At 35.6% G+C, this 144,179-nt stretch overlaps 1 protein-coding gene across 1 annotated transcript; it reads left to right on the top strand.

The window, feature by feature from the left end:
• The first annotated feature begins 26,084 nt into the window (after positions 1-26,084).
• Positions 26,085-97,487, top strand: CDH7 (cadherin 7). The gene is made up of 11 exons (XM_041477649.1): positions 26,085-26,491; positions 56,786-57,080; positions 64,154-64,273; positions 66,575-66,742; positions 68,045-68,232; positions 79,731-79,984; positions 83,725-83,861; positions 85,770-85,891; positions 87,268-87,385; positions 89,431-89,682; positions 96,930-97,487. The coding sequence occupies exons 1-11, from the start codon at positions 26,282-26,284 to the stop codon at positions 97,421-97,423; spliced, it is 2,358 nt and encodes a 785-aa protein (XP_041333583.1). The 5' UTR covers positions 26,085-26,281; the 3' UTR covers positions 97,424-97,487.
• Positions 97,488-144,179: the final 46,692 nt, after the last annotated feature.

The following is a 144,179-nucleotide window of genomic DNA, read 5'->3' as shown; positions in this document are numbered from 1 at the left end:
TGACTCTGCATTTTGGTTTCTGATTACATCTCAGAACTACTGGTGATGAACCAAGCAACTAACTGACTTTTTCGTTTTCTTACTTTCTTAATTTTCAGTGTGTATTTACATTCCAAAATTTGATAGCAAAGTGTGCAATGTATTCCCCAGATGTATAGAATCTCTTGTAAGAACTAAAGGTAGAATGAATGAAGTATTTTTATTTTAAGAAATGAAGTGTCATTTACATCTTCATGAATCTGTAAGTCTTACAGTATTGACATTCTTACTGTCAATAAGCTCATCTAAGTATGAACAGCTTTACTAGGAACAGAGTTAGGTTCAAATTTAACAATCCAGTCCAGTATGTGTTCACATAGTTAAAATTAGTTTTAGAAATTATGACTGTAGCACACATTTGCAGCTGTAATGATGTAATGCTCATTCCAGCCAGCCACAAGGCTGAGACGTCTAGGTATTCACAGTTTACCATGATTATCACTTTATACCCAGGGAATTAAAAATTCACTGTAGATATTAAAGGACTTTATTGCTACATAATAAATAGAGAATTCTTCCTTCAGATCCCCTTTTCTTTCTTTCTTTCTTTCTTTCTTTCTTTCTTTCTTTCTTTCTTTCTTTCTTTCTTTCTTTCTTTCTTTTTCTTTCTTTTTATCAATAAACATAGATTTCTTTTGGCTGTTTGTATACTGCATTAAAATATTCTTTTATTTTTCAAGATAGTACTATGTATTTTCACTCAAGGTTTCTTCATTTCACATTACAGTAAAATAGAGAAGTGCTTTAATTGTTTTCTATACATTTTTTTATTTTTTTATACATTTCAGTGTCTGATAGATGACTATAATTTTTGAAAGTATAGAGGACATTTGATATCCAGTTCAATCCCTTCATGCTTCTAAGAAAGTAATAACCTCACCAGACATCAGTTTTTTTGCATCATTCTTCTTTTCACTTGAGAATAAATGTTCTTTTAAAATATGTTTTCTTTTGAAAAGCATTGTAAAAAGCAGTAGTGGAATGCCCTTTGCCACAATCTCTTTAATTACAGATCATGCTTGGGACATAGTAGCTCTGTGTAGCCATAATGTTTCTTAAGAATAAATTTAGTTTGTGTGCTCTTTGGGTCCTTTTCTATGTATTTACTGCTGTATTTACTGAACATAAAACAATTAGAAAAATACTGTTTAGGTTTTCAAAGGGGGATACTTTTATCAACTGAAAATAATTGAAGTTTAAAAACTCTTAAAATATTTTCTCTTCCTCCACTTCATACAAATAAGTTTTCTTAATCTCTCTCTATATAAGGATTTCGGGATGTCATAAATATTACTTGGGTGACCAAAGCTAAATTCAGAATTTAGTTTCAGGAAAAGAAACCTAAAACTCACTCTGAATGTATTTAATTGGATATGCAAGTTTTCATGGCTTATGCTTTATATGTTGACTTTTAACAGACTGCAGCATAACTGAACTATGACTTATTCCTCTTCTTCTTTTATAGATTCATTCTGTTAAGTTATAAAGCTCTTTTCACTTAATTTCCTATGCATTTTTTTCAAAATATAAGGACTGCTGTTGGATCAAGTAAATGAACTGCCAAGGACTAAATATATTTGGATGGAAATCTATACAAAATTCCTTCTGCAGTTATTCTGTGAGTGCACTATGTCTGATGAGCAGGTCAGTTAACCTGTGTAAACCTCAGCTATTCTACAGTGGCAAAATCCTAAAGTGACAAAGTTTATCTGTTTTATTTCGTTACATCAGAGTACTGATATATTAAATTAACTAACATTTCATATGTCTTGTACTGTAGGGTTTTTTTGGGAGTTGCCTTTTAAAGTGGAATTTCTCTATGAATTTGTCATTTAATATTCAAACACTTTTGTATACGCTAGGTAAGAGCACAAAATGGTTTGTAGGTCTCTAAGCTGGTAAGTAGTTACATCCCCTTTGTAATTGCCCACTAATACAAAAGTATCCAAATTGTACTTTCAGTCTAGTCAAACTGAGAACAGTGTTTTACTCTGAGCTGAAAATAGCAAAAAGAGGTCCAAAACCACAGTTCAAGTATTTTAAGAAGTGTGTTCTCTCAGGGTGACTTAGTCTCACATTATTCTACAGCTTGTTGTGGGGTTTTCATGCCTTTTTTTTTTTTTTCTTGAACAACACTAAATAAAGTATCACAAGGTACTTCATAAGGTATGGAGAGAAGTCAAAATATACTGAATGTAAGTTAGTATAATAATGAAAACTTCTGGAATGGAAGGGAGATTGTTCTTGGTTATTTGTGATACTGGTTTTTTTTCTGATATTCAACTAAGTGACATTTTCAAGCCTATGTAGCCTGGGAAAGTTGAGGAATATTACTTTATGAAACACTTCATCCTGGGGAAAAATCTGCATACTAAATCTTCACTCTATGGCTAATAAAATTATTTTTTACTTCAGTGAGAGCTTTGACTAAATAGTGAAGGAACTATCCATATATATATATATATATATATATACACACACATGCACGTGCACATACACACATAGATACAAAACCATACATATGGAACCATAAGTATGGATTAGACAAATCTCAAAATAAGATAAATAAAAAAGAAGAAGAAGAATGGAAAAAAAAAATTAAAATAACATGACTGTCAGATTTTAGAACTGATGAGGGTAACATTTTGGCTGCCAAGTAAGAACTATATTTAAATTCAACAACAGTGAAATGCTTTTATTTTAAGATTTTGGTGATTTAATCCCATCAAAAAGGAAGGTGAAGACATTAAAAGGGTTTTATAGGAAATTATTAGCATTGTTTTTTCTTGTCCGTTCAAGTAAAATAGTTAAGGGTAATTAACAAATTTTAAAAATATTAATGTATAGCATATATTAATGTATATATTAACGTGCATAAGTATTAATTAGTTCATGCTTACAAAGTGCTTTGAGAAACCATGGCATTACATAATACCAGACTTATTTTTACCATAATATCATGCAACTCTTTTAGCTGTTTCCCACTTTCACAATACATCATTTAAAACTGTTCAGTAATAGATACAGCCTTCCATCTTGGGTAAACTTGTGTGAAAGAGCACATCATTGAATTGTTCCAGAAAGGTAAAGACGGAAACTCTATGTTTGCACTATACACACTTAGACTGTAACTAGTTCTGTGACCACCTTATGCTATCATTACACTGGAATGGTGATATTGATTCAGATCCAAGGCCTGTCTTGGGCAGAATCATTATCTGAGAAAGTGGCCAATGTCAGATTCTTTGAAGTCCTGGGGCCCTCTCCACAGGTACTTCATATCATAATCTGCCTCCACTTCTGATATTTTTTTGATTGCAACCAGAGATTCAACCCTGAATCATGAAGCACTTCAATATGTCGCTATGTACAAAAATATATTACTTTATGTATTGTGTGCAAAAAAAGCTAAGTTCTCCAAGAAGATGTGGGTGAAGAAAAAGTTTTTGGCAGTTGTACAAGGAAGCAATTGAGTGAATCAGTGGGCTGCCTTAACTTTTACAATTGTGCAAGAGTTTCTCAAATATAAATGCTGTATGCAAACAACTCCAACCCTTAGCTCCTTTTCATCTCCTAAAACCTTCATTACCTCTGATATTCATGATCTCATTATCAGTCAACTATTTTGCATCCATGTTCTGACTCTATTTCTCTGATATTTTATTTCTTTATCAGGGGATTACAGTGCAGTGTAACTTTGTGTTTATGCTAATCCTCTCATCCATGAATCATTTCTTTATTCTGGGTTTAAAACTAAATCAAGATCAAAACTCTTCATAATCTTTTGTTTTGTCTTTCATTTGGATAATTTTTGATAGACCTTAAAGATGCTGGCAAGAGACTAAAATAATACTGCACAAGCCGGAATGAGTAAAAACAAGCCTGAAGTTGAAACCAAATTCTTGATTATGTTCCTAATTTGTTAACATTTCAGTCTGTATTCACTGTATCTCTTATCAGGTTCTGTTCAATTTTAAAAAGAAGGAGGATAACACATCCCTGTGCAGTAAAAAGCTTCTTACTTTGTAGAAAGTTCCTTACCTTAGGCTCCTAACTTCATTAGGTACCTACCTGCAGTTTGTGGCCTCAAGGACCAAATAGACTGAGGCTTGTGAACTAAACTGAGGTAATGAGCTCTCGCTAGGGTATCCTGTGCAGCCAGTGTGGCATTACGAGGATCATCCCTTCAGCATGGCCATATGCTAATGGGTGCCAGAGATCCTGGTTAGCAAATAATCATTGCTGAAGGGAGCACCATGAAGGACTAGAAAGGGATAAAATGGGCATAATTTGCCCTGAAATGTGGATCCATAGTGGGCAAAATCTCTGAACTGCTGTCTAGTCTTCTTGACAGCCCTGGAATTGCCAACATGCCAAATGTAGGTACCACATGTAAACAAGAAATTAGTCGGGTCATCATCTTGCATGCCAACTACCACCAGTGTCGTTCTCTGCAGAGAAAGAATTCACTTCAGAGCTGAACACTTCCCTTCAGTTTTCATCAGCTTTCTTCAGGTAGAAAAGGAAAATGCTATGCCAATCTTGAGATTTCATTTTTACTTCTTTCTTCCAGGTAATTATTTAAAAACAAAACTAAAATTCATGGTATCCTTTGGACATTGAAGATCACTCACTCTATGCCAGTTATAGTGAAAAAGGAAAGAAGTTTTGAAATAGTGTTTTGATTTATTTTTTCTTTAATTTATAAGGATACTGGAGAACAATGAGTGCAGTTTTGTGCAAATAAGGCTTGCTCTGGCAGTGCCGTGTAAAAACAATCACTCACTTCTGGGTTGTGAGCTGGAATACATTCCTACTCTGTGTTCTGTCTCCTAATTAGTTTTTTAATCCATGACATGACTGTGCATCATCCCGTCTCATTGCTTAATATCCTCAAAAGAAGAAATCTTTCAAAAGGCTCTTGAAATTCTAAATCAGTTATATTGCCTGCTTCTAGTATGTATTTTGTTAACTATCCCAAGTAGTACTAACCCTTTAAGAATGTAAAAATCTCTGTAACAATAAGCTTTGTAGTTTTTTTTTTCCTTTTCATGTTGCACTTATCAGAGATCCTTATAGACCTTTGGTCAGTGCGACCAATTAGGAGGCACACACATACAGGAACTCAGACTTATCTGAACGGTTCTTGCCAGTTCCTTTCAGTATTGAAAGTGCCTGGAGCACACCTAATATGATAAGGATGGTAACTTTATTAAAATATGGCATAGCAATAACCATCCATGAATTCTCTCTAATGAGGAAGTCTTTAACATTTCTTTTCTCTAGTAGCTTATCTGCTTAAATTATGAGGGCTTGAGTATTTTAAGTTTACATTCTGCTGAAGCATATATACACACACACAGGTGTATATATAACTCTTCTTTTGTATGTCACCAAAACAATGTGCACACTTGAATACTGAGGCCTGTACCCTCAAAATGAATGAACTGATATTATTTTTTAAAATAATAAAAGAAATGTCCAGAAAGGGCAGGCACAAGCTCTTGCACACTCACTATTATTTTCATTTATGCACAAGAAGAAACGGTGTAGAAGACCAAATGAGAATTTGCTTCTATCAAACATGAATCTAGTCCATTGCTATACCCTGGTGCCTATCTTATAAAAGACAGTATCACATCAGACTGACAACTGGCAAATGCCCATGCCCTTTCTACTGCTCTCCTCAGCAGTGTTTGACACTGTCAGTCATACATTCCTGCTTACATGCTGTATAAATCTGGCAAGTGTAGGCAGAAGCATGCTAAAGTGACTCTGATCTTTCTTGTCAGATTAATCCCAGAAGGCTCCATTTCCATCTCCAGAACCTGGCACTGGTAAGGTTCAATTTCTTCCCCATTCTCATTTGATATCCATGCATCAGGAAACTATAACTTGGCACAGGCTTGGAAACAGACCAGAATGGAAAACCAGAAGAGCATATACCCAACTAGAAGAATGAGATAAATCCAGTCAATAAAACAGCTGATATGCCTAAATACCTTTTACATTATGTTTCCCAAAGAAGGAATCTTTCCTTCTGAAGGAAACTGGAAGTATAAGTTTAATTTGCTTGCTCCTGCCCTCTCGTCCCTACTCTTTGTTCTGCACAGTTACATATGCTGTTACATGCTGTGAAGTTGATCAGGGAAGCAATAAATGTTAAACAAAATTAATTGAAAAATTCTCTTTTTTTAGAGCTTGATTTAACTTGAATAATTGAAGTGATCTATTTTGTCGGCTTAGTCTCTGTACACCTGGGGTAACCTCACATGTGTGAATGCCAGCGCTCGGGGTAGGAAGGAAGGAGAAGAGGAATGTCTCAAATGTCTCAGCTGGCTTTGTTGTCAGTGGTACTGAAATGCACAATTCCACCCCTTGCCTAGCTGAAAACCACATATAACAATTGGGAATGAGTTTTCAGATGCAGCTATTCAAAGCTCATACACTTATTATATGCAGTGCCTTAAAGAAAAGAAAGTTTTAAGAAGTGGTATGAAGATTTCGTTATATGTATATTTACTTAATATTTTTAAGGAGAATAAAATAAGTGAATTTTCTGTTGAAGATACAGCTCCTCCTGATCTTCTTTCAAAACTTTTCTTTGAACATGCAGCTCTTTTTTTTTTTATTTTTCTATGTGACAACAGTGGCAAGTAAGAGGATGAAATGTTAATAAAAGGAGATTGAGATGTACCTCAGTTTTTTGTCCATAAATCAAGTAGTTACAAGATATTTTAAATCTTATTTTTGTTTTTATGCAGTCCTGTATCACAGATTCTAGTACACTATTTGAACATTTTTCTACATCTCAATTTTTCTGAGTTAGAAGGCAGGGTTTTGCATATATTTTCCCTTAAATTCTGTTTCTATATCTGCTAATTAAGTAAATAGTAAGACCTTTCTTCTTCAGCTTGCTAAGCTACCTCTTGGATAACTCTACTTCAAAGGCCATGTGCTATACCCAGCCATTCCATCTAAATGCAGAGCCAGACTAAATGCTGTAATTCCTAATTTCGCCTGATCTTAAATCCACAGTTTTATGAATTAACATTAGCACTCTTTTTTTTTTTTTACCCATCTGGTAAAATTACCTATCTGTAGAGATTTTGCTTTCCTTTCAGAGGCATCAAAGCATGCTTCCTTTTGAAGTGGTAAGTTCTTGGTGTCGTGCCTTAATGCAGTACTTTATTGTTTTGCTCGGCCTCAGACTCGAAAAGCTGCTGGCCTGATCCTTCACACAGCAGAAAATATTGTGTTCTGATAGATGGGACTGAAGCAATTAATGCAGGAGCTTGCCTGCATCAGGGAAGGGGAGGGGGTTTTGCCTTCACCTTTCCTTGCTAGTGCCTGCTCTGTACTATTATCTCTTTTCATAGATGGGAAAGAATTTAAAAGAGGTAAATACCAAATTTTTTTTTCCTCTGTTTTTTGGTTCTTTTTTTTCCCTTTCCCTTTTCCCTTTTGATAACTATGTAGCCACTTCCAGTCACTGAAACAGGTTTATAAATATGGTATTAAATAATGCTCTCGATTATTCTTCTCTTTGAACTGATCACAGAAATAGTTTAGAGAACTTGCATTCAATGTTTCAAATAATATTGCAAGGAGGATGACAATGCAACTGATCTTGAATCCCACTTATGTCAAGAATATTCTGCCAGGGGTTAAACAGCAAGTCATTCCCAAGCCCAAACTGCCAGTATTACCATTTTAAATGTTCCCCAATTAAATAATTAGGTGTAACTTAATAAATGTTTGAACACCACTTTGTTCCCTCTTCTTTCAGTCCAACTGTCTTGTAGTTTATGTCACTATGGCCCACTTTTCAGCAAGAGCATGTCTTAATATTGACTGTATCAAATTAATCCTACGGTTTATTGTGGGCAGCCCCAGTTGGTCCTGTTCTAAGGCTTTCCCTCCCTTTCTGGTGAAAAGCAGTTGTATCGTGGCCCTGCTGGTGGCCTGAATCACCTCAATTTGTTCTAGCAATCAGAGGCAGCTGCTTCTAGTGAAAGGAGTGTGGACCACTGAACAGAGCATTAAGACTGACCTCAGGCTGAATGCAAAAGGCTCAGCCTTTTCGGCGAGGCCAGTCGAGCATGTGCAAACAGATTTGCTGAAGTACAAAATGGTCCAGTGATTTAATGCAAGTTTTCTTCTCCCTTTCTCTCTTTTTCCTTTTCAGAAAAGAAACAGGAGAGAGGATAGCCTGGGTACAATCTTAGCAACATCTGTTGCCTTTCACTAGGGTCTTGGCCAAGGCCAATAGCTATTCAAAGAGCTACTGACACTTTACTGAAAGAGAAGAAAGACTTAAATAGAGAAGTGTTTGGACATGTTTCCCAACACATACAGTTGAGTCTTTTTGTGGGTCAGAATGCTTTTGGGGAAATACTTTTCCACTCCCTCCCCCACTCCCCCCTTTTTGGATGAAAGTATCAGAAAACAAATCTTCAGCAAATTACAGAGTTCAGTGGGCCTAAAACACCAAAGAATTGACTTGAGTTAAATTTTCCTTTCTTTGCTTTTATTGTCTGAAATAAAGGGTGTCTGATGACTAAAATCTTAACCACACTTAATAAAAAGTGTGAAGGAATTTATGCTTAAGATTGCTTCACATCTGTTACTTTCTAATTTCCACATCAATTTATCTTTTAAAGTAACTACTAATAGCATTGGAGCAACTGCAGCATTTTAGCTCTATTGAGATGACTGATATTGTATGAAGACATATTTTACAAAGTTATTTCTTATGTTTGTTTTCCTGTGTGCTCTCCCCCCCCCCCAATAAACATTAATTTCATCCAGCACTTAGGAAGAGGCAGTTACCTGTTTCTCCCTCCCTTTTTTCCTCACATAGCTTTTCACAGGCAATTTTGCTCTGTCCATCCATGACATGCCTTCATAAAAATGACAGATGAAGCAGCTGAGTAACTGGTGGGTATAATATCCTCCTGCAGGCATCTGCTGCTCAAAAGGCACCTATTCTTTTGTTTGCCTTGAGACAGAGGAGGTATATTGCATCCCATACATGAAGTCATTCTTATCAGTCTTTTCCTATTTTGAGGATAATCACAGTAAATTAAATAAAAGCTACTCAGAGGAAGTCTAGAAGAGTTATTCAATTACATATATTTGCAATGAAGCTTGATGTAAGCACATGTCTGTAGACACAAAAGATATTGCTAGAATCCTCAAGGAGAAATACTGTGGAGCTTCCAGTTTTACTGAATTTTGTTTTGATCAGGCCATGCTCATTAAATTCAAAGCAAGATGAATATCTATGGATGAGCACAAACTTCATGACATGGGATGTCTTAGAGTAGCTGACTCATGGGTATTATACTCATGTGTGTAGTAAATTATTAGTATATGTCTGTAAGGTAGTACTTCACACTGAGATAAAGGCGCTTGTGCTCTGTGTCCCTTGACTGACCTAAAAAAACCCTTGTCCCAGAAAGTTTCCAACAGAAATATATGTGACAAACTTCAGTGACTCAGAGGAAAACAAAAGCAAGGCTTTTTGAAAAAGCAAGGCTTGCAGGGCTGGGAATACCAAGGTCAGTGCTGCTGAATGACCAGGCACAGCATCCCAGTGACCAGCACTGATGTCTCCAAAGGGCAGATTGGAGGAAATATGATAAAAGAGTCAAGGGGATTGAATGAATTACTTGTGGTGCTAGAGCATCACTAGCCTGCTAAGTGTGGGAGGAAGCAAGTTCCAAAGAACTGCTATTTTCTTTCGTCTACCCTTGGCAGTTTGTTTTTTTTTTTTTTTTTCCCTTACACATATAGCCGTGGGTAGAAGCAGAAGGAAATAAGGATGGATCAGGCTCTGGTTTTGTTCTTGCAGCACAACCATTGGTGTAATGGTTTGGGACTTGCATCTTCATCTCCACCATTTGGGACTTGTAAAGATTTCCACCACTTTCTGCAGGAGTGGTACAAAATGTTGTGCTTCATATTCTGAGCTGGTTTTCAAACCAACAATAACTTAGGTTTTTCATAAAACTTATTTTTGTCTCATTGACTAAACAATGTTTTCCCACTGATTTTAATGAATGCAGAATCTATCCCAAGGAAAGGTAGAAGTTGGATAGGATTAAGGGATTTATAGGGTTTTCAGCATTTTAAGTATAAAAGTAATGTCTAAGTTGTCATTCCTAAGGAATAAAAAAAATTGATGGATACATTAGCTGGGTGGAAAATTGACATATGAAATTATGTCTCCTTCAGCACTAACACCAAGTAATTTTGAGAGTGGGCAGTTCAGGATGATGAAGATAGTGACATTTTTTTTTTCTTTAATTCGCTTAGAAGACATTTCCATCTGTTTCCTATACAACTGCTTACGTGCTGGTGTAGAATTCTTTCTACATAAATATTCAGGTATAGGAGATTAGCATTTTGTTTAACATCCAGACTTGAAAAGTTGGATTGCTTGAAGGGGAAAAAGAAGGGTCATCAACATGCTCCTTGTTTTTAGTGTTTTTTGTGCTTATAATACTCTGCATTTTGAATATGTGTTTTGGGACTTTTTGCCTTATTTTTGTCTTCAGTTTTGGGAGGTTTTCTGAAAGAGAGAGTGCTTATCCAATTTTTGCTGTGGTCAGGAGAAAAACCTACAAATAATAATAAAAAAGTTGCTTACTTAGCTTAAGTTTTCACATAGGGAAGGTTATGAGCATCTTGAATACCATTTATGATGCAGAAGTATATATAATTCAGGCCATTTATTCAGAAAATACTTCTAAAATTGCAGCTGTAATCACTGATTTTGTTTGTGCAAGTGTTCAAACTTGTCTTGACAAATCACACTGGAACACTGAAATCTGATTTGGGTTTAGAGGTCAGTGGAGGAATTATTCATATTAATTTTGTATAGTTGATGTAGAATAGAGGGTCTGACCTGAAGATAGACATCCTTCTATGTATGGGAAGTTACTGGTTTAATTGTGTGTATATTGGCACTTTTCACAAGTAACTTAGCTGCAGATTTTCTGATGGATGCTACACAGTAGCAATCTCCCTGAAGCATGCAAAACTCCCTGAAGTCAATTGGACTTCCTATGTATAGCTTTTCATAGAATCAGACAAATTGTGATTCTCTATCACAATTCCACTGAAAAAATTACATCAGTTGTACCACAGTACGAATGCCTGGCAAAATTTATCTTAATATACAGCAAAAATGCATCTAACCTATTTTTTTTCAGCATACATCAAAAAAAGAGAGGAGTGCTGATTCTAAGGATAGCGATGCTTCTTCTCCACCAGCAGGAACTTTCAATCATGACACATCAATCTGAGACTTATGTGTTTTTTGAACACAATTTGAATGATTTTTTTCATCTAGAGGTGCTCATAAAAGCAGAAACATGACATCTGATAGAGAGTTATTGTTGAACTTAGCACCATTTCAATGTTAGTGCAAGTCCAAGGATATAAAAGTAATTGGCATTTTGCATGCTCTTCTCCATCCAGACAATCTAGAAACCGGATTGTCTTCTGCTCCTGCCCTGACTGCATTTTTGATCATTTTTTGTTTGGACAACATTCTTGAATGAAACAGAATAAAATAGGTTTTTTTAATTATTCTGCCTCCCTTTTTATCATCTCATCTCATCTTATCTCTTACTCTTAGGCCCTTCTCCCCTTTTTTTATTTAATTCTAATATTTTAAAATAATATTAATCCTTTTATTATCAGCACCTTTCTTTGTCTGCTGCTGATTTCTTTTTTATTCCTCTATTGGTAATCCATACTTCTTGCAGAGCACTCATTGCACCACACTGCCAGCTTTGTCACTCTGTATTGTATCTCAGTGCTGGCCAGCTTGGTACATCCACTTATAATATGATGAATAGCATCTGGAGCCTGGCCACACAGCCTCCATTCTGGTCTTAGCGCTTGTTTAAGCCATCTATCCTTGCTTGTACAAATAGCCCATTCCTGTGTGGCCACAATGAAATTCTCCATTTCTCTTTTCAGTTTTCTGACAGCCTACCTGCCATTTGCCATCATCCTGTGCCATTTTCCATGTTTTTGTTTTTCGTTTGGTTTATTCTTGGTCTGTTCTTACTGGTGTGTGACTAATAAATTACTCTCAATAAGAGAATCTTTTAGTTTTGCAGCTTCCTTATGATTAAACAAACTTATTTTCAGTTTAGAGTTTTTTAACTTTACAAGTTCCCTTCCTACAACTCCCTTTGTTGCTATTCTCTGTTCTTCCTGACAACATCAACTCCATTTTTAATTGCATTCACTTTTATTACCTCAGGCAACTTTGACTTCTTATTACTTGTACAGTTACATTGCCTTAAATTAACTAGATTTACTTTTGAAGAATATCTTTCTTGCAAATATATCAGTTACTCAGATTTGCCAGTATACGTGGACCAAATATGTCATCAAAGGATTGTGGAAACTCAAGGGAGGATAGAGAGGAGCCAAAGAGGGACAGATGGAGCCATGACAGTAATGTTTAATTGATAAGGTAACACTTTCTAAGCAGAATGTGTGGTTGTGCATACACAAAGTGACCTCATAAATTCCCCAATTGAATCACCACTACTATTTACTAGAATTTGGTTCATATTATTATGTCATTTTGACTGACGTATCTTTAGAGGATATTCTGCAAAATATATTCTAAAGAACAGGTTGTTGAACTTGTTATTGTTCGGCAGGTCCCCTGTGGTTCTACACTGGGTTGAAAACACTCTTAGAATATAGACAACATTGTAATTGTCTCAAAAATGTCAAAGTTTAAATAGGAAAATAAACTATAACTGTGAGGACACAGAAAGACAGAGAGATCCATCTGTTAAATATCTTGTCAAAGGCTGTGAGTGTCTTCAATTTCAATAGGCTTTATTTTTTTGCCTTCTGCTACTTATACTAATGAAAAGAAAAAAAAAAAGAAGAAGATTGAAGAAAAAACATTGCTCACTTCTAGACTGGAATCAGAGCTAGCATAGCCACAGCAATGGACAGTGACTTCCTCTGTGATACAGAAGGCAAGATATTCAGATCAAAATTATAGACACATGTAAGTATTATTTCTGGACAGCTGAAGTGGTTAGCTAAGAGTAACATACAAAGGCATTGATACCTGTACAGGAAAACCATGTGTTAACGGTGTTAAGAAATGCTTTCCTTTAAAAAAGATACTAAATTGTAAGCTCTCCTGATTGCTTTATGAAAGATCAATATCCACATAATTTTTTTTTAAAAAGTTAGCATTTTGCATCTTAATGTACTATATTTACATATTGAAGGAACTCTACAAGCTATTGCTGAGCATATAATGGAACTTGCTTCTTCCCACACAGTGAATTACCACGACCCATGTAGCAGTTACCTGACACTGCTCTTTTTCAGAATGTGTATAATGAATGTACAGATAGTAATGTTTATATAGAAAGACAGTCAGAGGCTCAGGGGACTGAATACAACCATTTAAAAAATTTGTTTTGTGTTTCTAGTCAAAATCCTTCATAAGCAGTGGTCACCAAAGCTCTCACTGTCTAAGAAGCATTTAAGAGCATGTTTCAGGAGATGCAGTTTCATGTTTAGTGGTCCTAAATCTATGGATCCATTCTACAAAACAGCAACGTGACTTGCAATATTAAGAGGCATCCTTGATAGGTCCAGAAGTGAAAAGATGGGAAAGGTGCCAGTACCAATGTGTTTTGATGCCTGCAGTTACTCTTTACAGCACCTACCTAAGAGACAGTCTAGCATGGTCCAAGGTTTGTTCATACAAACTCTAGACTTTCCTCTGGAAGTGCTACACCTGTACCTCTCAAGATTGGTAAATGCACTCTACAACATATTAGAAAGAAATACAACAGCGCTGTAGGTGTGGATTCCTGCCAAAATGATCCAGTCAATGCTTTGGAATGGACTGACTCATTGGCAAAAACCCACAATCAAGACAGTCAAGAACAAATTGTATTAAAAAACATACATTTGCTTATGTTACTAAAAATGGTAGATTGCCAAAAGTGACTAAGAATAATTGCTTCTTTATATTTTATTCTGCCTGTGCAATGAAATTAAATTGGTCTGCTTAGTCACATATTTTGCTTGGAGTCACTGTTTTACTCCCATGGAAGTCAAAGGGTTTCATACATTTTATTTTGATATGACAACATAAGCATTTAGAAAAATAATAAGGCAAAAATATCTATCCTATTTTCAACAGAGTAAAAATAAGTTCAAATGTTTTCATTGACACAAAGCTTAATGAGAGGTTTTGCTTGAGGGACTAGATTTTTGGAACATAAAGCACATCCTTGAGAGAGGTCTGTTAGGAAGAAAGTCATGAAATACTCCGTGAAGCTACACATGAAAGCTTTTTAATTGGGTGATAATTGACTATTCTATTTTTCCATTAGTAATATCTGGATCAGAATCAAAATTAATAAGAAAGAGTCCTTCCTTTATAATGATTTCAAGTGACTGTAAAACTACTTAGTCCCTATTTTGAACCTGAAGAGCAAATAAAAAGTTTGAAGATATTTGCTGAAGTTTATGAAGCTCATGACCTCTTGTAGATTCTTTTTTTATGTCATACTATTTGCAAACAAAGATTTTTTTCTGTTTTTGACTGTTCTGTTTTCATCATTGAAGTCATAGCTACTGAATTAAGTGGTAAAAAAGATAAATTTTTGTGGTTTGTGAGTGAATTTGAAAGAAGATAAAGGAGAGATAATTTCATCATTAAAAAAAAAAAAAAGTCAATCTGTCCTTGAACCTTGTCCTCTAAGGATCAGTGCAGAGAGTCTTATTTTGATTAACTTGTAAAAGATGAATTAGGGATTGGGGGAAGGAGAACAAAGGAAAGGCGAATCCTTAATTACAATCTTAAGCAACTGTGTGCAATCATGTTTCAGGATTTTCTTGCCTGAATACATCTTATTAAGTTGGAACCATGCACTCAGACACTCCACAACTTGGAGAATGTAGATTGCTTCTAGTTGCTCTCTTTAAACCACTACTTCAGTTCACAAATGCCATGTTGAATTGCCTCCCTCTGATTAGAAGGGTGACATTCGAAATCATGTCTGAAAGTGCAGCTGAAAGACAAGAAACACATAGCAGTTACATATTATATTTACTAAAATAGTTATGCATGCTGCATTTGTGTATTCAAAGACTATAAACCAATTCAGAAATTAAAATTATTTTTAAAAACCTTTGCGATCTAAACCAATTGTTTTGTTGCTGTTTTTTTCTTATTCAAATGACTTTATTCACACATTACTTTATTAGTGTTGAGAGCACACTTCATAGTATAATGTACAGTAGGAATGAAAATTAATTATATATTCACATTATTAGTTTGTTTATATCATGTTGAAAATGCTTTTCTGGTAAGTATAAACCAAAAGACATTGGCCAAGGTGCATCTCTTACAGTTGCCCTTGGTACAGTCCATTGTTCTAAAAAAAGTATGTGTTAAAAATATTTTTGTCCGTGAAAAATGTCAGTTCAGCAGCTCTGCCAACAACATTTGGAACCTTAGCTTTTTTTTTTTTTTTTTTTTTTTTTTTTTTTTTTTTTTTTTTTGGNGTTACCGCCCCCTCCCCAAAAAATTTTGGCACTTTTTTTTTTTTTTTTTTTTTTTTTTTGTCAGGAGGCATGCTGACTCCTGGCTGATCACGTTTCTGTTGTAGATCTTTTTCGTTCTGCAGACCCAAACGGGTTCAGCAGTGCTGAAAGGAGGCGGAAAGTTTGTGCTGCCGCTGACCACGTCCAAACAAAGCAGGTACTCATTTCCCAGCCCGGCATTTCCCATGCCCCGAGCAGCTCCGGAGTTGCGGGGCTCTGCGTGGCTGTTGCCGGGCACCAGCCCCAAAAACCCACAAAAAAAACTTGAAGTGTCTCCTTCAACTCCACGTTTCAAATGCAAATAGGGAGAAAGATTGGTCCCCGCCCCACCCCCTAGCCCGGTTCCTGATTTTTATCCAAAGGACTCCATCTGTATATCCTGTCAAGGAGGAGGAGGAGAGGCGGGGGTGGGTAGTGGGGCCGGGCAGGCTGCTTGCTCCCTGGATCCCGCTTCAATAGCCGCTTGCCGGGCACCAGCCCCAGCGTGACACTGAGCCTTCTCCTGCTGCCGGCGCGCACACTCCGCTCTCTCCACCCTTTATTCTGGGAAAGCGCCCGGTTAAGCTATTCAACGTATTTTTTACTTTTCTAAATCCTCCTCTCCCTGCTCACCACCACCCTGCGGTATAAACAGTAGCCGGGGAGGCGTGACAGCAGCTCTAGGGAGACAGAGGGCAGCAGGGCTGCGAGGTTTTAAGTCCCGAGCAGGTGGGTGGTGGCTCCGTGCTCTGCCCGGGGATCAGGAGAGGGGACCCCGGCCCCGTCCCGCGGCTGCCCCACGCCAGGCAGGAGGACGGGCCAGGGCAGGGAGCGTGGGTTTCACAAGAGGCAGGCTGGGCAGGCTGAAAGGGCAAAGCTTTAAAGCAGGGACTCCGCAAGTTCGGTTTAGTTTTGCGACTTTGTCTTCACGCCTCGAAAGCTCAGTCGAAGCTTGTAGGACAAATTGCGTGGTGGGTTGTGGGGGGGAGAAGCAAAAAAAAAAAAAAAAAAAAAAAAAAAAAAAAAAAAAAACCAAAAAAAAAAAACTTGTTTTATCCAAAGGACTCCATCTGTATATCCTGTCAAGGAGGAGGAGGAGAGGCGGGGGTGGGTAGTGGGGCCGGGCAGGCTGCTTGCTCCCTGGATCCCGCTTCAATAGCCGCCGCTGGGTCTTCGGGAGGTACAAAGAGTCCCTGTGCCGCCTCCGCGCGCCCTCGGACGGAGCTGGCAGCCGGCTCCAGCCACCGAGCCGTGATATCCCCTGCCCAGAGCAGCATCCCCACCTCCTCTGCTTTCTCCCTCCCTCCCCGCTCCTTCCCTCCCTCCTCTTCCTCCTCCTCCCGCAGCCACGATCCGCACCCAGTCGGAGCTGGGCTTGGCACCGGCACCCACTTCTCCCATCGTGTGCCCAGCGGCTGCCTGTGCAGAGCCGCGCCGTGCCGTGGAGGAGGAGGAGCGGAGCAGCGGCAGCGCTCCCATCTCCGCGGGTGCGGGCGAGTGCGCGGGCGGGCGCGCAGCCCCCATGCCCGGTGGGCGCCCCGCCGCCCGCAGCCCGCCCCCCCTGCTCGGGAGCATCCCGCCAGCACTTCGCCGCGGAGGCACCGTCAGCCCTTGGAATTAAAATACTCACCACGCTGGGCAGCCGAGGGAAACGGGGAGCAGGTAAGTGCTGGTTGCACCTGTGCCTTTTCTTTTCTTCCTTCCCCTTTCCCTTCCCCTCCCGTGTAGGCAGAGGGCGGTCGGAGCAGTTGCAGGAGCGGGCCGTGCGCTGTTCCTCCGCACCCGCTCGCCCCGGAGCGGCTCCTGCCCGGAGCGGAGCCGCGGCTCTGCGGAGCTACCGGGGGCGGCGCGGCCGCGGCCGTAAGTTTGGCGTTCCCCGGGCTGGGACCGGCCGCGGGAGCAGCCAACACCAGGTGTGGTGGGGAGACCGTGGAAAGTGAGAGCACTGGGACTGTAGGCGCGTGTGCACCTTCTGAGAAATAAGAGAACAATAGCATCACTCTTGACTCTTTGGAGAAGTCTCACAGACGAGCGGGGAAATGGGGTGGGGGAAGGGAGGACCACAGACTTCTGCAAAATATAGGCAGCCCAAAGTCCTGACTGTCTCAGTCCTTTCTGCCAAGCCAAAGCGGCTGTCTTGCTTGGGCTTGAAGTCTGGCAGTGATGCTACAGCGCAAAATATTATAGAGACAATGAAATTTCCTGAGTTATTTCCCAGAGCTTTTGTCCTTCTATGTCAAGGGTGTTCTAGAGTTTGCAAATGTTGAAATTATGGGAGCTGTTTCTTTGATTAGTATTCAGCTGGTAAGGCTAGCTCTGCAGTGCTTAGCTGATGCTGACCCTTCCCCCTCCACCCTGTCCCCCAATCCATCCACATATCCACACACGGGCATGTCCTGCTTTCCTACAATAGGCTGTGTACACCAGTAGCAAGAGGTTTGTCATCTGGATCCTCAGACTTCTAGTTGCTAATGGAAGCAAAAAATAACCCTTTTTGAGATACAGTTTAGCCTTTATACTGCTTTCAAAAGGTGAAGTAGTTCAGGTGAGCCAAGATTCTACAAACGATGCCTTCCCCAGGATGTGGGAAAGGATGGGAGATGGATAATTGTGATGTGCTCTGATTCTGGAAACTGAAATGCTGATACTTTAATCTTTTCCCCTTGCAAGGATAAAATCTTGTGTTCTGATAGATAACTTGTTCAAGCCAAACCAGAGACTTGAAAGGGCAGAGTATACTTCATAGTCTCTCTAACAAGACATACTGACTGACTTGCAATTTTTCAGCTAAAACATAGGTGGTTGTGCAGCTTTGCAGAAAATAAATTGCTTTTCCAGGACAAATAAATAAATACATAAAAGAGCCAAACTCTTGAGCATGCCAGTTTCTGAGACAGTCTCTCCTTGGCGTTGATGCGTGACTTTACTTTCCTATCTTTATTATATCTACTAATTGTTTCTGTGTTGCATTATTTGAGTTTGCAGGGAATTGCTGCTGGTGAAATCTAGGTACTTTGTTTCTGAGAAAGGTGGGTCTACATAAGTCCAGGTGCAGAGCTGTTCAGCTGGGCAGTAGCATGAAAGTTGCATAACTAAATTAAGTTGCTTACCATGTAGCTTCTGGAGGTACAACAGGTCAACAGATAAAGATCAACTATAAAGTGATGCTGATTTTTTTTTTTCTCAGCAATATTCTAACAGTTTTAACAATGCAGAAGTGAAGTGAGGGTATTTGAAATGGTACAATTGTGCCTCATTAGAGCTAGTTCAGTGCTACGGGTGTGTTACCATATTTGGAGGAAAAAAAGAACACAAAACCCACTTAACAAACCCAAAAGAACTATCCAGGGACCAAATGTACTATTATTTTTAAGTCCTTTTACAAAATTTTATAGCTTTTCAGTCTGCAGCTACCAGGGGATCAAATCTAGACATCTAGACACACATTTATTTCAGGGTCATGAAGATAGGCTAAGTAAAATTCGAAAAACAATTGCAGTAAAATCCACAGTAAGGGAGGGCCTAGCTCTGACAGCTTTTAATATTAAGCATGTGCAACATCTAGGGTTTGAGTACTCGATAAAGGTTTAAAACTACCAGGAATATTAGGAATATATCAAAGGCAATAATCTGAGCTACCACTGCATGTTAGAAATGTGTGTCAGTTAATGTGAGTGAAAATACAAACATCAGTAATATAGCCTATTTTCTTGCAAAAAGACATTAAAGATTGCAGTTTTAATCAAGGAACATTTCACCCTTATAATGGGAGACTTTACTGTAATTAAAGGCTGATGTGGGTCATTAGAAGAGTGTTAAAAGTCAGATGACAGCCTCACAACTCTCCTAAGTCTACTTGCATTGATTTAATAGCAAGGCACTATTGATTATTTGGTATTGATTTAGTAGCAAAACATTCTTATTTTTTCATGTAAAAGAGTAATTGTAAAGCATTTGTACAGCAGCAGATTAACTGTGAATTTTCTGATGAGAAGAATGGATACAATATCCACATAGATTTTCGCCTATCCTTTTCACGTATGGTTGTGTGTACGTACACGTTCCCACATTTTTCTATATTTCTTCAGCAGTCAGAGACTTGACTGAAGAAAATCATTACTAATGCAAGACCTTATATTGTTATACTCCAACTTAAATTCCTACTTTGCTATAAACCTGGCTAAGCCTTTTCTCAAAGGGATTCAACTCACAAATTGACTCCAATGTGTGATGAAAATAGAAAATATTTTAAACTTCGAGTGCTTTACAGATGAATATACTGCTTGGGAGTCAGTCCTAGTGATGTCTAGTAAGTTTTTGTGCATGTTTTCAGTCTATTGACTTCAGTATCTGATGCGTTCAGCGATTCTTCAATGAAGGCCTTTCTTGGACCATTCCTTTTCCTTTAGTTTATCACTTTTTCCTTTAGTTTATCACTTCTTTTTTCATGTACACTTTTATGCTACTACTGGGTATTGTTTTCTTATTGCAATAAAAATCATTAAATTCTGTCTGAAGAAGGGTGCATGAAATAGATGGTTACTTCAGTTCTTCCTGTCAAACCAGGCTTAACTCTAAGCAGTAATGCAGGAGTGCCTCCTCTGGGAATTCAGCAGTTCTGCAAGAAAGTCATCCCTAGGCATTATGTGACGTTCTTCAGCTAAAATGAGGCTGCAAAAACTGAGCTTGTGGAAATTTAAATATTTGCCTTGATTGGTTCCCAGATCCACAAATACTGCTGGTGTTTCTTTTCAATAACTGATCAAATTAGCATAACACTTCCCAGCAGTTTAGATCTTTCAAATGCACCATGGCAAGGTGAAAAACCAATAAAACCTTGCACATGGAGAAAATTATACTAGGAAAAAAAAAAAAAAAAAGATCTTTCTTCTGATAATTTTGTATGGGGAAGAAAACAAACTTACCAAGAACCCAAACAATTTAGCACTCTAGACACGTGCAATCTTATGATCAACTTCAGAGCAGTATAAAAGACCAAAAGCTGTTACCTGGTTTTCTTTATGATTTTTTTTTTAAGCCATATAATTTATTGCAGAGTACCTAGTGTTTTTCTGTTGTCTCATCAGGTCCTTTCACCTGAGTCAGAGGGTATTGGAGCCAGTTTAGTGTAACAGTGCCATATGTTTGGAGCAGTGATAGTTTTTTGCTTGATAACCAGATGCAGACTGCAGGATGTGCACTACATTTACAGATCTCCCATGTGAATATTTAGGCCAGTTAGCGGCAGGAGGTTGTGGTCTGTAGTTGTAATGTCATCTGGCACAGGGAGTTAATAGGTTTCATCGTACTGCCTTGACTTGCAGAGCTTCATTTCATCACAGGGTCCCCACCTCACTTGCTCCAAGGCACCTTCCTTTTCTTTTTTTCTTTCTCCGAAAAAAAGTGATAACCAGACATTGCAATTGACACCATAATTAGACATGTTAACTTCTCAAAACCTCTTTGTCTCAAGGATCACATTCCTGTTCATGCGCCTGTGAAGAAGTCTCCTGTAATATTTAGGATGTGTGACATGGAGGAGCTGCAGGCTTGTAACAAAGGGGAATTTTCTCTGCCACAAAATGTAATACCCTGTCCAATGGGCATTGTAAAATTGAATGTCAAAGCATAAATATTTCAGTGAGGGCAGTCCAGCTGTCAGGGGGCTCACCTGCTGGTTCTACTTTGTTTAAGGGATCATGGTTCAAGATCCAGTGGCAGCAGTCACCCTTGGAATTATTTCACACCCTGGCTCTGATTATACTGAATGACTAAAGTAGAGAAAAAAATAAAAAAACCCATGGGATGACTGCATTGTTGACCAAGGTAATGCAAGATTTACTAGCAGGTGGTGGCTGCTCAGTCAGTGAGGTCCATATTTGCACAGTAAATTTTGCAATGGTATCAAAAATCGAAGGAATTTGATGAAAGGAAAATAATAGGGCAGGGGAGAGGATGAGGGAAGAGAAGGCAATAAAATAGGAGTGGTAAACTCTTCAGTTACAACTTCAGTGAGTGGCTGACAGTGAGATTTCAAACTAGAGTAATGCAATCCAGACTGGGGAAGTCTAGTAATGGAAAAGGGTTTGGATTTCCACTTCTTCCTGAAGCATTTTACACATTAGAAACACCTCAGGACAAAATATGCTGAAGGACAAAATCCTCTGTTTGGTTGAAGAGGTTGACAGAAAAATGATATGGTTCATAGATTAAGCTGGCACTGTGACACTGGTAGCAATGTTTGAGCAGAAGTCTGCAGGAATTTGCATTTTGGCTGCAAAGGTTAGGTGGTGCAAAGATGATCTCAAGAGCATTTAGCAAATTGCCCTACGGGGCTGGGGAAATCTCAGATGTGGGGAAGGAGGCCTTCCAAGATGATATCTCTGAGACTGAAAACTTGTCCTTATCTCCTGGTGCTCATTGTGACACACAAACAATGAACACTAGATTTGATGAGTTGTTTTAGAAATTATGGAGTGAAGCAAAATATTCAGAGAGATTTTCAGTGGGTGTAAATTACTCTTAATTGCTTGCAGTGAGGGGGACTGTTCCTTTAAGTTGAGGATCTTATTCATGATCTGAATGTTTTCATCAAATCAAGATTGCCCCTTGGAGACAGTGCATAATAGTGTCTTTTTGACATTAGCAGATTGTTTTGGCAAAGTAGAGTAGTAACATTTTTCAGATTAGCAATGTATACCAGTACACTGTGGCTTAAATATAATTTAATTTTTGTACAGCAGATGGAAAAAAAAAATGTAAGGTTTATGATATATATTGAATGAAAAGGTTACTAATTTTTTCAAAAGTGTATTCTTCAGTCTGAGGTTTTGTATATCAGCCAGCTATTTAAGAACATAAACATGAGCATTTGAATATCTTGTGGATATTTTTTATGTTTAGGATTTTGGGTTTTGTGGGGATTTTTTTTCATTCTTACAGCTGTTCAGTTGGACATCATGTTACTGCTTAGTTGAGACATGCTACCTGCACTGTCCAGATCACATAACATACTCTCCCAATTACACACCAGTTCTATTATTTTGTGTTTTTCATATTTGTGATTGCCAGGGCTACATGTAAAGCAAATAGGGAAAACAAGCTTAGATGTGAAAGCTAGAGCTTAATGCCTTAAATACACTAGCAGACAATTTTATTTTTAAAGGCCTAAGTTACTTTTTAGGTTGGCAAAGTGTGAATGAGGAGATAAAATTTGGTTTACCCATATTTGGGGAGGGGAATAGCATTTGGGAGATCAGAAACAAGATGTAAAGGTATACTTTTATTCTAGGATAGTTAATGATATCAAAAATGTAAATATTTCTCAGTTTTGTATATTCTGAATCTTGTTTGTGCATTTCATAAAACAGCATCTTTAAACAAACTGTACAAAGTGGTTGCAGGTCAGTTTTGCCATCACACTCAAGTCAGTAAACACAGATGACAGTGAAGATACTGGAATCAGAGCACTGAATACCCTCTGTCATTGTCAGTGTTAGCTTTATCCCCTGCTGCAAGTGCAATCCTGAACACTCGAGCTGTGACTTAATGAAGAAAAACCCACCAACACTACCTCCTAGTTTTCAGTTTTATGAATACTGTGACGTTGCTTATGTGGTCTTGCGGACTTGATACTTATGGACATCATAGAACAGGTGATATTGAACTGCTAGTTATGCTTGGACAAAATTAATCAAAAAAATCTGTATAAAATGTCTATCTATCTGTCTATCTATCTATCTATCTATCTATCTATCTATCTATCTATCTATCCAGCCATCTATCTCAGTAAGAAAGGTAATGAAATGCAATTTAATAAAGAATTCTTCCCAAAACCGAAAATATTTTTAGGTACAAGAGACTTCTACTTTTGGAGGGATCACATATAAAAGGCAGTGTGCTGGAAGGACTATAAATAAAAACCTAAACAAAAGAGTTTTAAGAGGAATAGGAAGACTTATCCTGAAGAAGAGAAAAAAGAGAGGGAAGAGTGTTTCAGAGCAGAAAGTGCTGCCACACAGATGAATAAAAATAATTGAAATTTTGGAGTCTGTGTGGTGAAAGTATTTGAGAATGAGTAAACCACAACAACGTTTTTGTTTTTTTTTTGCAGGAGGTGTGAGTATTCTGCTTTTCATCAGATTGTGCTGTCTAGCATATGGACTGTTTTTCAGTTGGTATTTTGGGTGCGTTTTTCAATTCTGTGCTGTGGTGTGTGGCTGGGGACCATGGCACTCCATATGGTGGCTTTCATACTTTTCTGCAGGTGTAAAAGAAAGGATATAAGAGAACACTGTTCGAGATAAAGGTTAGAGCAATTCTAGGTTTGAAATGTCTGTTCTGAGCAAGAACAAGACATTTCAAACTGCTTAGTGAAAAGACTCTAACATATTGTAAATGTTTTACTGACATTTCTTAAGAAAATCCATTTTGTATTTTTATCTCTGTTAAATAACAATCTGCTGCCTCTTTGAAATAAACTGACAGTTTATCAATATCAGATGTCTTTAACATGATGCAACTTAGACACAGAGAGGGGAAATCAAGGATACATAAACAGCCTCTACTACAAACAACAGTTACCGTAGCTGAGCAGAGCAGTAGGAAGTGAACATATCATAGAGAAAGCACAGCTACTTCCTTAACACTCATTGGCAGGCCTCTCAGTAATTACTGTCATATGGTCATGATTTACCCAAAGGGCCAGATCAAAACTGAGTTATGACTAGTTAGGATTAATCATTTCAAACTAGGCTCTTCTAACGAGGATGACACCTGCTTGTTAATCCTGCTGTGACAAGAATTTTGGTCCATGTTGAATGATGTTTTTTATAACTGTAGCATCATGTTTTCAAAATTAGGGTCTTTAGGTAAGGCTTGCCTATTCCTTTCATTTTTGCCTGTAGGGAGACACTGGATTTTCCTATTTGGAAGCTTTAAAATTGCTGCTGCTTAGCAAACATGCTCAGTGGGTTTGTGGTTTATCCCACCAGCCTCTAAGCAAAGCCTTTCTGGTGCAGGGCAGTACCACAGAAGGGATTACAATAAAAAGGCTTTAAATACAGTCTGTAATCAGAAGAGCTTTTTATTTGTTTCATGTTTCTGCCCTCTAGGTACCTTTGGCAGCACAATGCATAGGCTGAAAGAGCCTGACATACTGAAAACAGATAGTGGATATCACATTTCACTCAGTTTTAGTAGTAATGGGTAGGACTATGATAATCAGTCCAGAGTATTTAGTGTGTATGTGATTTAATGTCTAGCCTTTTTAGATTAATTAAAAGTATAAAGGATGAAATCTTCTTTCTTCTGTGGCTTCCTAAGTAGCAGCAGTTCACTCCAAATTAATGTCGTTATCTATTTTAATTTCATCCTTATTTCCACTTCATGTTTGGCACTTCGTAAATGCTTCTTGTCTCCCTTATTGCTCACTTGGACAAGGAGGATGTCTATTTAAGAGATGGCTTTGCTTATCTGGTGATTCTTCTAAAAGGCAAAGCTACATTTGGTTCTGACTGACAGAATTTATACTTTTAAAAACATTATACTAAGTATACATTTTTATATGGTTAGAGTAGGCTCACAGTCATAAAAGGCAGAAAAGAGTCTTAAGTACTGAAGTTTGTTTTTCTTAAAAAAGTTAATAAGTCCTATGAGTTATTAAATTATTAAATTTTAAAATAAAGACTGATTTACATTTGTTAGTTCTGGAAAATTATTTGTAATTAAATCAAGGTTTCATTGAAAATACAAAATGACATTATCTTCTGTTCTTTCTGGGCATATTTCTGTATAAATATATAAAGTAGTCTAACATGTTTCTTACAGTGCCTGACATTTGCTTTAGGAATGTAGTGAAATTGAGTGGGGAGACTCAGGCCTTTTTACCAGGTCAGGTTCAGTTCAGAACAAATCATAGCATCTGGTGTACTGTGACTAAGAATCAATCAAATTGTTCTGATTCATCTTATGCTCCTTCATTTTACTTTTGAGTTATATGGGAGAGAGTTAATCTAGGATCTATCCCTGCCGCTATTACAATTTGCTGCCTTTAGCTGGTTTGTAATTATATCATAGTAATGGCAAGTAAAGCAGACCATAGCAGACAGAAGAGAAAATATCAAACCAAAAGACTGTAAATAACTACACTTACTCTGATTATTTTAAAGAGGAAAAATTTTAGCATTTATCCTGGGGAAAAAAACCCCAGTGTATTAAGAGAACATTTAGGAGAAAACTTTATGGCTATAAACACAGTTGTATCAGTAATGCCATCCAAGAAGCTTGCTATAAACTCAGAGAGATTTATGTAAACTCATTGGTGTTGATGAGGAGAAAAGTAATGAATAAACAGTTTCGGTGCATGATGTGAAAGCTGCAAAGAATTTGCATTCTCTAAAAAAAATTAAAATTCTGACAACCATTCTTGTCTTTTTCCTGGATAGGTACCCATTACACCATTTCTTTGGTGAAGGCTATTCAGCAGTGGTGACATCTTCCAATCGTCCACTCTGCAGATTATTATCTCTGGACTCCCAGCTGACACCCTGCCGGAGGCTAGAGCTACTGAGACAACTGGAATTGTGCCTGCTTTGGTCAAGGTTTTTTCTTTCACCGAGGAAAAAAAAAAAAAAAAAAAAAGATGAAGTTGGGCAAAGTGGAGTTTTGCCATTTTCTTCAGATACTAGCTCTTTTCCTGTGTCTTTCTGGGATGAATCAAGCAGAGATCACAAGGTCCAGGTCAAAGCGCTATTTTCAATCAGGGAGGACGAGAACCAAACGGAGCTGGGTGTGGAATCAGTTCTTTGTGCTGGAAGAATACATGGGTACAGACCCACTCTATGTAGGAAAGGTAGGGGATTTAAATAAATTTGGAGGGTGCAGATGCTTGCTTTTTGATGTGTTTATATGATGCAATCTAAAAATTGTAATTCTGTCAGCCCAGAACAGCAACACATTGCATTCTTGTAAGAATGCAAGGTTCCTATTGCAATTTTCCTTAAGAGCTCTACATATTAGTACTGCTTGTTTAACAGAGTGCAGTAATATTTATTACTTATACTAGGTTTTAAAACAGATGAACACAACGATGATTATTCTATTTTAAGAGTTAACAGCTAGTCCCAGAAAAGAAGTTCTGTATTATGTTGTTTGCTCCCTAAAACTCAGCACCACTGAAAGCAAGAGAGAAAGAATCAGGCATCTGTGGGTGTGATGAGTGAAAAGGAGGGCATGTCTGCATTACTGCTTTTCTTTGACATTGCCTGGCTGGCAGATTGGCACCTTGGGGGCCTCGCTGTCCTCTGTGCACAGCACAGCCTTGTGGCTTTACCTCGCCTGTGATGGGCACAGGTCCAGTAGAGAGCCAGTCCTTTTACATCAAGGCATCCCAAATGGTTGTTTCTGAGTGCCCGTCGCTGCACATGGAGCACACTGAGCACAGCTGTGAATCCGGGACTTAGCTCATTTACTGCCTTGTGCTAGTGGGTAATACGCTGCCTTCAGCAATTATGCAGGGGAAAAAAAAAGCCCACAAAACAAAACCCCCTCTTGTGTTTCGCTGTAACATTTATGTGTAATCATCTTATTGAAAGGAAAACCCATTTTCTCGCTAATATCAGAATCAATAAATAGAGTTTCTCATTAAAATACAGCAAATGCATAGAAAACAAGGGAGTGACAGCTTTTGGCACAACAGCACGCTTACAGAAAAAGAGATGAAGTAATCTGAAATCCAGTGCTTCAAATATACCAGTGCAATGAATTTCAGCTTACTTAATTCATCCTACTGAGACAAAACCTTGATGTTTGTGTTAATGCAGTTAAGCACTTCGAATTTAATCATGCCAACTGAATAATCAAGTTAAATAGGGAACTGCTTTCATGATTGCAGCTATCGTTGTGTTTAGGTGCTTTTCTGAATTGGGACTGGTACTTTGCATAATTGAACCCTTAAGAAAGGTGTGCTAGAATCAGAAATGTCATCTTGTGGTGACATTACAGTGGTCTTGAAACTTTTGGTAAAGTTTTACATTATGTAGCAGTATCCATTCTGATGCCAATTAGCTGCTGGTTGCCTTGTGGGTTTGTCTTTTAGGCAAATTTGTCCCCAGGTTGGAGTTTCTCTTGTGGCTCTGGAAATGGCCTAGTTGGCATTCTTTAGTATTGGTAAAAAAAGAAGTGTGGCTTGCAAATTTGAATTTCTCTCCTGGAAAAGAAGCATCTTGAAATACTTGAGTGAAGACTAGTTTTGATCTGTAGTAATTCTCATATTCAGTCGATTGCTATATTATGGCCAAAAATGCTGTGGTAGTGCTGTAGTACATGATATTTGCATGCATGTGGTTATTTTTAGCTTCACAGTCTGCTCTTTCCCGTCCTTTGCAAGAGTCCTAGCATTCACAAGCAGATATCTTCCAAAACGCAACCTTTTTTTTTCTTTTTCCCCTGAAACATTCTGTGCCCAGCCTGCTTTTCTATCAGCAGTACGAATTGTTGGCTCAGGAATTTGTACCAGCAATCCATTTTGTAGGAAAAGCAGATAAAAATTTTCACTTACAAAAAGAAGCCCTTCTTCCTGGAAACACAGTCCTTGCTGAGCATCTTGTAAGATAAGATGTGCCCAGTTCCTAACCTTCTCATTGTAGAGGCTTTTCACTGTGTGGCTCCTGAGGCGCAATCATGACCGAAGCTGCATTCCCACACAGGGGAGCAAAAAGGTGAAGAAGTGAATTTCTTTCTGTGTCTTAACATATTATGGGTAGCGCTGATACAAGTGCCAGCGAAGTGAGCAGCAGTCACCTTTCTCCCCCTCTTCTCTTCTTAAAAACATTGTTGCTCTTGTTTCAAATCCTTTGCAGGCAGGTAGGGACAGAGAAGACCAAGATTTGGATAGGAAGGATGGATTTTTTCCTCTATTTTTATTTTTTTTTTTTTTTTTTCCCCCTTGGTGAGGAAGCTGCAGCAAGCAAAAAGCTCTAATAACTCACTTTTCTCATCAAATAAAGTGGAAGCAGCAACCAGACTCTGCAGAGTGCTCTGCTTCTGGGGAGGCCGGTCCTGTGCTGCCTTATGTTCAGGATGCTTTGCAGGGTGCCAATCTAACTGCACATCCAGGAAGGAGGGACCTTCCTCCAGCTTTTAAGGGCTGTGAGATAAAAAGACTTCGGAAACACTCAAGCAAATGGAGCTGTAATAGGAAATACTGTCTCCTTGCCACTATTCAATTTTACAAAGCCCTAGGCAATTCTGGTTGGAGGACAGCATTTGGGGGATGTTAGGGTTACATGACAAATCATTCAAGAGTTGTGAAATACCAATGTTAATTCCGTGTTCAGCACTAGCTCTGTCCTCCTGGGTGTCTGCATGCTGACAGTTTAATTACATGATCATGCAGGGTAAAATCATATTCCTCGTAAATAATGTAGTAGGATTCCTATTCATCTCAGTAAAACAAGTCCTTCTCTTAATTTTTCAGTGTTTTCATGTTTGTTTAACAAGGCTTCACATCTATACCTGAGGTATATTGCAGACTTCCTTCTTGACATCCTTTTTCATTTTCCTACATGCATATATGTTTTTGTTTTTTTCCTTTATTAAGGCAGCAGGCCCTCTTTCTCATGTGACTCTTGGGAAACCTCTGGAGGAGTTCCATTAATTTCACTCTAATAGGAGTCAGAGGTGACAGAAGTTTAGTCTTCACTTTTTTTATCTTCTTCTTTTAAAATTTAGGTCCTTCCTCTCTATGATATGAATTTTAATCATCTTGGATGTAATTTCAAGCACTTCTTGGGAGGTGGTTCACGTGTAATCAGATTGTGGACTGAACCATATACAATTCTTTTCTGTTGGTCAGCACAGCATATGTTATGTTCACTTGAAGGGCTGAAGCATTTGAGTGTTTAACGCATTAAGCTGTTTGGATAGGCACTGTTCTCTTCCAGACATGCCATGTAGGAGGTGAGGCAGTTAACTGTGATGCTTATTGAGGTAGAAGCATAGCTGGCTTCTGTTTTCTGGAAAATGTTTACTATTGCTTGGTAATATGTTTTTGTGAAATGCCTTACTCTGTATCTTCCTTGTAAATTATGGTAATGCAATATTTGGGGAAAAAGAAATAGACCAGTTTTAAATTATTTGAAACACAAACACCTAAAATTAGGAAAAATGTTGTTGAATATGTTATTATGTTGAATATTTGAAAAGTTGCATATGGTCTTGTAATTGAAGTTTCCATGGGTACACATTGGCAAAAAGGGGTGCAGTAAAAGTAGAACTTGAACATTTTGTTGGTACTTTTTTGGTTTTGTTGCACAACTATCAGACATCCAGGGTTTGGGGTTTTTTTGGTCTGGTGGGTTGGGGTTTTTTATTATTATTTGTTTTAACTTGTCTTCTGCTGCAAGGGTATCAGTCTCATCAAAAGCATAATAATGACACAAAATCTCTGCCATTAATAATTTAATTTTTATTATTAAAATATTAAAAAAAAACCAAAATAAACAAAAGAAGCCACAAACAAACCTGAAGAAGTGACACAGGTCTTTGAACTTCATGTGAGATGCTGATTGATAGCTGGCTTCACTGTTTTTTTTAGGGTCCAAACCAACTGTCCTTTTCCAATGGCTCTAAATTTAGGTATAGTTACAGGGCAGTTTCAAGCTTTTTCCTGAGTTGACCTCTTCCCTTGAGTTCTCACTAACATATGAAGGACTGAAAATAAACACTAGAGACTTTTGACCAAGTACAAGCCCAAGAAGTTAGTATGTAACTTTGAGAGGCTCACTGGTAATTCTCAAAAATAGCGCTTTGAACTCATAAAATGCCCTGAGTGTTGTTTTTTTATTTATAATGTAAGAGAAAGTAAAGCATAAGTCCTAACCTGCATTTTCTAGATTGTAAAATCAAGAAAAAAGGATAAATGAATGAACTAAGAGCCTATAGTTTCCTAGATCTCACAGTCACTGCCTTCCAACACAGTTTTACCTGCCTCTTCTGATTGTTTTAAGATAAATAAGCCTGTTGGATTCAATTTTCAAACATGGACAAAAGTGCATAAAAGCTAATATTTGCAATATTATTTCCTGGACTAATAGAGAATGAGGGGCATGTGGAAAAAAAAATGAGCTGAACTTAAGCTTTTCCTGTAAAATTATGTCATTTAAGAGAATTTGCATCTTCTACAAGTTTTAAGAGAACTTACAGGAAGGATGGGTTTTTAAAGCAGACACATAACAAGTTTATGTTATTATTAGCATGGAGAGTGGGTAGTTTTTTTCCAGTCTCCTCATTTTGGAGGGAAGGAGGCTGGATAGGGGAGGATACTGGGTTTTTGGATTAATGCTTTGTTTTTCAAAGGTGTTGGTGAATATATCAGTAAGCTGACAGAATTGCTCACATACTATATTTATCTGTGGTGTGACCTTGTCTCAGGCCATACCGATCCAGTCAGCAGTAGGGCTCTTTTCATAGAATCATAGCCTGACAATTTCAGATGTAGCTGATGAATTTTGATTGAGTTGGATAATAAGTGTCTTTACTAAAATACTGTGTAGGCAGTGAGTACTGTGGAAGTGCTGGCCACTCAGTCAAACTCAGACTGAACTGTGGGAATATTACTGGCATTTTGGGAAATGGAGAGGACATGAGGTGATATTACAAAGGCTAAATATAGGAAGAAGTACTGGGCTGCATCACTTGCACATAGTGAAAAAGGAGGTTAGTCAGGCACAATTCCCTGGAGGGATCTGACCCTCCTGCTGCTTCTAGAGGCACCCACAAGGACTAAGGCTCTCTGCTCAGCTTCAGTCTGTGTTTTTTTATTTTTTTTTCCCTAAACATCCTGTGCAAGGTAAATGTTCATGCAAGTTCTGCAAGTAAACTCCTGGCTGAGAGTACCCACAGCTCTGCAGACTTTTGTTTATTTTCCACACCAAGAAGTTTTGGAAAAAAAGCGTTCAGACATACCAAACCCAGACCAACTATCTTTCATCTGTCTTTGCAGCCTCTGTGTGGAAAACAGACAGCATAATAACTCAGAAAGAAACTTCCCCTTTGTTGTATTTTTTCCTCACTTTCTATTTGTGTTATCTTTACTTTTATCATAATCTTTGAAGCACTGTTGTTTTATATACTCCCAGAAGGCCATTTAAGAAAGGGAAAAAGAAAATCTGCTGTATTTCTGATATTTATCCATCTCAGGAACTCTTTGCTTTCCTGTGCTATGAAAATTGATAACAGTTGACCTTTTAAGTAAAATGGGACATGCCATTCTTGTCAAGTATTTTCCTACCACAAGAGTTGCAAATGGAATGAATGAACAGCAAAAATAATAAGTCCTGCTTACTTGCTTTATGTATTGAATAGGTCTTGGGGAAGTGATGCTTCAATGGTACTGCACAGGTGTGACTTTACCGTCTCAACCTGTTCTGTCCAGTCCCAGTATCACACACTTTTCTTCACTGGATAGTCACTGTGGACTTTGTGTGCTATTTCCGTCCTATAATTTATGTGGATTACCCTGAATATCTGAGAGATGACTGACAATCCAAATGTTCCCTCCTTAGTGTGCAGGGCTAAAGTGCCTCTGGGGAGAATGGTGAGATTAAGGCACACAGGAAGAATTATCCAAAAGGATAACCTAAAATCTGCTGCCTTTTCCTGGTTGATTTCATCAGCCTGAACAGCTACAATGTAATTTCTTCTTTCCCTCTTTACTGGAAGTCCTCTTCTCTCATAGCTGAATGGATACTAGAGAAGCTTTTATGCCAGGGACTTAAAATGATGACAATTTCACAAGCCCAATCACTAAAAGAAAATTTGTATGTGATTTCATTATTAAAAGTGATAATAGAGCTGAGAGACTTATGGTTGGATACTGAACCAGAACGTGTAGCTTTTTGATCTCTTTCTATAATATAGAACATTGATCCTTAACATGTGCCATTACAGAAGAGGAAGGTTAGTGAAGGTGATGACAAGATCACTAAATTAGGCAGCCCTCACGGCAATTTTTCGTTCAATGGCACAGCCATGCTATTTATGTAATCCTGTAATACCATTTCTGTATTTCAGCAGAATGAGAGGGTCTACCTGCAGTGCTCTGCTCTGTATGTCTTTTGACCATTATTTAAAACTAAATTTTATGAGTCTCTGGCAAAATAGAAGAGCAACAGTAAAAGCTAATTTTGCAATTATATGTAGATGAGAGGCTCCTGTATGCTTGGCTGGTTATCAGAAAATGCCTTATTTTCAGGAAAGAATGAGATTTAAAGCTCTGATGTCAGTCAAGCTGATGCTGCTTCAGCTGACATTCCTTCTTCTTTTTGTCTTCAGAGATTGCACTTGGTCCCTTAGTTCTTGTTATTGGCTGTCATCCAACATCCAGTTTTATGTCCATCCTTTCGTCTCACGGTTCTGTGTTAATGACATTAGAAATACAGCACTGTAAAACTATGTCCATCAGGAACTGTGACTATTTGCATTGTTCTAAGACGAAGGAAATCCATTCATTAATTATTTTCCTATTTAAAATGCAAGAAAACACAACCCCTGCTCTGAGGCAGTGGCTTTATAAAGCAAGAACTAATAGCAGACTGAGAAGCATAATGACAGAATTCAGAGAACTGTAGTGTTAATCAACATCTGAAAATAGTTTGAGAACAGTGGGCCACTAGTGCTGTTTTCTATGAAGATAGAATACTTCTTTTTCTGAAAATGAGATTCATGCAACATTTTAAAACGTTATGACCGTATAATTGAGAGCTCTTTCCTGCTTTTACTTCCCAGTGTTTATAGATGACAAGTTTTTTGAAACTTTTAAGTGCAGACCTGTTTAATATCTATGTTAGTACAAGGCTACATCTTCTTTCAGACCAGTAAAGGATCTTTTCCAATTGCTTTCAAAATATCAGACTGCATATGCTTTGTAGTTTTACATCTTGTAGCCTGCTGTCACACTACCTTTTTCATGTTGCCTTTTTTTACTTATACATCTTCTGTTAGCCATAAATGTCTGTCTACAGACTCATTGGGCATTCATTTCATGAATTAAGTATTTTCCATGTGCCACTGTCTAAAAATGCTGCCAGGATTGTTGCTGCATTGTCATAACTCTACTGCTGAATTTCTTCTTTGCATCACATTTGTTTTAAATATTATACTGCATTTCTTAACTTCCTGGCCCCTCTTTTTTTTTTTTTCCCAATAATCACTTAATAAAATAGCACCTGTCTACATATGTCAATGTTTCAGTGCTAACTTTAACCACTTAAAGGGAGAACCTGGGACAATATATTTAAAGAGTCTGAAAAAAAATGAGGGAATGGTTACTTTGCATGCGATAAGCTGGCGTTTACATAAATACACTGATGATAAGTACTGGAAATCTCTTCAGTATTATCTTATTATCTCAGCACTGTGCATTTCCTTGGAAGAGATAGCTGAGCAAAGTGCTAACGGTGGAGCTGCTGAGAGAAGAAAGATGTTAATACACTAAGTTGCTCAGGTCTTTTAGAATAACTATTAGCTGCCTTCTGCTACCAGCATCTTCTCTGTCACTTTTGCACTGGAAGAGATACTTACTGTCATGTAAATTAGAGACAAGTAGCTCTTAGAAAAGGCAGTGGAGTGTGTGCTCTAGAGGAACTCTAATTCTGTCCCAACTGTTCAAACTGTGCTCATGGTATGAGTACCAGCCTATACCAAGAGCAGAAGTTTGAGGATGTCATAATGCTTAGTCTTTCATAACTTCCAGGTTATAACAAGGAGGATTAGCCAGTTAAAAATAGGCATGGGGGTGGTTTACTTGGTACAAATAAATGTTGTGACATTTATTTGTATAAACACCTAACTATAATTCATTTGAACTCAATGTATAAATGGGAATGCTTTTAACCATTCCAGGCAAATGCAAACTTAGCCAATGAAGAAGTTCACTGGCAACAGATACTGATCACCAAAATCAGTAAATAGGCTCATAAAACAGAAGAATATATTTAATATTATTTCTTGCAGATGTTCTTGAAAAAAATACTATCATTAACAGTTCTGTCAGTGTAAAAATATTTGGTGATGTTACAGCCCTGTGCTGTTGCAAAAGTAATATTGTTATTTATGTAGGTGTAAGGCACGTAGTATGGTAGTAGCACACTGCAAGTCATAAATATAGCAAAGAATAAGCCTTATTTTTTCTCCCAGATAAATAGGAATGCCAAGAGAGATATAGCTCTTTTGCATATAGAAGTTCATGCGCCATTACTCATGTACCAAGAAACACAAAATATGCCTTACTGACTTGGTGTCAAGCCGTCTTTTTCAGAGTCCTCCCCTGGGAGAAGAAGCTAATTCTAAACATTAAAGAAGAAGACAAAAAGTTTTTTAATATGTTTTGATTATTGAATTATGCTGTTCATAGAGTAGCTGAAGATTTCAGATCAGTTTTATTCACCCTTGGAGACCATTTGAGAGTATCAATGTTGCAATACAAATATCTGGCCATTTCAAAATTGAATTTTTAACTGATATTTTATTCTGTAGGTTAGTGAAAGAGGAATACTGAGGATTGATTTGCAACATGTATGAACATAATCCCCATTTTGAGAGTGAAGAAATAGTGGCTTCCATTCATATAGTACTTTAATGTTCCTAGAGCACCAAAGGGATGCATTGTCTCATTGTGTGTGGGTGAAAAGGTATATGCTAAGAACAATTAAGGACAATCTTAGATAATATTTTGCCTACAACACAGAAAATTCTTAGGCCCTCTCTGAGTAGAAAGAAATAAATGTAATGTCATTTTCTAGGTGATGTAAGATTTTTCTGCATGAATTCCACAAAATATTGCCAGAGTCATACTGTTTCATTTAGTTTTCTTGTTTCTGTAAATCATGAGAAATTACCTTAAGGATTAACCAGACATGCAATTCTATTGCTGTGGAGTATGTGTGAGAAGAATTTAACCCAAAAACTTATTTTTAATTTGAAATGCTTCCAAAATATGGAAAATTTGGTAGTTGGATTGTACATATGTAAGGTTGATAAGCTGCTTAAACACTTCATACTGAGGTACCAAATTGTTGCCCTGCTGACTAGGCAGTCAGGCAATTCATTTTCCTTACAAGGTAGGCAGGTGCTGTATTATGTGAATTTTAGCTTGTTATCCTGTAACAATGAAAAGTTTCCAGACACAGCTGGAAAAAGCAGATGGTCATTTCTTAAGTTTCCATAATCATGGTATAAACGTAATGCCATAAATTAGCAAAATACTTAACTCGTCTTTCTTACACAATTTATACACATTATACAGGCAGAGCAGGTATTTGGAAAAGTGCTTGGCATATTTTTATGTTTCTTTTTTAACTGGCAGGGCTGTAATTCTACATAGTCTACATATTAAAAACTGTTTAAATAATTCCACTTGCTCCTGGATGTTCATAATTTTCATATATATGTAGATTGTTATCCTTCCCACCATCTTTCACCCTTTACCACTTAGCTGTTGCTTAGCCAAGCAATACTTTTAAAAGGTTTTCCTTTTTGAGTCAACACTGTAGTCTTGTGTTCATCCATACTGCTCTTTCATTCATCCCGTCCTTTTTTTGAGTATCTTCTTGACAGTGAAAAGCTGTGAACAAAAGCACGCTATTGTTGCTTCATCTAAACAGGAAATAAGCCAAGTGAAACTGTTACTTCCTTTCTCATTGTAAGATTCAAATTGCACTATTCATGTTTGTTTCTTTCTTTGCAAATTCATGTCCACTGCCATGCTGAGAATCTTAAAGCCTTATTGCTTTTCTGTTTTTTTATCTTTATGCTGAATCAAGCACATTTCTGACTGAGTATCAGTCCCAAAGCAATGGAAATAATAGTTGTATAAAATGTTTCCATTTGTTTGAATGACAAACCAAGTGAAGCCATGTCAAACAAGGCTTTATGGAGCAAACATGCAGGAACTAGAATGATAGCACTGATGAAGCATATACAGAAATGGGAATGTATATCTAGGAAGCAATGGAGGGACCTCACATTGAGGAATAGTTCCTGCTTATACTGACACATTTATTTAATTCAGATTTATCTTAAGATTAAAAGAAAATATAAAATTCTAGCCTATATTGGTTTTAGTTTGGGAAAATAGAGATTGAAAAAGTTAAAGAGAAGAAAAAGTATGCCACAGACTAAGTGTGAGGCAGGAAGGAACAGGACGAAGCATTTTACTTTTTGTCACTCTGGAACCTGATGTAAAATGGAAATCAATGAGAAAATAAATTTAGATTAAGGTATAACAATCTAATTACAGAATGGCTCAGGTTAGGAGAGAACACAGGTTGTCTGGTCCAACCTCCCTGGTCAAGCAGAGTCATCTCAGAGCACGTGGCATAGGATTGTGTCCAGACAGCTCTTGAATATTTTCAGTGAGGGAGGCTCCACAACTTCTGTGGGTAGCCTCTTCCAGTATGTGGTCACCTGCACAATAAAAACATTCTTCCTTGTGCTCAGGTGGACCTCTCTGTGCATCAGCCTCTGCCTGTTGCATCTTGTTCTATTGCTTGGTGAAGAGTCTGGCTTCATCTTCTTGGCACCTTGCTTCAGAATCTTACAGACATTGGTGAGGACACCTTTCTGTTCATGAGGCTGAACAGGCCCAGCTTCCTCAGCCTGTCCTTGTAAGAAAGAAGCTCCAGTCCCCTAGGCATCTTTGATGCCTTATCTTTGAACTGTTCCAGGAGGTCCATGGAGCTCCAGGAGCTCTCTCTTGTACAAAGGAGTCCAGAACTGGACCCAGCACTCCAGATGTGCCTCACCTGGGCTAAGTAGAGGGGCAGGATCACTTTCCTTGACCTGCTGGCAATGCTATTCCTGATGTACCCCAGGATCCCACTGGCTGTCTTGGCCACAAGAACACACTGGCCAATGGACATTTTGTTGTCTACTAGGACCCCTGCGTCCTTCTCCAAAGAGCTGCCTTCCAGAAGGTCACCCCCTGTCTATCCTGGTTCATGGGGTTATTCTTCCCCAGGGGCAGGACCCTGCACTTGCCTTTGTTCAGTTGCAGACAGTTCCTCTCTGTTCATCTCTCCCACTTGTTGAGGTCCCTCAGAAGGGCTGCCCAGCCACTCCTCCCAGCTTTGTGTTATCAGGGAACTTACTGAGGAGACATCTGCCCCTCCATCCAAGCGATTGATGAATAAGTTAAATACTGGTCATAGTTTTGAACCTTGGGAGACATCACTAGCAACAGGCCTCCAACTACACCCTGTGCCACTGACTGCAACCCTCTGGTTCAGCCAGTTCTCAATCATCCTCACTGTGCACTCATTCAACCCACACTTCCTGAATTTGCCTATGAAGATGTTGAGAGAGACAGTGCTGAAAACCTTGCTAAAGTCAAAGTAGAAAATATCTACTGCCCCCATCTCTCCAAGCAGTTTTATTGCAGAAGGCAATCAGTTTGGTCCAGTGTGATTTACCATTAGTGAATCCATGCTGACTACTCCTGATCACCTTGTTGTCATCCACATGGACAGAGATGGTCTTTTGAATGAGGACAGGGACTAAGGTGAGTATCACCTTAAGTGTAGGTCTTGATTCCCTATGCTCTTTGCTAAAGAAGCTATATGCATCTGTATGGATCACACATTGGTTTAGGTCACCTCAATCCACCCCGTGGGTTCTAGAAAGCAGACCTGACTTGGTTATGTTAGCACAGATGGAAAAGGAGGGCAGGTAGCCAGAGATCCAGTAACATCCAGGTTTTAGAAATATACAGGCGAGTAGGTCTGTTAACTAGCACATGTATTTGAAAGACACAAAAAAGGTAAGTAAAGTTCATTTTTAATCAAAAGAGGAAAATGCCATGTGCAGCAAGGTAATATGTGATACACGACATCAAAAGCAAATATCATCAAGACAAAGCCTAGTAGAACAAGTTTTTATGCTTCTTTAATGAGACTAAGTAAGCAATGAATAGGAAATGAAAGATGTAAATATTTCTTATAAAGCATTACTGGAGAGGGCTAGAGAATTTTGAATTTGTTCAAAAAAAGCCTAAAACATGAACAGCAGAGTGCCAAACAGCACAGGACAAGACAGAATAGGATTCTATACATAGAGGTTCCAAGAATTACCGGGTCAAGATAAAGCATGGACAAGTGAAAAACAACATGAAGATCTGGAGGAGTCCAAGCAAGTCTGAGCTCTCAGCAGACGGATGGAAGGATGCAAATATGTGCAGCTGTCAGGGAAGTAACTGGACCATGTCCAGACTGTTTCCAAATTAAGATCCAAAATCAAAATGATGAGTTCTCTGGTCTACCATTTAAGAAGGCAGCTCGTAGATACAAAGCAATTTTTTTCTTAGGTGCTAAAGGGATGAAATAATGACATCCATGGCTTTCAGAACTTTAGTAGACACCTTTCCTTCTAGACTGGTATTTTGACATTGATCATTTAATGTAACTATATTTCCTCCCATCTGTTTGCAGGGTGCATGAGAATTTTTTCATGCAGACTAATTTCAATGTCCTGTCAAAATTAGATGCTGTTCCATACTATCTAAGTCACAGTATCACATGCAACAATTTTCATTCATCTCTTATTTTAGTAGACAGAGATGGGTAGACAATGATGGTAGATTCTCCTAGTCTGATAACAAAGTTTTCTTTCTGATTTTTTGTTTTTTTGGGCAATTTTACTTATAGTAGCACAAAGTGAAGTCAATGACTGCTTTATGTGTGGGATGATACAGACTGAGGGCCCAGGTGCTTTGTCAGGCTTCCAAAATACCTGCCAAGCAGAAAATGAGACTGTAAGGAAGACGGAAAGATTAAGACGTCCACCCTGATGACAGATCCTTCTGATTTAAAGATATAAGGGTCTGTATCTATATACCATATTAAAAAGGGAAGATATTTACCATTGCTTCTGAAATTATGTTATCATATGTGTTTTAGACAGTGGCCAGTCTTCCAGTTCTGACTGTTTGATGCATGCTTAGTATTATATTTAAAATGCAAATATCATTTTGGAACACAGTTTGAGGCTTTAGCAGGATGTGTTAACAATTTTTGTCTCAGATTATATTTTTTTTGAAAATTACTTTGTAAAATAATTGGCAGGATAAAGGGGAGACATGCTGCAGATTCACCTTCAAGGTTAGAAGAGTTAAATTTATTAGAGTGAACAAAATGATCTGCAATATCACAAATTTTCCTGTAATCAGACATTCCTGTACCTGTAAATAACATTTACTGATAAGAGAACTTCAGCAGAAATTGTATGTGTGACATTGTAGAGAGTCATGGAGTGAAACCAGATGCTTTTTCTTCCATAGTAACTTGAATCTGGTGAAAATATGGATACAACTGAGGATGAGCCATACATTCAGTATATGCTCAAAATCAAAGTGGATCTTTGGTTTTCAACAGAACTAGTGCAATAAAATAAGGTAGATTTTCTTAAACATTAAGATACTATTTAATAATGTTTGGCAGAGGATAACATCACTTTATAAATGATATTTTGCAAGGCAAGGTAAGAGTTTTTCGTTATATATTCCTGAAGTTGTACATCTCAGTAATCAATTGACCCTTCCTGATGTTCTCCTGTAAGTTTGGGCTCAACAAAAGCATTTAATACTGTTAAATCTTTTATCTCAGTATTTAAATACCTTCAGGGTGGAGTATCAGAAGAAGCAGTAGGTTGTCACATGGCATAGGCTGCTCAGGACCCTGAGTCTTCACGTTGGCTTGGAAACTCATACAAACAGTGTGATGGTTTAATATGTCTGGTGGTTTACAGACTAGCAGAAAATTTGCTCTTAAAAGAGACTGCATAAAATTATACTGTGTTACTCAGTAGATGAATTCTATGTGTGAGTCACACCTGCCTGTTCCAGTGATAATTTTTTTCCTACTTATTATTGCCATTAGTCCTGCTGAGCTAACACAGGTGAGAGACAGCAAACTGAGTGTCATCCATAGACTTGTTTGTTACGTTCCACTGACTTACACCTGCGGAATCATATTGTAAGCTATAGTGCCCTACATTTAAAAATTAGAACAGAATCTGAAGATAGCAGGGGCTTTACTTGCTTTTGTAACCAGGGAAAAGACTCAACCAATATTGCAATATAAACAGCTTGAGTGTGGTCTGTCCACTGAGTCTGAAATGCAAGACAAAGAAAGGAATTGCTGGTTTTATGCTATTACTTTTTATCATGCTGCATACTAATAGAAGGTCTGTTTACTGTCCTAATCCTATTTTTTGAATGATTAAATTGCCTTGGTTGGTTAATTAATTTCAGTTTTTACCAGTTACCATTGAATTCACTAGATTTGGTGTTGGACTACTATCCTTCCACTTGTGCCACTATTTTTGTGCATATATTGACAGAAATGCATGGTTTTGTAAGTGAACTGACATTCTTTACCTTTGACAAAAATTATTACAGAATTAAATTGTTTATTCCAGTTCCTTTACTCTCTTATATAGGCACTGGTTTTACCTTCCAGTCTTCCACAAGTTTTAAAAGTAACTGCAGAGCAAAGTGAAGGGTGTTCCTTATCTTGAGCTGTCATGAATACTGACCAGCAGTGATTGATGACTTCTGTGAGCAACATGCATTAGAGTTTCTCATGTATTCTTCACTGAACACAAATTTTAAAAATCCCAACAATCTCTTTCTCTTTGCCTTCTCATGAATTTTTTTGGGCAAATATGAATAGAGATTAATGGAGAGAAGAAAATTTGAAGAAGTGTTGAAAAGGATATATGTACGAAAAAAAATATGCCAGCCACAAACTCCAAATTCAACAGGGAGGAAGATGTGGAAAGAGTGTGGCTGAAGAAACACAGTGACCTTTGAACTAGTATATAAACTAGAGACAGATAGAGAATATAAATTCTTGTCAGTGAATCACTAGTGAGATTAGGAAGTAGAACTTTCTGTCCACTTCAGAAAGTTAGATTTTAGTGATTTGAAGTGTGTAGATATTTCATTAATTTGACTATTCTGCTTGTGACTTTTCTTTGCAGAAGCTCTTATTTGTGCTTTTTTCACAAGGTAACTTTCAGCTATTTGTGAACAACATAACTATTTACTAAAATTCCATTGTGTTTATATGACTTGTACAGTTTTGAAGGGAAAATGTACAGCAAAATAACATAAGTTAGAGATTTTCATGTACAGAAGCAATTATTATTTGAAAAATATATACTGAAAATAGCATTCCTTTTAACAAATATAAAAGTTTGACACTATCTATTAGTGTACAAGGCTCAGAGGCCAATGAATAGGGATATGATTAGTTATTTTTTTCCCTTAAAACTATGTGACCCTCAATTAATAGAAATTGTATCTTTTTTTCAGTGCACAGAGCTGTGCTGATTTACACCAAGCTTTACAGAACTTCCCTAAGGGGACTTTCTTAAATGAAATGATCATTTTAATGGACCACACAGAAGGTACGAGACAAGAGTGGAAACGCCTTGAGTATAAAGTTCTGAACATTACAATTGGTGACAGAAGGCCTATCAATAAGACAGTAATCCTATAAAAATACGGAAATATCAGATTGTTTGTTGAATTAGACTTGCTTTAATATGGATGCATGCAAGGGAGCTGGAAACTTTGCATCTGTTTTGTATACAAAGTGATTAGATTGTGATCACTTAGTCCAAAAGGATAGAAATGATGCACAATTCTGCCAGGATGAGACATGCAAATTGGATCAATTAAGCTTTGAGAGTGCTCAGACAATCTGGTAGAGAAGTTTACATGCTGTGTCAAGTGAAACTTAGCAAAGATCAGTCCTGGATGCTAGGGGCAAGTATTATAGTGATTTAAACTCTAATCTCTGAGACTAATTAATTGTTTTCAGATTTAGTTATAAAATGGATCCAATATTATAATGAAACAACCAGATATTATAATAAAAGATCCCTTACAGAGATGTTTGATGGTACACCAGAAGTATGACAGAGAAAATAGTAGCAGTCAGTTGAGTTGCATCATTTTTGGTAGAGGCAAGTAAATTCAGATGACTGATCTTGTTTGCAGCTAACAGAACGCACAGTTCTAGTAACTCCTGTACCTTCATGTTCACCACAATATTTCAGAAGCAGGGAGTATTCTCCTAAGTAGCTCACTGTGTGCACATAAGTAGCTCACAGTGTGCACAATTTTCATTGAACCAAAGCTCTCTCAGAAGGGGGTCAACAAGAAAATGATCATTAGGTAAGAGTGCTGTAATTTCATCAGAGACCACGTAAGAATTTGAATTACGTACCTTTTTCAATGTCCTTTATTGTGTCAAAAGGACATGTTGTTTTAGATAATCAAAGGGGTCTCTATGGAAATTGAAAATTCTCAATATATGTGAGAAATTGGAAGCCTCAGAAATCAGTTTTGAAAGAAGACACTAAAATTTTTAGTAGAATCCAGATAGCTTACAGAATTAGAAACACGTCTGCACAATTTTAAGGTAGATTCAGCAAGTATACATGAGCAGTGTAAAATGACACCTGCCATTTCACTATTTTCTCAAAATTTGTTTATCAGTGGCACATACATTGACTGTATCACCACCATTTAATGGCAATAAGTAAGAAATACAGTAAGAATATGTTATGGTGAAACAGATGAAAAAATCTAGGCACCATCATTGTATAGTGAAACAAACATATCCTTGTTTGTTTGTTTGTTTTTTAATACAAGTGAAGTTCATTCTTAACTCATAAATATCTTCTCACATAATTTGAAATGGCAAAATATGATTTAAGGAAACAAGGTATAATGACTGCAGAGGAATTTGATGAGATTTTCTTTGTTACATGCTTGTTGTAAACACCAGCATAAAAAAAGCCACTAGGAGAGCACTGCCTTTCACACAGAACTGTTAAAATCCTTCTAAGCTGGGGGGATTTACAATTAACCTAGTATTGTTCATATTAAGGCAGTTTTTTATGGGTTTGAATGAGGCATTATCCTCCCCCTCAAATATTTTCTGAAAAACAAGCAGAACACCTGGGCATTAAAAGCATTTATTTCCCAGCCCTTAATACTGTGGAGTTTAAATGCCTATTAAGATATGAATTACCATCTTGAGAACAGCCTGGTTATATCTGAAAATCCTTGCAGGCCTGCAAGTTCGAATGGTTAAAAAAAAAAAAAAAAAAAAAAAAAAGCTAGGGAGAAATCAAACTTCTTAAAGTATCTATTCACAAAGGATCACTTTAAATGATCTGAACAGTTTCAAGCAGACTTTCAAGTGTCCATATTTACTGTGCATACTCTGCTTCAGCTTGTTCTGAATACTGAACAGCTACCATGTGAATTTGTGTAAGGAAATCTCTTAATCTTTCAGTGCTGCTTCTTATAATTAGGCATATGTGACACACATGTTCATTAAAGCAACCTTCCTCTTAGAGCAGGGGTTAAGGTGCTGTTTCAGAAAGATACTCAGACATATGCTTTGTACCAGCTTTCATGACTGTTAAGCAAGTCCTGACACGATCCACATGGATAAGGATGATTTCCTAACTTAGAAAATGCTAAACCAGGTTTAATTTGATGTGGCACCAGGTTAAATTTCCCTAGGTTTTGGAGTGAATTTTGAACAATGGGCTGTGAATTACAAGCCAATATATATATGGGTGGATGGGCAGACTTGAGAAATATTTTTGGGTGAAATTCAATATGATATGCTACCTTCAGTGAAATACATAATAGTAGGGGAAAGAAAATAAAAATTGTCCTATAATCTACTGAAAAAAAGAGCACGTTATTTGTCATTCAGTGTTTTACCTTTACTTTTACATTTATTGCAGAGCTAGAAATGGGTCACAGTAGTTAATGGAAAACGTTCACAGAAATATTAGGGTGTTTATCAAACCAGACTCTAAAAGAGATTCTAAATAAAATGTAAACACACTAGCAACAGTAACCTGTGTTTTATGATACCAAATTAACCAAGGGATTATTTTGCTCTTTTTTACCTGAACTCAGTTTACGACACAAGTGTCTACATGAAGGTATCTAACACTCTCCATTTTATTTGGCCATGCACTGGTTTTTCATCTTACATTGTCATACTAGCAAGGAAACTCTAATGCTTTACTATAGATATTCATTCCTGCCCTTTTCATATGAAATAATTCACTCATTTTAAAATGCTATAGTAAAATTTTGTGTTTAAATTCTCTGTTACTGTTTTTTTTAACTTCACACACTGTCAGCTCTGGGCAGTTGTGACTTTCTCCACAACATGCCTTCCGAGGTACTAATTATATCCAATATGGGCATTGTGTCAAAATCCTAATTTTGCACTTTAAGTCTAAGAGCAGCCCCATTGATTTTACTGGGAAGACCTATGGGATTAGTTTGTGAAAATGCTTTGGGAGATACCTGGGTGGTGTGAAATATTTCACAACGTATAACCAATTTGTTCATATGGAGTATTGTCAATTTAAAGTTGACTATATAGCTTTCATGAAAGTCAGCATCAAGTATTGAATTTTTTCAAATATACAGAATTTTATAAAGAAAGACAATAGGAATTTAGTTTTTAAGAAGAAAAACACAATAACAAGCGCTGTTATCCTGACATTTGTACTGTCATTTTTGTTAAAAATTGAAATTAGTATTTAGACCAACATGTAAATTCTGTTTTGTTCTGAGAGTTTTTTAAAATATTAATTAACAAGTCCATAGTTGTTTTCAGGAAATTAAAGATTAGTGAGTATGTGGACCCAGTTAACTACATTTTTTCTGTATTGCAAATCTTTAACCATGAAAATGATCAGATCATGCTCTCTTATGTAGTCCAGTACTTTATAAACTTTTCCAGACACTTAACCCTAGTTACTTACACTGCTTTTCAGTTAGGTATTTTACCATTGTCTTCCAGTCTGTCAGGGTGTCAGCACTTTCCACTAACACACGAGGTAAGATTATGAGTCGATCTTTAGTAGCATTAAACTTTCAAAAGCAAATTAGATGTGAGGAATTGATACAACATAAAACCAAAACGAAAACAAATGAAAAAAGCTCTACACCCTCTGGGTGTCTATTCCTTGGTACTAATGTTCTTTGGAAGCAGGTTCCTATGAGAAAAATCATTATCAACGAAGCAATGCTGCAAGCTATTTTGGATAGTTGAAGCAGAAAGAGGATAATGACTCTAAACTATAGATCAGTAGTTTGACAAAGAAGAGACAATATGGGAGTACAGTATCTCAGAAAATACTTTAATTCCAAATGAATTTTTGTTTGTAAATTTGGTGTTATTGATATGGTAGTCAAACAAGAAGTGTGTATTATTATTTTTCCTGTGCAGTACCTTTACAGATAATTGTATAGATTACAGAGTTAGAGATGAAAACATAGATCCTCTAATGTGCTCTCATTTTCCATGGTTGAAATCCTAGTCCCAAATTATTATGGCTGAGTAGAAAAAGCATTATGGGAGAAACAACTTTCCAATTACCTTATTTGTATTCTAATGTCTTATTTCTGTTTTCAAGGGCAGACAAAAACATTAATTTTTCATTATTGAAGGTACATAAATTCTGTTACTGCCTTTCCTGTTTCATTTACCCTCTTTCCCTTCTTTCTGTGCATGCATGCATTGTCTGGTCATAATAACTAACTAACTAACTGAAAAAAAGAAATAAACTGTACTGAATTCATTAATAGACGTATGTACAGTGGTATAAGAAGGGAATATTCATATTACCATAAATATATATATTTGTGCACCTATTTATGTGTTTCATTAAAGAAAAATACATGCTCAAGAATCAGTACTTCACTGTATGTGTGTTAGTACTGTGCAAACAGAAATTATTTCATATATCATGAAGAAGTAATTTGAGAAGAATGAGTGAAGTTTCTTGAAGGTTCTGTTTCCGCAAGCTGCTACACATACATAAACTTTTCAAGCCCATGGACATCTGCTAGCCCAGAGATATTCTTCTATGAAGTATACTGGGAACTTTGTTTGCCATGCTACATTTTTAAAGCCTGAACACATTTGTAGAAGCTATGTGTGGGGAATGCAGGAAGGAAGCATCCTTAAAACAAGTTTACTATACTGCTGAAATAGAGTGTGGTGACTTTAAGGGAATTTTGTCTTACAGCTTCAGTGATTCTTGGCAAGAAAATAAATCAAACCACTGGACCAGCAAATCCATCGCTTTAGTGTATATAACAGCAAGTTTTTTGGTGCACCATGAATAGATATGGATCATGTGGAAATGATGTTGGCATGTATGGAAGTGAACTTAGGCTCTCTCCTGGAGAAGTAAGACCCAAAATTGAGCTAGTAAGAGTAAACATTCAGGAATTTGTAAACAGAGTTTCAGTGCAGTGGGATTTTCACATGATTTAATTGTATTAGGCACTTTTATAAATGCGGTTTGAGTAATTTGGTTTCTTTAATCAAAAATTAAATCTATTTGAGTAAAAAAACAGCTGGTTTTGTATAAAAAGTAAGTCAGTTGGCAAATCCATTCTATCTTGATTTGTCAATGATGCTGTTTTTATTACCGAGATGTTTAGAATGAGTACTCCTAGGAATAAATACTGATAGACTGAGAGTAGTGTGGGGAAGAAAACAAACACAACAAACACCACCACCACTACTAAAAAAAAAAAAAAAAAAAAGAGAGAGAGAAAACAACTGAACCAAAAAACCCACGCAATGCTAAATATTGAAAAGCTCTCTAAGGATTCCAGTGTGCATGTTGTCTGCAAAGAGAGTGTGGTCTGTTTCCATTCTAGGAAGCCAATTTCTGAAAAGTTTGGAGCCTGTGCATGAGGGGGAAGCAGGTCTCCTTTTTTTCCAGTTCTTGTTGTGAACGTGTTATGTTATCTATAGGCTCTTGGTGGTGCTACAATACAGTATTGCTGTCCCCCCACCCCCAATAAATATTATGCAATTAGTACATGATGATGCACAGTATGCAGATGGTTTTTACCTCCCAAAGCTGCCAAACTGTCTTTTTAAGTGAGTGAATGACAAACAGTCATTTTGGGGAGTGACATGTCATGATGATGGCCCATTAAAACTCCTCAAGAATACTCAGCCAGCTACATATGCCCACTCAGCTCCATCCACAGCAGCAGCTGCTTCTGAGTTCCTCCTGTAGCTGCAGTAAACTTAATGGGCTGGCTGCACAATTCCCTGTTGCCATAGGGCATTTTGTGTTCTTATTAAAACTGGAGAGTGGAAAAGGCACAGATTTGTGACTACAGCAGCTGCAGAGACTGGAAAATGACAGAAAAGGGAAGGGTACATGTGTATGTGTGTATGCACTTGTGTACATGTACATACAGACACTTAAATGTATGCATAGATATACAATCTCTGTCTATATAAAGAGCTACATTATATGTGAGTATGCATGAGGAGAGAGGACACTACAGACACAGCTGAGTATTATTAAGAGAAAGAAATATCATAGAAATGTGACATGGATGCTCTTATCACATCAAGTTTTCAGTATTTCCTATTAATTATTCAACTCACTAGCCTTTAGATAACAATATCAGTTATTCCTACGGGAACTATTCTTCTGAACTTTGTCTTCAACCTAGAAGCCTTGAGGGCTTACTTAGATGCTAACTGCAATATTATGAAGTGAAAGTTTTAGAATTTTAGTACTTCTAATTTGAATTTTGTTTGAACAGTAGCCATCAAGGAAATGAAGTTTCACTGTTCCCTTTCCTCTTTAACCCCCATTTTCGAAAGGTTGGCAAAATTAAATACTCACTTCACTACATGTGGCTGAGGTGATAAGATTATTATCCTCCTGAAGCACTGATCCACTACTTAAAATTAAAAGGGCTTTTACTAAACTCTTACACCAGTATCTCTGAAATTTTATTTTGGAAAAAATACAGAGGAAGCAGGGAATAGTAAAACCCAACTGCTTATTCCAAGTTTGATGATGGAAGAACATAAGTAAATTAATACAAATTCTTACTATTTTAGTTTCTTAGGCAAAGAAACATGCATTCTGTAACAGAAAAGGAGTTCAAAAACTGCATTAACAGCAGAAATAAGGATTGTTTGAGGGGTTTTTAAAGAGAAATACCTAGTCATTCAAAGTCAGCTGACATTATGCTACTCTCCCAGCCCATTAATCATGTTTATTTTATCCTCCAGTTTCAGGACTTGAAAGCCAATGGCAATTTAAATTTCAATTTCTTTTTTTCTCTTTTTTTACTTTTTCTTTTTTTTCCCCCACACACTTGGAGTAGTGCTATTGCACATCCTCAGTAAAATGACACTTGACCAGATTCAAGTAATCATCTTTTTAAATTGCTGTTGCATTAAGCAGTGTATGAAAAGAAGATGCTGATAAAGTTATTACTCTGAAGTACTATTCTTACACTTCAGATGTATCCATGTTTTCATTAACTTTGGCTTTTGGTTTGTGAATATTTTTACCTTATATTTGTTTTCTGGTTTTTGTTTTTTGGTTTTTTGTTTTTTTTTTTTTTTCCCTTTCCTGTTAAACATTTTTATTTATTTTGCCTCATCCTCTGTTTTCTTAATAGTGACTGAATACCTTAATTGTAGAGAAAGCTTTATTCTCACTGGTTTTATATACTGTTGAATATGAAGGCCTTGAATGTTCAAATTACACCAAATGTCATACATTTTGACTGCAGGAGGACTAATGAGGACAATCTGTGGGATGAAAACTGATACTCCCAAAAGGATGTGCCTTGCTTTTACCTTGAATCTGAAATATGTTCACTTGATAGGTAATTTCTGATTACCTCATTGCATTTGTGGTGATCCTGGACAGATATATATCAGCCTTGTGGTCATTCATAGGACTCTAGTATTACCTGTGTCAAAACAAAATATGATTCAGAGGCAGTCTGAGTTCAGGCAGCCTGTAGGGTCAGTGCTGAATGTGAAAAGATCTCTGAAATGTCTTGGACCTCAATTATCTCAGAAGTTCTTAGGTCTTTGGTCAGCTCTGAGCATTCCAGCCACTGTTTTGGATATTTTAAATCAAGTCAGGAGAGATGTCTTGCCTGGGCTGACCAGATTTTTAGCAACCCTGTCACCAACTTCTTGTATTAGATAAATATAACGTGGTTATACTGTGGTCTGCAGCATGAGACCTTGTTGTATTCTCTCGTGACTGTGTCTGTACTTGCCTGACAAAGAGCAAGTCTGAAGGCAACAAAACAGTGCATGAAATTGCCAGTACGTCAACATGGCAAATTGTGCCACAGTGACACCGTTGTCTGTGCTGGTTCCCTACTATGCTGACAACATTGCTGAGACAAGGAAAATCTGGCAGCATTACAAGCATATTCCTCCTGTTCAAACTCTAATTAAACGTGTTGGAGTTTTGGGAATAGCCATTTATATTGACTTGATCTCTTGTCCTCAGTATTATCTGTTATGCTGAAAGCACAGAATGTAGACCAGCATATTTCCTTCTGAGCCTAGGCCTATACTATAGTTTTACATAAATTAATAAAACCAAAAGCAAACAAAAGCCCTCCAGGAGCTCCTTTATCACTTTCTTACCATTTCTTGGAGAATAGACTTTTATAAGAAAATCATTACCTACTGAATAATACTTTCACTGGTGCCTGGGTATAAAGTCAATTATATGAATCACAGCCCTTTGCTGACATCAATAAAATGCTGAGGAATCTTTTTCTTTCCCTCATGACTTCTGTAATCAGACTGAAAGATAAATTTAAAAAGATGTCTTAGACTGTTGATACTGAAATATGATTTCAGCTTACAAGAATGATAGTTTCATGGCTCCTTCTGAAAACAATGATCCTATTAGTAACTAATGTGCTTGTGAAGCCCTTAGACATTGCAGAAACATGGTATGTGTGCACATTAGATTTTACTGAAATGTTAACTACACTGTCTATGTTGAATTTTAAATATTTGTTACTATTTGCATTGAAATTATTCCAAAGCACCAGCACTGAATCTTTAGTTATCCTGATAGTTGAGAAATATAGTGTTACATTAAACTAAAAAAAAAAAAAAAAAAAAGACATAAAACCCCTATAAATATCCAGTACTATATGAGTCATCACAAAACACATACTAACAATGATAATCTAAGGGGAAAGGGGATTTGAAAACTTTGTATGTGTAACCACAGTAAATATTGACTCCAAAAAAATCCAGGAACAGCAGCTTTAAGAACCTGGCTGTTGTGATGACCAAAATTAATAGAAATGGAAAAATTGTGGTTTTGTTTCAAATCACCAATTTTCTTTAGCCTTTTAGAAATTACATGCTTAATCTTTATATACCCTTTTTGAGTCTTCCCAGAAAGGACGCAGATGAGGAGGTGGCATGAAGAAAAGTTTATTCTTCCCACAATCTATTCTCAGTTGTTTTGTGATAGTAAATTGTGGTTATAAAATGGAAAAGAAGATTGCTTCTGGCTTGGAGTTCTTTTTTTTTTTTTTTTCCTTTTTCATGATTGTTTTTGACTCTTAGTGCTTCCTTGTATTTTGTGAGGAGGCAGGAATAAAGCTTCAGTTGCGCCAGTTCCATATCACCAATAACAATGGATGTTGCACAGGGCATGAGGAGGAGGCAGAGGAGGCAGTTTTCATTCCTCTCCTCCCTTTCTGGTTAATTTCATAGAGAGAAAGGAAGGGATGCAGACAAGGCAAATCCTCTTTGAGAAAACTTTTAAGTTCTGCAAAGGAGAGCACATTTCCTATGGTCTCACAGAGCAATGCAGCTAGATTTTATTAAAGCATCTAATGTTTCCCCTGTCCATCTCTTTCTCTCCATTGCTTCTGTCATTCTGCTACTGTCAAAAAAACACCAGCTCCTCGTGTTCTCCCTTCGATTTTCTTCTTCACCAATAATCTATAAATTCTGTAATGAATCATTAACCATGCTGGTACAGAGAGAAATAAAAGCAAAGATAGATCTTTAGGGAAGAGAAATCAGAGAAGAGAGGCATATGAACATTGCACCTGTGTTAAAGGAGCCTGCACTGAAAATCAGAAAAAGATCAAACCTCCCATTCAGACATACAAGAGATGAGTAGTGGCCAGATAAACTGCTTTTAGTATGTTAAATGCTTTTAATAATGCAGTGCAGTATCTCTCCTTACTGAGAAAAATAAGTCTCCTTCTCTGTTGGAAATAGTGCTTTAGTACTTTAATGGCAAGTGATACAAAAGAAGATCACCTTTGGTTGTACAGATCTTAACATAGGCAATATCTAGAAATTATTGAGTATTGGGAATTTTGAAAAAAGTGTTTTGTTTAGGTTTCCCTAGAATAATCACCAGCCTGAAAGTCCACATAAACATAAATGCATTAGGGATGACCCTAGATTGCTGTAGGGCCAAAAAAAATGAGAAAAACATTGGGTTTATCAAAAGTTAAGGTAATAACACCTTTGCTCTTTAGTGAAGCTGACTGCTTCCATCTCTCACACACATGCAGCAAGTATTTTCTAAAACTGAGAGCCTAAAGAGATTAAGTGCTTTTTTAGCTTGAGTTCAGAGTCAACAATAATTTATCTTCTAAAGAACATGACAAAAGTTCACTTTTTATGTGCATTGTCCCTCTGCCTCAATAAGGCTTATGTGGCTTTTATTATTAAATCTGTTTGCTCTCTGCTAACTTTCCTAGCACATCAGAAGTTATCCTCCTGGTAAAAAAATATGTCATCTCTCTCTAGAGGATTGTTGCTTCCCTTTCCTATTCTCATGTACTCTTGTATAGCCATGTATCACCCAAATCCATAACTCTTAGAATCTTCATGTTAAATGTATGCAGTATGTAACAAAAAAGCTGTAAGATCAGGATACAAGAATTGGGTCATGAATCTTATACTGAAAATGAGCCTAGTTGAAAGGCAAGGCAAACTGGAGAGTCACCATCATGGATATTGTGTGGAGGTGGCAATGGATGAAATTAATTGGAAGCATACAACTGTCTCTATCATTCCTCTTTCTGAAAATGTGGTGTTTTATTTACAATATCTATGGTAAACTGATTCTGAAACAGGAATTGTCTGGAATGACCCAGAATGGAACCAGATGAGGTTTACCCAGTAAATCCATGAATCCTCAATGTCTCTTGAAAGAAGAATTTGAAAGTGATTTTATATTGAGCCTCTCTACTTCTAAAGTCATAGTTCTAATGTGCAGCTGCAGATTGAGCTGCAGTTCTGTCTCCTACAAGAATGGCCCTGTAGAAAGTAGGAGGTTTGAAAGACAAGCTAGCAGATGGCATGGCCATTGATGCTTTCTGGAACCTTCCTGTAAAGTACTACTGCGCTGAGAACTAATATCATGCTATACATTGTTGCCAAATTAATAACAAGAACTAATGAAAATCCCAGGTCTTATTACTTGATATATTTCTTCCATTAAAAAAGCGGCAAGGAATACTCCAAAACTACAACAAAAAACAAGAAATCCTGACAACAACAAAAAATGTGAAAAGTATATTCTAAAGCCAATATTATATGGAAAATTGTACTTCTCACTTCCTACAATGTTAAATTAAATAGCTGGAATTACAGGTAGTTTGCAGTCATGTTTGGTAGTAGCGGAGCTGTGAATATGATACGGGACATTCAAATTCAAAAATTTTGTTCATAGTTGCAAAACATCAATGCCTCTGCATTAATGACTTTGAAGATCACTGTATGGAAAAATTACATTGTGTGAAACTGGAATATAAGTGACATGAAAACTGCATCAAAATTCTCAATATTTTCAGCAAAGCACTTTTTTTTCTTTTTTTCATTGTTCTCTTGTACCGCACTTTTAAGTTTTCTCAGATCTCCTCTAAAAAGCATATAAAAGTGTTGAAAAAAAATCTCTTTAGAGTGCTTTACACTGAATTGATTGTTCCATAGTGCCAAAGATAAACTAAATCTTGAGCTATATCACCTTCCTGGGGTTAAGTAGGTAGAGAATTGTACATTATTAATCTGACCATGGGCCAACACAGTTTTTAAATGCTTAGTAGAACAAAGTTTTAATAAAAAATGCAAAGAAGTTTGCAGTTCCAGAGCCTTAACCTTGGAATAACAAAGGTCCTCACTAATCACTTTACTAATCCATGTGGTAGCAGTTTTCTTACCACGGCATCGTTCCAAAAAGTGGCTTCTGCTCAGCGTTTCACTCCAGGTCACCAGCCACTGTAGTGCAATCCATGAGGAGATTTATGAACCTCAAAGTGGAACTCCTTAAAGAACAATGTGTTGTTAATCAGTAAGCCACTGAGTGAGCAAATGGGAAATGCTGAAGCTACAGAATTTCTCCTTTCCCCGGGATGTGAAAACCTTGCTCAGTGCATCTTCAAGGATTTACTGGCCTCTCCCCTGAAAGTCTTTTTTTAATTTTTTTTCAAAGCAGTGGTGATTAGTCATTTGGGATAGGGCTGGGTGTAGATACAAGGTAAAAGGTAGGCTGTGCAGCCCTGCAGTTTGAGATCACTGTAGTGTGCTGATGGGCTCAGCTCCATGCCCAGGGGACAGCGCTGTGCTGCTCTCAGCAACTGAGATGTGGAAACTTTCCTTTCTCTGCTTGAAGAGATTTGCTTGTACATCTCTAGCATTCAGAAAACTGCTCTGCCTGATGAAATGGTGGGTATGCTGGTGTCCTCCTCTTTTCTCTCATCCAGCATCCATCCTAAAGTATGCCAGAAAAGGTGGAACAGCCTTTACAGGGAGAATGTGAGAGTCTCAGCCACCACAGAAAGACCAGCTATAATATGGGGTATGGAGAAAACAGTATCCCTTAAGAAAGACAAAGGCATCCTTGTATCCCATAACCTCGGTTCTCGTGTAATGTGATGCTCAGCATGTCAGTCTAGACTGTAGGATTCTGGCTATGTAGGGAAACACACACAGTTCCTCTGTAGCACACAGGAGACTTATGCACCCTGAAGCAGGTATTAGAGAAAGCAAAGAGGAAAGAAAGAAAGGTCAAATAAAATCAAAGATAAGTTAGACAGATTCTTACTTGCACAGGCCACTGCTCCTCTGTAGGGAAGATGGATACTTCTTCCAGTCAAGTTTGAAAAAGCGTTGAAAGCCCCAGCTGTCAGATGTGTGAGTTGAATAGAGGTATGGTTTGTTCAATAAACCCCAGCCATCGGGACTGAGGAATACTCAGTGCTGTGGATCTCAAAAGAGCCTGAATGTGAGACACATTTTACCTGCCTGCTCATAGTATCAGCATTGTTTATTCCTGAGTGAGCAGAGAATTAATTTAATTGTTTGGGAAACTCCACCAAAGAAATCTTAGTCTTGTTTAGGTGTCTCTGGATTTAGGTAGCAGCAGAATAAGGATAAACCATATTTCAAAATAATGTAGCTAATCTGATTTAGATACCCTAGTTTGGTTTTTCTAATTCAGTCCAAAGCTCCAGATTCCATTTCTGTCTTAAAAGAGAGGAGTGCACTGTAATTGCATAAGTATGAGATATCCAAACAGTGTAAGTGAAATAATGTGTAAGAAATAGGCAGCTTTTTATCCAACTGAAAAATTCAAAACTGAGCATGAATACTTCCCTGCTGAAATAGGAAAAGATTTTGCAGCTGTGCTAAGTCATGCCCAAGATAACAATTTTCTGCATGTATTTGAGAAGCGAATATTGTCACAGTGATAGTCCTAACAGAGAGAAAAAAAATTAGTGATGGAAATTATGATGATGATGGTGATGACAGTGGATGTACCTCCAAACTCAAGATAACATGGAATTAGGACAGGTACAAAGAAGATATGAGATAGAAAAACCCAAGCATATTTAACACTGTCTTCAGTTCTTTACAAATTAATCCACTTTCAACAAGCAAGAAAATACTTTAAATTTTACTGATATTATTTTTACTTGTACAGTATTAAATATATCATATGTGTGTGTTACTATAACATGATATCCAGATCAATTACAATCTTGATGCAAGTTTGAGAAGTATGTAAGAAGTGTTCGAGTCTGTGTTCTGTAACAGGAAGATGAAACTTGGTGAACATAAAAGAGCTAGAAAACCTTGGAATCTTGCTCTGTAAGTTAAAATACCTTGAATGATGAGGAAAAAAATTTCTTTCTGTAAATCTGTCTTGCCTTTCTAATGGAAGATACATTTTGACCTACTGAAGTGTATTTCTTGTGTGCCTACTACAAGTAGTCTCAGGGGAACTGCACCTGGCCTTCAATGCTGTGTGCTTCCAAAGTGCCGGGACATCTTGGTCTTTCTGAGTCTGCATTTTTCTGTAATTAGATAATGAAAAGGAAGATCTGGAAGTGAAGAATTGAAGTTACAGGCCCATCAGATAGTAGTGAGCAATTGATCAACCAGTACATTCTACTTCCTTTTATAGAATCATAGAATTTGCAGAGCTGGAAGGGACCCATCAAGATAATGAAGTCCAACCCATGGCCTTGCAGAGGAAACCACAGGAATCACACCAAGTGCCGGAGAGCATTGTCCAAATGCTTCTTGAACTCTGCTAGGCTTGGTGCTCTGACCACTTCCCTGGGGAGCCTGCTGCAGTGCCCAACCACTCTCTTGTTGAAAAACTTTCCTGCTATCCAAACTAAACCTCCCCTGACTTAGCTTCATGAAATTCTCTTGAATTCTGTCACTGGTCATGAGAGTGAAGAGATCAGTACCTTCCCTGCTGCTTTCCCTCATGAGGAACATTTGACACATTTTACTGCTCTCCACAGTAAACACTGAGAAAATAGATAAATACACACAAGAGCAAATGCACACTGACGTGAGGTTTATATTGCCATTTGTTTGAAGTCTCACCCTTCAGAAGGATTATAAGCTGAAGTGAGAAATGTGGTTAAATTCAGATAGGAATAAAGTCATGGTTATGATCATATGTGTGCATGTGTTTGCCTACGTAACAATCTGGCATGAGAAGAGTGAGATTTTTTGCAGGAAATAATGAAGTTTTTGTGCTTAAAGGAGCAAATTTACAAATTCTAATGGTCACACACATGCTGTGTGTGATGAACATTGAGCTTATATTTCCAGGAACAATAAAATTTCATGTACTAGCGCTCAACACCAGAATTATTTTTTTTACATATCTCCATGCCACTGACTGTCTTGTAAGTTAATCTCATCTCTCATCAATTTTTCACCAGCTCCACTCTGATGTTGATAAAGGAGATGGTTCCATCAAATACATCTTGTCAGGCGAAGGGGCAAGTTCCATTTTCATTATTGATGAGAACACGGGGGATATTCATGCTACAAAGAGGCTGGATCGAGAAGAGCAGGCCTACTACACGCTCCGAGCACAAGCTCTAGATAGGCTGACTAATAAACCCGTGGAGCCAGAGTCTGAGTTCGTCATTAAGATTCAGGACATCAATGACAATGAGCCAAAATTTCTGGATGGTCCCTACACTGCTGGAGTTCCTGAGATGTCTCCTGTGGGTAAGTGCAAAATACACTGTTGGTGTTGTGGGAAATTTGTTCCTATTGCCTTTTTAAAAGTTTCATTATTTTTTACTGTTTCACACTAAGCTACTTAATTATCTATGAGACACCTGCAACAGTTAGATATTTCAAGACTAAACTGGAAATAATATGCTAGATTAAGTATTTACCCTTTCAAAAATGTTGTGAAACTCAAACAGCTATGCAAGGATTCAGCCATTTTATGGTGCATTTCGCATTCCAGGGCCCAGAGGCTTTGTTTTATAATTCCCATTAACAGTAATAAGTTTCACACCTATGTTATGGTACTCAAAGGTTATAATTTATAATTTCATTTAGATAAGGTCTGTTCATAACAAACCCTTCAAGTTCCTGCTAGTGAATAGCATAATTTTTTTGGTAAGTTTTGCACAGTTTATTAGTAGTTTATTGGATATAAACAAAACTAACAAAACAAAAAATAAAAATTTACTTTACTACAAATATGTATATGGGAAGGCCCACTTCAACCTGAGAGAGCTTTGTGGTGATTGAAATAACGATTTTCTTTGCTCAACTGATTTTAAACCATATTAAAATGTGGCACTCTTACAGTAAGCCTGGGCATAAAATTTTCTATAGTTTCCTCAGTATGACCTCCTGTGTTTTTGAATGTTAAACAATGCATCTAAATTGGAGCTAGAGAGAAAAAGAATCTTCCCTACCTAAGTGCCCTGCAGCAATCAGTAGCAAACATTGCTTATATATTTGAAACTCAGCTTAGGAGTCAATAGAAGATAAGTAAAACATTGCTAATGAGTTTTATATTTATACATTTATTTTACTAAGCAGTGAGCATAGACACTATTTCTCATTGATACTTGGCATTTGTTGTCACTCGGGCACTATGTGGATGGTTGAAGAGGCAATACTAGCCTTGGAAGAAAGACAGACACCACAACTTTTGCAGAGTAACAGGGAGGAGATGAAGTTCTGATATTTTGCTGGAAACTTTTTACTTCTGAACTTTGAAAAAATCTAGACAACAGATAATCTAATACTGTAATACCTAAATAATACACTTCAAAAATATGTTGTGTTAAAATACATCTGTTTTTTTCTTGATTAACTTGCCCCTTTACTTTAGAATAAGATTATTTAAGTAAGATGTAGCATGCAGCAACTATTAGATTTTTTTTCACTTTTGTCTTATGACCTGAAAAGAAATTATCTCCATATTTCACTTTTGTATTTATCACCTCTGTCTTTTCTTGCACCGGCATATTGATGTACAGACAACTACTACAGATATATGAGGTTTACTTACATGTACAAACCCATGCCCTACTCCTACCTATGCTCCATTTGTTCCAAAACTATATTGGAAATCAATCTATGGGGCATGCACTGTGTGCAGTGGAGAATATAAGGACTATCTTTCAAAATGAGCTGCTTTGCGTATTTTGTTGAATCTTTACATCATAAAGGAGTAAAAGATATTTTCTCCCACATGGACTATGCAACACCCAATGCATTTTTGATTCAGGTAAGTATTATGCAAGATGATTAACTGAGACTAGTGCACTCTCTAAATTTGTGTCAACTAAAGGTGGTTTCTGATTCATGAACTTCCTGAAACTGCACATTTTAAACACCTTCATGGTTAGTATCACACACCTAGCAAATACTGCATTGTTACACAGTTAAGGATTAACATGAAATTCCTTTGTCACACTTTTTCGCACTTTGTCGCACTTTGTCGCATTTTGTCTTACATAGTTACAGCAATTCATATTTTATTCATATAACATAATTTTTAATTAATCACCTAGAGCATCCATGAAATATTAAGGAGATACAAAGTATCTATCTCCTATTTTGTTTAAAATTGTATCCATGACAAGGATTTTTAATTGGATATTAAAGGAAATGAAAGAGATCACAGGATTATAAACCCAAATTAACTATGAAGCTAGGAAAACTATAACCTTTAACTTACAGACTGGTTATGCAAGTATAATGGTTCTGTATTTTGTTTGACAAATATTTTTGGACATGATCTAAGGCTAATTGAAGTCAATCTCTTCTTTTATTTGAAATGACTTCAGGTCAGGTTTAAATTATATTTGGGTCAGGCCCAATTATATTGATTATCCTGAACAGTGTAAATATCTTGATGGCTTATAAATCTATTCATGGCAAACCCACCAAAGATATGGCTTATCTGAAAAGCATAAGGATTTGTTTTTGTCATATTTTTTAAAGTGTGTCTGGTACTTAAAAAACTGAGCAGCATTATATTTCAAACAAAAGGATACTGGTCTGTTTGAGTTATAACCAGGGGAAGCAGGGACAAGAATTCCAATGCCCAACATAGTTTTGGTTTGTTTAATCTTCTCTGCTCTCCAGCCATATCAATGGCCTTGCTTGTTACCCGGCACAACAAATATCTCCCTTGCCATTTATTACCCCTGACTGAGATGGATAGAAATATCTGAATTATATAAGAACGTAAAGAAAGCAAAAGCACTGTATCAGGCTTACATCTTTGATACAGTGTGTAGTGGGCTTTGAGAGTCTGCATGAATTCTCTCTCTCCAAGCACAAGCCACCTCTGCTTCCCTTTGTCTGACCTTGCTGCTTAGCTGGGACCATTCTTGAGTTTTTTCCCCAAGTGAAGGCAACATAACGAGGCTATGGGAGGGGAGGGAGGAGCTGAAGAGGGTTCTGACTCTCCCCTTTCACACTCCTGGAAGGGAAAGGCTGTGGAAGCCTTGCGGCATCAGCTGTGGGTGGTGGAAGCATAGAAATACCAGCAGGTACTGAGCAGAACCAGTCTGGATTGTTGTACATAAGGAATTCTTGATAACTTGATAGTAAAGGTGTTTAATGTTTTTCGTAGCAGCTGATACCATGTAAAGATGAGATGCCATCATGGAGTGGTTTTATGAGTTAAACGTAGTACACATCATTAATTGATATAAATTAATACTTTTAATAATTGACTGCCTTAAAGCTTGTTTTTCAATTTGTTAATGTGGCTACAATTCAATTGATAAGAGTTTATGCAGTTTAAAAATTATAAATTTGTTAAATTATTCCAGTTTTAGAAACCAGTTTTATTTTGAATGATCTCACCAATATTAAAATGGAAGTCACAGAATCATTTCTCATAAAACCTTATTTCAAAATTTGCATAAAATATCTTGCAAGTTACTAGCAAGCTTTCTAAAAAGCTCTGTAGAGGTTTCTAAAATAATACATTTAGAGATTCAAAATGGATCCCTTTGAAGGATCTCCAACTTAATTTTCAGCAAGGAGTTTACCTTTTTCTTTTCCTATCATGGAAAAGTTTAATCTCTGTGGTGTGTCAGGAACATTGTTGAGCCTTGACTTGGCTAAATTTAAGTACAAATAGCATTCTAAATACAAGGCCCTCTCTGCAAATATCATCCAATCCTTTTACCTTAATATCAGAGTTTTATTAGGTCAAGTTCTGAGATTACTGTAATTTAGTAATCTCTGTCAAATCTAGTAGATATTATGTTACAAATTATCTTAAAATTTCTGCAAAATAAAACCAGGAATCTGTACCAGTCACACATAACTAAGTCTGTAAGAAACTACTATCAAGAAAAAATTACATGGAACATTTTGATAAGCAGTACAGATTTTTTCTCAGTACTTGCTACAATTGCTGAAAAAGTTTATGTTGTTGCTACATGTAGAATTCCTTTTAATGAAATGATATCGAAGTTTTGTTAAAAAGACACAAATATAGAGAAAAATAATTTTAGAGGAATCCATACTTAAAAGAGAAAGCTACTTTCAACATAAATAAGGCATGTTTCTTTTCTCAACCCATACAAAATACACAAATTGTAGGTAGTATTTTAAGTTATATTTGCAAAGCCGTAGTTTATATTAAGACACTAATGAAAGTTTGGGGTAGGGTCAGTGTCCTGTCTACACTTGCACTCCAGGGCTCTGAACAATGGTTACTAAACAAGATTTATTGGAACACTCATTTTGTTGGATGGAGTAAAGGTGTGGTACCATTTGTTGACAGCCCCTGTTGCCTGTAATTCCTAACCTTGGATGCAGACATGGCAGCTGACTGTCTTTGCTAGAGAGTAAGGCAAAGCATTCACGGATACAAGGATGACAATTTCAGTGCAGGAACACAAACTCTTCTAAGGTGATGTACTTGGATTGTACAATGCAACTACCCATTTTTCCTCACACTTTTAGATGTATTTACTATCCATAAGTATCCCCACAACTTTATGATTTGTGGTTTTTTTAAAAGGGAAGTAAGTATTTTAATTTAACCTCAATCCATTGCAGAAAGATTAGGACAGCAGTACATGGCAAGTATCCTACTCTGAAGGAATTCCTGTTCTTCAAAAGCAATCTGCTTCTTCTGGAAGAAATCTCTGGAAATTCTCAAATACAGATTTTTCTGTGCATTTTATTTCCTTGGAACAGATTTTCTACACATAGGACTTTTCACATAATTAGAATACCTTCTGTTATCTTGCATATTCTTGAAAAAAAATATTGTGCAGAAATCTCCTTCTCAGCATGGGGCTTCAAAAGCTCTTTTTGTGTGTGTGTGTGTATATGTGTGTGTGTGTGTGTGTGTGTGTGCAACCAATAAAGAAATAATGACAATATCAAGAGTTTCAGATCTTTCTCCTAGTGATGTTTAGAAGGAGCTGTTTATCACAGAAGGACTGTAAAAGTATCATTATTTTTTAGTTACTGATTACATTTGAATGGAATTATCGCAGAAAGATTTGATGTTAGAATTTCTACTTAAAAACCACCCTTTTCTGAAGGATTCATGTGTTGTAGGAGAGAGACAATCAAACTCAGATAATGACTTTATTTGTCTCCTGAAATGTAGAGGGTTTGTTTGCTACATCAATAGATTTTTACAGCAAACAAGCACTTCTAAACTTGCAGCATTTTGAAAATGTCTTTGCTGAGATTGCAGAGCTTGTAATTTCTTTGATCTTGTATTGGTCTGGGGCCCTTGAATGCAGCAAGAGCAGGGGAAAGACATAACTGTGTGAGAGGTTTATAAGCACTTTTGCCAATATTTGCAGACATTGTAAGCTTCATTGGCAGGGCTTAGTGACTTTGTAAATGTGGTAAGCCGGGCTTTCACAAAGAACACGGGATGTCAAACAGTCATTACGATACCCTTGTTCTCAAAAGCTGGATAGACTTAACGCAAGTTTAAAATAGGTCCCTGTATGAAATTACATTATAGAGTAATCTGTAAAATCACTTTGACATATGTAATCAAAGCTCGTAGTTATTGGTGTACAGAAAATGGATGTATTTTAAATCCCATAACTGATACATGACTTGATGGATAAACTAGCAATTTTATTTTTAAACTTCCCATCTACTTAATAGATGCATGCGACATTTCAGGTTGGGAAGAACCTCTTCCCTGTCCAAAAATACTAGACCAGTCACAAAACAGAAAAAATACATTTAAATAGAATTGCATCCATATTACTTTGTCATGGATACTTCAGGAATAGAGATCAGGAATGTGGGCTAACTAGGCCATAACCACAATAAATTTGTTATACAAATGATCATTTTTGGTCAGAATTCTTTCAAGCAGGACCCATCCTTTGCAGTCTGTTCCATTTTCTGGAGGTCTGCACTTAATCCTTTCTGCAAACTTTCAGCCTAGTCCCAGGCTCCATTTATGATGTTCTACTTAAATGAGAATAGAAAAGATGAGGAAAATGGATGGGTGATGTACTATATAAGATAAAAAGAACTTCAGAGCTTTCTCCCATTTCCTGAAAATTCCAAGTAAAACTGACCAGTATACTATTTATTTTAACTTCACCCTGGACACTTGCTATTGCAGTTTGTTCTTAAAAAGTGATTTCAAGTCTTGCTGGTCTCATTTTCACATGTCAAAAACATGTCCTTTCAGGAAATGAACATTGTGTTTAGCAAATGCTTTTCTCTAATTGTATGTCTAAATAAAGTCGATGAAGCAATCTGATCCTCTCTCGAAGACCTTTACTGGGCATCTGCCAAATTGATACAATATTAATTTGCAATCTCACCTCCAAATGGGTCCCTGGGCTGTTCGATGGAAGGTCTGAATGTTACAAACAATCTGCCAGTGAGAAAAAATAATCTTTTCTGTCTATCAAAGGGTGGTGACCATGGCCAAGGCCCTGGATCCCAAGTGTTATTTTATTCTGCTCTCAGCATACACCATGAAAGCTGTTGCCTAGAACAAAACAAATGGGAACTGACATGGAGAACATAATGAAGAGGAGCTGGATGCAGCATGAGGTCCTCACAAAACATAACCTTCTTTTTAGCCAGTTTCAAATTTTTCTTTCTTATTCCTGTTAATATAGAGATATTTTTTGCTCGAACAATCTTTACACAATAGATTACCAAAATTGATATTGCAGATATATTGAAGGAAATTAGTACTGCAGATTATTGAGGGAAATTACTGCTTTTTGAAGGAATTTAGAGACCACTTTCACCAGGTTTTCTCTGAGATGAGAAAGAAACTCTTCAGCCATCTCTTTATGAAGCAGTAAATAATTTTATAGGCTAACAATGATTTTGTGTACTTTTATCAAAATTTGTAAAACATATATGTGTATGTATGTTTCAATTTCTAGTGAGTTATTACAATTTCAGGAAGCAGACATCTCTTAAAAGGAGAACCACTACTACTGTATTTCATACTCAAGCAGACTTAAGGCTTCACCATCATTAGTGAAATTTTGCTGACACATCCTCCACCAGGCAGAGGCAGAGATGGAGAGGAGGGGCTAATGAGTGAGATAGTTTGTACTGCTGTGAGTCAGGGCTTGTGACTATTTGTGAAGATGGAATTCTGTAGTAGCTGATACTATCAGTTTACAAATAGAACCGGATACACTAAACAGAGTCAGCATGGAAATGATGAACAGCTGTGAAAAAGCCAACTCACACTGTTCCAGATATGTACTGGCATAGCATATAGAATAAGTGTAGTTCAGATTTTTCTATCTTTCATGTGCAACAGTCCCTTGAACATTTTACAGGTACCTCTGTGGTTCAAGTGACAGCCACGGATGCAGATGATCCTACTTATGGCAACAGTGCTCGAGTTGTTTACAGCATATTGCAAGGACAGCCTTACTTCTCTGTGGAGCCCAAAACAGGTAAATTTGCATAAACCCTTTGCAGTAATGCTGAGAAAAAGAGGAAAATGTGCATTAAAACTTGCTAGGAACTTATTAATATGACCTCTTTTTAAATTAAATATATTCAAGTTTTGTTGATATTTTAATCTCTTATTGTATAGAATAGATTACTAAAGCCACATGTCTGAGCTATGTAATAAACAGACTTTGCTGGAATATAATTTATTGTCTTTTTAATCTACCAGCTACTTGGTCTGCTGCCCATTTTCATCTCTCTTATCAATGAAAATTTTAAAATTCATTGAACATTTTTTTCAGATTTCAGAAATATCTAATATCACATAGCCAGGTTCCATAAGAATAAACTTAAAGCTCAATTACTCTTCATTCTACTTTTCAAACTGAAGTTTTGTTGTGGAAAATTAATTCCTTCTTCATTAATATGAAGAAGAAAACACTGTGCTTCTTATGCTTATTGGATATAATATTTTGCTGTCACTTTCAAAGCATATTGCTGGTGAAATTTTGTTTTTACAATTCTCTTGAAATTTTGTGAATATTTTTAAGCCACAACCAAATGCAACCTTTAATCCTCTGTTAGTTTAAAAAATATTGCCCGTTCTGCTGGATCATTTCATAATGCAGGAAAGTAGGTTTTTGGTCTGCTTATTTCAGTTTAGTGCTGGAGCCTTCACTTACTCCTACAAGGAGAAGAGTTATAATCTTCATTTTGGATATAACCAAGCTGAGACAAAAGAGAAAAAATATCACCCTTTTAATCATAAAAAAACTGTGATGTGAATCAGACCTGAGTCTCAATATTGTGACCAAAAAGTCACACTCTATTTAGCAACCTCTAAATTTGCAGAAATAACTACTATAATTATCTCCATATTGCAACAAATCCATGTTCAGCTGGGATATACAGCACTGTCCTTTTCCCTCCAATGAGTATGATTCATAGTGGTTTTCCCTCTGTTTCTCTTTCTCCCTCTCCATGTGTACTTATGCACCACGTACGTTGTGATGATGGCTGCAGGCAGCCCTTGAACAATAATGTGGTAGCTTCTGCTAAATAAAAATCTTGAAGAATTCAGACTGAAATGTTTGCACACATTTTCATCAGTTCGATATGATACTCAGTTTCCTGTGTGCATGACAGTTTGCTTCCAAATGATTGGGTAACTTTGCCTGGTAATTTAACTATGGCAGAAAAACAAGCATGCCAGGAAAAGCAAGGTAGAAACAATAACACTAATAAACGGTATGTTAATTGTATTTTTACATGTCTTGTAAAATGGGTGAAATAGTACCAGGCAGTCTGTTGGTGAAATAAATGTTTCAACCCAAAGGTGATTAATGGCAAGTCCAACATTCATAAGGGAAAAAAGAAATAAAACTCTAAGCAAACATTCAACAAATAGCAGATGAAGAGATATGTGTCCCAATGTGCCTCTTCTTTATTTAGTTTGTTTATATTTCTTTTACTGCTGACACTAAGTGCTGGAGGAGCAAGCGGCTGCCTCTCTGGAAATCAGGGTTAGCAGCTGTATTATGTACTGGGCATGAAATATTAATAAAATCATCATATTTTGAGAAGGCATATTTTTTTTTTTGATGCATATCAGCAGAGCAGAAAGAATGAAACAATGAATTTTCTTCTAGTTTTCATTTCATGTCAATTAATTACAAATTAATCAATTATGCAGATCATCAAATGGACATAACAAAAACTATTTCAGATATTTAAGTATTTCATTACTAAATAAAAAAACCTCTTAATTATGCAAATTATTTAGAAGTGGATATTAGTAAATGCAATGTAGGGCAAAATAAGATAATTTCATATATCCAAAAAGTGTGGCATGTTATCAGTATTGGCAAAAGTTAATGTCTTGAATGGGCATCCAAAAGATAGTGAACAGAATCTTGACATTAGACTTTAAAAAATGAATGCAGAATATTCTGTTCTTCCTAGCTCTAAAAGAGTGGGAAATCCAATACAGAAATTTACATCTTCCAGGGAAGAAAGTGTTACTCAAGACATTTTGAAGACTAGTTCAGGGAGAAGATACTTGAAAAACACAATCATGCACTGCATTACCCACTAAATAAAAATTGGTGGGTTTGGTGACTATTTAAAATAAGCTTATGGTACGTCAGTGCAACTCCTAGTCAAACCCTGTTCTATTAGTGTTGGAATTAATTCATTCCACTCTTGCTGCAATCACTGATCCGCTGTTCCTTTTGAAGGCAAACTCAGCTTTTACAGTAGCATTTTTTTGCTTGTGTGATCCTTCACACCTTGTCTTTCTGCAGGTGTTATCAAGACTGCCCTTCCGAATATGGACAGAGAGGCCAAGGACCAGTACCTGTTAGTTATCCAAGCAAAGGATATGGTTGGGCAGAATGGGGGATTGTCAGGGACTACATCTGTAACTGTCACCCTGACTGATGTTAACGACAACCCGCCTCGCTTTCCACGCAGTAAGTTACTTTGCAAATATGTGACTCTTAATATTAGTCTTAACACTGCTATTTTCTTTACACACTGTGCTATTTCAAACAAAAAGTGCTTATTTTCCATGTTCTTTGTTAAACACTGACTGCAAGACTCTATTACTATTATTATTATTATTATTATTATTATTATTATTATTATTATTATTATTTAGTAAGTGTTGTTTTTCTTTGTCTCATGCATACAAGATCAGTTGAAATGATGTACAGCAGCAGAGACATTTATTCATGTATTAATGTGAAATAAATAAACAAGAAAAATAGATCCTAACAGATATTTAGGTCTTTCCACCTAGGCTTCAGAATTCTTTAATCCTTCATATTCCTTTGGCATTGTCATGTGCTTACAGTGTTTCTTAAAGAGTTATATACCAAAGAGCTGGGAAGTCACCTTCCCTCCATTTGATTTCTTTGACCAAGGTGGCTTTCATCCTAATATAAAGAAAGAAGCACCTAAAGAAAGGAGTTGTATGTTCAAACCAGAAGAGCTCAGTTTATTCATAGTGTTCTGTCTGGGGTGCTTTTTTATTAATAAAAAAAAAACCCCAAAAAACATGGTAACATAGAAAGTAATGTGAAGGATATATTCGTGTCAGCTCCAGCCTCACCTCCAACGATGGAAAAAATAGATCTGTACATAATAGATTTCCTGTTATTTCAAGCCACCAACTGCTTGAAGTAATAATAGAATAACTGAAGTTGTTTTTGAAGGTGAGGGTGTTATTGGCTACAGAGTGCACTCTGATAGCCTTTTGACAGCATATATATCATTTTGTGCTTGAATATAAAAAGCTAGAATTCTCAAGATAGTGCACTTACCATTAAAGAAATGAATATATATTAGTTTTTAGTGATATTCAGATTGTGAACTGCCTAATCAAGATATAAACTATAGAATAATAAGTTTTTATATTGATATTATTTTACTTACTTGCTTTTCTTTCCTCCTTTCTGGTAAACAAAGTAAAACTGCATTATCAGGGACTCACATCATGATTTGCATTTAAGTTTTGAATTTTGTTTTTGCATCTCTGCTTTGTACTTCTCTTGTCCTATGAAGAAGGTATGCCTGTTGTACTTAGAGTCTATCACAAAGAAAACCTAGCAAAAAGGGCGATTCTGTTTCAAAACTGAAGAATCTATTCTTGTAGCCTGAATAAATGTTCAGGCACATGATTTTAAGGAATGTAGATTTAAGAAAGCTAGCTTTTTTTATTCAGCTTTCAGTCCCAGAAGACTCTGAATTCATTAAATTTTTAAATTTTGCAGGATCATATCAGTATAATGTCCCAGAGTCTTTGCCAGTGGCTTCTGTGGTGGCCAGAATAAAAGCTGCAGATGCAGATGTTGGACCTAATGCTGAAATGGAGTACAAGATTGTGGATGGTGATGGTTTGGGAGTATTCAAAGTTTCTGTTGACAAAGACACCCAGGAAGGAATCATAACTATTCAGAAGGTGAGTCTGATTTTACCCACTGATTCTGTTTGGAACTCTTCAAGATGGGGGCAGGTAATGAGAGCATGAGCTTTTGCTTCTGAGAGCCTTTTTTGCTGTAAATGTTTCCATTGGTGTATTTCATCTTCACTTGACTGTGTGATTTTGAGGTTTTTAATGACTTATGTTGAAAAATATTCTGCATTTTCTTTGACAAAACCTGTATTTTTGTGAGGTGTGCAGTGCTTTAAGGCACTGCATTTGAATGGGAATCTAAACTTTAGTCTCATTTGTCTTTGTATGAAATAGTAGAAAGTGTGAAAATATATCTTGCAGCAAAAATCAAAGCTCCAAATAAAAAATGGATCCTGAAATTAACTTTAAAAATAATTACCTGGATGTCTTTAGCTGAGGTGATACTACTCATTCAGAAAGCACACATAATTTAAAATTATATAACAGTAAAAGTAGTAGGTTTACAAGACCCTGTATTATTAAAAATATTATTTAGAAAAACCCTGAAAAATTTAAATAAGTATCTTTTTTCATAGCTTCCTACATGTGCAGTTAGAAAGCATTATGAAATTGAAAAATCATGTTGATATAAAATTATTAAAACTAAGCTTTCTCACATTGTTGCAACACATTTTAGACTACCCTTTTAAAAAGTAAAAATGTGCTGAAATATTTTTCAAGAAAATTTAAATTTTTTGAACAGTAAAAGAAATAAAACACCCTAGAAGAACCTCTCCTATAATTTCCTCCTCCTAATGTATGAATTCTTGGCAAGTCCCTGTGACCTTTGTTATGAAAAGGGTGTTATTTCACGGCCTGGGTTTCCCACCCAGAGCTCAGTCTGCAGCTCCCACTGCAGCTGCTCACCCAGCTACCTACGCTGAATGGATTCCTCAAGAATTTAATATCCTTAAAGTGTAGGAATGACTTGGCATTTTGGAATACATGTACCTATGTTTCCAAACAAGGACCTATGTTTGTATTTAGTATTATTCCATAACATATTTTTCTTCCCTATGTAGTATTTAATCTTTGTAAACTTCACCTGTCGGCTGGGGTGCTTTTTTGTCTTGTTGTGTTGGGGTTTTTTTCCCTTCTCTGGTGTATCAATTTCTTCTTCTAGCAATATAAATCTTCAGTTACATTTCTCTTTGAAAGAAGTTAAGTGTGCAAGATGTTCCAGAGCGATGGGCTAACTCTCTGATGCCCTTAACACTTGTTGAGAGCTGGTAATCATCCATAGATGTCACAACAAATGAAGTATGTTCACCCTTAAAAGATCATAATATGTGTAATGTGAATCTTTTTTCAAGGAAAAAACATCCAACTTAGGCTTTTTACAAAATGTACTTCTGCTTAGCACATTTGAAATACAAGTGATGAAAAGTTAGTAGTCTTTTTGTTCAACAGCCAAATTCAGTGTGGCTTCCTCAGTTTGCTCATTTAAAGTTTTTGGGCAAGGATTTGGGAGAAATGTGCCTATCCTAGAGGGCGAACATTTACCAGTGCCACAATGAGCAACACTGAATCAGTCAGGATCTTCAGTGATCTAATATGAGAACTGGTGAGTTAATTTCCTTTTTTTTTTTTTTTTAGTATGATTTTGTAGTCATGGTATTCGTTCCTGGAGTATCCTGATTTCAGTGCTATACAGTGGACCAAATAATTGATATTTGTTATTTCTATAATCATTTTAGCTAGGGAGCTGAACTGGACCTTTCACTACTGAATATTTGTCCAGAGAAATGCTCTATGGAATAGCTGTTAGAATACATCAAAAGGGTACAAATTTTTGACCCGATCAAATGGTCTAATCTGCTAATATATGTTGACACAAGAATTCAGGCTTCTTTCTTTGCAGCGTTAGACCTTTTCTCTAATTTTCCTACTATTTTTGACTTTTCCTCTGTGTGGTAGGTAGTCTTTGGCTAGTGCAAGGTGCCCACCAAGCCAGTCTATCACCCCCTTTTCAGCAGGACAGTGTGATAAAATAAGATGGACAAAACCATGTGGTTCAAGATAAGAGCAGTTTATGAAAGCAAAACTGAAGGTCACATGCATGCCAAGCAGTGCAAAAAACCAGAAGATCTTGTTCCTTATGGAAATGCCTGGCTGCTTCCTGGGAAGCAGGGCTTCAGTTCAAATAGCAGTTGCTTCAGAAGGCAAAGGTTGTAGATAAGAAATGCCCACTCCCCCACTCCAATCCCCACCTTTCTCTTAGGTTTCATGTCTGACAGGCACCCTATGGCATGGAATGTCTCTTTGGTCCATTTGGGTCCATTGTTCTGGCTGTGCTTCCTCCCAAGATCTCGCCCATCTGTGTGGGAAATGTTGGAGAGAAGCGCTGATGCTGTGCCAGCAGTGCTTGGCAGTAGCCAAAAACTGGCATGTTGTCAATACCTTTTCAACTACCAATGCAAAGCACAGCACTGTTCTGCTGTGGGGAAAATTGACTATCCTTCACTCAAACCCTGACATACCCAAAGGTGATTTCCCACGCTGAGGGCACCTCCCGAACCTCAGGATGTCCTTAGCTTTTCATTTTGACTCCAGGGAACTTAGTGCTTTGCCCAATGCCGAAAGACCCTCCCTGCCAGCCTTGTAGAGAACGTTTTCTAGGATAGAAGTGAGGAACTGAAGCACAGTGCCTATCAGGCAACTGCACTGCCTTCTGGACAATAAATTGAATTAAAGACCATTATTAATAACTGCATATGCGGGTTAAGTAGGTATCAATCACTGAACCTTACCTGCCAGATCACTATGGAGTCAGGTTATCTCTGCATGATAATGCATGCTTGTTAGTAAGAAGTCAAGGAAGAAATTAAGTTTGTAGCCTGAAATCTGCCTGAAAATTTTACTGTCCAGCACATGATGTTCTGTACTCCTCTGAGTGCAATTACCTTTCTCCTTTTCATGCCCTAAAATTAGCTGCGGTATTGAGAAACAGATCAGCCTCAAAATGCATGCCTATCCTTTTCAACTGCTGATTATTGATATGCTCAGATGTCACGTTTGTGTACACATCAGGCAGTAAAATGCCAAGGCAAAGACTTATGAAAAGGCGCACTTTGGTTCTAAATGCAAATGGGTGCTTTAGTTTTGCGTACTTCTGCTGCAATTGTACATAAAGCTCAGCAGGCTGGGCATGAAAATCACCGGCAGTAACTGAGCAGCTGAAGGCACTTCTCCATTCATTTTTGTGCTGGGTGTTGTTGGAGAAAGTTTGGCACCTGGTTATCCGAGTTCCACACACAAGCTGAGGATTTTGCATTCTGTTTTTAGAAGGATAACCACTTCAAGACAACTTTGAAAGTTGACTTCCTCAAAACTAACACTTTTTCTAACACATAAGTAGCATTAAATTTAAAAAAAGATAGTTTTTATAAGAAAGAAAATAAAACTGCAGGAAGAGAAGTGAGATTTAAGAAATCACCATGTAAAGATAGATTTTTATGTTCTTTTTATTTTTATTCCACAACATTCATTTTATGGAATATTAAAGAAAAATGCCCAGGGATGAGAAATAATTGCAGGAAAATGATCTTGTTTGAAACAGAGAGACACCAAGTACCATGATATTAGAATGAGAAAAGTGTTACATGGTTAAGTGTATCTCAGGATTACTGGTGAACAGATTTGGGTGTATTTAATTTTTTGTTTTGGATTGTTTTCCATGCCTGTTTGAACACATTTCTTCTCTGTACCCTGCAACAGGCTTCCTAACATCGCGAGTCAGCAGGGGGAAAAAAAAGTGTTTTTACTATTGATAGTGATTTTCCTTGAAATATATTGAGTGTATTCCTTCCTTTATATTTTTTCTGCTTTGCTATAAACCCAGATATCTGGCTTGCACAGTTTATTCAGGCTGGATTTTTCTCCTAACACTCTGAGAAGAGTGCTGTGTTCTGAATAGTAGTGGTAGTTCTGCTCACAGTTCTTACAGCCATGGCAGGACTAGGGATTACATGTTCCTGAACATGCTAGTACTGTTCCTGCCTAGTGCATAATGTGAGTGTAGATTAACTACTAGACTAAACTTCAGCTCAAAATAACATTTTGGCAATAGTCTGGCTCCCCTGTATTTACTCCCTTGACCATATGGAAGCAGACAAGGGAAGAATGCTTTCTCTGTGTCTCTATCCACTTGGTCTGTCCTTTCCAAGAGTAAAGAGTAGGATTGTACTACACCTTATGCAGATACAACCAAGAAGTATGTGTGCTTCTATCACTGTTGAGTTTTTGCAGCTGTATGGGTTTTCACATACTTGTCACACCTTATTTTATTTTTATAATTTTATTTTTTATTTGTTTTTTATTTTATCAGTTAGGATACTTGAATCAAAATTAAATGAATGAGATAAGTAGTTCACGTATTTCAGGAATTTGCTTAAGTTCCTTTGAAACAAAAAAAACCACCACCCCCCACCAAATAAAACCCAAACCCAAATAAACCAATCAAACAAAAACAAATAAACAAAAAAACCTCTCACACAACATTTTTAAAATATTTGGGACAAGGACTGATTTTTTTCATTAATTTATGGCTTACATAGTGACAGTAGGTTATGTTAGGGTAGAATTGGTTTTTGTAAGATTAGAGAAGCGAAAAGTTCATCTAATGACAGAAGCCAGTAAAACAGTGTTGAACCATTGACTTGGTTATTGGCACTACAAAAAATAATCTACTGTCTTCTGCAATACATTAACCAATTTCATATGCAAAACATGTATCCAGGATGTATCTACAATGGTATATAAAAGTGTGTAAATCAATTTTAGGCTATTTTCAGCTATTTCATTACCTGAAATAGGATATGAAAAATTCTAGAAAACAAACTTTGACTTTCTTTTTCTTTGTCTTTCCTCTTTCTTCAGAAGTTGTTATAAATAACAAGTGAATGAGACCCATAAGTAATATTCTCAGCTTAGATGAAGGGTGGGAAAGTAGTGGGAAAGCTAATAAGGGTCTTTTGCTGTAACCTACTATATTCATACAATTTGTTGCCTAGCAGTTTCAAGTCCCTGTGGAAATCTTTCTATTTCTTTATTTACTTTCCTTCTCTTTTGTTAAATAATGCAAAAAAATAAATGAAAATTCTCACTTGTCAAATGAAACAAAAGAAATCTTTCTTATTTTTATCCTGTTCGGAGCAGCTCATGCTACAATTCTGATGTTGCAAATAATGTGAGTTTGGCTAATCTCTGCACTGTAGCACAATCTCTGTGGAAATTCAAAAAACAGGGCAAGATATAAGAGAATAGAATCATAAGATAGCATCATTAAGGTTGGAAGAGACCTCCAAATTCATCAAGTCCAGTCTTTGATCAAACACCATCATGTCAGTTAAACTATAGTTGCACATCCAGTCATTTCTTGAACATTTCTGGGGATGATGATCCCCTGGGCAGTCTGTTTCTATGCTTAAGTACCCTTTCAGTGAAAAACAGTCTTTGTGATGTTCAGCCTGAACTTTACCTGTCACATCTTGTAGCTGTGTTGTCTTGTACTATCCCTAGTTACCTGGGAGAAGAGGCTGACCCCCATCTCATGACAATCTCTTTTTAGGCAGTGTAGAAAATAATGTTCCCTCTGAGCCTCCTTTTCTCCAGGCTAAACAACCCCTTCAGCCACTCATTACACAACTTATTGTCTAGACCCTTCATCAACTCCATTGCCCTTCTCCCTACACTCCAACACCTCCTGAATGGGGGCCCAAAACTGGACACAAGACTCAAGGAGTGGTCTCACCTGTGCCAAGTACAGGGGGGCAGTTGCTGCCCTTGTCCCTCCAGATACACTGGTTTGGGTAGCAGCCATTGGCCTTCTGAGGCACGTGGGCACACACTGGCTCATTATCAGCATTCCTAGGTTCTTTCCTGATGGGCAGTTTTCCAGCCACTCTGCCCCCAGATGGTAGCACTGCAGGGGTTGTTGTCACTCAGGTGCAGAACCCTGCGCTTTTGCTGTTGAACTGACCTCAGCCCATTGATCCAGCCTGTCCAGATGCCTCTGCAGAGCCTTCCTGCCCTCCAGAGATCAACGCTCCCACCCAACTTAGTGTTTTTGAGGTGCGCTCAATCCCCCTATCCACATTATTTATAGATATTAAACAGGACTGGACTGAACACTGGTGATTGGATGGCAACTGAATGTAACTCCATTTACTACCAACTCTCTGAGCCTGGCCAGTTTTCAACTCAGTGAAGAGTGCACAGGTCAAAGCCATGGGCTGCCAATTCCAAAGTAAAACTAAACTAGATGTGTAAGTTGCCTTTAAGCTGGATTTTGGAAAACATCCATTTTATGTGATCTTTTCAGAAAAAAAAAAAAAAAAAGAGTTGTAGAGTTTATGAAAAGGAATTCTATTTCTTAGAAGTATCTCAAAATTTTTTCTTCGTTCACACTGTGACTCAGTTCTCCATCTGTAGAGTAGGATCAATTCCTTCCTGTGGTTTCATTTGTAATTTCCATACTTCTATCAATGCTCCGTTAGTAAGGACTCAGTTCATTTGCATAACTCAATTTCACAGTGGTGAGGGTGTTTGGAGAAAAAGCATAATTTTTCTGCATATATTGGAGTTTTAAAAAACGTGTCAGATTTTCCTCTGCAGTAGAAATCTTAGAATTGAAGAAACATTTATGGAAGCAAATGATGATTCAGTCACTTAATACAACAGATTCTGAAGTGTCCATGCAAAGCTATCTATGTACAATTTTGAAGTGAATTCATCTTGATTTTTGACAGAATCAAATTGTACTACACATGAATAGAGTTTTGGCTTTGCTTTCCAAGCAAAGTATATACACAAACCCTTATTTCTTGTGGTTTCTAAGGCACTATTCCTAGAAATAGTGTACTAAAAAAAGCATCATTTAAGTACAGATCTTACTTACATCCACAAAGTTGCAGGCTAAATTTAGACTTCAGTAATATTAATAGCTTAGTAGAAAAATATCTATAGATAAAAACATGATGCTCTGTATCCACCTACACTTTTATCAAATATTTGGTACTTAAAGTAGTTATGGTAATTTAATAATAAAAAAAAGGCTGTAAGGTATATTTTTATTTTATGTATCATATGTGACTTTTTGAAATGTTTTGAGACGTGATTCAAGCCATTTGGAAGTCTGTAGAGAGATTTTAGTGGATTAAAGGGAGGGAGAAAAAAAGACCAAAGACCCCTAAATACTCTGTAGAGTGAGGGTTGCAAAGTCTTACTGCAGAACGTGACAAGCATTAAGATTTCCCATGGCAGAGTTCTTGCTCACTTTGCCTTCATTTTTACCCTCAATACACAGCTCCACCACGATATCACTAACTGGTGTGCATGTTAAAGGGAAAAAATAATGTTCTAAAGTACTTTCTCATAAAAAATTGACTGCTAAGAGATTATTTTAAAACCTGAGTTCATTCTAAAAGCAATATTGGCAATTATAAAATGGGGATGGGGGAAGGAGAGGGTTTATGCATAAGCTTTTGAGTGAAGAGCTATCTTTCCATTATTGTTAACATTTCTCTTTTTTTTTAGCTAGAAATTTTCCTTTCAATTCTATATCAGAGTTTACAATGTAAGAACTTGAAGCTTCCCTGGTTCCTTTGAGAGATTGTGCGCATTTGTTTGCTGTACCGGAGTTTTCAATATAAAAGCTCAACTGGGCTTAAAAATGGGATTTTCACCTCTGAAAAGTACATTATTACAAAGTTAACATGCAATAAAAATGAACATTATATAAATGGACTTTCTGTGAGTTATAACTTTATATCCATCCTCTGTAAAATGGAAGACTTGTATTGCAATTTCCTTCAAGGAGGATAAAATTCTTACCCCTTAAAAGGAAAAGAAGAAAAAAAGAGACAGGCCTCACAAAAGCAAAGATATGGATCTTGCACGGGACATAATCAGATAATATTAATGCACAGATATTAATGAAGCTGTTAAGCTCTATTCACTGTACTGAAGGACTGAGGTATATGTTGTCCATTTAACCTTCACCATTGATGTAGTGATTTGCAGTCTGTTAACTTAGTGTTCCATCATTGGAATCTTGTGTTTTTGTTATAGCAGGAAATAATGAAGGCATGATCTAAAAGCCATTTAAATAATGCTCTCTGTATAACAGACACCAATGATAATTAGACAAGAAGAAATGAAAAAAAGAAAATCTTTTCAGGTCACTTTCTCTGTCTTTCATTAGTGTGTATAGCATGAAATTTCTTCATTATATTATCTAAGAAATGTTGAAATATTTATGCCAGGTCAAGAGCTCTTGCACATTAATAATATCTTAGATATTTTGTTTGCTTTTCCCAGATTATATTCTGCCTCAAACTGTGATTGATACCTCTGTATTCCCCACTGGCTCTGAGGCTGTATATCTCAGAGCAACAGATTGAGGATAATGACTGTAGCTTTTGTAGACGTTGTCACACCCCACAGAAGACAGGCTCTGCTAGAAAGAGCTGAAAATAACATTATTGACACTGCAATAAAATCACTTGATATTGTAAAATCCTTTTGTCCATCCATAATTACCCTCTACTATATATGGACATAGATTCAATTTTTAAAATTTATTTATGTATTTTTCTTTAACAAGGATCCTTGTCTATTTTGAATGCTGCCAGAAGCATTGGGTACCAGAATATATCTGAGGGAATCCTACAGAAGGATTCATGTTGCTAAGAACAGATGTTTACTTCTTTCAGTTACTGAAATTCCCTTACTAGTGACTGGTGAAAAACAGGCATTCACCAGCTGATAGCTTTCCTGGAAGAATTTTGCTACAGTCACATTAAGGACCATATGGTGGCTTTTTCAGATGTACATAGCTCTGTTAGAGATGGTTGAACATGCACTTAGTAAGTAAGACTGCTTAGAATACATATCTGCACCACTGTTAGTTTTTCATCCTTTTCTGTGGGGAAATACTTTACTCATGAGTGTGTATTTTTGGTGAATTCCCTATTAGTGTAACACTCCTACAGGATACACATTCATATGAAAAAAACACTTTGTTATGATTTCAGTTAATAAAGATCTAAAGTAATCTTCTTTAATCAATATAGAGACATGGGAGTGTCTTAAAATTAATTTAAATAGTATTTATTTTTTGTTGTGCTAGTCTATTAAAACAAAATTTAAATTTATATACTTTTTCCAATTATATATACAGAATAAATTTTTTCTATTAAATCAGAAATTTCATAATTCTTTTTACTTTGAAGGACTGTGCTGTTAACATTAGTGTATCAGAAGAAGCTATGTTTTCTGCAGTCTCATGATAAGTTTCCATGTGTTTAATTAGGTATCACTGAAATCTCAATCACACAATTTCAACAGATACCATGAAGATAAATTAGCTTTCCTTTCTCTACTACGCACTTTTGTACATTCTGACTGAAAATATACTCTTTGCAAAAGGGCCAGTGTTTTTGTTTATTGAGGGGGAGTTTTGGTTTTAGTGGGGTTTGTTTGTTTGTTTGTTGTTTTTGTTTTTTTTTTTTAGTTCAGTAAATGTAAGCCTTTTGCCTTTCACATTTTTCGGGGTGTTATTTTGTTATTTATTATGCTGTTTCTTCAGGTTATAATTTTTTAATTAATAGTTTGCTTTTATTAGATATTGCAATGTCTTAAGATGTCTTAAGAGTTTGTCCACTCTTTCACCTTGCTGCTCATCTGGTTATATCACTTGCCTAATTGTTATCACCATAGAATGAAGTTTCTGAGGCACTTTTCATCATTCCAACATCACATTGCATTTGCATTATGGCTATGAGGTTGTTTCATAACACATGTATTGTCCTTTAAATACAAAACCAAAAGTGAAAAAAACCCCTAAGCTATTAAACATGCTTTACTAATGAATACTGACCAGTTTTATCCAATACAGGGAGCAGTATCCAGACAAACTTTCTATTTCAGCATATCTGTTTTCCAAGAGCTGTTGGTACTGCAGCTTTGATTCAATGCAAGAAGTAAGTGCTTGCATAATATGAGAATCACAAGTATTCCCATTTGGAGAAGCCTTTTGCTGCCACACAGAGTTTGTAAAAGTTCAGTGCTTTTCCGAGTGTGTTGTGCTGCAGTTCATTTTTCATGTTTAAATCTAGACTCTTCGCAGCTGTATTATCGCATCAACATAATCGCTAACTTTAAGATGCTCATTTGGGATTTATCCGACTGTAACTAGATGGAGAACTTAGGCCCTTGTAGGTCAGCAGATGTGTGTTTCACCTCTGCTGCTCCTCTGAGTGAATACTGGAATGTTTTGCAGATGCTGGAGGATTAATTTGCAAGCACATCTCAGATCCCTGTAATGTATTCAGTAGCAGAACCGCAGAAAAACATTTTTAATCTGTTTTATACACTTGGAATTATAGTTTGAAGACATAGTTGAATAACCAGACTGCAGTTTTAGAAGTGCTTCAGTATTTTGCTGTTGTTTTTCAATGATTAAACTTGGAATTACAAAAGAATAGTTAGTTGGATGTTTGGTGCAAGCTAACAAACTAAGACTATAGATATAGGGTAAAAAATTCTAATACTAATTTCATGTTTTCTTTCAGTAATGGCCTCTGTGCTAAAATTATTCTTTCCTCAAATAAAATCTTGTTCTTTCTGAAGAATCTGCATATCCTCAGATCAGAGATGTCTCAGTTTTGTGGGGGGTAGTTTTTTATTCTAATACAGTATTTATTTGAAAAGAAACTGTACTTCTATTGAAGAAAATTAAAGGAAGAAGGAAGGCATTTATATTTATATATATATATATATATATATACACATATATATATACACTGAAGGAAGGTATTAAAAATTACATGCATTTTGCATAATAAGCAAAACAAACCAAAACAGTCTCCAGACTTCATCTCAGTACAAAATATTGTGGTCTAAACAGTGTAATTTAAGTCATTGCCACATTTTCTACACAAATTTATAAGACCTTGGAGAAAAGATTGTTTATCCAATCCAAATACTATGCAAACCTCAATAAATTCAAAATAAATTTAAGACAGAAAATAATCCCACCCACAATTTTCTGAATGTGGTGTTTTCACCTCTAAGTAATCTGCAAAGATTACACTGAGTTTTTTTATCCTGGTAGTATGTCACATGGTATTTGCCATGAGATTAGATAAATATTAATAAGACAAAAAAATATTAATTCACAATGGTGAAATAATCAGTGAGAATCTGGTCCTCACAGAAGTTGCAGAAAGTTTTTGTAATTATCTTATAATATTTTTCACTCACAAGGTAGAACTATCTTTATTGCTTAAGTCATTACAGAATATTCACTAGTGAGACACTGCAAATAGTGATTTGAGAAAGCTAAAAAATTAATCATCAACTATGTTTTGTCAGTCAAAAGTGATGGTTGTATAAAAATGGCAAAAGTATTTTCATTTTGTACTTACTGAAAGTCTTAAGCAAAACAGTTTTGCACCAAAATCACTGAATAATAAAATTTCCAAATAATTTTGCCTGTATAGGAGCTGGATTTTGAAGCTAAGACAAGCTATACCTTGAGGATAGAAGCAGCCAATATGCATGTTGATCCTCGTTTCCTGAGTCTGGGGCCCTTCAGTGATATGACAACAGTGAAGATAATTGTAGAGGATGTTGATGAGCCACCTGTGTTTACCTCACGTCTGTACTCCATGGTGGTGTCTGAAGCAGCAAAGGTTGGCACTATCATTGGAACTGTAGCAGCCCATGATCCTGATGCCTCAAATAGTCCTGTCAGGTAATTCCAAGAGTTCTTGATTATTTATTCAGCTTTTGCATTGAATTTGTTCATCTTGTGGTGGGAGGGGCTTTGGTAACAGTGGAAGTCATTAATAAGCTTTATTTCCTTACAGAAGGAGATTCAGATGTTCTATGAGTTTGCATGGTTTAACTTTTATAACCTGAACTACAGAATCTCTGAAAAAAAAAAAAATAGTTGAAATCTCTGTGAAACATAGAGACTATATTGTTTCAGAATCCCAAATGAAAGAAATCACCTAAAAATATTGCTCATATTTATTACTGTCTAAGCTTAGGAAGAGTCTATTATGATCTGTAGCAAGCTATGTTCTTTTAAATCAACCAGGATCAAAAATTGTATCTATAATATACATGTATGCTTGAATAATGAATCACAGTCTGTGTGCACTAGGAATTAGAATGTAATAGGACATAAATTCCCACATGGAAACTCGAGCTGAGGTCCCACAGCAGGAAACAGTGATAAAAACTCTTCACATGAAAGAAGTGGACAGGATGAGATGCATCCTGTTCTAGTCAGGATGGTTAAACGCTTTTGGTTTTGTAAATTTTGCTGCAGCCAAACATCTTACATTTGAATGGGAAGAGGTGTGATCACTAGAGATTCATAAACTGTCAAGGACCTCTTCGTCTTCAGTGTTTGAAAAACCTTCAAACCTTCCACAATATAATGTCCAAGATCATTAAGAAACTATAGGAGAACACAAATTCTCAATCTTCTGTTTGCCTGTATCTAAGGTCAGAGCTCAAGGGCAAAGACTCTCCACCTTAGCTATACCAGTAATGAGCTACTTGTTATTTTTCTAATGCAGAGTAGTAATATTAATTCTCAAAGGAACATGCAAAGGATCTAGAGAGTAATGGTTATAACTTAGGAACTCTGTGAATTTAAACACCTGCAGTGGGAGGAACTCATACACAATTAAAAGTTAGTGCTTAGTTACATTTGGTTTTATTGCTCACTTAGGGCATACATAAGAAAGATCTTTGTGGGTATTTGTTTTGGTAATGTTAAGTCTTTCCTTTCACACATTGAAAATGAACTTGGGAATCAAGTGAAATTTCTAAAGCAGAGATCTTTTGCTAAAGTAAAGCATATGTTTCACTCCTAGAGGTGATGCAAATGTTCTATCTCTTTTGTTATATATTTGCAACTTATTCAAAGTAGCTGATTCCTACCATGAATAAACAAGTCCTAGATGAATGTTTGGCATGGATTTACTTGTGAAATTTTTCTTTGCTGTGGTAGTATTTTCTGGCACTAATGTTAGCATCTGGTGTATAATATCTGGTTACCAGAATCATTTAGAATAGGCTTAAACACAGTTCCATTAATGCAGGCCATGCTCAGAATGCTTTTGACTCCTTTGTAAACATAAAGATGAGTTTATTGGCCTTGATCTGGTTAATTATTACAATTCCAGCATAAAAAATAATTTTATCACCTGCTAACATCTTGGAGATTCCTTCTGCTTCAAAGTTTCTTGGAATTTAAGGGAGAAGAAAAAAGAAAAGTAGTGAGGTTTTTTCTATGTGCTTGTGAACCTGCTATGTACATGGTCAAAGGAACTGAAAGATAATATAATTTAAAGCTGTTCTGCATACACTCTGATATATCAGAGACAGATTCCTCTAAAGTTGGAATGTGCTAAGAAGGATTAATGCATAAAACTTTTCATGATCTGTTTAAGGAGTTTAAACTATTAATCTATAAATAAGTATTCCAACTTCCAAACACTGGATTATATTGATGCTGATTAAAATCTAGATTTGTTACAATTCAGAAAATGTTGAAATTACATGATCAGACACAGAACCTTGACAATACCAAGGACTAGGGAAAATAATAAATGTTTTGAAAATAAGAGGTTATCTCATAAGGACCAGAGAACCACTGACGTTTGAACTAGCTTAAATAAAGGATTTAAAACTCCTGCAGCTCAAAGATTTTCAAGTACTATGGCTGTGAGGAATTAAAGGATTAAATATATTTAAAATATTTTTTTTAGAATTTGAGTATGTGTACAATGCTTATAAATAAGGGAAACTGCTTGCTTCCTATGCATAGAATTATTTTTCTCCTTGTTTCATAAGGAGATCATCCAATTTATATAACTTGTTTGCTTTTCCGCCCTCCTTCCCTAGCTCCCTCCTTGTCTCCCTCCTTTACTGCTTTCTTCCTTTTTGTCGTTCTCACCTCTCCATCGCCTCCTGCTTTTCTACTTCTTCTCTTTCTCCTCCTTCTCCTTTGACTCTTCAAGTTACATAATGATAGACTTAATAATTGGGAAATCTGAGGATTTCTAAGGGAAATCTGGCAGGAGATTGAATCTCAGCTGTGAGGCCTGACAAGATTGACTACATAGCAGAGGTGACAGGTATGGTCTCATGGGGAAACTTGCCAGCCTCAAAGCAGCTGTAGAACACCGCTGACCAAATAAACAACAGTGCTGGCAAGAAATAAAGTGAAAAATGGCCTACAGTTAAGACAAAATGAAAGAAGAAAAAGAGGGAAAGCGGTAATCCACAAAAACTGCTATTACTGTTGTTGTTATCACTCGTTATTCTCTCTCTCGCTGTGACATAATACAGGTAAACAATTCTAATTATGTAACAAGGCTCTGCACTTAGATTATACAGGTAGGAGGCAAAGATAAAAACACAGTAATACGGTAAAGAAGATGTATATTACAACATACAACAAAAAAATGGTTTCATAAGATCATTGTGTCTAGGAAGTCGCATTTTTTAATTGTCTTGCATTGTTCTTTCTTTCCATGTTCTTCTAAGAATAAGGTTTATGTTATATCAATAATCTAATATATCATCAGTGTGTCAGTAATTGCAACACTCACACTTGATCTGGTTCAGACAGTTTAATTCATCCTGAGTGTAGGGAAGTGCTCTGGAGTACCTACTTGACCTAAATGAGAGTGCAAGAATTTGACCCAGTTATAAATCTAATGTCAAAAATTCTCCAGTTCTAAATCTAAATCTGCTTAATGAGCTGTCCCTTACTCTAAAAATGGATATAAGAAAATCACCCACAGGTGTTTTGACCTTTTCTCTTATGCTATTTTCAGTTTGCTAAGGAGTTCCTAAGGAGTTCCCCTTCCTAAAACAAATTGGGAGGTAAAGATGTGATAAGCCAAAGAGTTCAGGGCATGAGACTGTGTTTGTTTAATGACAGTGAAGTGCTGTGAGCTGACAGTGAAGACATGGAATCCCTTGACCCTAGGCTGCATCATCTTTCCTTTTTACCCCTTCCCCTGCAGCTATGGGTGACTCAGGGTCTCTTGTGGTGATAATAGAAAGTTCTGTGCTCAGACTGCCAGCCCCATGGGATCAGTGCCCGGCTGGTACAGACTTGTAGCAAATTCCAACTCACCTTCTCCTTAGCTGGCTCTCAGGAGGATGCTATTTGATTAATTCCTGAGTTTGTTTTACAGCACAGAGGAAGAAAGAAAAGACAGAGGAATACCTCGCTTTAGATGACACTGTGGGAGTGTAGCCTGCCACTGGCAGCACAAGTCACTGTGTAATTCTCTCACCTTTGCAAGTGCCTTTGCTTCTCTCAATGCCCCAGGGAAACTGGACTGAGCAATGCTCAAACTAAGGAAACAGTGGAAGTGCTTCCCCTCTAATAAGAAATCAGTGAAATATTTTTACAGACTGTAAATGAGCATAAATTAAAAGTTTCCTTCATCCTTTACCTAGGTATTCAATAGATCGAAACACAGATCTGGAGAGGTATTTCAATATTGATGCCAACAGTGGAGTCATTACAACTGCCAAATCTTTGGACAGGGAAACTAATGCTGTTCATAATATCACAGTTTTGGCCATGGAAAGTCGTAAGTATCCATAGAAAGATTTTTATCGACAGTTTGTGTGCAAAGCTTCAGGCTTGGTTTTGATCAGCTTCACATAGAGAAGTTCTGGCAGCAGCAAACTGTGGCAGATAAAAATAACATATTACTTAATGCAAAAGAAATCTATATGATAAAAATATAAAAATACAACAGTTTAGGTGTTTGCTTTTTCATTGCTTCACACCTTGTGTATGCTTTTATTTTCTGAAAGACAAATACAAAGGAAGATTAAATATGTTAAGTCAGCAGTCTCACACTAAGTGTCATTACAGGAAAGGTGATATGGAAGATAGGGGAGAGTGGTTATCCCATCTCAGAGTTGATTGCTGTTGGTCAGCCACAGCATTCTTAGAAGGTATAAAGAAAAGGGGATATGAATGCTGATGTGGTTTCATTTTCCTGACTCTAAGGTACCACTGTAGAAGTTATTTTGTATTTGGTATCTTTTTCTAGTGTAAGATAAAAAGTGCTAAAAAATGTAATGCTTCAAATTGATATAAGAATTCTTCTAATGCAGGTTCAAACATAACTTGTTCTGCTTTGAATACATTTTGTAAAGTGCTTTTATATTTTAAAAATTTATACCTTCAAATTTCATCTTTATTAGTACTCTGTTGGGCTGTGATAATAAAAAGTTATCAGTTCTCTGGCTTGCTGTTGTAAAAATCATCACTTCTTGATTTCAGTGAGCTTAATTTAACATTCAACCTGAAAGTCAAGATTTATTGTTTAGTGTCTCTATGAATCTATCTTCTATTACCACGAGTAGAATTTTGGTCTAAAAACACAAAATAGAAAACAAAAATTTTCCTGGGTGGTAGCAAAACTGATGAGGTAGACAAGGGGCATATCTGACACAAATTAGAGTCTGGGAGCACAAGTAAAAACTTGTACTGCTTTAATTTATATTTATGTCTGCTTGGTTTTCAATAATCTTAGCTCAGCAGAGGACAAATTTGGTGTCAAAAAGGCTTGCTTCTCTGGCATTTCACATGTGATATAAAGAACAGCCAAAAACCCCACCTTGTGAATTAACATTTTCATGCTTAAAATATTTATTAAAATGTGGCTGCAATACACTATAAAAAGATAAATACATGTTTGAACTTCTGTAAAGTTTTTTATTTTGTCCTGCTGTAACATTGATATTATTATTTTTGGTAAACAAGAATTATAACGACTCTTTCCCCTGCTCTGAAAGAAACAAAAAATAAGTGTTGTGCTCACTGATGTCCTTATGGTTAGTTCAAAATATAATTATTGTTTACAGTTAAAGTATGACAATGGACAATGAACATACTCGTAGTTTAGCTGGAGATGTGTACCAGTTTACAATGTGATTCATATTTAATGTGTTCAACATGTTCATGACGTAGTTGAAATACTTAGTTGTGTGTGCAATTTAAATACTTTGGGATTTGCTTCAGATTTGCTTCTCTCTTTTCTCTTATACATAGCTGATAAAATTCTGGTTTTGACTTCTCAATAGACTGACTCATCTGAAGTTCAGCCAAAAAAAAAAAAAAAAAAAAAAGTTTAACCTATAACAATCATGCTATTCTCAGTATGAACAGTGATGTTCTGGCTAGCTTGGTGATGATTTTACATCATCTTGCTTTTATCCTTCCATGTGATTTGATTCAATGCTGTGATTAGTGAGTAAGATTTCCAGTTTACCCTGAGAGTAAAATTTTAGATTAATTGAAGCAGCTGGAGCACACAAATGTTGGTACAGAAGATCAAGACAAGAGCTTCCTTTGTATTTGAGGGAGGGATTATAATTGATTTGACATGCATATCAAAAGAAGAATGCAAATAAAAAAGATAATGACCTTCAGAATAACTTGCAAGGATCTCCTCTTAATTGTTTTATTGGACTTTTTCTTGTAGAGAATCCAGCACAGATTGGGAGAGGCTATGTAGCCATCACAATCCTTGACATCAATGACAATGCCCCTGAGTTTGCCATGGAGTATGAGACAACTGTCTGTGAAAATGCTCAGCCTGGTCAGGTATGCCTTGATAGGTTTTATGTATGTTTTTAACAGATAATCAGCCATTCCTTATGAAAGTCTTCCAGCTTTAAGAAAAATCCTCTTATAACATTAAGAATGAGGCTCTGATGAACAGTACAAGCAAACAGTAGGAAGAATCCAGGTATAAAAAATATTGGTTGAAAGTCATGTTAAAATCTCTGGGTTTCTTTCTTGTATAACTGATACTTTTTACTTAACTCACCTAATTTTGAATGATACCCAGAACGCATACTTCTAATTTTTGTAGGAAGTGGGAAGTAGTAACACAAAGATTATTCTGAAACTAAATGTCCACCATTCTGAAAATGAGTACACACTTTTAATCCCCATAGGAAGTATGGACCTTAAGGACGCAGTTTCACATTGGGAATGTATTCCTATTTTTTATTCTCATATTTTCAACTACACAAATATCTTCCAAGTAGTCCTAGACCTAGCTAAATCTATCACTTGTTGTTTGTCCTTGATGTACCTCATATTTGGCCTTTTCTTCTCAGCTTTGGAAGACCTCACAAAATACATGTACTTTCTCAGTCTCTCCTCCCACTTCCAGAAAACTTGTAGATGTTGCACCTGCATAGATCCCGCATATTTCCAGGAAGACTTTGTGCTTTCGTGCCTTCTCCCAGTGTATTGTCCTTCCTGTGGTAGATGTTTATTGCATATTTCAAAATCACCTCATAATTTAAATTCTGACAAAAACACCACTATGATCATTAGCTTGTATTAATGAGAAACACTGTGCATGCTCTTATTGTTGTACCTTTCTGTTTTCCCTGCACTCTGATCAGAACTGGACCAGAGAATTGGAATTTCCAATTTTTGTGGATTTTAAGCAGTGGTGACAAATTCTTTAGAGGTACATTTTGACAGAATTTTAGAAAATGAAATAAAATTAATAATGAAATTCAAGAAAACAATAATAATATACTTATAATGTGCCTTTCTGTTTTCCATTATATTAAAAAAAAAAAAAGTACATGAATTCAAATGCTCAAAAACATCACGGTTTCCTTGTGAAGGTTTACAGCATTGATTGCAGCCACTGATAACTACACTAAGAGCCATCAAGAAGGCACACTTCTTCCACTGCTATGTAGTTTATTACTGCAAGCTCTGGCAAATGACAGGACCTAACTTTCTCCCAGATCCTGGAGAGCATTGCTTTGGTCAATAAATTTGGTACAGGTGGAGAGCTGAGTCACACATGAACAGTCTCTACATGCTTAGGAGATTAGAAAACTAAAATTCAAGATTACTACAATACGAGGGAGGGTTGATATTTTGGTAGAGGGGTTAAGTAATATACATCTACATATGCTTCAATGAAACCCTGATGTATCTCAAAACAGGTGATCCAAAAAATTAGTGCAATTGATAAAGATGACCCACCAAATGGCCATCAGTTCTACTTCAGTTTAACAGCAGAGGCAGCAAATAACCACAATTTTACATTGCAGGACAACAAAGGTAAGAAAATTTTGATTTGGTAAATATTCACCAATAGCACCTTCCATTTTCAATGCAGCATGCTTATTATGACTTACATAAACTTCTGTTCTGATGGGGACATAAACTACAATCAGCCTGCCAAATATTTTTATCTGTAGACTGTTTGTCAAAGGAATTAAGCTGTTGGTTGAATCATTTAAAGCTTTGAGCCAAACAGAGCAGCATCAAATCTTTAAATCTTTACTTTCTCTTTTTTTTTTTTTTTTTTTTTTTTTTTTTTTTCCATCAGTCATTCTTCACATTTTCTGCATGTATTTATAGGTTTTTATCCAAACTATATTTTCCCTTGGGGCAGTGACTGAAAAATGTCCAGGAATTCATGACTTATTAATATAACTCAGGGCATAAAAAATGAGTACACGATTGATGGAGATGTTTTGTCATTTGTGGGGATTTTGTTTGATTTTTAGAAAAACACATCTTTTCAGTAACTAAGTACATCCCCTTTTGAGGAATGCTTTTGATAATGAAAGCTGCCTATAATATTTGCGCAGACTTCTTATGACTGTTTCCTCAAAGACTCCCACTGACATCCCATTTCTGTTAGTTAAAATATCTGAGAACACACTCTAATTACTGCCCTCGTTAGTTGCACTGCACAGTGCAGCAGTTGGGCACGTGTCAGGCAGTTTAGCTATTAGCTGTAGCAAACAGAACTAAATAGACAGGGTATTGCTCTTGCACTGCTCTTTTATGGATCAGTACTTAGCCAGAGCTACAAAGTCATCCTATTAGTAAAACAAGAAAAAACAAGCATATGGACACTGAAGGACACTGTTTGTACAGGCAAACTTTGAATAATATTCAGTAAGTATAACGTGTGACCTAATAAAGTTCTTTCATGCAGGTCTTCCTTGCCTTACCTTACATGTAGTTAATGAAATGCTTAATTTTCTTCATATGAGCAGCTTGCAGTTTAAAACTGAAGACTAACAGTAACAGTGATCAATATAATAAAAGTGCATTAGAATAGGACTGTTCAGAAACCTGACAAAATTGTAAGTAATGAAAAGAGACCCTCTTCCAGAAAATTTATAATTTAATAAAAGTGATACTAGACTTTTGTAATGCCTGTAAAATCAGTGGAGTTAAAAGACACAGCAGCAGCTGCCTAATTCAACATTAGTTAATTTTATGTATCTCTCATGTGATGTTACACCAAGGTGTTTGCATATTTTGCCAGATATAATAGATGACACAGTAAGATAACTTTACTGACTACCAATATGTCTGTCTATGGATAGATTGGTAAGTGGAAAGGTAGATAGATAAATTGAATGAATATTTATATACATGCTGGGGGATGTAGCTCCCTACCTCTCAGGAGCTCTCAATCTGTGTTGTACACAGAGAGTTTTGTACATATCTTCTTGAACACACAGACTTTTTAATCACATAACTCAGACCACTGTCAGTCTATACATTTTAGACTGATTATAATAGCCATCTTGAATCTCAGAAGAGTTTGAAAACAACGGCATTTCTTTGTTGCATGAACAGTTACTTTGTTTTTGCATGGATAGGAATTTTTTTGCATTCAAAAAATATTTCATTGATCTTCAGAACCTATTCTCCTATTAATATGGTCATTGCTTCCATTAATATGATATCTATAGCCGTAAATAGTTGAAATAGATGCTTGTAAATTAACTGGAAACATGTATTGAGATACCTAATCTGATCACTGAAGGATAATTTTTACAATTATCTCATCTTCAGCTATCTATCCAGGCTGTGAAAATGTGAGCTTAGCTAAAAACAAATGTATCTCTGCATTTTTGAAATATTCTTTTCTGGAACATAAAAATCTTGTTTAGTTGTGTGTGATTTTCAGTTGATCTTACCTCTGCAGCTTCAAAAGTGTATGACTGGGAAAGGTAAACATTTTGAAATAATAGTAATGCTTTTATAAAGTCTTTAAGTAGAAGGCTATAGTATTTCTAGACTTGTGTTTCAGAAAAGTCACAGATGTTATAATTTTGTCTTTTTATTCCTTTATCTAGATAATACTGCGACAGTATTAACCAAAAGAAATGGGTTTCGAAGACAGGAACAGTCTGTTTTCTACTTGCCAATATTCATAGTGGACAGTGGATCACCTTCACTTAGTAGCACTAATACTCTCACCATCAGGGTCTGTGATTGTGATGCAGATGGTATTGCTCAGACATGCAATGCAGAAGCATATATCTTGCCTGCAGGACTTAGCACTGGAGCCCTGATAGCAATATTGGCTTGTGTCTTGACACTGCTAGGTATGTCTCCTTTCTGTTACCCTTATTTTCCATTCAATGCATTGTGGCAAAAGATACATGAATATAAGCTTCAACATTCCTCTCCGCCCTCATTTCTGTGAACAGGCATAGATAGTATTCAAGAAAGAACAGCATTTTGTAACATTAGCACAAAAAAACCTTTAGATTGGGATTATCAATTTAGATACTTTGTTTCTATATCAAGCTGCCTTCAGACAGATATAAGAAATTACAGTAAAAGAAAAAAAAGTTGGACTTGCATCAAATGCAATATTTAAGAGATAGACAATGCAGTTTATGGAAGCATTTGGTTTAGCATCCTCACCATATAACCAGTATCCCTTTTCCAATGGCATAACTGTTTTTAAACATTTACTGATTTGCATAGAAGAAAAGATATTCAGAAAATACAACAGATGCAATTTACTCATGAGAATCATAATTAATTGACATCATTTGCAGAGTGATCTTTTGTTACTTTTGCAAATGGTAGCACAGCTGGATTTTATGTTGGGCAGTGAAACTGCAACTAGACAAAAGGCAGTGGAAAAGAGCAGAATAGTGTCAACGTCCTAGTTTGCCTAGCATTTCTCATGTAATACCTAGTCATTAAACAGTAAAAGGGAGAATAAAGGGTCAAATCAAGAAATAAAGATGAAGGCTAAGGTGAACAAAAGTGAAGTTTTGGGTTTTGTCTGAAATTTTTTTATGTTACCAGGGTACCTGGTTCAGCACACAAGAATTTTCTTCAGTGTTGCTATCAATGAAGAGATTTTTCTATTCCCTGTCTGTACATACCAGTCTAAGGAAGGGAAGAAGACCACAGTCTTCTTTTGTTGGTATAATCCCAGTAGTGTTTTATCTGCCACTGTTATTGAAGTAATTTCCATAGGTCAAATCAAGAGACTTGTGTCCAAACTTCTGTCCCTGGAAGTATTTCCAGCATGTACAGATATGTCTTCTTTCACACTCTGATTCATGTCACTGGAAACCACTAAAAGGAGATGCTCCTTCTGCTAAAATATTTCTAAAGGACTCCAAAACAAAAAACCTGTTGCATACTTTTTTTACAGAGTAATAAAAATCACTACCTCTGCAACCAACTTACATATATATATAGGAGATGGCATTTCTAAAGTTTTCCGTCTCTGTGACATAAAAAAATCTAACACCATAAGACTTTATTCTCACTCAACACATGGTTAGGTCTAGGTTTAAGAAATGGAAGGAAATTATTGCCAAAAGTTTTAATGAACATTTTTAAATATCATTTTTCTAGCAGCATTTGGAGCCAATTTATGTACACAAATGAACTTTATTGGGACATGAAGCTAAATGTTAGAGTTCAAAAAGATATAAAAATATTCTCTTATATCAACTGGCATTAGTATCAGTGAAAAAACACCGGCTTTAAACTTTAAGTTTATGTACTTAGGAATAAAAGTCCTGTAAACATAGCAATTCAGTTGATCTGAAAAGGAAATCTCACCATTTTTGTTACACATGAAAAGCTAGTTTCTGAAGATTACGTAGGAAACTGCTGTAGGTACCATGCAACTTGGTCTGGTCATAAACCTTTCTTAAATAGAAGCAGTAGGATTTCAAGAAGACCATTGAGTGGAAACAAAGCATGTTGGCACCAAATAACTTGGTTATTCTACTCAGTACACCAGAAGTCAAATACAACCAATAAACCAACAAACGAGCTTTTGTTCCAGTTATTTTTAAAGTATTCTGAACAAGGGTTTGGTAAAAAAATCTTGCATATTACCACCTCAACAATGATTTTATTTGTCAAAGACTTTGGTTTTCCAAAGTCATCTGTCTGAAGGCATCAACATTGTTTATCCAAAAAGGCATTTGTATGTGCCACCATCACTTCCAGTCTGAACTGTTCCTTTTGAGTACAGTTCAAAGCTGCAGGAACAGGTTAGGCTGTGTTTGTATGATAACCCTGGCTTTGAGTACTGCATTTTGATATTGTATCCCATTTTAGTCTCAGTCACGTGCCAGTGTCCACAAGGAAAAGATATCTAAGCATCCCTGATGCCCAATAAAACCCAGCTGTTTGTCCGGTCCCAGAGAGTTTCTTCTTCTCTCATTTGCTCCTAAAATATGTTTTCTGGGATCAGCTGTATGGTGGAATTGCTAGGAATTTACTTTTGCCCTTTGCCCTTTGCAAAATTCCTGAGAAAAATGCTGAAGATTTACTAGTACAGCATAAAAAAACGGCTTCAGCTGTTGGCAAATGGTTCCAGGACTGGAACAAGGGATCAACATTTTTGTGTAAGACTTTATCAGTGAAACGAGGATACAGTCTACTGGATCAATATCTTTCCCTAACCCAAGATTAACACGCAGTGCAAATCCAGTCACATTAATCAATGTCATCTTAATGTGGGTGCCAGTTGTAAGGCCGAGAAAGCATGAAATTTGCATAGATGGAATGAATACATGCATTCTGGCACCAGGGTATTGAATTCTCAACCAGGTCTTACTTTCTTGAAGTTAGTATGATATACTTTTTGATCTTGCCCCATACATCCCTGTGGCTAATATATAACCATTCGCCTTTATCAAGACCTGGATTTCTCAGTGGGATTTCTTAGTGTTACTACTTTTACTTAAGCAACCAATCAGTTTTAGAAATGCACAATGTTTTCACTGACCCTAAGAAGGAAGAATGTTATTAAATTACACTCTTTTTATGAGAATTGCATATAACCTGGTATAGACTATTTTTTCAAATGAAAATAATTTTTAAAAGCTAACAACATTTAAAAACAAAATCTCTATCTTCATATTGACTGATGGAATTTAAATTGTAAATTTCATTTCATAAGAAAATTGCAGTACTTTTTTAATTACTAAAAACAGCTTTCCAATTATGCAGTAAAGCTAAGTTTTACAGAAAGAAAAAAACCTCAAAAATCATAAAAAGCATATGAAAAGGTAGCTTGAATAATTTTGGACTACACATAGATTTGAGGAAAGCAAGTAGAATTTTCTTAACTTTTCTGAAAATTATATGATAATTTAATTCAAGGCAATTTGTTTTTCAGTTAGCATCTTCCAGAAACAGTGTAACAACTGTTTAGCATGAAATGTTTACATAAAATCACACAAACAGAATATTCACCTGTAGATAACCTAATCATTTTTGAGAGGTTAAGTATTTTCTTTGTACCAAAAGCTATATTGGCACAATACTTTTTCATAGTTGTTGTCTTTCATACTTCTAAATGTAATCTATTGGTGTCTCCTATTTTCTTAGGAAGACTGAAGAAAGCTTCCTATTGGTGTGGCACTAGAGTTTACAAGAATAATACATTAATAAAACTTGAAAATGCAGCTTTGAATCTTTTTTTTTTTTTTGAGTTGAAAGACATTAAATTTGTTATCATTATCAAAATACCTGCAAACCGAAATTAAATCAGAACACATAACGGTGATTTGTAAACAAGAAAAAACAGTTCTAGTCGAAAGAACCCTATTTTCTAAGTAGGTATAACATGTACAGAGTGTGGCTATGTAGTATGTGTAGGGTTCGGCCTTGCAGTTTTAATAGTGATAAGTGTAACTGGGAGAAAACATTTAACTAGGGGTACCCAAAGCAACACTTTCAGAAAGTGGTTGAATATGAAATGCAGCAGCTGTTTTCTGAAAGTTTGGGAGCTGATTAGGGTCACTCAGTGTGGGCATTTAAAGGTCACAGTCACTTTGCAAATATCAGTCCAAACTGATTAAACAACAGGTATACGTGAAGTTTGTTAAGTGGGAATCAAATTCAAGTTTCCGGAGTCTTGGCCTCTGTTATCACCAATCGTTATCTGACTGTACTGGCAACTGCAAGGTATAACTTCAATAGGTTATTAGTACGCTGCTTAGATGGCTGGGGATCTCCAATCATCAGCTTTATGAATCATGACACACCTAAGGCATAAACCAGTGTGCAGATCTGCTCGCAGCTGATGTGGCTTATTGCTATAGTAAATTCTTGGCTTAGGGCTGTAGTGTATACAAATCATGGTAATGCTTGTGATTTAGCTCTGTGCCTTTCTGTATAGCTCTGCATGTAGTCTTCTCTCTCAGGGCCTCTCACGACTTTATGGCTTCCTTACAATTATGTTGCAGTTGCCTTGAGTACAAAAGGAAAAATTAATACTAAACCAGAAAAATATGTTAGGGTGAACTAAACCTGACTTATTACCAGATCATACCAAAATGGAAATTTCATGCTAATTCCAGAAAGCACACTGAAAAGTGGCAAAGCAAAAATCCACTCTTGCATTCGAAGGTGTTTGTTTAAAGAGTGATTTGGTTGAACTGATACTGAAAACATTAAATGTATACTAGACACAAGGATAAAACTGTGTATTACCACAGCTAATATAAAGACAAACAATTTTTTTTTGCTTGGTTACTGTACCTATTAAAGGAAATCAATATTTGTAAAAATTTAGGTAAATCAGAAGAATTAAAAGGTTAGTTTAAATCAGTCTTTGGTAATTCTGGTTATTAAGATTTTATAATTAGCAGCTTAAAATAGCGATTGATTTGTTTATTTGTTACATCACATACGAAATCCGTATAGTCATTTCATCTCCTTAGTATGAGTTTGGTGTATCTGTATGAAGCCAATCTAGTGCCCTCAATGTGCAATACATTTGTGCCTAAAAGTTTTCCACTGTATTATTTATTTTCTAAGAACCATTAAATTAGGTTTTTAGTAGTTCAGACAGTCCCTAATTACTGACTTAATGTCTGCTTTTGTCATAAATGTAGGAAATAAAAGCCCACCATTACTTAATAAGAAATGAAAAAAAACTTTGAAACCATTTGCATTTGATTAAATAGCAGTGAAAATTGTTTAGGTTTGTATTCATTTCTGCAGCTCCTCCAATGCAGCTAAAGCTTTGTTCATTTAGAGGTTAAACTTTATTGTTCATGGCTGCTGGAAAGGCTAGAAATTAATAATCTTATAAAGTTATCTAAATGCTAAAATATTTAACCTTTAGAAAGACTCCATATTTTTCTTGGCTTCAAGCAAGTGTGAGAGGTAGAAGGAACACTATATAAAATGTTCATTGTATCTTGATTTTTATTATACCTTTAGGCAGACCTTCCTACTAAGTTTCTTATTTTACACTTATTAGCATGTCTTTAACTTTCAGCATGATGTATGTTAAGAGGGACAGTAGAGTAAAAATGCATTTATTGAATAAAGTAAATGATTAGCTGCTTACTTATGTGGCAATAAAAATGTGGCAGTAAATGCTAAAAACAATATTTAAGAAGTTATGCCAATAGAAATCTTGTTTGAAATTTCTATTTGTACTGTCAGCAAGGTAATTTCACTTTAAAATATCTTTTATAATAAGGAAAAGCATTAAGAGTGGAGTGTAATTGTATCTGATGAAAATTTTATGTTCTCTGCCGTATAATTTACAGCTTATTATACAAATATCAAAATGTTTTGAAATTTCACAAATGTCACTTTAAAGGTCAATATTTCATATTATTAAACTGCTTATGTAAATATTGTTCAAAGCAAAATGCCCCAAATTAGTGGCTTCTGAATTCAATACATAAAGGAGGAATCAGATAGATACCAGGGGCAAAAAACGTGAAAGAGTGGTGTTGATTACATCGTAATATAGTCATGAGACATCTGATAGTAGATGGACTATTGGATATGTGCTTGGTAGCTACTGAGAAAAGAGGAATGAATCGTTGCCTAATATATTTGTCAAAAATTTTAGGGTAAAAAAAAATGTAGTTGCAGCTTTATTTTTAGACATGTGTGGTTCCAAAGGGAAATAAAAATAGTGCAGAAAGGCATCTCTGGCTTTAGCCAGTTCCAAATTGTACCATAACATCTGTAGACTGATACCGCTTTCTTGCATGTACAATTTACTGGTTTATTCTAGCTATGTGATTGAAATATTAAGTCATTCCTTACAATGACTAGATTGATAGTGATTTTAAGATCATTCCATGAAAAGGCTTTCAAGAATGGTAGTCCCACATCATGCAATTTGTAGAGGCCATTTTTGAGACTACCTAGGGAACCTTAAGCTTAATTTTATCTCTATCACCTTTTAGCTTTTGCTTTTCCATTTGTTTCTACAGCATTTAATTGGCATTGTAAGTAAAGATTGAAAATGTTATCAATGCATATAATCACATAATCTTAACATTAAAAATAGTCATAAAATCAGAAGAGATTAATTAAATGTGGAATGACACTTTTCAACATACTGTTATTTTTTCAATCATAGTGATGCCTGTGTTATCCTAGGAGTGTCATTAACTCAGCAAATGTTATCCAGATGCTACAATATAGTATTAATTATTTTCTAGGAGGATGATTCATACTCCATCATGTCCCACAGATGGATGCAATATTCACAGCATTGGTTCCATATTTTGTGTGCCACCAGTGATGTTTCTCTACCAAAACTATATTAGAACTAGAGGAGTCTTGAGCTAGTTTCTTTCAGTGCTTTTGGCTGCCACTGCAGTTTAGTGTTAGCTTTCAAGCTGAAAGAAACTTTAGGGTTAAAATTAAACAAGCAATTACATTTCTAGTACTGGTTTATCCAGTAAACTCTAGCCATAGCAGTTCTCATTAGATATAAGGCAGAAGTCTCAAGTGCAGTACTTTGCACTTTTCAAGAAAGTGAGATCCTATATAGAGGTGGTTTTATTCCATGAACTAAGTCTTATCAATGTTCTCCAATATAATATTTCTAAACTTTCTTTTTATTCAGCAGATATTGTTCATACACTTTAATGCTGTCACTTTCCAAAGCATGGTTTTTAAATTCTATTCCATCAATTTATGGATGTGCTTTTATCACTTGGGCATTTAAGAGTTCAGGAAAAGTTTCTTGTTTTTTTTTTTTTTTAAATTATTATAATTTCTTGGATGTGAGATTTTCGTAGTCAGACTGAACCAGTATTGAAATATAGGATATTAGCAGACAATATAGGATCTTAGAATTAGAGATGAAGATGCTAATCATGAATGATTTGGGAAATAGATTCTTTAGGGTCTAAAAAGCTTATGGTTTAAAAGTTATTTCATAATCTGCTAGGTTTCACAACTAACTGCATAAATTTATTGCATCTATCTGCATAAATTCCTTGGGTCTTTGCCATATAAATTAATGGATACTTCCAACATTAGGAAAAATATGAGAAAACTTCAGCACTGCTAAAATTCTAACTTTTCTTTGTTCCAGTTCTTGTCTTGCTGATTGTCACCATGAGGCGACGGAAAAAAGAGCCCCTCATTTTTGATGAAGAGAGAGATATCAGAGAAAACATTGTCAGGTACGATGATGAGGGTGGGGGAGAAGAAGACACAGAGGCTTTTGACATGGCTGCCTTGAGGAACCTCAACATCATGCGAGACACCAAGACCAGAAGGGACGTGACACCTGAGATTCAGTTCTTGAGCAGACCGACTTTTAAAAGTATTCCAGATAATGTAATTTTTAGGGAATTTATCTGGGAAAGACTAAAAGAAGCTGACGTGGACCCCTGTGCGCCGCCCTACGACTCCCTGCAGACGTACGCATTTGAGGGGAACGGTTCGGTGGCGGAGTCGCTCAGTTCTTTAGATTCCATCAGCTCAAACTCTGACCAGAACTACGATTACCTCAGTGACTGGGGCCCTCGATTTAAAAGGCTTGCAGATATGTATGGGACCGGACCAGAATGCTTATACTCCTAGCCTTGGAACCTTCCTCTGAAAATGCACTGAAGAATATTAAAACAGAAAACTCAACCTAACAGACTGAGGAAAGTTGTAAATATTTTCCCATTTTTAAAATTTTATGTTGTTGGTTTTGTTTTTTTTTTCTGCCTTAGTGGAACATATCTTCATTAGACTTGTCCTAGGGACTGCACTGACCACACAGAATATGAGCATTTGGTGGCATTTTTGATAAAATGAAATGCTCAGCCACGTTCAAATAGATAGCAACCCTCAAGTACCTGGAGAGGCAACTCACTTTCAAGAGTATGCTATGCAGTCACCTCAGTGAGCTGGTGATACTCTGTAGATGCCTTCACAATATTACTGTATTGAGAATACAGAGTCTCTTTTTAAGAAGAAATAAATTTTCAAATATATAACTCAATACAATATTACAGTACATTGTATTTACACAAGGAAGGGGTTTTTTAGTAATTTTCTTTACTGTGTGCATACAGCTTTCTAGAACAAAAGCAGAAGGACTGATGAAAACAAACGAAAGTCGAGGAAATGGTTTTTTTTGTGTTTCTCCCTGTTTGTTTTCAGAGTTATTTAATTAGAAATCTCTGCAATTTTCTGGGTAGTTTTTGAGAAATTATTGTTTGTACTAAGAACTCCACAGTGTGTCATCAACTTACAAAGTAGCTTAAAATCCACATAAAATGATAAATATGGAGGTGTAGTCTTCTGGATGGGAAATTTTGTGATGCCCATGTAGGTATAGAAAAGGTGTTGCTATCTATTTGCTATTTTTTATTCTCTCTTCTGATTTGTACAGGAGAATTTATCCTTTTTATTATTGTTTGAACAAAGTATTATATTTATTTTGGAACTCCAATCTCCACTAAATTCAGGTCCATTTTACTGCCTCATGGTTTTAGACTTGTCAGAACATGCTGATTTTTCTCCAGCTCAGATAAATGTAGGAAATGAAGCATGGAAGTGGAGAAATTACAGTAAACAAGGCTACCCACCATTCACCCCACAGAAAGGAGAGCAGCTCCAAGGATGTGCAGTTGTTCTTCTGGGCCATTATAAAGTCTGAGACATTTAAAGAAGATATTTGTACATTGAATTTTTTGAAAGAAGACTACAGAGGTAGCTGGGAGTGTCTTTAATGCAAGATTTAATTTTCAATGTTAAACATGCTATATGCTCAAAGACTGTAAACACCTCGCTCTTCTCCTTCCCTTCTCTTTTGCTGCTGATGAATCACAGTAAAAGATTTTTCTATTTCTTTCTTATGTTAAGCAATGTAATACTATTATCTTCAGAGGTCATCTTTAGATCCTGCTGCACATAAGTATTATTTCCCCAACGTGTTAACTCACTACAAGTAATTTCTATGCTGGTTCAGGAGTGCCAAAATGGAAGGACAATTATTGTTGGCTAATATACTGTATGATTTTGAAGTAGGTTTTCTTAGAATAAGACAACTTTTTTAATGGTTCTGACAATATTTATACTTCATCTTTCATGATTTATTACTAGATAATAAGGCATATATTCAAGTAAAATAGTGGGTTTAGGTATTATTTCAGATTTTTTTTTTGTTTTAGATAAAATGTAGATTAGTTCCTAAATTAGAGTCTGTTCCTGCAAATTTTTTGCTTGTACCTAACTTGAAATGACTTGATCTGCCTGCAATTATTGAGAGGTACACTGAATTGTTTACAAAATTGTGTGAACAGAAGGTGCTCCACGGAGGACGATGCTCACTCTAAAAGTACTTCTTTCTGAGAGAAGGATCCTTGTACTGAAATCCTAATGTATGAATGATTGGAGGCTGGGGGATGGGAAATTATCATTAAGGCTCTGTAATTTTTGCAGCCCAGCATTATCAGTTAATTATGTGAAAGTGGCCTTCAGCTCCAACAGAAAAGAAAAATAATTTAAATAATCTACATCTTAATTTGAGTTACATGTTAATAGACAATCATTGTTTCATAATTCAGTAGATTTGCTTCTAGTTGTATGAAATATATATATATAAGCATATATATATATATATATATACAGATTTTGTAATGGAACTGAAAGATATCGTCCATGACTTTTAGTCATACATGTAAGATTTTCAATAAAAATATTAAAAAATAGGAAAAAAAGAGAACCATGTGTATAGAGTTTAATGAGAGCAAGATATGCTGCAGAATATAAGCAGGTATTAAATCAGAACGGTTCTGAGAGAACAGTTTTTCGTTAATCTCCTTATTCTTTGTGGGAAGATAATTCATGCATCTGGATTAAGATGTCAAAATTGCTGATTTTAGCACATAACATTCACAGGAGATTTAAAGGTGGTTTAGAGTAAACAGCCCAATTTCCTTGGTTTTTTACCTTCTGCATCTGTAAAACCCCCCAAAACCTCCACTATTAGGAAACAATGATAGGGTGTGGGTTTTTTTGGTATGTGCTTTCTACAAAAAGAAAAAAAAACAAAAAACAAACAAAAACAACAACAACAAAAAAAACAACAACCTTCATTCTGATACTATAATAGCTTTTGTACATGCATGTTTTCTGTTGCACAGTTCTAATTTAATTAAGTTTGTCGATACATTCTACATTTTTATCTTCTGATTGTATTGTTGCAGTAAGAAAGTAAGGTGGAAATCCCATATGTTTGGTGACAGATATTACTATAGCATACACATAAGGGTGTGTAATATGCATAGTATATAATGCTCACCAAAATTTACCACAGCTGTAGGTTTTTACAGTTTGTAATCTGATTCAAATTCTTTTGTTGAGTCTTATTTATGTTGCATAGCTGGATGGCATAAAGTATATTCTACTGACTAAATAGTAAAAAATGAAAAAATATTTTCTCTGTCCTGGAAAGGTAATGAAATTATTTGGGCAAATTAATTAGAACAGGCCTTTAAAAAGACTTCCAATCTTACTTATTTATTTAACTTTCTGAAGAGCTTCAGTACTTAACTAGAGGGCCACAAATCCTAGGTAAAAAATAGGCCAAACATTGCAATCGCTCCCATCTTACAGTGGAATAACATATCTTTCCTTACTCCATATGCTAATGGAATACCCTTATTTTAAATTGAGATTTCCAAGAATGTTAAAAAGTGCAGTTTTCAGAGTGCTACTAAAATACCCCTACATAAAATTAAGCTGTTTGAAGAAGACTTAAAGTAAAGACTTCTTACTCTGTTTTGGCCAATGTGAATTCTACTGAATTTAACAGAGTCAAATGGACATTCTGACTAATATTCCCGATTCAAAAGAATAAACTTAGTGTACTTACTCTAGGTTATATTCCCACTAAGAAATAGCACAGGCCTTCCTAAACCTCCTAGTTCTGATGGCTGCTTAGTATAATCACTGTAGGACTCATGAACTTTGATGTTACCAACTGAATTTTCTTCTACTCTGAAAGAATTAAGGGAGAAATAAAAAACCAAACAAGTTCCTTTTTACTCTATTATTTGTTGTTTTGAAAGGGAGAGGGAGGATTCATCACAATGTCCCCTTTCAGTTAAGGTCTTTTCTAAATTTTTTTTCCTGTTTACACTTCAGGTGTTAGCAATAATTAATTAAAAAAAAAATCCTACCTTTTTTTAGTTTAAAAGTTTTGGATGAAAGCATGTTATGAAATATAAAATTGCAGCATTTAATTTTTATGGACAAATACTCTTGTATGATATGAAGAAAAGTCATAGTTTGTCATTCTGAAAAGGAAATAAATATAAATAAAACATACAATTACATCAGTTTTTAAGATCCTTAAAGAGTTGAAAAGTGAACACAATTACCTATATCAAATCTAGTATTAAATTCTTGGTTGCAGTTCATCATGTGACTGATTTTAATTTTTTAAATATAGATTTTTTTGTCTACTTTAGAATCTGTAGAGTAATCTGTAGAATCTATAGAGTAATACTGAATTGAGGCATCATTGTCTTCACTTCATTAGTGATAGAAGGGGTCAAGTATATTTTTACAGGTCTGTGACTCTAAAACAGAATTGCTAAAGATAGAAATGTCACTTTATCTATTTGACAGAAATGGGAAAGTCTACAAGAGCTCTAAAATTTGCTTTCTTAACTATGCCATCCTTAAGTCTGACAGATCTACATCTAAATTCTTCAGATACATGCTAAGATATATTTTCACCCCAGAATGATTCCTTCCACACCAAAAATTATTCTTCAGTTCATTTTTATTGCAGCTAAAAATGTATTTTATTGTTCACTGATTTTTTTAAATGCATTTCTTCCTTAACTTTTGTTCTTTGAACTAGGGGAATCTCAGTATGCAATATAATCTATTTTCTACATGAAGGAAATGAAAAAAAAAACCAAACAACTACATAACATAGGCTGTGCTTTGTTACTATAATTTAACTTTTCTCAGAAAAGAAAGAAAAAAATGTTTCCCTATGGTACATAAAATCTGTGAAGCCTTAGCCCATACAATTGCCTACAGAAATACCTTAGTTGAAAAAACTTGATTTTCCTCATTCTTATATGAAATGAGATTGTAATGGAATCTTTACATGAAGCCTTATATATCTGATCAAACACAATGAAAGTAGAAATCAACATAAGAATTTTGTGGAAATCAGAAGAAAATTTCATTTGAAGCCACAGTGGTGTGTTGCAAACACTTCTCATATGTGAACACATATTTTCTAAAATTATGCGTATGTTTAAACATTCCATTCCCAAGCCATTTCTTTTAAAATACTTTTTATTAATCAGAGAATATCTGGAAAAATGTATTCTTACTCTCAAAAACTTTGTTTATCCCTATTAATGAATGAAGTAGAAAAATATAGTTTAGACTCAGGCAAAACTTTTAATAATGCCCACACAATGAAAGCAAAGTGATGTCATATTTTGACCCAAAATAGTTTAAAAGCTGTTAGAAGTGTTGCAAGGACTGTTATTTCTGTGATTTTTTTTTTTAAAGATGTTATCAGATCGAAATTCCTATTCCTAGAAATAAAATGAGTTTAAATGGAGTTTAATATTTGGATGATTAACTAAAGTCATAAACCTGCTGTGATGGATGCTGAACCCCTACTACAGAAAAAATCAAGGATTTTACTTTCTTCTTCTATTCACCAGTATCCTGGTCAAAGTCACAATTTCAGTGTTCACCAAAGCAAAATCATGTTGAATCTAGAACACAGTAGGTAATTAGATGTTGTCTCTTCCTCACAAAGGCTAAGATACATTTATTCTATTTATTCTATCATTCTATTCACATATTTTTTTCTGATTATGTCTTGACTGCCTAGGTCATTCTACCTGAGACCTGTGAAATTGTTGTCGTTTGGGGGTTTTGTCTGGGGTGAGGTTTGTTTGTTTATTTATGTTTTTGTTAATGTTAAAATTGGTATTCTTGCTGAAATGCTTATGATTGAATGAGCTGTCCTTTTTCATTGAGTTTTTTGGGTTTGTTTTTCTTTGGTCAAAACCATACTTGCCATGTATATCCTGACTTTTCTTCTATTTTGACTCCAAACCCACCTTTTTCCATACTGTTAATAGCAAAAAGAAGGTCCTGAGGTGTTCTCTCTCTTTGATGTCAAGAAGTTATGAAGAAAAAGATAAACAGAGGATCAACAGACTGCAATGAAACTAATCTGTCATTTTCTTGAAACACAAACTCACAGATTCCATAGTTAAGCTGCAATTAACACCATTCAAATAATGACATGGACCTAATCTTAAAACCTTAAAATATTCTGGTACTGCTATCAGCAATTTTTACACATTTAATGAAATCATATTTTAGAATTCTCAAAGTTTGTTACCTGTAACTCAGTTTCGTCATAGTTATTCATATTGTGATCTAGATGCACAGAAAAAGAAAGAAAAATTGCAAAGTAAAACAGCCCAAGTACGAAATACCCCTATGTGCACTGACATTTAATGCAGTGTTTTAATTACTGCTGTGCCTTAGTATTCCTCATACACTGACAGCTTTTCCTCTTTTTGAGACTAACTACTAATAAATTAAGATAGTGTGATATTGAGCCAGATATTCAAGCCACATTAGACCATTTGAGTTTGACAAGAATATTCAGTCTGAATTTTAATGTTTTTCTATTTCCTTAATGATCAGAATATCCTTTATTACTGCCATCAGACTGTTGAAATTTTATGGAGAAAGAAGTGTTTACTGATTCACTTGCGAAATGCTAGACAAAATCTGGATCATGTTGAGGTACCTGGCAGATCTCCCTATGGCTTTCAGGAGGTGTCAAGATTTATCCATTGTTAGGGGAGGCAGATAAATGATCACTTACATCAACAGGATGGAAGATTGTTGCTTTGAGTTGGATACCTTTTCTTTTTACACAAACTCTTCTACTAACCTTCCCATTTTGGAAGACACAATCTCAGAATGGTAAGGCAAGTAGCTTAATAGGATGTTTTTAATGGCATAAGCTGCTTACTATCAGCATTGTGCACATAACCTTCATGCACTGAATAGTATCCCTGCTCATAAAGATCATTTCTGTGCACATGCTAAATACAGACAGTGTTAGGAAAGGTTTACATTTGATGATGTACCAATAGGAAAATACTGCCTGGAGAACAAAACCAAAGCAAAACACAAACAATAGTTTCTCATTAAAATAAATAACACACAGAATTTTCAGGCTATCAAAATTAAGTTATCATATTTTCCTTAGACTGTGGGACCATCTGTAGCCTTACTGACTTCAGTGACTGCAGGTACCATCCAAATTGACCGTAATCTTGTTTGGAAATATTTTGTTTTGCTGATACTTCAGATTTTGTTAAATCATGGAAAACTGCTGTAGCAAAAAGAAAAAAAAAATGACAGAGAGGTTAAAAGTATCACGCTTTTTCTGGTGTTTGTAATGTTTCATAGATGATCTAATGATGTGAAAAATAATGTTTTACCAGTTGCTACTGGAATACAATTTTCTTTCAGGTAGTAATATTTCCATCCTATGGAACACTGTTTTCCAACAGTCTGCAGTGCTTGGCCTGGCCTGGCCTCATCTTCTTATTAAAATATTAAAAAAAAGAAGAGTTATTAAGGGGAGAGATTAAACACATAAGTGACAAGATTAATCAAAAATTTTCAATTGGTCAAGACATTAAGTTTTCCTGTTCTAGGTGTGAGGAAGTGTCGTGGGCTGGCACTGAGAGGCCTGAACTCTTTACTGACTGGAACAAAGAAAAAGTTCCCCTGGGAGTTCTCTGCTTCTAAGCCCCTGTGTTCTCAAAGGTGTATCCATGTTTTCAGTGCCCACACTAGGTGCCAATATTCAAATCTGACCACTGACTATTGGTTTGGCTACTTCTCAAAAACTCACTGCATTATCAACCCAGGACAGGAACATATAAATAAAGCTCTCATAGAACATACAACCTGTTGATGTCTATTGATTCTGTCTGATATTTGTTCATGTTTTTTCTCATTCCATTTCTAGTAGTTTGTGACTTGATTTGTCTTTCAGTGGAAGTTAGTATGTGATAACAAAATAAAACATTATGAAAAAATTATATTTAGTAGCAGCTGATCATGAAAAATAGGTTAATATATTATGTATGACGTTTTATTTTTTTTTTTACTGTAGCTTAGCATGGGTCAATATACTTTATTGGGACTCAGAGATTAGTGTCGACCAACTTGCCTCATGCAAAAACACCCCCACAAAGGCATTTTAATTCAAATAGATACTATAAAATATGGAGTTTTTTAAATATTCAGAAGCCGCTGTTTCTTGGAAATAGAGGTAACAAACAATCCATACTCTTTGTCTTTCTGGGAACAGGTAGATAAATGCAGAGAAGTCAAATTTAACACCTGTAGTGAATATGGATGAAAATCCAATTGAGTGCAACCTAAAGCAAGATAGAAACCCAGGAGGCATCTGTCAATGGCAATCGTTCTAATCAATCTAATTTAGCCAATTAGGTTCATCTGTATTAAGAGTTGTCTTACTTTAGTTTGGACTTTGTGTACTACAAAAACCACAACTTCAGAGACTGAAAAGATTTATATTGTCTTCTGGTCAATTTTGCATTCATGAAGAGGTAAAGCAAATACAGAGCAAAGCTGTGGCTGACTGGCTACTGGCCGTCTGGAAGTCTGGCCTCACCTACAATATAGATAAGACTGATGGTATGGGGAGGCCATATTGAATGAAAGGGAAGATTTCCTCAAACATCTTGTGCTTGATTTATTTGCCAGAACCAGACCTCAGGAGAGCCAAGATCCTTGTGCCCAACAGTTTGTCAGTATCCCATTATGGGGGCTCTCCACTGAGCAGTCCACTGGAATGGAGGGCAGTTCAACTTGTTCAAGGACACACACCAAAAGCATAAGAGAGACCCCGTCCCAGGTCCCTGCAGTCGAGAGTGTTGCCCACTGCCAGTGACTGCCAGCACCCTTGAAGGACTCACATGAACAATTTACAGAACAATATTATTAGTATAATAGAAAATTCTGACAGGTTAAGGTCCAATGGTTGCTGGTGATAGTATTTGACTGCAAAAACTTATTCAAAGCAACATATGGATAAGCTCTAATCCCTAAAAATGTTAGCTAGAGATAATTATTCATTGTGAATAGAGTATGATTCTTACCCAAGAGACATCCCCATGGGGGAGAAGACATGTTCAGCTTGTCAGCTGATCCTGGCAGTTATGGAGTCTTCCCTAACTTCTCCCAGTTATTAACTTACATTTACAATATTTCTTGGTGTCTAGGTGAAGCTTTAGTGACTCTAGGCATGCATCATGCTCAGAGAGGGGTGCTCATACCCTGAAGACAGGTAGCTTTGGGATGGAATTGAGGATCAGTATTATATCTGAGGTAACCTTGGGATGGAGATGGGCATCAGTATTATATATGACAAGGGTGATTTCACCCTGGTTTCTGGTTCAATAGCAAGACATCTCTTTTTATCTCCCATGGTAGGCATCTAATATGTGGCTTTTCAGCTAAAAAAACATCACTGAGTTCCCTCTTCTGCAAGGATTTCAGCTGAGCTTGGTCACTCTTTCTCCACTCTGCTCCACTGTCAGCTTCATCCCTCCCTTCTCATGTATTGTGTGTGGGAAGTCAGGCATGTTGACCACATTCCATCCAAGGAAAAGTAACTGCATTTCCCCCCTATTCTTTCCATACTGTTATAACTTCCTGGTTTTCTGTAATTTTTGCCTCAGACTTTTCTCTACAGTGAATGACAATATCTTGCTCACTCTTCATCCTTCCACTGCTCATCTCTTTCTCTAGCTGGTGTTTCCTAGAGAAGAGTTGTAATTTTGTGAATTTCCTATGTATAATGTTTCATACCACTGATCCCAGATGTTGATTAAGCCATAAAAACAGAACAGCAATACTGATTTTACTCTTACTACTAATAACAATGACACAGTCAAAAAGAGACATTGTTAGTCTTGGAAACAAAATATCAGATTATTATTAGTTGTCTGCCCATCTTTGTCAGTGATCTGATCTGTGGCACTGGTTTATCTATCTTTGTCACTTGTTGACAAAAAGACTTGAAGAGGAACAGAGCACTTTCAATATTTAGAAAATGAATATCATATGGCAACATTCATGTAACTATTTGGATTTTTCTTAACAGTTTGGTTCATTCCTGGCATAAGTCTGGAGTAAACTATTCCCTAGCCAATGTCAGCAGCAATGCAATTTCAATGCTGTATATAGGATGGCAAGGAAGCTTCAGAGAACAAGAAGCAGTCCTGAAAATTATTTGGCATTAAGATGCCATAAAAATGCAATGTGATAGTCTTACCAGTGGGATGGAATGCTGTAAGAAAAAAAAAAAAATAAAACACACATAATGGCTTCCAATATTTTAATTTCATACATATTATGATTCACAGAGTTTCAAAGAAAGAGACATTAATTTGCTTAGTCATTCTGTCATTGAAGAAAGCATTCTCTCAAATCTATGATGAAACATAGGCATACAAATATTTTGGAGGAGTAGTATACTTTATTGAAGTAAAAGGAAGCTACATAGCCTTCTGTTGAGTATTCAATGAGGTAAAGGCAAATACTTGATTGATGTTTTAATATGAAAGAAGACATATTTGCAAGTAACCAGAAAGGTTTTGAGAACGTATTTTCTCCTCAGTTAACTTATTTCAACAGCTGAAGCTTGTTAATACCCAATCCTAAAGTAAAACATCTATCTTTAAAACCTTATGGTTTAACTAATATGAGACTAAAAAATAAAAAAACTTTATTGAAATAGAAACTGATCTGAGGAGGGATAATTAATTCATCCTGCTTGCCATTTAATCATAAGAAAACCCAATGGCTTTGTAAATTTTAAAATCAGTCTTCTCTTTGGAAATCAGAAATTAAACAAATTAAAGGCTCCCTCACTAGCAAGTTTTATTGGCAAAGCAATATGTGAGAAAAGCTAATGGCCTTGAACAGACTATCTCACCAAATTATATTTGTAGGATTAACCTACCATGTGCCGAGGAATCATTAGGTTAGGAAAGCAAAATCACTCTCTGTTAGAAAATCAAAGAAGAAGCAGTTCAGGTAAGCTCTTATCAACTTCAGTAGAAAAACAGGTTTTGGTCTACCACTTTATTTCTGTAATTTTCTGGTGAATGGAAATTATATAAACCAATTGATACAGAAGAAATTTACACATTATTAGATTTAAAGGTGACCATGTTGTCCAAAAATAATGTGTGAAATAATTCATCAAGATTCAGGCCAATAAATCTGGACTGCTTATGTATTTTTCTGAGTGAATTAAAAAAGATGCCAATATTCTGACAACAAAATTATTTTCTGAACTAAATGGGATGTCACAGAACATGTGTTCTACTGTTTGCTTTCAACATACTTAAGAAAAAAAAAAAAAGCAACAAAAACAATACCCAGAGAAGCATAAGACATGAGTTCAAAGTTCTCAAAGAGGATTTTTTTGTAACTATTGTAGTTGTTTTATTTGCCTTCTGGTAGCTCAGTTTTTGTCCAATATATTGGTAATTATTTGGTGGTATATTTGCTACTGGAGCAGCAGTGAACTGACCTATAGAACAATATGGTATTCAGCCTCAGAATTTTAGAGATATTTAGTCACATGACCAATAACAGTGGGGCAGCTAAAGACCTCTTAAAGGCCATGATCAGAACTGAACCCTTATCTTCCAAATTCCTCAGAGACATCTGAGTACAGTATGTTTTAGACAGTAGAATGCAACAAAAGTCTCTACCTTAGGGAATCTAGTTATAGGAGAAAGAAGTCCTTCATTTTGGGAAGTTTTCTTATTGTGTTGAAAGTGATCTTACCAGTCTTTTATCTTCAAATAAACAAAGCACTGCATCAACCTTTATCAGCATAATTCACACTAAAACTCTGTAAGCTAAATTGTTTAAAAAGTCTCCTTAATTATTCTTGGGAATCTTTGGCATTTAAAAGGGAAGCATTTAAAATGTTCTAGTTATCTATACCTTCTTTCTCTATGTATTGGGTTTGCTTGGCCAGGTTTTAGTAGCAGGGCACCTACAGGGCTAGCTTCTGTGAGAAGCTGATAGAAGGTTCCTCCAAGTCCATCAAAGCCAATGCCACCTGGCTGCAAGATAGATGTGCCACTGGCTAAGGTCAAGCCAATCAGAAATGGTGATGTCTCCTCTGCAATAACATATTTAGAGGAAAAAAAGTTATTGTGCAGATATACTTGTGGCCAGAGAGGAGCGGGGTGAAAATATGTGAGAGGAACAATGGTGTAGACACCAAAGATCATTGGAGAAGGAGGGAGAGGAACTGCACCAGGTGCTGAAGCTGATTCCCCTGCAGCCTGTGGTGAAGACCATAGTGAAGAACCTGTCTCCCTGCAGTCCATGGAATAGGAGATTTCCTGGTAGGACTTGTGACCTGTGAGGAATCCACGCTGGAGAAGGGTGTGCCTGAAGGACTGCACCCTGTGGAAAGGGACCTACTCTTGATCAGTTCATGAAGAACTGTAGCCTGTGAGAAGGATTTACACTGGCGAAGTTTATGGAGAAAGATCCCTCTCCCAAGTAGCAACAAAAAAAATGTGCGACCATAACCTCCATTACCTGTTTCCTGGCACTGCTGGGTGGGAAAAAGCAGAGCAGGGAAGGAGGGACGGGTGGGGAAAGGTGTTTTTAAGATTTGTTTTACTGGTCATTATCCTGCTCTGATTTTGCAGGCAATAAATTCCATTAATATTCCCAAGCTGATTCTGCTTCATCCATGACTGTAACCAGTGAGAGAATCCCAGTCCTTAACTCTTGAACCTTTTCCATTATTTTCTCTGTCCAGTTTTGGAGGTGAGTGGTAGAGCAGCTTTGGTGGGCACCTGGCATCCAGAGAGCATTAAACCAATATGAATGGAAGCAAGAATCAGAGTATCTTGTGTCTAGAAGATTAGCAAACTACCTGGGCTTAGGATAAAAATGTAATAGCTCCTGAAACAACTTGTTATTTTTATTTTTAAATGTTTTTTTTTTTTTTCCTCTGAGATCCTACTGACTTTTGCATTACAAGACATATAGCAAATGTAATGGGTTTTATACATATTGTTCAAGGACATAGAGAAGTGTTATTTACACCTAACAGGCAGAAGACTGGGTGTGTATAAGATGACATGATGTTAGGTTAAAAGGATGCAACTTTAACCAGCTTAGAAACAGAACATCTTGTTTACAACTGAGAGCATTCATCACAGAGCTGTTAAGTATGAATTATTAAATTTAAAGTGCTTCAGAAAATGTAATTGAACATGGAAGATAAATATATAAATTATAGTCTGCAAGAAAATAAATTTAACCTTCTCCTATTTCCAAAATATACATAAAATACAATATTAGCATACAATTTAAAGGTTAATTAGCAGCAATAGTACACCAGCTTTATGGAAGTTAGCCATGCTGGGATCTTGAAAATAAATGACTTTTCACATGATTTTACAGACTTCTTTTAAAACCATTCTCCACTTTTTTTCTCTTATTTCTTGTCTCCTTATTCTACTTCACTTCTTTTCTCCTTTAAGAAATCTGTTCTGTTATACAACCTCTCAGTCTCTAAAAGGATATGACATACCAGGCACTCTCACTATTTGAGCTGCAAAATTAGATAATAATCAGTGTTTCTGGTAGTGCTTCCTTCTAGATCCACCTTCAGCAAATTTCTCTACCACTATTTACATATGGTTAGAATTTTCCTCTTTTTATAAAAGGCAGGCAGAAGACATAAAACCAATACACTGCCTTATGTTTTCTTCTTCTGCATGTGTATTCTATGAATATACCTATATATGAATATGAATATAATATTTTCATATTCTATGAATTCTAAAAGAAAACCTTTTCAAGAAGCTGTGACACTGTATAGCATAAGGATGGAGTAAGACAGTGGAGTCTGTGCCTCAGGAAGTGAATAGTGAGCTAGGAAGGAAAATCTCATACCTGTATGAACTGAATTTTGAGTAGGAAGGAATTGCTAGTCAATAATATTTGAATGACATTATATTACACTCATGTGACAATCAGGGAGCCTATATCAAATAACGTTTGTTTTGAAACTAGGTCATAGAGTATAAGTCCTCACATAACTGCTGACAATTAATTTAACAAAGTTTTCAGCAATCTCAATAAAGACAAAAAGAACTAAAACAACACACTGAGTAAAATACCCTCTCTCTGTCCATCTGATTACCAAATGTTTCCTTCAGGCCATTTTTTTAAGTCACACCAGCTGTATTAGCCATCACAAAGCAAAAATAAGAAAGCTTTAGATGTTAATGAACTGTTAATTCAGCATTTTTCTTTTAGCATTGGAAATAAAAGAAGATTGTTGACTAAGCAAAGATAATTCAATTCAATTTCATTCATAAAACCTTTCTGATATTTAATATCCTACCATGCTCAACTTTCAAAACATCTATCAATTATGTCCAAATCATGTCAAAAGTAATCATTTAATGAGATATGTGTTTAGACAGAATTTAAATCCAAGTTTTGGTAAAGTTCCAGAGTCTCTGTTTTTCCTCGCTCTTATTTTTTTCCCTTTCACCTCTAAGAAATTGCAGAAGTTCACTATGCAATAAGCTCTGTAAAATTCTGGAAGTAACAAGTAAAACATGTCTGAAACACTTTAATTTTCTAGGAATATATTTAAAAATAGATATCATAATAACTTTAGGGAGAAAATATTCTTGCACATGGAGAGGGCAGATATTGCTACCAAGTGCTGAAATGAAGCAGAGGAATAAATTCTTTTAGATCAGAAAGCATATTTATAACAGAGTGAGCCACAGAAAGTAATCTGATACATTGAAATGTAAGACAAAAATTAGTCTCTGATTTTTTAGTTCTAATTGATGATGTTGATTGTCTTGAATGATGAACACAAATATTGGAATGGAATGAGCAAAGAATTATTTTCTGTAAAAAGGGCAAATTTGAGCATGACCTTTCATTCAAAGCAGGAGGGCACTGATATGGAAGAAGTGCAAGCCTTACTGAATAAAAAGAAAACCAATGCAAAACAACACAACATATGTCCAAACAGTTATTAAGAAAACAATGACAACCTATGAAAAAAGACTCTCCAATAAATTTTCCTATGACAAAATTGTAAGGAAGTACAGAAAAAAAATAAAATAGTCAAAATACAGTTAAGCTGAGTTTTTAAAGAAAATTACATCTGTCAATGACAAAGATAAAAATAGAGAAGGGTCAGCAGGAAAAGGAAACAGAAGAAAAGTGATACTAATGCACGCTCAGAAAGGAGAAAAGATCAATGTTAATCTATTCTAATTGCCAAAGGAATAATTTTGCTTCAGACTTTCTTTTTTCAATGCAACTGGTATACAGAAAAAAAATAGTAACCAATTATAATAAAAATCCCATGCCAAAGAAACAACAACAAAAAAGAATTATGTGTCAAAGTAAGGATATCTGAAAGGGAGTAAAAACTTGGATTTCAGATTATAAAAAAAAATTGAACAGTCCCTTAGTGTCTGTCTTGAAGAATATAGTCTTTTAAAGAATCATCATTTGAAATTGAGAGTCCAGTACTATGAATAAATGATGGAAATGGTCTCTGAATGAAGAGAAGGAAACACAGCACTGTAAACACATCAGAAATATGCACATAGCAGGCCTCGGTGCTACATAATGGCCTAGAACTTATTTTTGAGAAAAAATTGCCAAATCTATGCAACTCTGTGGACCCTTGAGTAAGTTATGAAAGCACAGTAGATACACTCCGTATATATCCTTTGGAAATACACATATATGTATATTTTCTGACAGCTTATTAGATCATCACAGTCAATTAATCCCAATCTGTCTAGAGTTACAAAGCACTTCATACAGTTCCCTGTAGAGGATTGGACTTATATCATTAGAAATTATGAATAGCCAGGAAACAGGAACGTGGCAAAAGTTGAGTTGAACAGATCAGACCAGGAAAAAATTAGACAATGATTTCCCTCAGTCGTTCTTCCTGTGGTAGATACTTTTAACATTTTCATTAGAGACTTTTATGCAGGAACTAAGTGAGCACTCTGAAATGTGGAAGTGTTAGAAAGCAGAAAGTGTTATCCAGATCTGATCAGTAAGTAGAAGAGTTGGATGAACTTGAGAACTAAAGCAATGGACATTATATTAAATTTAAAAATACAAATTCTAAAGATAAATGCTTTATGATTAATGAGAATTTGAGCCTATAAATGTAAACTACATTCATTGTATGCAAGAAAGGACAGGAAAACTTGAATACATTGTTGAGTAACAGGATGACTGTGACATGGTTGTGAAAATAATAATAGTATCCAGGAGTGCATCAAAGAATGAATTCTCATTACAGATAGGAAAATAGTACTCCCATTTTGGAACATAATGTCATGATCTTGCTCAAAATATTGTAAACAATATGAATCAGCTGATAAGCATAAAATTTACCTGAATTTGATACAGAAAAAGACGGTAAGGATGACTGTGAAAATGGAAAAATCCCTACAAATTCACGTTAGAAGGGATAGTAAACCACATGTGGAGTGAAGATTACCTTCATAAGTGTGAAGATGTAAGAAGGACAAGAATGATCTGCCTTAGAAGAAAATGCCTATGCACGACCAGAGGGATATGAGGTGGTCATGAATAATGTCATCACAGTCACAAAGATGTTTCTTAGTAACATCATGGGATAGCATTTCTAATGATTTTGGCTCTAACACTGAGGTTGAAAAGATTAGAGAAAAAAGGATTACATAAAAATCGTAATTCTCATGATGAAAGATTCAACTCAATTAAATTTTCAAAGGTTGTTGAAATAAACATAAAGGCTTCATTGATCAAAAATGCCAACGCTGCTTTTTGGTACTACACCGAATTTATGTGCTACCAAGACTGCACCCTAGACAAATAAATTTGCTTTTGTTTTGTTGTTCCATCTTTCATTCTTCTTCCCAAAAAACATTTAGAGACTGATCACTGACTGCAGTACAGGTTCTAAAGTAGCTCTGGCATCACTGATTATTTTTCAAGTGTCTACATGGTATTTCATACTTAGATACTGAAATGATCATCATATATCATTAGAGTAATAATCAGGAAGTAATCAAAGACTGACTGTCAGAAAACACTGGAAATTGTTTCAATTTGTTTTCAGTCTCCCCACCTAGTTTCATCCTGACAAATGCTCATATTCTTCTTGTAATCTAGGACAGTGTCAATGTCCTTGATATTCTCAGTATTTTTTCTGTGCATTTTTGTAGCTTTTGATCTGATGTTGAAATACTGAAATCTTCAGCTGGTTGAAAGAACACACTATTATGACTTTTAAGTTTAGGTTTCCCTGTGCCTGTCCAAGAAGATGTCATTCAATCTACAGCTGTTGAGCACTGACCTCTATCGCTATAGAACTTTTTTTTTCCCCTGCAAGCTCTCTTTCCTTATTTATTTGCATTTCTTTATGCATTTAAGCTATGTTATTGACTTTTTTTCCTACATGATTACAGAAGTAATACCCCATTTTTTGTAACCCTTGTTTGGTGGAGTCTTAAAGCAACATTCTGAAATTTACAATTTTGACATTGCAAGGAACAAAATTCTAGAAGCTAGAGTGCCTTAAACACTGCAAATGTATATATCTTTAAAATCACTGGTTTTAGTTAAGCTGCCCTGAATTTTCTTTTATTTTTTTTTCTTTCTATTTATTGAAAATTATCTCACCTTTTCCAGTTTATCTCATTTCTGGCTTAATATCTGAAACTACCTGTTATCATTCCTCTACTGTATGTCACTCAAGATTGCTTTCCCAGGAGTTAATTGGGAAAAGACAGCTCAGGCTGGCAGCAATAGCCTCATGATATTTGCATTCAGGAGTATTCATCACTAAGTTTTCATGACTGATGCTGCTCTATGTACATATCACTGAACAGAAAAGAGCAAGAAATCCAGAAGACATGTGCAGTATTTTTCTTTACAGGACTCTAACAGAGAAATGAGGAAAAAAGAAAAAGAGGTTTTGTTAGATAAAAAGAAAAAGGTAAATTGAGATTAAGGAAGGAGAAAATCATATGTTTAATACTGAAAGAATAAACATAATTTCAATCAACAGTTTTGCTATATTTATATGCAAAAATAAATGTAGACCAGTTTGGAAATAGACTTGTATGATGACATTAATTTTTTCTTAATATTTTTCTTCATCACTACTTTTTATTTTCTATCATGACAAGACAGTAGCAGGAAATTGCTGGATGTATTTTCTCAGTTCTTTTGTTATCAGTTTTAAAGCACTAATTTTTACATATCAGCTTTATGAAATACATATTTTTGAAGTAAATATCATTCATATACAGAAAGCAGTATGACTTAAAGTGTTAGATTCACTCAAAGCAGAATCACGCTGCATTTAAATCAGTAATGCATCTGTTTCCCCTAATTAGAGAAAGGTCAGTGTAGAATAAAAATAATAATGATCACGAAAATATTTCAGATATATATTGTGTGCTGTGTGTGAAGAATTCAAAGTATTTTTGAAGCTCAGTAGCATTTAGCCAACTATTAAAACCCTGCTGACACGGGGAGCTAAGTTAGGGCACAGACAATTCAAATGACTTACCCAAGGCCACACAACAATTCAATTCCAGTTACAAAAATAAGATTCCATAATTCTAGTCTCCTTTGTACCTAGCTATACTTCATTCCTGCCAAGCATCTGTCTTACAGACAAGTACCCTTGTTCTCAATTGTGAAGTGAAATGAAAGGAAATGAAGTCACCTTGTGTGATTTTATTAGATGACCTGTCTTAATGAAATATTGAATCCTCTAAAGATGGTGCATAGAATTTATCTTTCTGGTCCTAAGTATGTTAATAACATTATTTTACTCTCTATTCCATAGAAATTTTGGAAATAACAGAAATGTGGAAGTGTTAGCAGAGGTACATACTTACAAGACCACCTTTTACAGCTGGGTAGATTTAAGACTAAAAGAAAACAGATGTGATAGCAAAGGACTGTCTGCATTAACAGCTTAAATACAAAGTAAATGGCATATCAGACAGAAATGTGAAGGATGTGAAATACCTTCTATCTAAATATACACATGCAGTCGCAGCTGTTTCCGAGGTAACACAATGTGCCTTTCTGAACAGTAATTCCCCAAAGCAGGTGTAACTTTCAAGGGATGAATAGTGCACGAAGACATTCAGAACCATAACTTTTCTAACACCAGCAGTTGGTTATTTTAGGTGATTTTTTTTCTTGACATAGGCTTTTTTAATTATTACTAGCAAAAGTTTACCAGGAAAATAACTTCAGTGTTCTGACAAACACTATATATGCTTTCTGTAGGGTGATCTGTGGTTCTGTATGTTGGTAACAGCAAGAACAAAAATTAGTCGGTAAGAAACCAAAAGGAGCAAGAGGAAATATGGGTTTAAAGTTTCACTGCCTGACAGAACAGCTGTCTATAAATCTTCTGTGCATCTTTTACCTTTGCAAAACTGGATACTAGCCAGCAGTGCACAATCCAACATAGGCAGGGAATGCAAATTTTTTTCTGCCTGAAACCTCTATAATTTCTTATAGCTTTTCAGTTTGCATGCAAAATGCTACTATTCTGATCATACCCACACTTCTTTGCACACAAGATAGTGATTACCTAAGGCAGTGTGGAATCAGACCAAGAAAGAGGGATGAAACAGGGAAGAGGATCTCCTTATGATCAACATTTAATTGAGAAAATATAGAATAAGAAGTAACACATGCATTTTCATGAGGGCTCACCTTTTTTCATAGTGTTTGCAATAGCATTAAGCATTTTTTAATTATTAATTCAGACAGGAGTTAAAATATTCAATCTGTATAAAATTTTCCAGTAGATTACCAATGCATTCAAATCCATTTAAAATTACACTTTTGTGGCATACCTGTATAAAATACTACTTACTCATCTTTGCAGAAGTCCTATTTAAAACCTATACACATATTTAGAAAACTAAACTCCTTCTGTGTTATTTTGGGGTGCTGTGATGCACCTGTCAGTACTTTGTTCAGAGTGCTAGGGCAGCAAAATTTCTAACAATGCAGAGAATGATTAAACAACATCTAATTAAAAGATCTGTTAATCTTTTATAGTCTTTGAGTACATCTTGCTGCACCCTAATCAATTTGTCACACACTCAGAAGGAGGTTTATGGTGAAGGACTGCAGGTTTACAATTTCAACAGGGTTTGTGTGCATGCTATTGCATATGGTCCCACAAAATCTTTTACAAGGTGTGATCAACTCTGTGTTTCTCACTCATACTTAGATTTTTTTATTCACAGATTGAAAGTAGAAGTCTACAGCAAAGAAGGATGTAACTGGTTGCTTTTCAGCAGTATAATGGAGAGTAATCACCCATCATTTATGATCTCCTTCCCCCTCACACAGTCTTACTCATATGTGGTAATAACTGCAGTTTGGATGAAACTGCAGCAAATATAAAATATCCAGGTTCAGCTGTAATTTTGAGAAATTACAACATATTTATGTGAATCATTTCTAGTACTACATCAGCATTTTAGATAAGAAGATGATGTCATTCAAGGAAACCTTGAAAATCTGGAGAGGTATTTTAAGACATAGATATGACAATGTTCCACAAATATGTTAAGAATGGCTATAGTTCAGACTAAAGGCCCTGTAATCAAAAGTGAAAAATTGGTTTAGAAGAAACCTAGCAAGTAGAGGATATGCTGAAAGGTTCTCAAAAAACTTTCCTAGGCTTGGGATGGGAATTGTATTTCCAGGACATAAGGCAGATGGTATGTCCTAGTCTCTACTACCCAGCTGAAAGTCGAGAATGGAAAGTGATTTCACATCTCTAAGCATATATGAGCTTCCTGCCTTTTATCCCACTCATACTTTGTTTTCCTCAAAACAAACAACCCATTGCTGTATAAACATATTTTGCTTCAGAGACTTGATATTCTTTGGTAATGATAAGTTCACTCATCAGAGAACCAAGGACCATTGTGACTTCATGCATATTCCTCAAGTGCCACATCTGACCAGGCAGTAATGCTTACTTGTTGGCACAGTTTGCTTACAAACTGTGCAAAAACCAGGCTACTGCATTTTGAGAGATGACTTTAATCTATTGGTTGATGTGATTAGTCGAGAGGAAATTGGTTCTGCAACTTCCATTTCTATGGAACTGCAGTAAAATCATAAAGATTGGTGTGAATAAAGAATTAACAAGATTTTTCTGCTGTAGAAGCAATGGAAGAAAAAGCAGAACACTAAGCCTATAAGAATAGCATGTGCTGATATCATGTAGCATTGATTTTCAAAACATCTGATTCAATAGACAAAAAACTAAGTAAATTCTGAAGGACTGTAGAGATTGAACATGATGGAGAGATTAATTTCTGAAGAGTCCAACATGAAAAATGGGCAAGTAAGTCACCTAAGAAAAACTGAGGAGGTGATGAGTTGATGTTCTTTGGAACCTGCATCATCCTGGGGCCAACTACTACTGTACATTAACCTTGTGAACCTTGGTCATTGCACACTGAAGAGGATGCAAAACTACAAAAGTCTTGGTGCCTGTGAGTATGTGAGCATGCGGGTAAATGTGAGCTAATGTATTTGGGTTTATTTATTTATTTATTTTATTTATTTATTTCCACTTGGTTTCATTTTTAATAAAATCATCTTTCTTTTCTACAGGGCCTGCACTAAGTTTTGCTACAATTTTTCTACTAAGTCATGACATTGCATCCTACCTTCTCTGTTTTTGTTTCATTTCTATTTTCTATTTCATCACATATTTTCTTTCTGTACGAGCTGAAAACAAAACAAGACAAAATAAACACATCCACCTTCCTCCTCTCAAGAAACTCAAATAACCAGGATGCAAACCCTAAAATTTGTATCACAGATAATACTTTACAGCCATAGAGCTTTAGAAGAAGGATTGCCAGAAGCTGAAGTACAGCCAGACTATGAATAAGTTTCAACAATTACTCCTTTAATAGAAATTGAACAAATACTTTCTGTCAAGAGTACACAATTTACTCTGGCTTTTTTTGTGCTTCATAGACCTTGAACTCTTGAAAATCCTATGGAATTCAGTAAAGGTTCAGTGGTTAGTTTGACTTGGCTGTTACACAATTTCTCTATCAATGTAATTTGCAAAAAATTAAAACTGTATCAAAGGCACAGATTCAAGAAGTAGTATTTACTTCTGGGTTTTAAAACCAGAAAAGGATGAGGAATGAAATACATCTACAATGGCTTTCACAGTTTGAAATGCAGTTGTCCTCTGCATTGCCAGCCAGCTTGGAAGGCCAGTGCAAAGGGGCAACAAAGGACACTGTTCCAATCAGATTTTGGGGGCGTCTTGTTTCCAAAGGCAGATGCACAGATAATGTAAATTCTATAGTAAGAATAATCGTATCTGGTCATGAAGGATGCACTCCAAAAATGGGCTGTCTGACCTTCTTATGCTGGAAGGAGTAGACAAAACAGCTCCATATTGGTTCCAGGAATACAAAGTGACAGTAAATAAATAGAAATACCTCAACTAAATGTCTATTGTCTTAAAAAAAAGCCAAGAAACAACTGCAATTTCTACCAAGTTGGGTAGTTCAAGCTCTACAAGCTATAAATGAAGTCTGTACGTCAAAGTCTCACATTTAATTAGCAAGTGAGAGTTTAGAATGTTAGCAACCAGGTGCCTATGCATCTAGATAACTTTAAAGTAGTTTGAGTCTCCTGAATTTTAGTTCAGTTTAGCTATCATTGCATAGTTAGCATTCTTCCATACTGGCCATTAGTTTAAACACAGCCAGTCTTTGATTATTTAATAAAAAATAGGGAAGGAGAAAAGGAAAAAGACAAAGGTCAGAAAAAATCATGAAAGGGTTAAGAGAAAATTCCAGTTTTTTATTTTAACAACTAGGAAATTTACAATGGAGGAGGGTGGAGAGGGAATCAAGTGCTGTTGTTTTCAGTTTCATCTTTCCTTAGACATATCAGTGATTCAGTTCTGAATGATGTCTGTCGCTTGATCCAGTCGTACTAACTCCATTTTCACTGCCCTGGAAGATGCCATTAACAAGCAGATGTACAGCCAGGCACAGGTTTATGTCTGATATGCTGAAGCTGTTTTATTCCATGTAGAATAAAAAAGCAGGAGAAAACTAGAGAGAACCTGTAAGCCCGAAATTTCAAGCCAAAGAAACAACTGCAGCAGCATTCCCCAGCTGAGCTTATTACTGCTGCACAACAGTGATAATTACTAAATTTTTATATTTATAGAAAACTGGGACCTCATAAAGATCCAGCTGCACCTTTATCTAAGTACAATATGTAACCATTTTCTATAAATATGGACATATGGTGGAAGCATATTTTAATTGTGAAAATGCAGGATTAAGTCTGAAGAATTTTTAATTATTTATTCATAATACATAAAAATTCTGCCTTTCTGGAAAATCAATCTGACTCATTCCCATTTTCACTGAATACATCACTGATCATTTAATGATTTTTTGACCATGAGGGCTGCAGAACGATTTTTTTGGCAGTATGTCTTGACAGGAAACAAGCAGATTATCAAAGTTTTCGATCATGGCTAATGTGCATAAAAAATGACTATGTAGGCTATAACGCTGGAAACACTGGCACCAAAAAGTCTGTCAGTGGTGTGGAGCTGCAAAGGTAGAATAAGACAGAGACATTGATTCATATGAGATAGGTGGAACACTTCAATTATTTATCTGCAAACAACTGCAGCAGCAGCAAACCCCTGACATAGCATAAGATGGTTAACTTTGAACTTGGAATAGATCTTATAGTTGCTAAGGTACCTCAGAAGCAGAAGGCAAGTTGTCAGTAATTAATGACTTGTGGATTTAAGAAAAGAGCAAGGTGTCAGCATTTACACAGTGAAGGACTGGAAAGTACGAGGGACAAATCTAGCTGACAACTGCAGGGAGTTTTGCAAGTGTTTGCAAGTGGCATCTTAAGAAATATTCATCTGAAAAATGACTATACTTATAAATGGATTATGGTATCTAAAACTCCACATGCCTTTTATTGTCAGTTTAGGATGCTGCTCTCCTTCCATCTTGTTTAATAAGATTTACCTTAAAATGTTTGTCCTATTTTAACAAGAGCAGCACCAGCCAAAGTGAAGAAAAAACAACCAACCCCAATTTTATGTCAGAAAAACCTCTCTCTTTTTATTAGTCCAAATGGTTCCAAAGGTTGTTTTTGTATAGTGCATGATGTGTGTGTGGCAGCAGTGGCTATATATAACACAAATACACAAAACTGGCAAGGTGGACTTCTGTCTACTTCTGATGAGCTTCCTCCTTTCTCCCTTTTCCCTCCTTGAAATAAACTGTTAAGCTTTCAAATGTTATCCTGTCTCCATGTAGTCACTTGACCAAAATGGATTTTAAACTTTTCACCTGTTAAGGCTCTTCTTTTTTAAACAGCTCTGAGGGAAGCAATAAAAAACTAGCAGAAGTCAAAATGTCATCCAGAGACAGAGAAGGGAAGAATTCAGGTATCTAAATTGCTGCTTAAAATATCAGCAATTTAAATGAATTGAAAATAATTAAAGACCTCTCATTTTCTCCTTCCTATTCAGTGTTTGTTTTTTTTTTTTTATAACACTACCATATTAAGTTCGTACACAGGCTGAACCCATGGAAAAAGATCTTCAGTTTCATTCCTGATTATTTGGCAGGAGGGGGATGGGGCTCTGTGGCAGCTGGGGTCATGAAACAGCAGAGCCTGGCAGCCAGTGCCCACCCACCACCCCAGCCAGGAGAAGGCAGCCAGGAGGGCACCGGGGCAGCACCGGCCCCTGGCATTGGGCACCTCTCTTGCTGGATCCCAAGGCAGGGCTCTGAGGACGGGTGCAGACAACACAAGGCCAGCTCTGCTTCTGATCATCATCTCATCCTGGCCACCCCCACTTCTAGAAAAGTCACATATGGAAAAACAGAAGCTTTCTGGGAAGATATATTTAATGAAGTTTTGATAGCAAACATACTTTTTTCTCACTACAAGAATACAAGCAAAAAAAACAAAAAGAAAAAAGAAATCTGTCCTCCTTGCTTTCAGAAACCACTGTTCACTTCTTCTGTTTCCCAGATAGGATTTTAGCAACTGAAAATCAAAATATTTATTCTGAAATTAAAATGTATGACGAGAACCCGGCACTTTTTGAACAAAAAACACTTAGTGGATGAAATTGAGGCAATGCTGTAGCGACAAGTAATATTCTTATCTAGAAAAAATAGTGTATTTGTGCAAAACTTTTGAATTCACCACCACTTTGCATCTGAATTCAAACTAAGGCCAGGCTTAGTTCATACACCTTCCCCTGGCTTCTTATATGCCTGGCTTTTTCTTCTGAATGGACCTTTATGCAAGTTTTGGGGGCCTCAGCTGTGACAGTAAATGCTTGCAGGCCACAGATGAGTCAAATGATCTGTTATAATGACAATCCTTGGGAACTAACAAATGCGGAAAGACCTACATCAAAATGCACCCTGAATTTAACTTTTGTTACTGTTTATTGGTTTTAGGGCATTTGAACTTGATTTCTCTCAAGCAGAAAAAAATGGTAGGCATGGGAGAAGTAAGAAAGGTATTTTAGTCTGCAGAACAGGGAGGAGTGATTTTCACCTAAGAAATGTTAAGAATTGTCCTAGGGAACAATGGGGCAAAATGCATGGATCATTTTAGAATAGACTTTTTAGTCTATTTTTAGAATAGACTTATTGAGCCTTTTATTTTTAATAATACTTTCAATAATAATGATAATAATAATAGATTATTTTTTTTTTCCTGTAGACAATATCTTCCCCAGCTGCTGCTAATGTTAAAGTTATGACTGTGTTGGAATCAGAATATGGAACATTCCTTAGCAATAGCTTATCCTCTATGTCTTGCTTTTTTTGAGATGTTTGAGCAATGAATTTTCTCTAGTGGATATTTGCTGCCTCATCAAGTCTTCCTCACTTTTAAAATGTAAACTACTTTCTGCTCTCTTTTGATTCCTTTAATTTATTTCTGAAACTTCCTTCTGAGTCAGAGCATTTCCTCCAATCATCCGGTATGCTGCAGGGCTTTTATTTCTTTTGTATACTGTGTCAGGTACAGACACACTTAAAGTTGCCCTCGTCAGCATAACTCTCAGCATTACAAGCCCAAGTTGTATGGCACAAGACTTTTTATTTCACAGTACAGGCTGGAGCTAACCTAATCTCTTTTAAAGATGATTTACGGTATAGCAGACTGGTGAATATGGGCTAAGCACTCAACCTTCCTCAATTCAGAAAAAAATATGAATATATATAAGTACATAAGACTTGCCAAAAGATTGGCTTTTTAGCTCAGGCTGTTGAAATTCATGTTTATAGGTTTGGAATCTCCCAGTCCCTCAGCTATCATTATTGATAGCTATTCAAAATTCAGGTGGACAAGACTATAAGCAATTTGATCTCAGTTTGAATTTAACCCTGCTTTCAGCAGAAAGCTTGGCTCAGAGTTTTGTTTGAACCTAAAGTTATCTGTGTTTCTACGAATTACAATGAACTTGATGAGGACAGACCTCTGTTCAGTAGTGAATTAATTCTAAAATCCTCATGACACTTCATAATTTTTAATTTATTTTTATCTCAAGTTTTAAATGAGTCAATGGAATTCTAGTTGGTATTTAATCCGATACCTTGCTTTATTTTGCTGATAAAATAACATAAGAATATAAAATCTGAACAAAAATTAGTATATTTACCACTCTTTTCTTCTTATTATTGCCAAGTATTATATTACTTGGACATTTTGTCACATTTCTGCCTTTGCCCCTCATATTCTGTGAGCAGTCACCTCCATTTCATCAGTTACTAGTGAGAGGAACAGCTGTCATTCACAAAATCCTTCACCAAAAAAATATCCTTTTGTGAGCTGTCATCCCAACAATTTTCTTAACAAGCTATTGATTTTTTTTTGTTCATTTTCACATCATACATAGAAACTTCATATTTTTGAAGGTGCTGTAACTAGGAAGAAAATGCAGCAGATATGTTTTGCACCAAATTTCCTCTTTCATAACTTGATCTTTTTGTTTCTGCAAGTTTTTCAAGTCCTTTCTATCATTATCTTTGCTAAGCAATCAAATCTCTCTTGAATTCATATCTTTAGAAGCTCTAGAGATACCAAAAGAACATTACTTACTTCTTTGGGGACCAACCTAAAAATCACAGTTTAGCATTACTTTTTAAAATTTATTACAATTCCATCAAGGAATATTTATGTAAATGACTACTGACTAAAACCACCCACCTTAAGTATTAACAGTGGTAGGTCTGGAGTAGAAAGTTTTACAGATTTTCTAACAAATATCTTCTAATTAACAACTGTTCAGAATTATTTTTTAAAAACAAAAACATTTTCAAGAGACATTTTCAACAGGGTGGGTAGTGGTTTTAAGCCAAGATAAGTTCATGTTTATGACGGGATCCCTCCTCTATCCAATCTCTGAACTCAACCTCTTCCTTTTTAACATATTCCCCACTGGTATCAGTTACACAGGGCTAGTCATAAATTTTAAACTCTTCAATTCAGTGCTCCTAAAAAGATAAAAAAAAATTAAAATAATTTCATTGTTGAACGCATACTTGATTTTATACCTTTTAACTAATCCATGCATACACTAATACAAAGCAGAGAGCTTCTCATCTCCAGCTGCTCTATGCTATCTACATTTAAAAAAGGAATCGTAGAGGAGAGGAGACCTCAGAAAATAGACACTTTGATCACTCCTGTTTCCAAATGCATCTCATAGTCATTTTTCTTTCAATCACCCCACACAGCTGCAGCAGAGAATCTCTTCCTGGCTTTTTTATTTCTCCTCATTCATACTGAGTAAGAAATTTTACACTTGTCAAAACTGAGATTCTTCTTAATCACATCTGCTGTAGAAAATTTAATTTTATTTTCCTCTTTTGAGTAACCACATTTTTCAAACCCTTCAACAAGACTATGAAGTATATAAACAATGTAGGTCAAGAGTTTATGATTCTCCAAAGGCAGAAAGGCTGAAATTATTGAATGAAATATCGAAAATAAAAATTGAACACAATTTCTTAACACGTTAGTCAGAGAGTGTTCCAATATAGCTTTCTTCTGTATCATTTAAAGTATTTCAAAATGAAGAAAAAGGAAAAATTGAATATACACACATGCACACACACACATACAAAATCCCAAAACCACCAACCAAAAAAAAAAAAAAAAACAAACTCAAAAACAAACCTCCCAAAAAACCCAAAATAACAAAAAACCTTATGAAATTACCCAGTGAATAAAGGTAATTTTTGTCTGGACACAGAATCACGGAATATTCTGAGTTGGAGTGGATAAAGGTAATTTTTGTCTGGACACAGAATCACGGAATATTCTGAGTTGGAAGGGACCCACAAAGGTCACTGAGTCCAGCTCTTAAGTAAGTGACCCATACAGGTACTGAACCAACAACCTTGGCATTATTAACACCATACTCCAATAAACTGATTCAGGGGAATTAAAAAATATGATTTTAAAAAAGTTTTAAAAGCTTTCCCCAAAGACCACAGACAAAAAGATTTTTGAGTTAGTGACCCAAATATAGAATGAATGAATACAAAATATTCTTTGAACAACATGATAACCCAACATGGTGAGGGAGTATTTTTGAAGCCTGTGATTAAAAAGTGAAAATAAGCTGCTTCTGTGACTGCTGGTTGCAGTTATGTATATGTGCCTATGGTTTGAAAGAACAGAAACAGCTCTCCTGCAGTGGGTACATTTTTGAAGGCTAAAGTTTAGTATCAGGTAAAGTACCTCCTAGTGGTCTCTCATCAGTCAGTTCTTCTTGCCTTTCTCATTAAGAAATGTAACATCCCAAAAGTTCCCAAAATCACAGACTTCATAAATTTCCCAGTAGAAATCAGAGAACTGTAAAACAGCCTCTTTGGGAGCAGAAGAAACTTTAAATGTCTTTTTGTTCAGGAAAATGTCAGGCAGTGAAGATTCTTCATTTTTCTGCCAATTGTTGAAATATCCTTTATCATTTCATGTATAGAATTATTTCATTTACAAAATTTCATTAAAACCCCTAGAGTTTTGCTTTAAAAACTTAACCAAGTTGGATTCAGATAGTAAGAGAGAGGTCCAGCAATAAGGAAGGCATTGTCCCACTTCTGCTCTGCACAAGTGCAGCCTTATCTTGAATATTGTGTGCAGTTTTTGGCCCTGAAATACAAGAAAAATAAACTATTAGGGAATATCTAAAGGAGACCAATGAGGATGGTGAAGGGTCTGGAGGGGAAGCCATACGCGGAGCAGTTGAGATCACTTATGCTGTTAAGCTGGAAGAAGTCAAGACTGAAGGGAGACCTCAATGCAGTTTACAGCTTCCTCATGATGGGAAGAGGAGGGGGAGACATCTCTTCTCTGTGGTGACCAGTGACAGGACAGGAGGAATGGCCTGAAGCTGTGTCAGGATAGGTTTAGGTTGGATATCAAGAGAAGGTTTTCCACCCGTAGGCTGGTTGGGCACTGAAACAGGCTCCCCATGGAAGTGGTCCCAGCACCAGCTTGGCACAGTTCAAGCATTATTCGGACAACATTCTTGGGGACATAGTGTGACTCTTGAAGATGGTGCTGTGCAGAGCCAGGGGTTAGACTCAAGGAAACTTGTAGGTCCCTTGCAACTCAGCATATTCTGTGATTTGGTGATTCTGTAGACCCAAGTCTTGCATCGCACCATGAGATTAGTGCTCATCCTCAAGGCTTCAAGTGACATTAGATTGTGTGGTCTCTTCCTCCATTAGGATTTGACCTATTTGTGCATGATGAGCTCTAAGAATGATCCTCTTAGCATCTCTTCAGAGAAGACATACAGACCACTATATTATCTCTAAAGTTACATTTCTTCTGTTTCTGAGTGATTTTTTTAATTTTTTTTTTTTTTTTTTTTTTTTTTTTAGGATAGCAAGTGCTATCTATTTTTGCACAGCTTCTTCTTCCCCTTTCTGTCTCTGGTGGTATCTTCTGAAGCTGTTACATCCCTTCATATTTAGCCCACACTGGTTTTAATACCTCTGCCATGTTCGAGTTAAACACGTTCACTTAAATGGAACAATCACCTGTCCTTATCACTAAGAGATACCCTGTATAAAAGATCTTAAAGTCCAAAGAGCAGCATATCAAAAAGGTTAACGGCAAATGAAATGGTGCATTTCAGTGTTTCTTAGGAACTCCATTAAAATTTAGCACCCATTATTGGTCTTTTTAAGATCCTAGCTTCCATTGAATCATCTGATTTTGTCCTTGTAGTTTCATTAATAATTCAAAAACTTTTGTTTTAAAAACCTCATGTCAGCATCTTTGTCAGTGTCATGCTAATAGCTCAAACTTCATCTGCGTATAAAAGGAAGGAGATCAGCACAGACAGAGAGAACGAAACCTGAATTCCAGGCTTGCAGTAGTGATCAATCAAAAGATATGTATTTTACACTGAGGGATACCAGCAGAAGAGAAGTATTTTTAAATTAATATTTTACTGTATGATAAATAGAACCATACGGTTTTACTGCAGGGAATATTCATAGAAAGATTAGCTATAAAATATGAACTACAGATTATATCATAGAAGCATCTCATAGTGGCTCATTGCCTACTAGTTAGCATAATATTGCCAAACACTTTCATTCCAATTATGAGAAATAGAGAGGTGAGGAGACTTTAAAATAAGTTCCTATATACTCCTTTACATTTATAAAATTCCTTTATACATGGTATCTCTGCAGAAATGCCATTCATATCTCTTGTATCCTCTGTGAAGAGTATTTTTAAAACATTAAATACAAACATTTTAATTAAGAGAAAAAATGATTGCCACAGAACCAGCAGTATTCAGCAACCTTTTCTCTTCCTTTATGCACTCATAATGTAAAGCATTTTATAATTAAGCAATACCTAAAATATTGTTATGAATGCAATAAGACACATATTCTAAGGTAATTAAAGGATTAGTTGCACTTAATACTGTAAGTGGCTTGTATTCAATAAACATGAATCTTGCCCATGTGGGGCTGATTTTGGTGCTGGTTTTCAAAAATATCACTTTAAGAGTTAATGTTACTTACTTTGTCAATTACAAAAAAAGTGTTTGGCAACAGATATTTCCTTCTGCTTTTTGCAGAATGTGAAAAAAACAAATAATGCATTTCTTGAAATAATGTCTAAGCAGTCTAGAGAATATTGGCCAGATAAACTGCATTTCTCAACACAACAATGAGGAAAAAACTAAAAAAAGATTCAAGCACCCTAGAGATTTATCCATATAAATTTTATATATCTATATAATTTTATGCCAACATTTTTAAAAATTCACATTTTTTTTAGACATCAGTCTCCAATGTCCTTTTCAGAAGTATTTTTGAAACTGACTCATAAAAAAAATGGGCAATTTTCTACCCAGATTTTGAAATATTTTAAGTAAAGGAACTCAGATTGATGATTTTGTACTTCTCAGTCCATTTTCTTAATGTTCTGGCCTGATCATTCCCAAAATTCAAATTACTTCCTAAATATTATTGACGAATATTTCTTTTTTTCTTTCCTTGATAGTGGTGTTTTTTCCTCTAGTGCAAAAGTTGTAAAAAAAAATCTTAACAGTTACTCAGAATGCTTTCAAGAGTGAAGAGGAAAGGAGGAGAAGCATTTAATGTTTCCATGAGTATGTAAAATACTTCTGGTAGAGAGAAGCTCCCCATCTTTTCACAAATCTCTTTTTACTTCCTTTGACAGTTGGAGCCAGGCTACACGCTAGTTATGATCCTTCTTTTTCATCAGCTACAAGGGAAATAGAGATATTTCCACTGAATTCAATTTCAGAAAGAAAATCAGCTGTCACTCAGATCATTACAGAACTAAGACTTGCAAAGACTTGCACTTTTTGCTCTCTTTTCCCTCTTTCTTGTACAGGAAGGAGAGACGGGATAAAGTCATCAGGTTTTTCTGAAGAGGAAACTTCTGGAATTCTGCCTCAGGGACTAGAAAAACCAAGTGCTACCATAAGTACCCCATAAACCTTCAGAAATCAGAAAGAAGATCAAGCAGCCATCCATCTAGAAATTAAGCCAAGAGGCAGGATCAAGGAAAGCAGTATTTTTTTACCCAGAAATTTCATAGGGATCTTGTCACAAGGGAAACACCAATTCAAATCTTGGATGGAGTCTTCTATGAAAAATGAGTAAACCATCTTTTTTCAGGGATTCTTTATCTAATCTTGAAAGTTTTATTAGAAAAAAAAAGCTCTCTATTTAAGGAGAGAAATGACATTTACATTTTTGATGGACACCATATTATGTGGAAATTAGATGCTAGCATGTAGAAGACAGCTTAGGAGGTGATTGATTGGAAATCTTTTACTGAAATATTTCTGACAGTAAATGAATTGTCAAAACTGAAATAATTCCCAGAAAGATATTGCCTTGATTAAAAACTCGGTGAAAAATTAGAAAGTTTGAAAGTGTCAAAGCATTCTTTTACACCCCTTAGAAGAAATTTATGTTTTTATTTGTATAAGACCATTTGCCTTTAAAGCTGGTTTCAGATTCTTTCTGTATTTTAGGTTTTAAATATTCTCAGTGCTGGTGCCTCTGATAATTTTTGTTCCTTTTGATTTACTGTACTAGATATTAAGGAAATAGTAGATATTTACATTGTGAAACAGTCTTGGATATTTTAGTGTCTTTGTATTGATTTTAGGCTATAATGTAAAAAAAATATTTTAAATTATGCTCACCAAAAAAAGAGGTAAAAAGGTGGATCTTTTGAAGAAATGACTATTCCTTCTAAATGTCGGAATTTAGATGGTTTCAGAAAATCGTTTTTATGAATTGATAAGTTTTTCACAGAATTATACTTTTCAAAGGTAGTTTATGTTTTTAAATGTTCACCAGTGAGCTGTCTAGCCTATGGTCAAGCAAAACCAATTTTTACTTCAGGCTTGTCTTTGCTGTAATGTGATATTGATTTCTTTCCCAGAAAACTTAAACATAGTCAAACATAGTACTTCCAAAGAAATGTGTTCAGCTTTCAGACAGAGAGTGTTTAACATTGATAGGAAAATGCACTTCAACAACAGAAGAAGTAATGGTTTCAATAATCCAAACATTTTGCAAACATTACTCCAAAGTGTTACTGTTTGATGACAAAGATTTATTTTAGTTTATTTGCTTTTATTTAAATTTTTCTCTATATTAATTTCTGATGCTGCACTGAAAAGATGTAATTTAAAACAATAAACAAGAGCTGGACATACAGATTTTTCATGTTAGACCTTTTTTCTTTTGTCTTTTTTATAAATTGTCAAATTGGCAGAAAAATAACCAATATACACAGTAAGTAATATAAGAAAGAGGGAAAAATAAACTTATAATTATCACTAGCAGGCAGTAGTCTCTTGAAGAAAATAATGAGAATTATTTTTACTTATGTGTTACTAATGCGTTCCAAATGCTGGTAGCTGAAAAACATTATCCTATTTGCCATTACATGACACAGAACCATTCTGCGCCATTAATTCTATAATTATGGTACAAACAAATCTTATAATCATTTTTCAATCTTGCATTACATGTAATACAAAATATGTGCATTTTACCCATAATATTATATGCGGATATAATACTCAATATTTTTTTGACAAAATAGCAGATTTGTGTCCAATATAGGTTAATAATTTTTTATTGTGTGCTAGAAAATTGAATTGGAAAATCTAAAGGCTGCTGAAATATTCTGTCATATGAACTTTGGTTAGTTAAAATTTCTAAAAGGTGCTTTCCCAAATCAGATGAAAAGTTTCCTAATTTAGCTTTCAGGAATTTTTGAGTGATATTTATATATTTTTTTAAATTTGGTTTTATTTCTTTAAAGGCACATTTATATTAATATTGTCTATTGGAAAGTATCCAAAATCTTTAGAATTCAAAGGTATCTCATATTCAAAGATATACTTTTTCAAGTAAAAAAGCCGAGATTGGCTAAAAATGGAACTAGTCTATGGCCTCTAAATTTGTATCATAATGTAATATCTGGGAAAGTCTTTACAAAGATCACAGATTTCTTTTATTGTTAGCTAAGGTATTTTCTTCTCTTCCATCTAGATTAAAATAAAGGATAGGGATGGAGATGTGATCTTTTGTTACAAGATTTCTTGTGGTATTACTTATACTATGGGCATAGTTTAAGGGCCACAGCAAAAAATTGCTTTTGTGATCATACTTATGGAAAATGTTAAATATGTATGTAAGGCTCATATGTATCTATTAAAGCAGCTCTATACTCCTTTTAATTTAGCTACGTCATAGAACTAAATTGATGTGTTTCTGTAACTTCCCTTGTGCCCTTTTCTTTGTAGAGTGAAATTAAAACCTCATGCTTGATAAAAGGCAGTGAGCTGTTTTTATGCTGCTTGTTTTATCTCAACTGAAGAAGTACTTTTCAAAATTGTTTTCTTTTCCTCTTTCCTGCAAGTTTTGCTTCCAAAAATTACCAGCACAAGTAGTTCAGAAAAATGAATCACTGTAGCATAGCTGGGGAAGCAGCTCTTAGCATGCTCTGTGCTGACTGATTCTTTGTCTTGCAATCTTATTGAATGAATTCATGAACCCTTTGTTTTCTGGGCAGTGCCATCTTTTGCAGAAAACACCATCAGTATGCCTTATTAATATATCATTTGCGTGACAGATTCAATGGCATGCTGATCCAACTGCTCATCAGATCAGCAGCACACTGATGGTTTATCACTGTAGCATATCATCAGAATGAGACAAACTGATAATATTAGATTAAAAAAAAATCTACAGGGGTGTTATGCGGGAGTGGATTCAATTCAGGCATCAGAATGAAGGTATAACGTATAAATCTTCAGCCATTGTCACTGATGTAACAGGATTTGCATTCTTGCAGAGTGTCACATTATTGCCTCCTAGATGCCTTGTCCCCCCAGCATGAACCCTGAGGCTCTGTGGACAGGCGAGATGTTCACTCACCAGTACAACTCTCTGATCGGTCTTGGCGAAAGACACTGGTTAAACTGTTCCCCAGAGTCCCATTTCACTCCCTTCTCCATTCTGGCTAATAGAGGCATAAGAATATGTCCCATAATATACTGGTAATGTTCTTCTGAGACATTCTCTTAGAGAGTATGCCCTGAAATATGATGCAGTCAGAGAGAACTGTGGCATTTATTACCATTAGTTACAAGGTCAAAGTCAATGGCACACAGAGCATGAAATGAAGATTAGATACACAGAGAATACTTTGCTTAGGAATTGTCTACTAAATATGCTCTTACTGTTGGAAAGCTTTGCTACAGACAAGGATCAAATGAGTTGAAAAAAGTCTGCAAGAATATCTTCTAAGGAAATTCACAAGAAATGAAGTCATAAATACTCCCCATTTAGTCTCAGTCTTGGGAACTTGGGAACTCTGCTTCTATTCTACAGATGGCATTGAGTTACTCAGAAATGTCTGGGTATATATTTAATCTCATTGAAGAGTATAATCTTTTTTCATTGCACGATCACATTAGTACACTATCTTTGACTAATATGAAACAATTCCACTATGTGCGTGGAGTTGGACATTTCCAACTAACCAGTTGATTCATGCTAATTGGAAACATAAAAATGAATCTTACTGAAAGTCTGCTTATTAATTTAAATATCTATCCAGTGTTATCTGTTAGCAGATGAAGATAACTATAACTAAAGATTTTATCAAACTAATCACAAGATTTATGTATATATATAATCAACACAAACAAACCTATAAACTTAGGCACATATGGACACACAATTCATATAATATCTAACTCAAAAGTATTTAGTACTCAAGAAGGAAATCATATCTCATTACTTAACTGACTCAGAGAACAATACTTTCTGCATGACTCATGCAGGCCATTTAGGAGCAAGTATGAAGTGTATATATCTTCAAAGTAGTGTGCAAACCTTGGCTAACTAATCCATTTATGCTAATCCATTTATTTAAAGCACTTGAATCTAAATGACCATTATGAATCAGGCAGAACTTTTTTATGTTTTCACGGATTGCTTTCTACAGAGCCTTCCTCTATGGGTCATTTTCTTTTTTTTTTTTTTTTTAAATCCACTGAACAAGACAAAACTGACTAGATTTACCAGTGTATTAACCACAGTGCTAGCTCTGAAACTTAGGACAAAAAAAGAGAAACCATACAGTTCCACCTGCTCTCCTGATCTGATTTTTCTGTGTACCACAAACCTTTCTTTAAATTCTAAGTAATCCTGATCATTTTACCCTGAAGAAAGGACACAATCAGCAATAGAGGATGAAGTCTTTCTTCTCAAAGAAAGATGTAGATGTGCAACAGAATTTTTGGGGTTTGGACTGAGGGTTTTTTTGTGGATAGGTATTGTTCTCTGACTGCTAGTTTCTTACTGAACAATTTCACTTAGCAATTAATTCAAAAGCCAAGACCTTTCCTAATCTTTAGCTCTACAGATCTATCTTTAAAAAAACTCTAGTATTATTTGTCCTTTTTTTTAGCATCTATGATTTATTCTTCCCCTTGATCCCACAGTTTGGAGTTACTTGACCTAATTGTAACTTTTCTTACACTTGAAAAGAAAAATGATGCATCAAAAACCCCCTGTCGTGTTATTACTATTTCAACATATAATCTCTCTGACACATTTGATGCATAAGAAAACATTTATTTAAGATGTTTTACTCTGATAATATATAAGAATTTAAACTACTGGCTTTTTTTTTCTAAATTCAGTATGACTTTTATATGTGTACTTTGATTTATTTAGGTTCTATTGTTATGATTGTCAAAGGTTTTTAATCATCTGCCTTGTATGTACTACCTTATATTGGGGTGATCCTGCCGAAGAAAAGAATTATTTGAAATAATTAAAATTACCTAATGCAACCCCTAGTAAAAAAAAGTATATTTTCTAGTCCCATCTTTTCTAGCTATTCAACAACAGGATGCCCAGGCCAATTTTAGCGTTTGTTAGTAGAAGTGATTTTTCTCAGATTCAGGTAATTCTGAATGGTTTAAGTCTTGCCATATATGACAGTTTGTATTTTTGTCTTTTTCTGCTATGTCCAACATATATTGATATGTTCCAGGGGTTCTGTTATAAGTCTTCCACTATTTTTGGCTGTCTGCTGCCTTTAGTTCTTCTGATTTGTCTGAGTGGTCCAGGTTCTCATTGTTGTCCAGAAAACAAAAAGCAAATGAACAAAAAAAGCAAAAAAAATCAAAAAAAAAAAAAAAAGCAAAAGAACCTGCAAAGAAAACATACAACCCTGTATTCTTTGGCTTTTAAAATATATGACAAAATCATTATTGTCATACTGTCTTTTCTATGTCCTGTTATGCTGGATAGATTAGCTAAATCAAAAACAACATTGAAAGAAATAAAATTATTCCATTAATGTTGGCACTTAAAGAGATTTTAATTAGTGTTAAATTGATTGTACACAGGATTAGGAGCCTTCTGATGACAAAGAAAAAGAACAAAGGTACTGTAATATTTATATGATAATGAACAGTAATATGTAATAAAATTTTATTACTAGTTGCTATATTTGCTTAGTTTCCTATATCTGCCATGATTTAGATTTGAACAACTTACTAACAGAATCCACAGAATCATAGAATGGTTTGGATTGAAAGGAAACATAAAATTCATTGGAGTTCCAACCCTCCTGCCATGGGCAGGGACACCTTCTACTAGACCAGGTTGTTCAAAGCTGCATCCAGCCTGACCTTGACTGCTTCCAATCATGGATAATCCACTGTTTCTCTGGGTGAATTTTTAAATGTCTCAAAATCCTTACCCTAAAAATTTCTTCCTTTTGTCCATTCTAAATTAACCCTCTTTTTGCTTAAAACCATAAAGCCACTCGCCCTGTCGCTACAGGCCCTGTAAAAAAGCCTTTCTTCATCTTGCTTATAATCTCCCTTCATCTGATGAAAGCTGCAGTAAGGTGTCTTCTGAGCCTTCTCTTCTCTAGATTGCACAATTCTTGGCCTGTCTTCATAGGAGGCCATAGAATTCTTGGCCTGTCTTCATAGGAGAAGTGATCCAGCTCTCTGATCATCTTTGTGGCTCTTTCTTCTTGGTCTTCTAAGGACAAATTATTTTCCACATACCTAGACACTAACATTGAGAAGGGTCAGCACATTTTCTCACTTTTTCAGCTCACTCTACTGTTATCCATGCAGGTTCAGTATCAATTTTAAAACATGTCTTGCCTCACCAGACCTTGTTTGCCCTTGAATTCTCTTTGCTTAACAAGCTGTTCTTTCTTCATATTCTGGTTGAGTTCTAAGTGCTCAAGATGCCAGTCTGCTGATTGTGCCAAAATTGAAGCTGAATCAGCCAGTGAAATTGCTTTGACATCTACAATGCTGGAAACATTACACTTTTCAAAGCCAAACTGAAGGCATTTCAAGATTATTTTTAGTTCCATGAATTTCAATTATTAAATGAATTTAGATGTACGTAATGTTTCATTTGGAACTGTTATCTCAAGATCTCTCTCCAGTTTTAGGAGAAAGACACTTATGTAGTGAAATGAGCCTAGTGGAGGGCCACAAATCTGGTCAGAGAGCTGAAACATGGCATATAAGGAACCACTGAGACAAGGACTTGTTTAGCCAGGAGAACAGATAATTTTGGGAAATGTTATTATGGACAGCAGCTGGGCACAAACAGGATCAGAGCAGACTCTTCTCAAAGTGCACAATGATAGGAAAAAGGGCCATGGACAGAAATTGCCACGTGAAATTCAATTATAAATATTAGGAAGTATTTATTTATTTCTTTGCTTGTTTATTTTATCTTCGGGGTAGTAAAATATTGGAACAGGGAGCTATACAGTTTTTGTCTCCAACTCTGGGGAAGTTCAGAGGTTAGCTGGACAGAACTCTGAGAAACTTGATTTGATTATACTTGCCTTAAGCAAAGCATCTTTTTGATGATGATGATGACTTCTGGAATCTCCTTTTGACCTGAATTGTTCTATGATTCTGCTGCATATATTTTGCATTCTCAGATACCTAAGATTTTTAATAATTGTGTTATTTATTATTATGTTTTCTACTGTAGTGGGGATTGTTATTTATATGTGAACGTAAATATTGAATCAACTAGATGTACACAACAGTATGAGATCAGGAGATTTTATTTTTCTTTTGGCTTTGTGTGTGTAACATCCACAAAAAAAGTGAAAAAACACAAACTACTTGAATTAATTGTACAGAAAGAAAAACAAATTGCATTTACAACTTGATGAGAGCAACTTTGTATCACTTTCTGGAAATAAAGATTGTAAAAAGTCTGAGAAAGGAATGACACTCCCAACCTGCGCTTCTGGAAGAAAATCTGAGTCCTAAACTGAGTTTCTGCGGAACTCAAATCCTCAGCTTTGGGCTGAAGTCAGCTAACAAGGGCTGCTGACACTGGTATGGCTGAGGTCACATAGGTCCCAGATGTATGCCCAACCCAGGTCCCTTCTCAGTGCTGCAGAACGGAAGGATATGTCATTAATTTTCTAGCTATTTCTAAAACTATGGCTTTTGGTAGAGGGAAGACTTTAGTATGCAGTTTATACAGAGTGGAAAGGTTGGTCACAGTGAGTTTAGAGAGAATTATGATTTTCCTGTTTGCTTTTGATTCATCTTTGTATTTTATTTCTTGGCGTTTATGTTGCCCTACAGCAAATTATTAAAAAGTTAAAATAAAGCACTAACTTACTGTTTCAGTAGCTTTAAGCTCACTTTCTATTGATAATATTATTAGGCAGAGGACAGGATATAATAAGTATTTTGGTTTTTTTTTTTATTAGTTGCTATTAATAAAGTCAACATTTGCTACTATATGCCAGATCATCATAATTGCGGCAATTGACTCCTAGATTGGATAAAATAAAGAAAATTTAGTAGCTGACATTGGTTACTTTTCTAGAGACCAAATTATTTATGTTATATTTTCTGTTTACAATACATCCTGCTCAGAGATATGGCAAAATTATGACAACTGCTATATATTACACACTGATTTTATACTTAGGATTGCCATAAAAAGAAATGTACTATCTTCCAGTTTTCATTTTTTGCTTTTAATTCCAACATTTGGAAAATTATGTTCTTAATCAGCTTCAGTTCTAAGTGTTTTCCAGGGATTTACTCCAGATATATTTACAAGCATGACAAAATGTATCTCCAAGTAATATTTTTTGCCAAAAATTGAATTCTGAAATATAATTATCCATTATATTACAGTGCACTGTATGGCACTGTACTATGCAGAAAGAAATATGGAAGATAAGAGAACATAAAGAAGGAATGTCTCCCTTAATGGGATTACAAAATCAAACCAGCCTGTTACATAGATTTAGTGGTGGCTACAATGCTTTCCTAAAGTGCAATGTTGAAGAAAACCAATAATTCCACACTGAGAGTTACTTTATTACGTAGGGGGAAAATGTGAAATTTTTAAAACCACTGTACAGTCAAGGTAGACTAAGTTAAACTGAATACTTTGAAATCAAAAAGTTCATGGCTCTGAACCTCACATCTGTTTTTCTGCCATGAACCTACATCCAAACGTGTCCTGCTTCCCAAAATTGGCAGAGGTGGCCGTGCATCAGGGGACTGCATTTCACAGCTGCAGTGATACCAGTTGAAATGTTTCAGTACTTTAGGTATGATTGCACAGAGCATGGGCTCTGCAAGAGGGAGTGGCTAAGGCATTGCTTCCCTTGACAGGCTAAATCTACGTGAAGGGAAGTCTGCTCCACCTACTCCAGTTTGGTAGTTCTTCCCAGACACACCAACCTCTTCAATATCTCCTAAAAGACTTCAGATGTGTCACCCCAAAAGAGGTATCATTTAAATGCTTAGACTTAAAAAGCACTTAAAATTGTTAAAACAAATTGCTTATTGCATTCATAAGTAATGAAGTCATCTCCAGTCATGAAATATGAATCTAGTTGGTATAAAGCCATTTTATACACTTGATTACATTAAGAGTGTTACCTGTGTTATGAACCGTACATCTATGGACTTCAACAACTGGGGTACATATTAAAAACAACCAGCATTTTTCTTCTATAAGAAATGCATTTTGTAAGAGGAATTTCTATTTAAGCAGAGTTAAATAAAACACCATTGAGGAGGATATGAAACTTGTTCTGTGAGGGGGAAAGCTACAAGCTACAATACCACATTTTAAAAATTAATCCATTTTTACACTTACTCACAGAACAGGAAAACACTTACATAATATGCATTGAATTTCCTTATATGGCTTTAGGGCTTCAACTTTTTGCATTGATGACAATACTTAAGAATCTCTCTCCTGCAAAGTTATTCCTTCTCTCTACTTCTTTTATTTTTCATTTATCCAGAAACATGGAAACTTCTTCATAGCTAAAATGGAACATCAAGGATCCAAGTTATACTGCATAAAAAGAATTTGTAACCTTTTATTTCTACATTTTGCTTACTCAGCTTTATTTGGGAACAGCAAGAATTATTTCTGGATGGAATAAAGAAGCTGGAAGTGTTCTCCTCCAACTATATTATTCATTGCTTCCTCAAGTAGCTGAAATAGGTTAAGGAAAAACTCCAAACACAGAGGAAAAGTGACTTTAAGGTGTTCCTGTCAAATGTTTGGTTTATATAGCATGACATATATTTTTGTGGGTTCTATCTCCCACATTAATGTATTTGAGTCTTCAGCGAGGTGTAAAACTTATTTGTGGCTTGTGATGTTAGAAGGATACTCTAATAAACAAATGTGAATTAATATGAATTAACGACTGCTTTGAGGTGTTTATTGTTATGTTCGGCTATGGAGACCCCATGACTTCTGGTCATATATTTCATAAATAAATGCGTTTCTGACTAAAATAAGTTAAAAATATGCCTATTTTTTAATGAAAGTATAGGAAGTATTTGAATAGCAGAGTAAATTTGACTCAGCGTACAAAGTTGTTCTTGGATGGTTCATTTTCCTACCATGGTAATTTGCTTTTTTGCTTTGGTGATTATTTTGTATTATTTTGTATGGATTGTATGGGTCCATAATCACAATAATAATTAAAATTCAGATAAATTAAATGCAGTCATTTTATTTTTTTGTGATCAAAATATTGAAGTCTTTTAAATTTTATTCCAATTTGTATTGGTGATTGTACTTTATTTGCAATAAACTTTGAAATTTAGTGTTTGAAACTAAAAGAAAAAATAAACAAGTAATATTTTTTAATAAATAAAAACTTATAGTATTATTAAAGCACACTTTCAAGGGGAAAGCCTAGGGTTTTACAACTTGGTTAATTCCAACAGAAAAATGGTGAATCTGAATAACCAGTTCTATTATTATTATTTCTAGTAATTTAGTTTTGGGGAAAAAAGATCCATGACACATTAAACATATTCATCCCAACATGGTAGAAAATTGTAAGGAAGTTCTTGATGGAATCTAATATTTCCTCAATTTTAAAGTTTCATGCTGATCTCAGCAACCAGTAGTATAGTAATTTTTTACTCTATTTCTATATAATTGCTTTATACTGTTATATAAATTGCTATATTAAAGATTCTGTTTTTCTGTAAACAAGTATTGGTTTAATGTTTGACAGTAGAATAAATACTCCATAAAATATTCAAACAGTCTTCAACTGTATTAACAATTTTAATTTACAAAATGTGTTTGAAAACATTATCAAGATGACCTTATTCTTTAATAGAGAGGAACTTTTTTAATGACCTCATCTTAGCTAAACAGTGGTAGCCTGCATGTGAATGGTAATATTACCTTGACTGATCATTTTTGGTAACTAGATCATAATGTTTGTTCCTATGTGTTACTTTTGATTTCGGAAAGATGTCTCCATGATATTTCTCTTCCTCAGTCATGATCCAGAGATGTTTTCATGGAAGTGGTTCTTGCCTCATGACTTTGAGCATATGCAGACAAGTCTCCTTTTAACAATAAAAATGTTACCTTGGATATTTCACACATATTAAAAGTAGAATGAATTAATTTCTCAGACATAGTTTAAGTTTTTGCATCATCATCCATTCAAAATAGAGTAGAGATGTGGTTAACATGAATCATAGTATCTGGAAGTGTTTCTGATACTGCAAGAATATACACTGAAAAATAGATTTTAACCCAAGGTAGAAAGACAAATACTTGAGCTATTTTTTAAAAATAAAATTACCTACTGGGGATGAAATGATAATCCTTTTCCTGATTAAAAAGGTATACTGTTGCACTATATTGTATGAATATTTATTCTTTTTGAGATTATGTAAAAAGAATCTGGGAAAAAAACACAGTCATTCTAATTAAAGAAAACCTCAGATTGTTTTTTTTTCTGGATTATTATTTACTTGTTTTCATGTGATAGCATGTATTTTGTTCTAATATGTTACATATTTTTATAAATTTGTCTTAATTTTTTATATAAAAAATGACAATATCTTTGTCACTCTAGAAAGACATTTTAATAAAGAAAAAAGTACACATTTGTGCTAACAGAGCTAGGAGTTTTAATTCTATTTAACAAAAAAACCTATAAAGCACTTTATGGCACTTAGAGGGAACGATGCATTTGAATATATTAAAGTTTCTTGTTCTTCATTTATTCACTAGCAGGTATATTGGCTTGCTGAAATCCTAATGCTGCATTAGATTTTAATATGGCAGCCTCTGCATGGTAATGAACTTTTATTATTAAATTTTAGTCTATTAAATTAAAAAAAAAGAGTTCCTAATGCCAACATAATTGTTTTGGAAAGAAAGTGCCAAATTACTGTGAAGTTCTGGATATAAATTTAAGACATTTTCCATAATGTTCTCATGTTTCAGATAGTTCTCAAGCTCATTAACTTTTTTTTTTTTTCCCCAAACTTAAAATCAAATGGGTTGTGCAGAAAGGGGCACTTTGATGATATAATTTAGATATGTAAAATCTGATCATTTTCTTTCTCACTAGCTCATTTCCACTTATGGCTCAGTAAAAGTAGAACTGCTTATCAAATATTCATTGTACAATGAACAATACTATTTTTTGGTGATGTTTAACCAAAATTTATTGAGTAAGAAGGAGAAATATTAATTTCACAATGCAATCAGCTTGCTTTATCCTTTCCAAGGGAGTATAAGTGTGTCTGGGTTGAGGACCCCCAAATAATAAAAAAACCCCAGATTTCTAGTTTCATAATATAGGTAGAATATGTTGTAATTTTACTTTAAAAAAAAATGTTTTTAATTAGGGGTATTTAATGAGAAATCACTGAGACAATAGCAGCCATTGGGACAGTGTAACAGGGCTTTTTTGTAATGAGACTGTTTTCTGCCACAAACCTAATTGAAGTTTTATCTATAGAAAAAAAAAATAGCAACAAAGCCACACGAGCTGTCTCATGTATGATCAACAGTCATACATATTGAAAATTATGATTTTCACTCTTGTAGCTGAGAACTACAAATTTCTTATAAACTCAATTAAGTTTTTCTGGAAAATCTTGAAAATGCTTTCTGTCTGCTTATTATCTGATAACAATGGCATCCAGATAATGTCAATATCATTAATTTAATCAGTGTTGTGGATTGTGAGCTTTGAGTTTTACCAGGGCTGCCCTGCCTTGACTTATTACCCAGGGTTGTTTTGTGCTCTTGAAATTACTCTTCATACTATTGCATTTCAAGGGGTTTTTTTACATTGCTTTTCCCTGGTGAAATCCCAGACTTCTAGTTGCATTGGAAAAACATTCCTCCTGTGGTTGTTTGCTGACCAGATTTCATCTACCTATTTGTCCCTTAATCATGTAAAAAACAAAAAAAATCATAAGGATTTTGCAGCAACCTGTAATTTTCCTGCTTAATGTAATCTCTTGACCTTATGAATTTTTTACATGTTTCTTTTCATATATGGCAGTCTTCAATTCCATGTAAGAGAAGCTCAGCTTAAAATATTCTTTTCTAATGAAAGCAAAATTGCTAAATTAATCTAGTCATAGTGTTCTTTGATAAAAGCATATTGTATTTTATTCTACATTCCATTTACACTTGTGCTTTTAATTACTCTATTCTTTGAGATATTTTCTAAAACTTTGCATATGAATAATATTAAACTAATGTGGCTTTAGTTTCATGTATTACTTTTCACACTTTAAAAATCTGATTAAATCCCCTCTCACAGTCCTTGGTCACAGATTTATATAAAATACAATAAGTTTTATATTTTTATTTCTTCCTTCTGAATCCTGAACAAAAATTGCTCTTTGATTCTTTTTCTTTGAACTATACCCAGATTATCTCCAGTCCAAATATATTTAATCCTTTATTTTCCTTTAATTTCGTTGTGGTCCTATGTGTTCTTTTCTCATTTTTCTTTTTTTTTTTTTTTTTTTTTTTTTTTTTTTTTTTTTTTTTTTTTTTAAACTTTAATTTTTTTTTTCTTTTTGTTTTTTTTTTTTTTTTTTTTTTTTTTTTTTTTTTTTTTTTTTTTTTTTTGTGTGTTTATGTCTCAAACACTTTTAACCTTCTTTGATAGATTTTCCTTTTTCAGTCTTACATTTATTTTTCTTTTGGTGAAGGAGGCTTCTAAATATGTCTGCTTTGCTAGTCAGGTTTTCTTATTTTTCTGCATCTTTTAAAGGTTTTTCTTCTCTGACAATGATTTAATCACTCTTTTCTGGAAAAAATTTTCATTCAGAACCTTTCCATGCAATATTTTTATATTCTTTTAAGTAAAAATACATAAACCTTTGAATCCCAGAATTTCCCAATTTCCTCTAAAATTGAGTCTTTCATGATCTAATAGTAGTTCACTATGTCTCTGCAATTGTCACATTTTTTGCTTATTGCCTGGTCTTCAAAATATTTGGCCAACTTCACTGTTATTTCTTCCCTCTCTGAATTAAACTTCCTTTCAATACAGTAAAGTCCCTATTTTAACCTCCAAATTTCTTTTTCTGCCCACATAGTTTAAAATCCTCTATTTATTTAACAACCCATTGGCACTTCTTTAAGCTCCCTTTGGTTTCTTCTTATTTTCAGATTCTTATTGTTAGTGAAGCATCTTCAATTAGTGCATGAATGTAATCTATAGATCCATAGTTCTTTGCACATTGGGGAAATCCTGTGGTGCCAAAAAGAAGCCTCTTTTTTTGAGCTTCTTTTGTCAGAGGAGCATGGGAAGAACAAATTACATATCAGTGTGATGCTTTATGCCATCTGGAATGCTTGCAGAGCATTCTGATGAAGTTACCTAGCTAGATCAAATAATTTTCCCCGCCAGCCTTAGAGGGAATTTGCTATGCAATGCCCTGGCTACTCTCTAGAGACCTTCAGTCTTCACCACTTCTTAGACAGAATATTGCACCTGGTGAAATAAAATACGTCTACAGAGAACTCTTGACTGGGTTAATCAATTATTTTGTTAATATGTGTGATTCATTGTCTCAAGGTTTTAGTCTAGATATTTTATTCCTCCTATGTTCATACATAAATTATCATTTATCACATAAAAACACAAAAAAGAAGCCATGAAATAAAATCTGCATTGTTGAAAGGTAGAAGGTATTCAAATATAGAAAGGTATTTATTAATTAGAAAATCATTGGCCACTCATTATAGGCAAATGTTCTCAATACTTAAAACTGAGATATCAAACTAAAGATTGCTCAGTTCAATAGTACAGTACTACTTCTTACATCTCAGATTTGCCCCTTGGATTCTATATTTTAGTTAATTTTCTTTTAATTTTGAAATCTGAACAAACTCTTTCTCTTCAAAGACAGATGGCTAACATTAAAAAATATTTCAAACAAATTCATTTCTCCTAAATGCTCTAGGATGCTGACCTTCACGTTGTACTCTTATTTCTCTACTCCAATTGAACAGTAAAATCATGCCATGGATAAGCCCTGGCATGTGGACTGATGAATTTGAATTCCATATCTTGCATGACTGTGTGGAACAATATTGTTGCAATACAGGATAATTATTTTCTTTTTCAATTTTAGTCAAGGAAAAGGAATATTGTCATATGTCTAAGATATTTTGCTATCCTCAGTGATTAAAATAAT

This window comes from Pyrgilauda ruficollis, unplaced genomic scaffold, assembly GCF_017590135.1.
Source record: "Pyrgilauda ruficollis isolate IOZ18807 unplaced genomic scaffold, ASM1759013v1 scaffold41, whole genome shotgun sequence".
In the NCBI taxonomy this organism is placed as follows: domain Eukaryota; kingdom Metazoa; phylum Chordata; class Aves; order Passeriformes; family Passeridae; genus Pyrgilauda; species Pyrgilauda ruficollis.
The sequence above is the reverse complement of the archived record's forward strand: the minus strand, read 5'-3'. Positions and strand labels throughout refer to the sequence as shown.

Coding starts and splice junctions, on each gene's coding strand:
- CDH7 (XM_041477649.1), top strand. CDS start 26,282: ATGAAGTTGGGCAAAGTGGAGTTTTGCCATTTTCTTCAGATACTAGCT. Junction 68,233..79,730: donor GAATCATAACTATTCAGAAG/GTGAGTCTGATT, acceptor TTGCCTGTATAG/GAGCTGGATTTTGAAGCTAA. Junction 83,862..85,769: donor AGTTTTGGCCATGGAAAGTC/GTAAGTATCCAT, acceptor TTTTTCTTGTAG/AGAATCCAGCACAGATTGGG.